Source organism: Panicum virgatum, chromosome 3N (assembly GCF_016808335.1).
Source record: "Panicum virgatum strain AP13 chromosome 3N, P.virgatum_v5, whole genome shotgun sequence".
Classification (NCBI taxonomy): Eukaryota; Viridiplantae; Streptophyta; class Magnoliopsida; order Poales; family Poaceae; genus Panicum; species Panicum virgatum.
Genome location: NC_053147.1, coordinates 58,488,212 through 58,605,957, shown reverse-complemented (window position 1 = coordinate 58,605,957; position 117,746 = coordinate 58,488,212). Strand labels below are relative to the sequence as shown.

The 117,746-nt window shown below is 47.1% G+C and overlaps 2 protein-coding genes, 1 non-coding gene and 2 pseudogenes across 4 annotated transcripts; 3 read left to right on the top strand and 2 right to left on the bottom strand.

The window, feature by feature from the left end:
* The first annotated feature begins 14,818 nt into the window (after positions 1 to 14,818).
* On the top strand, positions 14,819 to 83,557 carry LOC120666349 (dolabradiene synthase KSL4, chloroplastic-like). 2 transcript variants are annotated; one of them, XM_039946176.1, is made up of 11 exons: positions 14,819 to 15,409; positions 79,076 to 79,259; positions 79,336 to 79,550; positions 80,134 to 80,254; positions 80,940 to 81,037; positions 81,125 to 81,339; positions 81,505 to 81,617; positions 81,865 to 81,960; positions 82,121 to 82,336; positions 82,427 to 82,568; positions 82,698 to 83,557. In XM_039946176.1, exons 1-11 carry the CDS (start codon positions 14,902 to 14,904, stop codon positions 83,268 to 83,270), a joined length of 2,481 nt encoding a protein of 826 aa, XP_039802110.1. In that variant the 5' UTR covers positions 14,819 to 14,901; the 3' UTR covers positions 83,271 to 83,557. The 2 variants fall into 2 exon arrangements, with proteins under 2 accessions (XP_039802110.1, XP_039802111.1); XM_039946177.1 differs by lacking the exon at positions 14,819 to 15,409 and adding an exon at positions 78,354 to 78,973.
* On the bottom strand, positions 34,410 to 34,518 carry LOC120668172. Its single transcript, XR_005672272.1, has one exon. It is a non-coding gene; the product is annotated as a small nucleolar RNA R71 (small nucleolar RNA).
* A 4,583-nt stretch (positions 83,558 to 88,140) lies between the features above and the next one.
* LOC120667938 lies at positions 88,141 to 89,178 on the bottom strand (annotated as a pseudogene).
* Positions 89,179 to 104,692: 15,514 nt separating this feature from the next.
* LOC120666350 (dolabradiene synthase KSL4, chloroplastic-like) lies at positions 104,693 to 109,054 on the top strand. The gene is made up of 11 exons (XM_039946178.1): positions 104,693 to 105,248; positions 105,329 to 105,515; positions 105,594 to 105,808; positions 105,915 to 106,035; positions 106,682 to 106,779; positions 106,880 to 107,094; positions 107,216 to 107,328; positions 107,589 to 107,684; positions 107,845 to 108,060; positions 108,151 to 108,292; positions 108,418 to 109,054. The coding sequence occupies exons 1-11, from the start codon at positions 104,732 to 104,734 to the stop codon at positions 108,994 to 108,996; spliced, it is 2,499 nt and encodes an 832-aa protein (XP_039802112.1). The 5' UTR covers positions 104,693 to 104,731; the 3' UTR covers positions 108,997 to 109,054.
* Positions 109,055 to 116,995: 7,941 nt separating this feature from the next.
* Positions 116,996 to 117,746, top strand: part of LOC120667936 — a 3,723-nt pseudogene continuing 2,972 nt past the window's right edge.

Genomic DNA, 117,746 nt, shown 5'->3' with positions numbered 1-117,746 from the left:
AAGTCATCATTGGATGATGGTAAGCATCCAAACATGTGTAAGCGGTTTCATTTGGTTTAAATTGGTATCAAGCGGTTAAATTTGTCGATTTTTGAAAATATTATGCTTGCTTTGATTGTGTTGTCATCAATCACCAAAAAGGGGAGATTGTAACGAACATGGCACCATTTATTCCATTTCGAGTGATTTTGGTGATCGAATGACAACGCAATCAATGAGACTAATTGTTTTGTTAAGAGAACATTTCTAGATCCCAGGGATGAAGTAAAAAGGTCATGCAAAGCAAAACACGAAGAAAGAACTCAAAGAAACGCTGAATTGGACGAGTTCTGCAGAAATCAGTAGCGCCGGAAGAACCGATGCCTAAGCATCGGTGCATCCGATGGTTGTCGGAAGATCCGATGCCCTGGTGTTTGATGCAAGTCTGAGCGTCTCTGAAGCTCAAGTGAAGATTATGTGAGGCACCGGTTGAACCGACGGTATCACGACCGGCATCGGTGCATTGGGCATACTATATTCCAGAGACGATGTCAAGCGCCCAAGAGAAAATCCTTCAGCACCGGTTGAACCGGTGATGCATCGGAGCAAATCACCGGTGTAATGACGTCAGCAGGAGAGAAAAAGGCCAACGGCTAGTTGAGTTCTGTGTGTGACATGTTGAACCGACGCAATGTCATCGGTTAAACCGATGGGGTCGCAGATAGTGCGTCAGAAGCTCAACGGCTACTTCGGGTCTGAGAGTGACCGGATGAACCGACTCTATCCCAGGCAGAGGCATCGGTTCATCCGATGGTACACAGTTTTTTACTGATCATTGGAGCAACGGCTCCACGACTTGGAGGATTATGTATATGGCATCCCCCGGCCATTTGAAGGTTGCTGGAGTTGATAGAAGTCACACACACACCCAAGATCATCTCCAAGCCATACAAGAGCCCATTGATCATATCCTTAGCCTTTAGCACTAGCCTTGTAAAGTGTGAGTGGTAGATTAGCTCTTAGTGAGTGAGATTGCAAGGCCTTGAGCCTTTGTGCTTTGGTTCTTTAGCGAACCAAAAGAAGAGCTTGGTGCGCCCCCTAGAGCTGTGAAACTCGCTGGCAACGTCATCGACCCTCCGACTTGGTGTGGAGCGGCGACGACACTTTGTGCGGGGGACGTGGGGACCCCCATCCTTTGTGGAGAAGCTCCTTATTGGAACCCGGGGCCAAGGTGATCGTGATTGTGTTCACGGAAGAGACTTGGTGGCCGAGTAGCAATACTCTTAGTGAGTGCTACAACAACGTGGATGTAGGTGTGCCTTTGTGGGCAACCGAACTACGGGATAAACACCCGCGTCAAGAGTTTGCTATCTCCTATCCCGCTCATTAAGCTTCCGCATTTCATACTAGCATTTTGTATGCCTTAATTTTCATAGAGTAGTTTCTTGATAGAAAAGGCTATATGTTGCTAAATTCTTTTGGGATAGGAGTTTGACACTAGAACAACTGTAGTTGCACATCTAGATAACTTGTTTTAGTTTAATTTTTGTGCAAACTAGTTGGAGCCATATGTCTAAATTTTTAGAGTATCTAATTCACTCCCTCCCCCTCTCAGGCTAGAGCACCCGATCCTTGCACACTCACCGTCTCCGAGAACTCTTTCTTAGAACCAGCATCTTGATTCTGTGCGTTGGTTACATCCCCAAGCGGAACACGCTGATCGTAGTCGCGGCGCTCCATCGATACAGATCGTGGTCGTCGGCATCGTCGAGTCGTCTTGCGTGGTCGCGGCAATTGGTCGCGCCGTCCACGTAGAGCATGGTCGTGCGGCGCCCAGCGTGGTCGCGGCGATTGGGTGCGCCTTCGTCGCGGCGGCGGTCGCGTGCAGCGGCGGGGGACTGGTCGCGTGCGTGAGGCGGCGGCGTCCTTGGCCAAGCAGGCGCGGCACGTTGTAGTCTGGTGCGGCGGCGTGGTCGCGTGCCGCAGCGAGGGACGTGGTCGCGTGCGGCGGGTGACGGCCCACGGGCCACGGCGTCATGGTCCAGTGCGGCGGCTGGTGGCTTGCGGGCGACGGCGCATGGCGCGCGGTGTGCGGCGTCGGCGTGAAAGAAAAAAAAAGGAAAGCAAAGCATGCGGCGTGGAAGGAAAATAGGAAAGTAAATCAAAGCGTCCGGTGCGTGCGGCGTGAGGGGAGGGGGAAAAAAGAAAAAAAACGCATGGCAAAACGCCGATCATGGAGGGAAAAAAAAAGGAAAGCGTGGATCATGGAGGGGAAAAAAAGAAGGGTCAGTTGGATCCATACCACTCCAATTTCTTGAAATTGGATCTCATGTTGAAAATCATGCCATTGAGTGGCATGATTTTCAACATGACACTCAATTTCACGGAGTTGTGGTGGCATGAATCGAATTTTCCCAAAAAGGAAAGCGTGGACCGGCGGGTATACAAGGGCGGGTAAACCTAGCCGCGGTAACAAAATAATTTCGTTTTAGGTGGAATCATTCTCCTTCAACTCGTTTTTTCGGTCCACCCTGATTTCGTCAAGCACCCAATCCTTCTATGGGGGCCTTAAAAATGTGTTTTGTGAGAGAGGTGGGTAAGTTAATATTGGTAAAAAATGTTACCAATTCTTTCATCCTTTAGAGCATCTCCAGCAGTTTGGCAAATCGAGTTGCCATTGATTTTTGGCAAAAACATTAAAAATACTCCACCAACAGTTTGCCAAAAGACTTGGCAATTTTTGGCAACTTGGGAAAAATCAGCCTCCAGCGCGTAAATATACGCGCGCGGCGCGCGGTTGGCATCGTGGTTTCTAGTCAGGTGGGAGGGTGAAAAATGAAATAAATAAAAGAGAAGGGTTCCTGATTTAATTTTTCAAGAGATGGAATGGCATAAATATAATTTTGTTTCTCTCTCAGGGTTCCTGATGTAAGTTAGATTTGGATTTGGCAAGTGAATTATGCCAAACTGTTGGAGATAAGCTCTTTTTTTACTTGGCATATTTTTTTAGAAGTTGACAAAACACAAGATATGCCAAGTAAAATATGGCAAACTCTTGGAGATGCTCTTATAGTATAGATAGATGATTGGATCTTGCAATGCACAGAGGAAGATGAATAATTGGGCGGACATGTTTGATGGAAGCAATATTGGTGGCAGCCATGGTCTCGAATTTGATGAGACTCAATATGCTACCTCACGAGAGGAACAAGTTTTCAGACAAGCTGCAGTTGTTGAAACTAGCACTGCTATGAAAGGTAACAGGAAGAGATAACAAAAATTTAGTATTAAGGAGGACAATCTGTTGGTGCAGCTGCAGCATGGTAGTTACTTGAAATAAACCATGCAAAGAAAACATTCAATTAAAATAATCCTCATATGTGATTTTTATAGAAAGTAGGAGGTGGGTTCAAGTTGCTCTAACTCATTAGACGCGAGTTCCCGGCCTACAACACAACATTCATAGAAACATTGTGAAAGTTAGAATTTTATATGTGATTTGCTATATTTATAAAGAGATTGGGTTAGTTTATTCATAATGAAAAATGTGGGCAATTTGGGAACAAATGTTAAGGTAATTTGGATAAATTTTATAAAAAACAGTGCTGAGTATCCAATAGTATAATATGAATCTATAGAATACATAATACTGTAATGTTTTCTTTTTATTCGAATTTCTAGGATTTTTTTTCTTCTAATAATGCATTCATCTAGTATTAACATGCTTAAAAGGTACATCTACTTAGGTAGGGATAAAAACAGCATAGAAAAATCCCCGTATAACTCCCATATTTTTTTAATTTAAATTTTCACAACGCAAGCAGATCACATGCATATGGAGCGCTCTCCAGTCTCCACTTGTCCGTGCTTTTGTAGCAACCGGGTGTCTAGTATATAGTGCATCCGCTCCAGCCACCCTAATTGTCTAAACGAGGTGGCACTAGACTTGAGAGGTGTTTGCCTGGCAGGAGCGCTTGCTGCCTTGCTGGTGCTTGCCTGGTAGCCTGGTAGGAGCGCTTGCCGCTGTCCTACTCAATGGGCTGCGGTGGGCCGTAAGAAAACTTGAGGTGCTGGACGCTGCGCACGGGAAAGGGGGCCATCATGTATGGCTGTACGTATGCAGTTTTTTTTAAAAAATTGAATAATGTACTGATGTTATATATACTCATTTATGATACTATTTGTCTTACTGTCTATATACTCCTCGTGCTAAATTGAATGATTGAAGTGGTTATGTTCGTTTATATTCCCGAATAAAATTATTGATTCCGATCGTTACCGACATATTTCTGATTGGATTGTATCGTTTCCGGCATCTCGTAATTCCGGTTTCGCTTTATTTCCTTACCGTCTTTTCCGTTCATGTTTCCGTTCCCGTTCTCTGTAAAAAAATACAGTAGCGAAAGTGGTTAGAGGATTTTTCCGACCGTTCCTGACCGCTTTCGTCCCTATACTTAGGCTTGTTTTAATTTTTTGGGGGAAATGTTTGTTCGAATGCCAAGGAGTTAACCTATAGCATGCTTACCCACTTGTTCAGGCTGCTCTTAAAAGGTAATTGCATGCATGTGATAGGACAAGACAAACAATTCATATCAATTATATTTGCAACAATTTCTGAAACCGAAACAACCACAATTTCAAATAAAAGTGTCTAAATTAAAATACGATCACGTACCATCACATTCTTTGAAACAAGAGTTTCAAAACAATATTGCACTTGAATATATATATATATATATGCGCTTATTTGTAGCCGGCTACAGAATAACTAATTCTGTAGCCGTGCGAACCACACCCCTCCGGCCCGCCCGATCTGGTTGCGCGCCCCGCTCGTCCCGTTCCCACGGTCCCACTTACACACCCCCGGCTGCACGCCTGGCTCGGCTTGTCTAGCCATCCATACACAGCATTAGCTGTTCCGTTCGTCGGCTCGGTTTCAGGCGCGTGCGCTCGCGCTGTGGTCAGGTAAGAGTTGCCCCAAATTGCGTCTCTCTCTCGATCCCTTCCCCCGCGGAAGCCACCAAATCCCCAATCCCCGTGGCCTGCTTTGTTCCTGGCCAGATGCGCCTGTGCCGACGATCTGGTCCCGAGCTTCCGGCCATGTCCGTGCCGGAGTGGGCATTGGCGTCGGCGAGCGGAGCTGCTGTGCAAGAGCGGGCGTCGGCGTCGGCGTCGGCGTGCGGGGCCGCTTGACGCTGGTGGTGAGTACCAGCCCATCCAGGCCAACTTAGACACTAGACAGGATCCTGAGGTGAGCAGCCGCAACAATTACCATTGTATACTCTTCAAAAACAAAAAACTGTATATGCCACTCGTGTGGATTTCTCTGATATGGAATTTAGTAGCATGGTGATTGATATGAGTTCGATTGGTATCCATCAATTGCAAACGAATCATGCATGCAGGACTGTTATCGTAAATCATGTTGCATAGATTATAGTAAATGAAAAAAAGATTCTATAGTACACCATTGTCCGATTTACAAGGGTGGGTGGACATATATTCTAGTAATTAACATAAAAAAAATCCATAGACTGTAGTAAATTGATTAAAAAATCTTGTCAAAAGTAAGTATTACACGAGTAATTTATTTACAAAACTCTAGTAAATCACAATAATCGATTGTCAAGTCATAGATTTTTTATTATTCTCTAAGATATTTTATGTTTTTACGGTCTCTGACATATTATAGTTAACTATTTTTGCAGCCTCTCTAAAGCCATTTGAATTATTATTGTAACTTTTTTGGTAAATAAATTTCTCGTTATTATAGTAATTATTCTGTCAAAAGATCTCCATCCCTAACCATATATTGCCATTCAAACTATCGTAAAATTTTTATAGTACATCAGTGAGTGTAGCTGCACTTGTTTCAGGTGGGAGGTGGCTCAGGATTCTGGTAACTGCGCTTGTTCTACAAACGTGTCCCTATTGTACGCATGGCATGACATAATTAATTCCTCTTTTGTACAAGCGTGTATGCACGGCGCGACGTGATTCAATTTCCCATAATCAGCGTGAACTAATTATATTTCGTATTAATGACCGAGACAACCGGGCCGGCCGGGTGCATGCAGCGGCGGCTGGACTGGGCCTGGATCACGGCGCATGGCTCGGGCGCCAAGCATGAGCTGGCTCTGTGGCAGGCCGGAGGCACAAACGCCCACACATGGCTGTCGCTGGAGGTGCGTCTGATGGCTTGGCTACAGAATAAACTATTTTATAGCCGGCCTCAGAGTATACTTTTCCAAATTTTTCTCGTCGTGGAGAACTCATCGCATGGGGCCTACAGGCCCTCTGGGAGCGCAGCGTGCGCCTGGACAAGCTGTGCGCGGGGCCGGCACGCCCGGCGACCTCATGCTCACGTGCTTCAGCGAACCCACAGTGCGCACCATCGAGGACGGTCAGCGCCTGGCTGCTCTACATTTCCTAGCAGATGAGCATCTTCTTCCAATGATCCAATCCCTCACCAATCACATCTTCCGGACGCCTCCAGGCCACGCTCTGCGGTTGCGCCAGATGGAGCTCTTCGTGCCGCTGATCAGCACGCGGCAGGCGTACAGCGACCGGTCAAGGAGGATGGCCAGATGCCGACGAGCGAGGATCATGTCCCAGCACTCAGCGATGACAAGATCATCATGCTCGGCACGAGTTCCTCTGCTTCGAGTTCCTCACACCAATATTTTTACTGTTCCAAATAATAAATATTTCTTCCTCAGTATTACCAAAGTTGTCTCAAGATTTCCACGATCCCAGATATTTATTGAAAAATAAATTCGTCAAGATATAAACCATATTTATTCCTTTTAAGTAGTAAACTACTTAAAGTTATTCTAGATATTACTTCTCTATGTTTCAAAATTACTTCTTTGAACAAAGAAATTATATTCCCACACAAATGGAGTAATCTTGACAACTCATGAAAATACTGCTTGGAATTTTAAATTTACTTAAACTTATCGTAAATATGACTTCTTTATATATGACACACACACACTCCGGAGTGTATGATAGCTTGCTTATTACTCCCTCCGTCCTGAAATTTAAGTCATCTTGCTTTATCTTAAGTCAAAGTAGTCTAAGTTTGACCAAATTTATAGAGAAGAACACTAACATCTAACACATCAAATAAGTAAATTAAGAAAGTATATTTCATAATGGATCTAATTATTCTTATTTGACATTCAAAATGTTAGTACTTTTTTCTATAAACTTGGTCAAACTTGGAACAGTTTGACTTAAGACAAACCAAAATATCTTACATTTCAGGACAAATGGAGTACTAACTTTCAAAAGCTTGCTTACAACTTTATGAAAAAGTTTGCTTACGGGTAGAGTTGATAGTGGATGTTGACGTCGAATAAACGAAGAGAGCATGAACAGTCACAACTTGAAAACTTAGCATTAGTACTAGGCCGGAACCTCGGTTAGTACCGGTTCCGCACGCGATACTGCCTAGTCAGTACTAAATGCGCCTCCGGTACTAATTATTTTTGTTTTTGTGTTTGCTTATGTTTCTATTCTTTTCCTTTTTATTTTTAATTAATTCATATTTGTATTCGTAGCCGTTTGCGTATTCGTATTCATATCTAGCAAAGCAAATACTATATATATAATTTATTTACACTTGAAATATTACAATTACTTCAAGTAATTATGTACTTAGGCTCAAATATTACAAGTAGCCATGCACATAAGTTTTTTCATGACGTAAAATTCTCCGTTGGGATTTATGACCTCTTCCGGGATGAATCCACATATTGCTTCTTGAATTTACCCTAATCCTTTTCCGGTTCGATGAGGTCTTCTTTCATTTTTCCAAATCTTTCACATGCAAATAACATTATTTTAAATCAATACAAGTGCACGATTAAATGCAAGAAATTGTTATTAATTTCGTACATCGAATTCTTTTTTGCATCATCCTCTTGTTGTGGCCGCAAAACGAGTGGATGAACTCACATATATAGTAGCCATATAAGTTATCCAGGGTCTTTAGTCATCAGTGGGCTCGACTAATTACAGGTTCTTGGGTTCTATGTAATAATCAGATCACGTGATGTGCCTCGTTTGACGATCGATGCCTATGGATGACTGACGTGCAGTCTGTGGATGTACTCTGAAAATACTAGTAGAAGCGCGCATATGACACCCAATATATTTCATTCAATTGTAATAAACTTTTTTCCAACAAATTTTTATTAATTAATACATAATTATTATAATATTAAAAAATGTACATCTAGTAGTATGTTACTTTCTTCGTATTCTGCACTTCCAAATACATCGCCCGGTCCTGGCGCAGCAGGTGAGACCAAGAGACGAGAATGCTGATGGAGAACACAGTGCATTTGCTCTGGATGTCTGAATGTCTGTATTGTTAGTTTCAACTCTTCTAGTACTCTTCTTCCTCTGAACAAAGCACCTGGGAATCCTGGGCGCTTTTATTTATTCAGTCCCTTGCCGGTCAAGCTTGAATCACGTTGGACGAGGGGTCAGCGAAGAAGACTGCCCTAGTGGATTCACCAGACACAACGACAAATGTGTTAGTCTGCTACTTTGAAGCCAGTCTCTTAGAAAAGTTGGAAAAGCAAACTATCGTGTGACAGGGACCAGTGACTGGTGAGGCGGGAACATATGATATATAAATCCTGCAGCCAGTTTTTCTGCATTTTTTCTATGCACGCGTAGAAAATAGAATGAATGTTTGCGCCTCTATCTAATTGAACGAGTTCTCTTTCCAAGACCACAAGCACAAGAAAAGTTAGATCCGACCATGCATAACTCAAGTCCAAACATATGCTTCGTGCCCGTCGATAGATTGGCCGCTGTGCAGATCTTTCCTTCAGTATTCCGACACACACGCGCGGAGATAGCATGCATGTGACAGGTGTATGAGCACCAAGCGATGTCCGAATTACAGAATTTTCAAAGTCATAGCCAAGCGACCACTTAGAAGTTAGAACGCTGCTAAAAGAATCCTTTTCCAAAGACATCCCACTTAATTTTTTGCTGTTTCATCAACTATTTGCACTGAATTCCGCGTGGGTCCGAACCCCAGCCAGCAACTATTTTGCTGTTTCCTCACTAAAATACTTCTCTCTCTGTTTTTTTTTAAAATTTTTAAATACTTTTTTCTGTGTTGTGGCTAAAACTCTTCTCTTTCGAATTAGCTGCACTGCAAGCAATTTCTCCTCTCCCATTTTTTATTTTGAAAAACTTGTTATTGCTGTTTTCTTACTAACTTTTGTTGTTCTATAGACATAAGTATTAATTTTAAAGTAGAAGCTAAAAATTATCATTCTATCCATTTGAAATTATCTCTACTCTTCCTAAAGCAAGTAACAACTCGTTCGGATGGGTGAAAGCGGCTCGGGCTGGCGGCTGGGCTGGTGACCGTTGTGACCTATGCTGGTGACCGTTGTCACACCTAACACTGTTGCTATAGTGTACGAATCATCCACCAACGCTGGCTTTAAGACCAGCCGAACAAGCTATAATAATGTCTGTATCCTAATAATTAATATTTGTAAAAAAAATCTCCTTCACGTGTACTACGACTGCACGACAGCGCGAGTTTTTCTCGCAACTGGAAGCTTTGATGGTTTTGTGTTTCCCTCGTCTGGAACTACTGCATGCAAGTTGGGCGGCCCCTCTATCCCATCTGAGTTTTTTTTTGAGTGCCTCTCGTCTGGGTACAGCTATAGTATCTGTTTATACACACGCGCGCTCACTCCACACACACACCACACACACACCACCCATGTACAAACAGCCCTACAACTACACACAGATCTAACACTGTGTCCTTCTTGAGATCACCAGAATCTTCTGACTCTGTAGGCGACGGGCGCGTCGCATTCCCTTTGTGGCTCCATGCGCGAGAGGCAGATACCTGGAATTATTTAGGGAACTACTGTACCCGGTGGGAAAACCCCGCCCGAGCCAGCACTCGAACGCGGGACGGCGGGCGCTGCAGCCAGCCGCTCCACCAACCGAGCTACTGCTCGTTCCCTATCCCATCTGAGCTTTCTATGTCCAGCTTGCGACATGTTTTCCCCGGACGATCACTTAATATACATACGCTCCTTGGTCGTTGATAAATAAAATAAAATAATCCAGGTAACCGTATTTTCAAAGTGAAAAGCTAACATGACAGAGCGCGATGGATGGACTAGACATTTTTTTTTAACTTTTACTCTGAAAGTTAAATTATTCGAGACAACCGTGTAGCTGTAGGAGAGAAACGGGGCACCAGCTGATGTAACAGGCCCACGGGCAGTCAAGAATTTGCAACACTATATTCTAAAAAAAAGAATTTGCAACATTAGTGTCCAATTCTTGGATTCCCTTGTCTCCTGCTCCGTATGATGTTTCTCCTCGCCATCAAGAGAGAGAGAGAGAGAATCTGATAAAAAATGGATAAAACAAGAAATTGGTCAAAGGGAACATAACTATCGTACATGGACTTGTAATGTATATAAAATAATCTTGTACAGTGTTTAAATAACTTTGTAAAATCTTGCCTAGACCAAAATGTTCCGGGTGCATGTGGTTTCTTAGAGAGCAGTTATGCATGTTTACAATTTGAGCTTTGTTACAATGAATGTAAAGTATCAATGGGTACTTTCATAACTTTTGCTTTAAAAATTTTCTAGCCATTGATCAATGGAAGGTATTCGCAAAAAATAAATTAAATTAGTATTCAGTCCTACTTTTTGGTACTTGGTCCCATATTTTTATACCACCAGGTACTTTAGTCTAGATATTTCCAGATGCTTCCTACCTTAATCATCGTACGATTCTATCACATGGACGGCTTTTATTTTTTTCAATTATTGTAAAAATTCTCTTACAATTTGACCCTTACATAGATTATCATTCTATCCATTTGAAATTATCTCTACTCTTTCTAATAAAGCAAGTAATAATCTCTGTATCCTAATAATTAATGTTTGTAAAAAAAGTTCTCCTTCACGTGTAGTAAGACTGTACGAGTTTTTCTCGCAACTGGAAGCTTTGATGGTTTTATGTTTCCCTTGTCTGGAACTACTGCATGCATGTTGGGCGGGCCACTCTATCCCATCTGAGCTTTCCATGTCCAGCTTGCGACATGTTTTCCCCGCACGAGCACATAATAGTTAATACACACTCCTTGGTCGTTGATAAATAAAATAAAATAATCCAGGTGACCGTATTTTCAAAATGAAAAGCTACATGGCAGAGTGCGATGGATGGACTAGACAATTCTTTTGACTTGTACTCTGAAAGTTAAGTTATTCGAGACAACCGTGTAGCTGTGTAGGAGAAAAACGGGACACCAGCTGATGTAACAGGCCCACGGGCAGTCAAAAGAATTTGCTACACTAGTGTCCAATTCTTGGATTCCCTTGTCTCCTACTCCGTATGGTGTTTCTCCTTGCCATCTAGAGAAAGAGAGAATCTAATAAAAATGGATAAACAAACAAATTGGTCAAATGGACCATAACTATCGTACATGGACTTGTGACTGCTGAGGCGGGACAACATGAGAAATTTTGGAGCCAGTTTTCTGCATTGTTTCTATGCATGTGTAGAATAATGAATGTTGAATAGCTCCCGGCGGCTACTTCTTTTTTAAGAAAGAAAAAAACCCTCCCGGAAGCTACTTCGTGCCCGCCGATAGATTGGCTGTTGTGCAGATCTTGACTTCAATTTCGTTCACGTGAAGCGATGTTCGAATTACGAAAGTTTTAAGTCATAGTCAAGCGACCACATAAAAAAATGATGAATTTTGAATAGCTCCCGGCGGCTACTTCTTTTTTAAGAAAGAAAAAACCCTCCCGGAAGCTACTTCGTGCCCGCCGATAGATTGGCCCCTGTGCAGATCCTGACTTCAATTTCGTTCACGTTCGAATTATGAAAGTTTTAAGTCATAGTCAAGCGACCACAAAAACCCTCCCGGAAGCTACTTCGTGCCCGCCGATAGATTGGCCCCTGTGCAGATCCTGACTTCAATTTCGTTCACGTTCGAATTATGAAAGTTTTAAGTCATAGTCAAGCGACCACATAAAAAAAATGATGAATGTCGAATAGCTCCCGGCGGCTACTTCTTTTTAAGAAGAAAAAACCCTCCCGGAAGCTACTTCGTGCCCGCGATAGATTGGCCGCTGTGCAGATCTTGACTTCAATTTCATTCACGTGAAGCGATGTTCGAATTACGAATGTTTTAAGTCATAGTCAAGCGACCACATAAAAAAATCCTTCTACAAGACATCCCACCTACTCTTTCTAGAAAAAGAAGTCCATCCAATTTCTATCTTCCAACGGTTTGCAACTCTAATCTACAAGACTGGACACCAAAGGTCATTCAACCGTTGAAACCCAAAACAATTAGAACTTTGGTTAGTTTCAAAGTGACTTTCTATGTTTTGAAGTTAAAATAAATTCCGGTTTAATATAAAAAAGATTCAAAACTAACCCATTTGAAATCAAGAAAATATAAAACTGGTACCGATTTTTTTCAAAATATAATCTATCTTTGTTGCCGGCGGCTGAAAGAGCATCATCGAGGTGGATAAGAACCGAGGGACCACCTTACTCCGAAGCAAAGCTGTTGAGCCTGTTCCGGAATAAAAAATAAATCAGGCTTGGCAATGAATACTGTTGGCAAAGAAAAGAAAATAAGTGGAAGATTATCCGAAAGAAGCAAAAGTGTTTGATACTTTGTCTAAAGTTTAAATAAATTATTTTGAATATCTTAATGACTTCAAATTAAAAAAATTCAAATTGCAAAGTTGTAGATCTTGCCTGGAGCTATAACTTTTACATAAAAATCATCTGTTCAATGAAAAAGATGGTGTGATTGGATACGAGAAGTTATTTCTGGGGCACTGTGAGTGTGAAAGTAAATAATCAGTTGGGACCTTATTTTGTGAGCCATAAAGGAGTCGGGACCCATTGTCCCATTCCTTTTCAACTTTGTGGCCGTTTACTTGACGAGAATGATTAGACAGGCTCAGTGAAATGGCCTGATTACTGAGCAGGCTGATAACATTTTACAAAATGGTGTGGCTGTTCTACAATATACTGATGATACCATAATTTGCCTTAAAGATGATTTTGAGATCACCAGAAACATGAAATTGTTGTTATATCTATATGAACAGATGTCTGGCCTCAAAGTTAACTTTTCAAAAAGTGAAGTCCTTTTAGTAAATGGGGATGAACATAAGGCAATGCAGTTAGCTGAGCTTTCCAACTGTCAAACTGGGTTGTTTCCCGTCAAATATCTTGGAGTCCCTGTGAGCCCTAACAGACTGCATATAAAGGATTGGACTCCCTTGGAGGAGAAAAATGATAAAAAAAGCTCTATGGAATGGAAAAACTCTATCCATTGCATGTAGAGCTACTTTGATTAGTGCTAGCTTATCTAATACATTTATATATCATATGTCCATGTACCTCCTCCCCAAGACAACTACTGAAAAGCTGGACAAACAGAGGAGAACTTTCTTTTGGCAGGGAGGTGCCCAAAAAAGAAAGTATCATCTAGTGCATTGGGGGATTATTAACAAAAACAAGGAATATGGTGGATTGGGGTTAAAGGACATTAGAACTATGAATTTGAGCTTATTATGTAAATGGTGGTGGAAGATTGAATCTGAGGAGGGCCTTTGGTAGGATATAGTGCATGCCAAATACCTACATGGGGATTCTGTTGGGTCTGTGAAGCATAGGCTCGATGACTCCCCGGTATGGGCTGACCTGATTAAGATAAAAACACATCTACCTAGAAGGCTGAGTAATGAAAACCAGAAATGGTAAATAGACATCCTTTTGGTTTGATAAGTGGCTGCTTGACAAACTGTTATGCTTTCTTTTCCCTGTCCTTTTCGATCTTTGCCAAAGCAAAAACATTTCTGTTCATGATTTGCTGAGATGTCAGGGCCAATTGGATTTCAGTAGATGGCTTAACCCAATTTTGTTTGCTCGATGGTTAGAGGTGGTTGACTATGTCTACCATTATAATTTTAAGAATGGAAATGATATCCCCATGTGGAGGTGGACAAAAAACATATGTTTCTCAACTAAATTTGTGTATGATATTCTTACAAAAGAAGAATCTGGAAGAGGATTCAAACATATTTGGAAGGCCAAGATTCCTTATAAAATCAAAATTTTCATGTGGCTAGCCGAGAATAATGCTATTCTAACAAAGGACAACCTCATTAGAAGACATTGGGTGGGGTCTCCTTGTTGCTTTTGCCATGAGGATGAATCGGTGGACCACCTCTTTTTTCAATGCCCTATTGCCAAAACAATTTGGGGGGGTCATCGGGTTATGTTTTGGTGCAAGTAACATACCGAAAGATTTCCAACAATATAGAGTTGGGATCTCGAATTGGCTTCCACGGGGAGAAACCATCTATACTTGTGGCTGCGCTGCAGTTTGTTGGGCTATTTGGAAATGCCGAAATAAGGCCTGTTTCAATAAGAAAGTAATCAAAAGTCCATCTGAGATAATAATCCATATTTGTGCTTTTCTGACATATTGGGCGGGGCTGTACAATCAGAAGACGCAGGGGAAGATCCTTGAAGGAGTACAAGCCCTGCTGGCTTGTGCACACATGGTGATGGCAAGTCAACCTTCGACTCTGAACTAGCGGAAAAATCAACAAACGACGCGATGACTGACGACCACTATCTTAGAGCCTCTCTCTGTGTTCGTTACTTCGTTTCAGTGCGAGAGATCAGAACAGAAACCGTGACACGGTGAGAGCTTTACAATCTGCCCGCCATCTTTCGCAATGTTCTCTTCTCGCCACCGTCATCGCGCCTCTATAAAACGTAGCATCCTCTCGCCGTCCCAGAAGCGTCGACCTCCGCTTTTGCATTGTCTGAGCTGAACTTTTAGCGAGAGCAGTGCGTGCCGTGGCAGCCATGACGCTGTTGGAGCTCGCCCTCGCTGCGCCTCATCTCGCCCTCTTCGGGCACCGGGCCGCTGCTCCTCGACCTCGATCGGGAGTCGCGCGGCCGCCGCCGCAGAGCCACCGCTGTCGCCGCAAGCCGCTTCTGGCGGTGCAGTCGCGCACGCGGCCGACCGGCTCGCCCGCCGCAAGCCGCGGCGCCGCGGGAGTGCTGGAGCGGGGAACTAAGCAAAAGGACAGGACGGTAGCGATCAGGGAGCGGCTCCTGAGCGGCGAGGCGCCGCTGCCATCGGCGTACGACACGGCGTGGGTCGCGATGGTTCCAGCGCCGGCGCCGGCGGGGTCCGCTCCGGCGCTGCGCTACCCGGGGTGCGTGGACTGGGTCCTGCGGAGCCAGCGACGGGACGACGGGTCGTGGGGGCCCAGCGACCCCTCGCTGCGCAAGGACGCGCTCTCGTCCACGCTGGCGTGCGTGCTCGCCCTCCGGAAGTGGGGCGCCGGCGGCGACGCCATCGAGAGAGGTATCCGTTCCGCGGCCGGCCGCCGCCTATGCGTAATGCTGTCGTCTTTACACGCGCCGGAGTGCCGGACTCGATCTCACGCTCCCTCGCCGCCGGCGCCGGCGCCATTGCTGCAGGGCTCCGTTTCATCGGGCGCAACTGGTCCTGTGTGACGGACGACAGCTGCGACGCGCCGGCCGGGTTCGACATCATCTTCCCCGGCATGCTCGCGCGTGCTATCGGCATGGGGCTGGAGATCCCTCTGGTGCGCCAAGCCGACGTCGACGCTGTCCTGTGGCTGCGCGACAGCGAGCGCATCAGAGGGTTCGTCGGTCTCTTCCTCATCGCTCTACTCCGTGTCACCGAACAACACTAATGTTAACTCTCTGCTCGCCGATCAACTCAACAGCATGGCTGCTTCCGGAGATAGCCAAGCTTTCATGGCCTACGTCGCAGAAGGTTTGGGGGACTTAGTGGACTGGGACAAGGCGGCGGCGGCGTGCCAGAGGAAGAACGGGTCCTTCTTCAACTCACCGGCCACGACGGCCGCCGCGGCGATCCACAGCAACAACGACCGAGCACGCGACTACTTGGACACCGTCGTCGCCAAGTTCGACTGCTCAGGTACAAAATATATAATAATGAGGATCATCCAACTATTAAAACCAGGGAAATTTGAATCCTTGAATAGTTTCAAAGGTGGTTTTTATTTTATGAAAGTCAAAAATAAGTTTCTCTGGTAGATCTGGGAGGAGCTGTTCTGTTAGGGTCTTGAGGAGAAACGGAGAAACACCATGCAGAGGCTAAACGGGCGAGCAGAAAACACAAAGCCCATAGGCAGACCCAAAACGGACCCACAATAGCTGGTTGTTTGCATAAGTCGATCTGGCTCATCGATTTCGATCCGAAAGCATTGACTGACGGATAAGCAAAATATCAATAGGTTTACAAGGAGCAAATCTAAAAAAAATATTCAAGTTTAAACTAAAAAATTCATAAGTTATTCATTTCAAGTTAGTAAAAAAAAAACAAAATGGGTGCCAGCATTTTTCTAAAAATACGACCTGTCTATTAGCACTCTACTTGCTAGTTATTCATATCCATTTTTTTAAGTTCCTAGTAATTTTTTTCATATAGTTATATCTATTACTTTGAACAAATAAGATTCTAATAGAGTAGCAGTAGATAGATTAAAAATTTTCATAGAAATATTGGTACCAATTTCAATCAGTTTAGTTTTTTTAGACCCAACTAGAATTTTTTATATAAAACCACCTTAGAAACCACTCAAATGGCTAGATTTGTCCACCGGTTTCATCGTTCGATGGCCTTCGTTATCCAGTTTTGCAGTTGAAGCAGATTGAAAATCAGAGTATTGTGCTAGTTCGAGGGTGGAAATTGGATTTCTTTTTCCGCATCCATTCGCTGTGGAAGATCAGATTTCTAAGTTTCTAACATACATGGCGACGGCCATCACTTGCTGCAGTGCCCACCGTTTATCCTCGGAGCGCCTACTCCCGGCTTTGCATGGTGGACACTCTAGAGAAGATGGGCATCTCAAGAAGCTTCTTGCCCGAGATAAAGACCACACTAGACATGACATACAGGTGGCGACATCACAGCTTTGTTTACTGTACATCACAGCTTCAGGCTTGTAGCTTGACTTGATTATCAGAAGACCCGATCATTTGTCAGGTCAGGTCGGGTGGTCCATGATCAAGGTCTAACAGTTACATTTGCAGGTCCTGGCTCGCCAACGACGAGGAGATCATGCTGGACATGGCGACATGCGCGATGGCCTTCCGCCTCCTGCGTCTGCACCGGTACGACGTCTCATCCGGTAAGTGAGCGAGGGTCTCCTACTTTTGGTTTCCTTAAAAAGTTTCCTCGCATCCGGATCGGAATCGCCAAACTGAAAGCAAAGTGTCGTGCAGATGCGTTGTCCCGATTCAGCAGCGAGTCCAGCTTCCGCAGCTCGATCCAGGGCCATCTCAACGACACCGAGGCCTTGCTGCAGCTGCTGAAAGCCTCGCACACCCAGATCACGGAGGATGAGCTGGTCCTGGAGAGCATCGGCTCCTGGTCGTCCGCGCTCCTCAAGGAGCAGCTGTGTTCCGGCAAGATATCAAGAACTGTAGACCCCGCCGAGGTAGAATACGTGCTCAAATTTCCCTTCCACTCCAACATGGACCGGCTGGAGCACAAGTGGAACATAGAACACTTCAAGGAGCAGGGCTTCCAGACGCTGAAGTCGCCGCACCGGTAAGATAGATCATTGATTCTCGCCCTAGATGATGTGAATATATATGATCCTTTAGCATCAGATGACTGATCTGATGAAATTTTAACCGATGGATGTCGTATCAGCACTTGTCACCCAGATGAAGAAATTGTGTCGCTGGCTGTGGATGGGTTCCGCTCCTGTCAGGCTTCGTTCCAAGAAGAGCTTCACGTCGTCGAGAGGTCCAGATCGAAGTCCATCACTAAGAAAATTCCAATCTACAAATCACCGGGGACGAAGCTGACTTGAACTTTTTTTCTCTCCTCTGTCGTTAACGGTTAAACAGGTGGGCGAAAGAGATGAGGCTGGACGAGCTGGACTACGCGAGGGTGATGCCGCTGATCTGCCTCTTCCCGTCCGCTGCCACCATGTTCCCCGGCGAGTTTTCCGAGGCCCGCATCGTGGCGGCCAAGACCAACATCCTGGCGACCATCGTCGACGACCTCTTCGACGTCGGGGAGTCGAGGGAGGAGATGGAGAACCTCGTCACCTTGATCGAGATGTACGTTCCACGGCCACACCCTGGAGCTAACCTACCTTCATCGTCTGATGCTTCGTTGCCGTCGATCTGATCTGATGAATTCCCGTGCCTATATATGGGTATGCAGGTGGGACGCGTACGAACAAGTCGGCTTCTTCTCGGAGCGCGTGGAGATCGTCTTCCGCGCCGTCTACGACACGAGCAACGACATTGCGGCGAGGGCCGCGGTGGTGCAGAACCGCAGTGTCATCCACCACATTGCCGAACGGGTAAGCCGCTGTTGATCATCCACCACATTCCGGTAACGACGGATGGTCGTTCGAGATTGAGATCGAGCTGGCTCTGGCTGATGATGATGACATTCTCTCTCGACGTACGCGTGCAGTGGGTGGAGATGGCGAGGGTCATGATGGTGGAGGCGGAGTGGCGGATGAGCGGGCACAAGCCGTCCATGGAGGAGTACATGCCCATCGCGGAGCCGTCGTTCGGGCTGGGCACGACCGTCCTCACGTTCCTCTTCTTCGTCGGGGCGGAGCTCTCGGAGGACGCGGTCCGGAGCCCGGAGTACAGCGAGCTGTTCCATCACATGAACGTCTGCGGCCGCCTCCTGAACGACCTCCAGTCGTGCGAGAGGGAGAGGGCCCAGGGGAAGATCAACAGCGTCCTGCTGCTGGCCGGCCGCCACGGCGGGTGCGTCGAGGCAGCCAAGGCAGAGGTGAGGAGCATCATCGCGGCATCTAGGATGGAGCTGCTGAGGATGCTGGTCCAGGAGGGCGGCGAGGTGCCATGGCAGTGCCGCCGGGAGTTCTGGAACATCTACAGGGTGGTGCATATGATGTACATGGAGGTGGATGGCTACGCGTCACCCAAGGAGATGATGCGTGCGGCGAACGAGGTTGTGGTCGAGCCGCTGCGGGTAGCGGGGAAGATGAAGACCCACACGCCGGTGGAGTCGGACAAATTTGGGCAGGCAAACTTGTCATGAGACATCGTGTTTCATGCATCCATCCTAGTCTTAGTTCATCAACAGGTGCAGACTGCACGGGCTAGCAATTTTAAGATACACAGCTGGTCAAAGGAAGAGTTTGAAATGAGAATAGAAGTACCCAACTCTGCATGAAGAAATGGCAAAAAACAAAGAAAAAGCAAAATAAAATGAATCCAAGATATGGATGGAAATATGACATCCCGACTCAACAAAGATGAATTTGAGCCACTAGTGGTCCAAGTGCGAGTGGTATAGCATGTGTAGAAAGTTATCCCACCTTGCTAGTTGAGGGCGAGGCTTAGCAATATATAAACTTAAGTCCCAACTGCATTTTAATTATCGGGTTAATCCTTTTACACGAAACGAGGATAAAAGCATAAGTGGGGTCGGTGCGAGTGTGCGTGTTATAGCTTAAACAAAGCAAACGTTTGATGAAGAAGCATTCAGAAAGGGACAAAGAAGTGAAAATAACACGGAGCGACGAACAAATGTGACTTAACGACAAATGTGCAGCTAGCTAGTCTGTTAGTTTGAAGCCGGTCTCTTACAAAAGTTGGAAAGACCAAGCGAACATAACGATCGTGACAGTGACATAACATGACTGGTGAGTCACTGAGTCCGGAACATGAGAAATCTTGCAGCCAGTTTTCTGCAATCTGCATTGTTGCTATGCATGCGTGGAATGGTCGTATATGCGCATCTAAACGATTTCTCTTTCCAAGACCACATGTGTAGAAGACAAGACCATTCAACCATAACTGGAATAGTAGAAACGCGATGCTATCACTTTGTCACTCCAAAGTCCAAACATGTGCTTCGTGCCCATCCATAGAATGGCTGATCGGCCGTTTTGCTTGTGCAGATCTTTGTTCACATACCCCGGTACACACTCTGAAATGGAAATAGTACAAGATGTGTGTTGACCACCAAAATTGGCCGAAACCGGTCTGACCGATCTGACCAAGCGGTCTGACCGGTCTAGTGTTGTAGCATGTTTGGCAGAAGCCCAACCGGCCTGACCGGTGAGTCCGACCGGTCTGACCGGTCTAGGAGGAGTTCAAGTGTAATTAAAGTTTTTTTGTAGACCTAGATTTGTAAAAAGAATTCCTTACGGGATAAGTCCATCCCACCTTATAAATATAAAGGGTCACGGCCGAATGAGGCATCCAATCGATCAAAATCAATACAACTTCTACTTTTTATCATCTTTATTTTTTTTTCTCCAAACCCTAGCTTTTCCAACCTCCATATGCTATTCTTTCTTCGTCTCCACGATGTTTGAAGGTGTTCTAGGTGGCCTGCCGATCCTAGAGCAACCCTGCGCGCTCACCCTAACGGGTCCCTTCCGGGCGAGTGTTTGTCGGACTTTGCCGATTCACCCCGGCGACTGGTCTGACCGGTCCATCTAACCAGTCTGACCGCTCCACGCAGGAGGTGCTACATTGAGCCCCTCCTCGCGCCGCGGGATCTAGCGTGTTTGTGTGTATATCCATAAAAGGCATCAACATACTTTTGGCGACTCCGCTGGGGAAGAAAGATCTTGGTTAGCAAAAACCGATCTAATCTACCCCCAAAGAAGATGGGCTCTACTACCGAAATAGACAAGGACAACATCATCCCTGCAACGTACGAGCATCTTCCCAAAGATGTCTGTCGGATGCTGGAGGAGCACAAGAAGAAGCGCGATGAAGAAGATTTACAAGCGGCGCTTGCAAGCATTAAGGTCGATCGACGTGGTAAAGTCACCAAGATCAATGAGATCGTGGTAAAGTCACCAAGATCGATGAGATCGATTTCGCTTCTACCTCCACGAATGCATCTACTGAGGTAACGTCTACTGCAAGTGATTCACCTTCAGGTGTTACTTTAGAAAAATTTCAGAAGTTGCTAGCTGAGCGTGATGTTTATTGGGTTAATTGGCTTAGCTCTAAAGATAGAGAAGTTGCCGGTAATAAACCGGAGATAGCCTATGAACCTCCATCTGTTTCTATTATTCCTATTCTGAATTTTATGTTCCTCAACCATTGGCAGCATCTCCTGTGAGCCAGCCTCAATATGGGATGCCAATGAATTATTTCAGTGGTCAAACGGTAACATCTACGTACACTGATCCTCTTATGACCATCCCTAGTTCGGCCAACCTTAGCCGAACAAATGAACTCGTTCCGTACATGCCACAAGCGCTCCCCAGGATCTCTATGCCGCCTATCGGTTCTATCTCAGATGAGATGTTCGACCAATATATGCAGCGTCGGCAAAACCGGCAGAGACCGGTCGGACCAACTTCCCAGTCCGGTCAGACCGGTCGCACCAACCAGTCCGATCGGTCCGTCTGGCCATTCTGTTTCAAACCAACGCGAGGTGTCTTTGTCCACACAGCCAAATTCTTCAAGTCATTTTGATAAAGTGCTTGCTGATTATAAGAATGATTTGGCTAATTTGCTTAGAGAAAATTTAGGAGTGGATGTTAGGAGTAAGACTCGCTCATACCAAAAGTTGTATCCTACTTCGTTTGACACGGTTGCATATCCTGCTGGTTTTAGGTTGCCTGAATTTGTTAAATTCAGTGGGGAAGATACTAGGAGTACTTTTGAGCATATTAGTCAGTATCTTGCCCAACTAGGAGAAGCCGGTTCTATAAATGAATTGAAAGTGTGCCTGTTTTCTTTATCTTTAACTGGAAACACTTTCTCACGGTTTTCTTCTTTGGCACCTAATTCCATTGGTTCATGGGAGCAATTAGAGCAGAAGTTCCATGAGCACTTTTTCTGTGGGCATAATGAGCTGAATCATCGGTTAGACAGATGCATGATGAATCTGTCAATGATTACATAAGGAGATTTTGAGATACAAAAAACCGATGCTTTAGTGTAAATATTACTGAAAAAGATTTAGTTGATTTGGCTTTTAATGGCTTGCGCCCTCATATCAAAAAAGATTAGATGGCTATGATTTCTTTACTGTTACTCAGGTGCATTAGAGAGCTTTGGCTATAGAAAGCTGAAGCAAAGAGTCTCAAGAGTCTCATAGACATCATTGTTCTAGTGTGCATGCTTTAGATTGCAATTCAGATTGTTCGAACTATTAGTCCAAGGATGTATATGCTGCTGAGTTTGTTTGGCCGTCTCAAGCCAAACCTTTTAGTTGTTCTGCTATTAAGCCGATTCACAAAAATCGGCAAGAAGAAAAATTTACTTTTGATGTATCCAAGTGTAAAAGGATATTTGATGAGTTATAGAAGATTGGATACATCAAGATGTCACATACTATACCGTTGCTTGAAGAGTTGAAGCAACGAGCATATTGTAAATTTCATAATACTTTTTCACCTTCTACCAATGATTGCAACATATTGCGTAGACAGATTCAATCATCCATTAATGAAGGACGATTGGTTCTTCCTACCATGCAGGTTGTGCACACATTGGAATTGAAGAATCCTAAAGTGCTAGTTCGGCCGAGTCAAACCGTATCGACAAAAGGAAAAAATGTAATCGTTGGTGATGAAAGGCCTGAGAAGAAGCTATCACAGAAGGAGACCCCTCAAGCCGCATGTCAAACCCAGGACAGCGGGACTGCTTATAGGCATAGAATGTTCTAGAGTAAGGGATAGCTCATGGATGTACCTTACCTCTCTTGTAACTACCCAAATAGGCGCAGAACTAGCTGCAGTACAAAAAAAACAATCCGATTGTGTTGTAGTAGGACTCCAACTGTAGTCGGCTAGGATTTTCCATGTAACTCTGTCCCCCCGAATATATAAGGGTGGGTAGGGACCCCCTCAAAACATCATCAACACCTAAGGCAATATAAACAACCACACAGGACGTAGGGTATTACGCAACTCGCGGCCCGAACCTGTCTAAATCTTTGTGTTCCTTGCACCATCGAGTTCTAGAGCAGTCAATCCCAACCTACAAACCTTACTGCTATGGGTATCGCTAAGCAGGCTTGGCGGTAAACACCGACAGCTGGCGCGCCAGGAAGGGGATTCGGCGAGTTCATCGGCGAATGCGATGGCCGGATCAAGCGACGGCAACAGCGTGCCCCTGTTGCCCGAGGGCACAACCCTTGTTTTCGGTTTCTGGGCATGCACGGCTGACGGATCGGGAGGCTTCTCTAGGCACCCTGTCACGCCCAACCCGCCTGAACAAAAAACCGCCTCCCAACTCGCCGACATCTGCGAGACCGCGGATCTCGACGAAAAAGGAGTTCTACTCGAGTTCAATTCGGATAATGCAGAAAACGTGTCAACTCCAACTCGACTCCTCGGGTCAGTCTAGTTCGATACAAATTCTGACTCCGAAAAACCTCATTTTTCCGACGCTCTCGAAAAATACGTGACCTATCTCAAGTCAATCAAACGCCCAAAGTTCAACAACTCAGAAGTACTCGATGGAGTAGATCGAGTCTCACGATCAATAGAGGGATGCATCAAACTGGCAGAATCTACCCTTGGCTTATCTAAATCACAGCAGAACCCAGAAGCATTGAACCCACCACAGGAACTGTCGGGTGATATACTCTCAGGGATCGATCGTGTAGATTCCAAGCTCGCCGACTGCATTAAGATGGCTGAAGGCACTCTGCAAAACATGAAGCAGAAATCGGGAGGAGGAATCTGCGGGGGATCTGGAAAGACAAACCCCCGGCTTATTCGGATGGGACCGTCTTTCTCCAGGAAACCTCAGAACCCTTCACCGAAGCCTGCTCACAGTCAGATTCCCAATCCAACTGACACCTCTGAGTCCCTATTCGATCAGGATTTCGATCAGTTCATGAATAGCCTCGACAACTTTGAACCTTTCAACGACCTCGAAGATTGGTCAGATAACGTCGACTTGTTCATGGACGCCATGGCCCATCCACTCCAGTATGCTGACACTATCTGGGAACTGGCCAAACTTAAAAAGGGAAAATCCAAATCTCCAGAACAATCCAGCAAGTCGATTTTCGACAAACCCTGGATCAAGGAGCCTGAAGGATTGACTCCAACACAAACATGGCTACATTGGATGAACGAGAATGCCCTCCATGTAGAGATGGGCATACCATTTCTTGCTCACCCAAAGCACACATATTCTAAAATCGGTGGACTAATCGACTTCGACTCTGAGTACTCTTCTGATTCGGAGGATGAACTGGACAACCTAATCCAATACAGCAAAGAAGTCGAATCCAACATGACTAAGAATTCAAAGTCTGATCAGGACTCACTCCCAAACTTGGTCATATATGCAACACCACAGGGGCGAACAGTGCGTCTAAAGGAGACACAAGATCCTAACACCTCCGGCTCTCAGCCAACAGATCTTCCCTTCCAGCAGAGCACTCCACTAGACCTGTCCTCAAGCAAGCAAGACCAAGAAATTCAAGATCTTTACCGTGAAATCCTCATGGTTCGCATCTCTGAAGTCCATGAGCCCGAGGATGACTCCACGGAGCGTCTCAACCTCGACGACTACAACTCTGATGATTTCGACGAGTACCTCTCCGACAACATAGAAACTACTCTCCCCACGATCACAGATGCCCAAGGTACTATGAAGCAAGATCCGCCTGCACCTCCTCCAACAGTAACAATTACTGTGCAAGTGGAAGAGTAGCACCCAGCAGAGGATCTTTACGAGCGACGTCGCCTGCTCAATCAAAAAAGGGCGTTCAGGCATCAGCGCCTCACCAATCGCCAGCAAGAACAGCAGAGCAACAACTATGACTACTCCAATTGCGACCTCCGCAACGTGATCAATGTTGGTCTCGATGCGCGCAACATCATCATCTCAAGGAGAAAGGAACACGAGGAAATAGAGGCTTACAGCCCTTCTTCCAACTACCGCATCCCAACAAACGCTTCTGCATCCTTCAAGAAGCACAAGCCGGCAAGTACCCATCCCCAGGGTAAGCTGCGCACCCAACCTTATGGAGAAACATCCCTTGGTAGAGACAGGATCAACAAGATGCTCCTTCGCAAGTGCTTCGTGCATCCAAAGAGCTCTCATATTGTCGGTGTTTACCGCCAAGTATGCTCAGGGATACCCTTAGCAGTAGGGTTTGTAGGTAGGGATCGACGGCTCTGGAACTCGATGGTGCAAGGAACACAAAGATTTAGACAGGTTCGGGCCGCGAGTTGCATAATACCCTACGTCCTGTGTGGTGGTTTGTATTGCCTTAGGTGTTGATGATCGTTTGGAGGGGGTCCCTGCCCGCCCTTATATATCCGGGGGGGGGGACAGGGTTACATGGAAAGTCCTAGCTGAGTATAGTTGGAGTCCTACTACAACACGATCGGGTTGTTTCCTTTGTACTGCAGCTAGTTCTACACCTATTCGAGTAGTTACAAAAGAGGTAAGGTACATCCATGAGCTATCCCTTACTCTAGAACATTCTAAGCCTATTAGCAGTCCCGCTGCCCCGGGTCTGACAAGCCCCCGAGCTCTTCGTAGCCGAGTCCTGCAGGTGTCGAGTACTTGGCAGGGTGTCTTCGAGTACTTCAAATAGTCAGAACACCTTTCTGGTTGCTTCTGGGCCTTCCTTCAGATTGGTCGAGTAGTCCTCCAAGTACTTCCGTTTGCTTCAAGACTGTGAGGTGCTCCAGCCCCAAAATCTTGATCATATATGGTGCGTGAAGTACTCGCGCTGCATACAGAGTAGCCCCCAAACCTTAGGTTGAATCGCAGAATCAGGCTTTCAGTCTTTTTACTTCTTTATTTTTCAAAAAAAATGAAAAATAAATCTCTGATGCCTATATCCCACAGCCCCCGAGCCTTAAATCAAAATCCCTCTTGTTGCGAGTAGCCCCTGAGCATAGATTTGGATTTAAGGATTTAGGACGTGGCATCAGATTTTATCCTTCAGATTATTTGCAGGATTCATCAGATCCAGAATCCAAAAAGACCTCTTTTTCGGGTAAAATCCCAGAAAAATGATACAATTAGATCCACCACACTGATTGTACCCGAAATAATTTCATGAATAAAACCCGGGATGTACGGCTCTTTATTCAGCGCTCACGTGGAACGTTACTGTTTGGAGAATCTGCATTATTGCGTCTTTGACTGCATCCGTGAATGCTGCCATGAATGCATCCGTGAATGCTGCCATGAATGCATCCGTGAAACGTGCACTGTTGAGTCACGGGTTCTCCTTCAGTAAGCCCCTTTGTGGCTATAAAAGGTGGGGGAGAGGCCATTACTAGAAGCACCAAAGTGTAGCAATCATGGCTTATCCTTGGTGTTCTTGCTCTCGCCCTCCTGATGTTTGTGTAGTCCAATCTAGGAAAAGATGCTAGAAGAGAACTTGCGAGTGATAAGAGATTCCCTGCTACCTCATCCTGCATCCCCAAGCTCTCATCGGATCCATTTTGGACATCATGTCCTTGCATCTTCCTATGAGGTAGATTTGGGGTCGCTGGGTTGAGTCTTGTTGTGTCGCATCCTTGGGGTTGTCTGTTTCTGGGTGCCCAAGAACTAACATCTCTGGTTAGGAGACTTAATCTTGTCACAACGTATTCTGGGAGAAGGACAATTTTCTCCAGAAGATGCTACAAGAGGACTTGCGAGGTGATTACTATAATCTGCCTCCATACTCTTGAAACTTTTCTCCCAGAGTATGAGTATCATTATTTCCTTAGTGGGAATAACAAGTTTGTACTTTGTCACGACCTCGGGCCAATCTAGCTGTAGTAGGCTTCCCAGGAAGCCAAGAAATGTGCGTGCAGACCCGAGTCGTTTGTAAAGTTATGCAAAGAAGTACTCAAGTTATAATATCGAGTAGCTGTACTGTGTCGAGTACTTTTCCTTTGTTCTGGAATGTAATCCCAGTCGAGGAAAAAAGAGTCGAGTAGTTGATTAGGGATGTGAGTGTTTTCTTTTTCTAGAATATAATCTTAGAAAATAGGAATGTCTCAAAAAATCCTGTTTTTTCCGCGATTTGCAACGGACTGTTGGCCTGTTGGGTGTTTTTACCATGCTGCCACCGCCATTATAAAATGAAACAGTAACTTAGGTTTTACCCCACCGGCCGCCACTTATTTTTACTGGTTTAGATCTGTCTTCACTCTCAAGTTCCCAGATCCAAAGTTCTTGCTTCCCTTTGCTCGCCACTTTCACCCTAGGGTTTCCGCCATTGTATGCGCGTGAAGCGATCCGTCGATTTCCGGATGGCTCCCAAGAAGGCAACCAAGGGAAAGGGTGCGGCTGCAGAGCCAACCCGTGATGAAGGCTGGAACACAAGTAAGTGTTCCCAATCTGACCTTGAAGCACTGGTGTCACAGGGTCTTTTGGTTCCTAGATCTGTTATCCAATGTCGTCCTGCCTTGGGTAGAGATCATCCGTATGAAAATACGGGGGAAATCGTTGCTTTCACCTCATACTTGGAACGGGGATTGGGGTTTCCTTGCTCTGCATTCTTTTCTGGGCTCCTGTGCTACTACAGGATCCAGCTTCATCATCTGACCCCCAATTCCTTTGTTCATATTTCTACCTTCGTACATTTGTGCGAAGCTTTTCTGGGCATCGAGCCCCATTTCGAACTCTTCCGCTTTCTTTTCCATTTGAAGCCGCATCCCGACTTTTTTGTTTTAGATGTAGTAGGAGGTGCGGGTCTTCAGTTTAGGCAAAGAAAGGATAGAGAGTACATTTCTTATAAACTTAGCAGTAAAGTAATTGAGTGGAAGCCCAAGTGGTTCTATGTCGAGAACCAGTTAGGAAATTTCCCTCCAATTGCTCCAGGTCCTCCGATTCAATGGCCTGAGTGGAACAAAAAAATAGTCGATGAGAGTCAGATCCCCGAACTTCTCGAGCGAATTGCCGTTCTGAGGCAAAATATATTGACTGGGAAAGCAGTCGTATTTGACTGGATGAAGCAGAGGATTCAGCCATTACAGGCTCGGGAATCGCTTGGATTCCAGTATCAAGGAACATCTGATTCGTCAAGATACTTGAAGAAAGAGATCTCGGATGATGTAGCATTTAGTCGAGTACAACGACTGCTGAGGGATGTAAAGAAAATCCTGGTTGTTCCTGATACATTTTTCGCTGCGAGTCCTCCGAAGCAGGTACTTGATAAGAGTAGTCGATATGTAGTAGTCGAGTACTTTACCATAGTATAAATCTGATAGGATCTACATTCTGTAGGAGGACTTGGAGCGTTTTAAGAGTAGTCCTTCACTACCAGTCATTTATTCACCCTTTTGTTCTTCCAAATTTCTCGACCTGTTAATCAAGTCCAAGTATGTTCATATGAAGTATCATACAAACAATATTTATGTATAATTTTGATTGTGCAGATCAGGAGAAAGCTGGGGAAAGGAGTGATAGGGAACTCAGCCCTACTCCGAGTACCGATACCCAAACTGGGCATTCCAGGGGTACTCGATCCGTGGCGAGGAAGCGCCGCAGCTCCTCCCAAATTACTAGCGATAGGTAAGTAGCTAGTTGTTTGACAATTGAGTACTTCTTTATTCGATTTACTGATTTGTGTTTTGCTTTTTCAAGTCCGGTGGCTAAAATGCCACGGATATCAGCATCTGGGGATGATGCTATGGTGGGGCAGACTGTCCCTTCCACCATAGTGGACCCGTCAAGTTGGACCGGGACTACTCTTTCGTCGAGTAGTTCCGATGTGAATATTGCCGTTGATGCGGGTAAGCGGGCCATAATTGTGAAGCCTGCCCGCAAATTCGGCATCAAAGATCTTGCTCTGAAAAGAGATCCTAAGTAAGTTCCTCAGAACTTGTAATTGTAGGATTTGACTGTGTATCGAGTAGTTATATAACTACTCTTATCTTTTCAGCGACACAATCCTAGAGACGACCATGGAAGCTAAGGACAGCTCGGCCTCCAAATCAATGCTGGAGAAGCCCCCGAATACTCCTGAAATGGGTGCTCAAGATGCGGAGGCCATGGCCAACTCCATGTTGCGAGATTCTCCGTTGCCGGACTCCGAGAGAGGAACCGAGAGGACTCCGGAGGATGGCGGAAGCGACAAGCTTCCAGAGGATGGAGAAGGCGACAAGCTTTCTGGGGGAGGTGGCGAGAAGTAGCCTGGGGAGACCCCTGCAGGTAAACTTGTACCATCTTATAGGAAAGGATTTTTCCTGCTAGCGTTTTCTTCCTTTAGATTCTCAAAATACAGGAAATACTGTAGGGAGGATAGAAGATGTGCCCAAGAGGGCTGTAGCTGAAGTGCAGGCGAGTACTTCCCAGGTCACATGGGGGGGGGGGTGACTTGCCTCGGGAAAAAGTGGAGCTTGCTTCCAAGCTGTTGGAGGTAGGTAGTCGATTATTTCGAGTACTTGTGTATAGATCGAGTAGTATACTGATCTATTTGCTTTTACAGGAAGCATTGGGACGGGAGGGTGGCCGGTCCCAGGATGAGACAGAGCTGAATGCTCTGAAAGAGAGGGTAAGAAGACTCTCGTCCGAGAAGGCTGCTCTCGAGGGGAAGCTTAAGAAGCTTTTCCAGTCCAAAAAAGATTTGTCTATAGCATATACTATGTAGTCGACTAGTAAATCTGCTTGGTGTTTATAAGATTTTCTTTCAATCGAGTACACAGCTTGTACACAATCTTTAAATATTCAGGAAAGCTTGGTACTGGATCTAAAGATTCTTATGTACCGAAACGCAGATGAAATAGAGAAACTTCTGTAGTGGCCGATCAGATTGTGGAGTGCCTGAATAAGCCCGAATCTCCTTGATTTTTGCTTGTAATTTAATTGGCATGTGGGGCAAGGGTGCTTTTGGACAAATACTGAGTATTTGTGTAATGTTAAATACTTGTTTTGTATTTGGATTGTGGAATCCTTCGATGTGTCGAGTAGTTGCACTCGAGTGTCCTGAGTGTAGGCAGCATCGCGCCTACTCAGTTATAATAGTAGATACAAGGAATTGTATCCATAGATGCCTTGGAGGGCAAAGTATTTTCGAGCAGGATCGAGTTTGTGTGGTTCTGAGCCAGAACCATAGCGCCGACCGGTTAGGATTGAATTCCCGCAGGATTAACCATGTGGGAAGAGCACTAAAGGAGTGTTCAAAGCCGTAGCTTAGTGTGGGTTTCCTTTTTCAAGGAAATGTTTTGTTAGCGTGAAGCTAATATGGACTTTGTTGTCCAATCGGGGGGAGGACTTTTATCGAGTACCTGGGGGCTATTGGATGTTCCTTGATAGATAGGAGGACAGGCGGCTCTCGACAACTACTTAGAATGCTAAGGGAAAGCAGGACTTCTTTTTGTATCTCAAGCAAGCGAGTAGTACCCGTCAAGTACTCGAGGCAAAAAGATTCTGTAGCGAAGATTCCCATAGTAGACTGAGCAAGTGGGAAACCTGTGTCAACCTATTTTAGAGTATCAAGAACTTATCTGAACTCCTTGAGGGATTTTCGTAGTTGACCAGTTAGGATAGACCTTGCTTAGCATACAACTATTGCGAAAATATCCCAAACTACTCGATCGTATCGAGTAGTATGTCCTATGGACTGGATTGATTTCTAGAATAGGACTGTTAGGATTGAACCCTGTTGAGTTAACCAAGACGTGAATATTCTAGAAACATTCCATACTTACTCAAGCAGGGTGAGTAAGGTGTTCTACCTGAGGACTAGAGTAACTCTTAGGGCAAGTCTGTTAGGTACGAACCCCGTCGGGTTGCCCAAGATGAAAATGCCGAAGGAGTATCCAAAACCTACTCGAGCCAGTGAGTAGGGTGTCCTTTAACCAAGGACTGGAGTAATTCTTAAGACAGAACTGTTATGTATGAACCCCGTCGGGTTGTCGAAGACGTAAATGTCGAAAAGATATCCAAAACCTGCTCGAGAGAGGCGAGTAGGGTGTCCTTTAACCAAGGACTAGAGTAATCCTTAAGACAAAACTGTTAGGTATGAACCCTGTCGGGTTGCCCAAGACATAAATGTCGAAAAGATATCCAAAACCTACTCGAGCGAGGCGAGTAGGGTGTCCTTTAACCAAGGACTGGAGTAATCCTTAAGACAGAATTGTTAGGTACGAACCCCGTCGGGTTGCCCAAGACGTAAATGTCGAAAAGATATCCAAAACCTACTTGAGCGAGGTGAGTAGGGTGTTCTTTAACCAAGGACTGGAGTATTCCTTAAGACAAAACTGTTAGGTACGAACCCCGTCGGGTTGCCCAAGACGTAAATGTCGAAAAGATATCCAAAACCTACTCGAGCGAGACGAGTAGGGTATCCTTTTAACTAAGGACTGGAGTGACTTTTAAGACAGAACTGTTAGGTATGAACCCCGTCGGGTTGCCCAAGATGTAAATGCCAAAGAAGCACTCGAGTGTAAACCATAAAGACTACTCGATAGCTGCTCCAATGCTAAGCGTGACTTTCGAGATGGGGTATTGGTCGTATGAGCGAAAGCCAAGTAGTCGATTTATGAGAGAAATCAAGTTTTATTTGGATTTGTCGAAATTACAATACTTGTAAAGTGACAGACTCTGACTCTTAAGACCTACCCCTTGCCCGTTAGACGTGAGCAATGGTTTACAAGACTGAATAAAACTTTATTCGAAGATGGAACTAGTCGATATGATAGTCGACTAGATTTGAGGTAAGGTCTCCTTCAGGAGAGGTGCCCCAAGGGCCTTACGGAGTGAGTCACACTGAAAGATCGTGTGGGAGCTCTTTGGGTGGATGAAGCACTTGCGTAGCAGTACTTTGTTAATCCTATTTCCACCTTGACACGATTCTCCTTGGTGCGGGGTGCGCGATTTACCCTGAGGATGGGTACTGATGGTTGCCGGTTTGTGCTTCTTGAAGGGTTTGGAAGCCTTTGGTGGGATGTGGTAGTTGGAAGAAGGGCTGTAAGCCTCGACTTCCTCGCGTTCCTTTCTCCTTGAGATGATGACGTTGCGTGCGTCGCGTCCAACATTGATCACGCTGTGAAGGTCGCAGTTGGAGTAGTTGTAGTTGTCGCCCTGCTGTTCCTGTAGGCTGTTAGCAAGGCGCTGGCGTCTGAACGCCCTTTTCTGGTTGAGCAGGCGACGACAGTTGTAGAGATCTTCTGCTGGATGCTGCTCTTCTAGTTGGACAGTGACGATCACTGCTGGAGGAGGAGCAGGCGGTGTTGACGGTCGTTAAGTGCGAAATATGACCGTCAACTATACTCATTTAAGAAGAAAAGCTATACCTCTTACTCGCATATTTGTATCACTAACCTAGCTCCACAGTTGTTCTCGAGAATTTATAATTTCAGGAGCACAAGTCCGGAATAAGATGAAAACATGACTAATATGCAGACAGAAGTCGCAGACGATCATGTCCTGCGTAACATGAGAAAAAGAGGCCCACAAACCAGACCAAACCGACCAACCAAGCCCCGGCACCGACCAACTGACATCAGGACCCACAGAGCAGTGAACCAGCAAAGGTCGGTGGCCAATGGCGCCAAGGGGGGGTCGGCCGACCCCACCTGGCAGCCAAACAGGCTGAGTTTTGGCGGGAAGCTCGATCTTATCCTCCTCAAGGCGGTTGACCATGTTTCCATGTATAACTTTGGCGGGAACCGACCTCAAGCACTATAAAAGGGGCCTCCCACCACTCTCTCAACACACACCACTTGGAAGCCTCTCTCTCTCTCTACACTCTCTTGTGACTTGTACTCCTTAGGGTAGAGGAGCTAGGCTAGTACTTCATCTCTTAGCGAATCCAGTAGTCCTCGGGGTTGGCGAGCAATCCTCGGCCTCTGGTATGGCTTTGTATTCTAACTTTCTTTATGCTAATCATTCAGAGTTCGTTCTTGGTTATCTTGCTATGTTCGTAGCTTGCTTAGCCTTGATCAGTGTTTATCCAAGTTATAGTAGTTACATGCTTAGACCAGATGATCTGGGTAAGAATATCGGTTCGTTGTGCTTTCGGGCTTGCCTTAGCATCTTACCTGTCCATCCGAAGGGTGGGGGACCCGGGGGTGCTAATGTAGTGACCTCATATGCGGGCATGGTGCCCGGGTATGCGGGATCCTTCGGATATGACAGTGCTCCATGGTGTGACTGGGGTAGACCGCAGGTGGTGACAGCCCTGTCAGTCCGCCGGAAAGATGCTTCTCGGTTAGCGTACTCCCCGACGTTCGGGTATGGTGTAGGAGTTCATGCAAAGATGAAACGGGACTGGATGTTCTCCAGTACGGGTCATTCTCCCCGATGTCCCTAATTTTCTGGCACCTGCAGCTCTAAGCAATGCAGCTAACGTAACTTGTCCGCTAACATGATTAGTGTAATAGGAATATTTGCCTATGCTCCCACTAACCTTAGGATTGCTTGTTTATTCTTTATTCATGAGAGTTGGCTATTCTGTGTGTGTCACATTACCCCTGATTATCCTTTATTTATCACTTACCCCTATATAGTCAGTGGTCTTCATCTTGCTCATACGTGTCATGGTTATGCAACTAAGTAAATACACTTTACACAACCTAGCCATCCCTTGGGAAAATATAAATAACGATACCCTGAATACTTCCGGGTGAAATGCTACAATGGTATATCCGTGCACTTGCGGATCCTTCTGTAAACCTTAAGACATACCACATGGCATCTTTGAGACGCCGTTGCTAGGAACTAACCACTCCTAGTGATGACGCTAAGAAATGCCAACAAGTATTTCTGGTGCCGTTGCCGGGGATGGCACTAGGTGTAAAGTATATTTACTAAAGTACATAAACATGGCAATATAAGTAAGAGGTAGCTACTGCTTATACAGGCTAATATGTTTATCTTTTTGTTTTCTCCTGATTGGATGAAAATAGGGTAGTGTATGTCTGATTTCTCCTTGCCGACAAATTTTGTTGAAAATACCGAGAAGCTCGTGAGAAGGATCTGACCTCGCGTCGTTCCTCCTCCGATCTCGCAGTCGACAAGCAAACCAGCTTCCCAAGCACCATCAACTGAACCCATGGCTGAGAAGACTCTCCGCGACTTCTCCGTCCCCTCAGCTGCCAATGTGGTAACTGGACCCAACGTTGATGTTGGGGATGTGAACTTTGAGCTAAAGTCCAGCCTCATAAACATGGTGCAGGCTAGCCCATTCTGTGGCAAGCCGAATGAGGACACCAACGCCCATCTCCAGAACTTTCTGGACCTTTGCAAGACCGTAACCATACAGGGCATTACAGCTGACGCCATTAGGCTCCGTCTGTTTCCTTTCTCCCTCCTGGGTAAAGAGAAACATTGGTTTTATCAAAACAAGGAAGCCGTCAGCACGTGAGACAAGTGTTCCACGGTATTCCTCGCTAAGTTCTTCCCGTTGGGCAAAACCAAAGCTCTACGTGGAAGAATTTCAAGTTTCTAGCAGACAGGGATGGAATCCATCCCAGAAGCTTGAGAAAGGTTGCAAGAGTACATACTCGCCTGTCCTCATCATGGGATGGACGAGTGGCTCGTGCTCCAAAGCTTCTACAATGGGCTAACGACTACATCCAGAGCCCATCTTGATGCTGCTGCTGGAGGAGCCTATCTCGATCTCACCATTGCCAAGGCTACGGCCTTAATCGAGAAGATGGTCTCCAACCAGGGTTGGAACGAGGAACGTTCCCAGCCCAGAACAAAAGGTGGAATGCATACCATCAAGGAGACGGATATGCTCGCCGCCAAACTGGACCTCCTACTGAAGAAACTTGATGAAGGGAATCGGCAACAGATGCCTGTTCCCGTCCATGCCATGAACTTGTACTTTACGTGCGAGGTTTGTGGTGATGGTGGACACTCGGGGAATGACTACCCCGAGACCTGTGAAGATGCAGCCTACATCAACAACAACACCGGGTTCCATCCACAAGGAGGCCAAGGGTGGAGTCAGACACGCCCACCATTCCAAGGAGGAGTTAACAATTTTAACACAAATTTCAATTTGAACCAACCCTCCTTAAGAGACTTAGTCTTTGGCCAAGCTAAAATTAACGAATCTTTAAACAAAAAGCTTGCTGCCAACGATAAAATTTTAGAAAGCATACATGCGAAAGTTGAAACTCTATCTTCTGCTCATAAAAATCAACTAAGTTTCAACAAAATGATAGAAACACAACTTGCTCAATTAGCTGTTGCTGCTCCTGTCTCTGAGAATGGGAAGATTCCGGGGCCACCCGAATCTCCCGTCGAAATTGCAAATATGGTGTCTACCGGGTGGGGCAACCTTCCCCGGCAAACTTCTCGAACTAACCATACAGGAGGAACCACGCACCCCAGGATGAATGCGTGGGGCGGGCTAATAGTGAAACTTCATGGAGATCCAGGGGTGCCCATGATCAGCTATTCCATCTTTGATCAATCCTACACACGGGCCCCCTGCGACCTTGGGTCAAGCATAAACATCATGCCCAAGGTAATCTTTGAGCAATTACAATATCCTGCTCTTTCCCAGACCCGTATGCTTGTACAGCTTGCAGAGTCCACAGTCTGACATCCCGAAGGGATAGTCGAAAACATCTACGTACGAATCCGAAATTGCTTCGTCCTAGCCGATTTTGTCGTCCTCAACATGGATGGAGACTTGGAACTAGACCTTATCTTCGGACGACCGTTCCTGAACAGTGTGAAGGCTAGAATCGATGTCGAATCTGGAGAAGTCCAGTTCCGCATCGGGGTCGACGAAATATTCTTTAAATTCCTCCACAGGAAGGAGCAGAGGTTCGTGATCCAGTAGGCTCACGACGGAATTCCACTCTGGGGTGCACCTGAACCCCAGCCAGAAGGACCTACGACCACACGATCCAAGAAAAGACATGCAAAGAAGGTGTGGCGTAAAGTCGCAAGCTCATCCTCGTACAATTCTCCAAGATGAGCTGAGCAATGGTGAACACAGCAGGAGAAAGGAATCGCTCGTCAGACTCTAAACGACGAGCCCTTGCTGAAGGTAAATCGGTACGTATCTCATATTCACCCTCCATCATTTTACTTTTCTCGACTTTTTTGATTTTTCCCACTGCATGTTTGAATTTTCAAGACATCATTGCATACTAGAAATTTTTATAGCACTTTTTTTTATTTTTCACAAAAATCTAAAAATATTTTCGAGCATGAAAATCCTTTGAAAAATAAATTTGAACACATTTTGAAGCAAAGTTTGGTCGGGCACCCAAAATTTCAAAACTTATGGCCGTTAGAGAGCCCCTGAGCCCTGGCTGTCAGCCAGTGGGCCCACAGGGGGGCCGGCCGAACCCTAGGGTCGGCCGACCCCACCTGGCAATGGCTCCCTGCCAAACTTTTCCAACGGCTAGTACTCTTTGTGTTCAGCTCCTAGCCGTTGTGCCCGGGCATTCTCCCTTTAAATAGAGACCGAGGGGTGGGTGTTGAGCTCTCACACTCAACTCACATTCACTCACTCTCTCTCAAACTCTCTCAAACTTTGCTCTTGGGTTTTCGTTGGATTTTTACTCAAGATTTGAATTCAAGAGACCTCTCTCTCTCATTTCTTTGCTGCAAGAAAGAAGGAGCAACTCACGGGTAAGAACATTCAATTCGTTTTCACTAACATAATCCGTTTTGAGTTGCACTTGTTTTTGTTCCATCATGAAAGGCATAGGGTGGAAGGTTTCCGGCGCATTCAAGAAGATGACGGGTGGAAGTTCATCCTGTTCTTGGGGTAGCTCAAGCTCGTACACACCCGAACCTACGCCTACACCAAGCACGATGGACTACGAAGAAGAAGAACAACACCAAGAGGTGCAAGCCGAACTGCAAGCCGGAGTCATAGAGATTGATGCGGAAGATGCACCGTACCTCAGCTTGCGAGATGATCGTGAACGACAAGGCTATGCCATCCTCAAGAATAGAAGCTTCGTCCACACCCGGGCATTCGATCGAGACCTCCTCATCAAAACAGGTATGTACGAAGACTTCTCTAACGTTTGGCATGAAATTGGATGGGATAACTTCGTTCTCGTTGAGGAGTATGGTTCTTGACTCCTCACCATCCAATTTCTTTGCACTCTTCGGGAGGTGAAAAATGGGGTTTACTTTCGAATTTTTGGGAAAGAATATTTGCTTTCTTGGAAAACTATTGCCGGCCACCTCGATTTCAACAAACGCTGGACTATTTCTCTCGACCAAGCTTGCCGAGGTTTTAATCGTCATGAGTTTTGGGGCCGGATTTCGGGTCAAGTTGTCCAAGGCAAGTTTGCACCGAGGTGCAGCGATATTCATAATCCAACTCTTCAGTTGATGCACAAATGGTTGACCATCACCCTCTTTCCAAGAGATGATGTACGACCCGTGCGCAATGATGTGCTGCTCATTCTTTATGCCATGGTCAACAAGATCAAAATCTCCCCCGCGCAAGCTTTGGTTAGGCAATGGCTTTTGAATTTCAAGATGACAGGTCCTATTGAGTGCACTTCTTTGATTACTCGTATCGCTACACATATCAGTGCCTTAGAGGGGAATTTTATTCCTTTCATTGAGGGCGACCGTGCGTATATCGACGAGGATTATTTGATCCAAGGTCACACACTTAAGAAATGATGAAGACTAGGCCCAATCTTTCGAGAGGTAGAGATAAATTCGATTGGTGGAGTGTGTGACGTTGGCAATCTGGCTTCTAATCAGCATGATTCGAAGTCAAGCAACCATTACACCACTGCTCCGTTGGTTATCAACCAAGCACAACTTGGTTGACCTCGCCGAGAAGGCTTTTCCTGCAAGCGAATCGAAGGACACAAGCAAGAAGATGTAAACACGCAATCTGATATTGCAAATATGGATGAAGCGAATCAAAGAGGGGTTCAAGAACTCGATTCCAAAGGACTAATTCGACACAGTGGAGGAGATCAAGAATGGGGGCCCTGGATCAATGTATAAGGACTTGTCGCCACAGATACAACGATGCAATGTCTGTTCCTTAAAGGAATACTCAAGACTAAACAAAACCCAAGTCTAAAAGGCTGCAGCTACTGAGTTTATGGAAGAACCATAGCGACCTAGGGTTGGGGGCGACTAGGGGGGCACCCACAACATGGGCTGAAGGCCCGACATGATACACGGGCCATTGGCCCAAAAGAGGTGGCGCAGCACCCTAACCGTTTCTGGATGCTGAATTGTTTCGCGAATTTATGTCGACTCCAAAAATCTATGGACCTGAATATAGTGGCGTTGGAAAGGTTATGAAATTATCTTTCCAACCATATAAAGAGCTCCTCAAACGGACTCCGTATGTGGCCGTGGCGTCATTTTTGGTGCAGACTGTTTCTGGAATCCGAGAAGGAAACGAAGTCCAAGTTGTAGACGAGTCGGACTTCAACGTGTACATATCTGATGCAGCGATGTCCTCATCATCCTCCCCTTCTTGAATTGGAGTCATCCTTGACTCCATCTCATTATCAATCTCCTGCAAAAGGTTAGTGACAGCAGGATGTATTGTGCAAGACATAGGAGTATTTGGAAAAGATTTATATCGACAAAGCATAGTATAGCTAGGTGCATCATGATTATCACAAAGCTCAGCAGCAGCAGATGTAGTAGCAATATAAACTCCTTCTTTTAATTTAATTCCATTTGGTTTAGCATCAGAAGATTCATTGCTAACATTTTCAGCAAAGCCTTTAAAGTATTTCCTAATATCAGCCGGCGATAAAGGAAGCAAAGTAATTTTTTTGTCCTTATGCATGAGAGTATATGTATTAGTTCTACCATGGTGTGCAGCATCAGTATCAAATTCCCATGGTCATCCTAACAATAGTGATGATGATTGCATAGGTACAACATCAAAATCAGCATAGTCACGATAAGAACCAACAGAAAAGTGTATGCGTGCTGATTTAGTTACCTTAGTCTTACCACAATTGTTTAACCATTCTAGGTAGTAGGGGTGAGGGATAGAACGAGTGGTCAAGACAAACTTCTTGACCAAATCTGAACTCACCAAGTTGCTGCAACTTCCGCTATCAATTATGGTGAGAACACGACAATCCTGCATAATGAGAAACATGTGGAACAAATTTTTGCGTTGGAGCTTCTCGTCATCCTCATGTTCTGCTTTAGAAGTCAACACACGCTGCACAAGAAGACTAGGAAAATCCGCCATTGCAGCTATGGAATCAATTGCCTCACCCTCATCTTCCTCCGAATCTGCAACAATGTTAGCTGCAAGAACCAAATCATCCTCAACATCACTAGCACTTACATATCCATTACCATCAGGTGCAGCGATGAAAGCACGAGCACTTGGACAATCCTTCATGACATGTCCCATTCACTAGCAGCGGTGGCACACGATGTTTGCAGATCTACTCGAAGAACATTTTTCCATAGTAGTATACTTCTTGTTTTGTTGGGCCTGCACAGTAGACACATTGATTACCTCAGAAGCTGGCGCGGGAGCTGGTGGTGTTGCTGGTGGCTTAGCAACAGGCGCCTTGGGCTTCTCAATGTCGGAACGCTGCTGAAACGATCTCCCAGTGTTGGACCTGAAAGAATATTGGACAATGCGGCGTCTCTGTACTTCCCGTTCTGCCTTAAGAGCAAGATGATACAATTGGGAAAAATGAGTCTAGTCTTTGTAATCAAGAATATCTTGTATATCACGATTTAAACCATCAAAAAACCTAGCACTAGTGTCATCATCATCCTCATGAATACCACAACATGCTAGACCAATAAGCAATTCCTGATAATATTCCTCTACTCCTTTATCACCTTGTTTTAAATTTTGCAATTCTAAATGTAGATCACGCTGGTAATAAGGAGGAACAAAACGAGACTTCATGTGTTGTTTCAAAACAGGCCAATTTTGAGGCACAGCAGCAGCATTACCAGCATTGCAAAGATCATTCCACCAAAACAAAGCAAAACTAGTAAATTCACTAGTAGCAAGTCTAACTCTATGCTCAGTAGGAACCAAATGAAAATTAAACTTTTGTTCAACAGTAAATTCCCAATCTAAATAAGCCTCAGGATCAGCAGTACCAGCAAAAGGAATCATGGTAAATTTGGCTTTAGCAAAAGGATCATTATTACCACGATTTTGATTACCTCCCATACCTTTTGCGACCAGAGCGACCTAGGGTTGGGGGAGACCAGGGGGGACGCCCACAACATGGGCTGAAGGCCTGACACGATACACGGGCCATTGGCCCAAAAGAGATGGCGCAGCACCCTGACAGTTTCTGGATGCTGAATTGTTTCGTGAATTGCCGTAGACTCCGAATAGCTATGGACCTGAATCTGGTGGAGTTGGAAAGGTTATGAAATTATCTTTCCAACCATATAAATATCTCCTCAAATGGACTCCGTATGTGGCCGTGGCATTGTTTTTTGTGCAGACTGTTTCTGGAATCCGAGAAGGAAACGAAGTCCAAGTTGTAGACGAGTCGGACTTCAACGTGTACGTATCCGATGCAGCGATGTCCTCATCAAGAAAGGCCCGAATGATTGTTTGATTTTCTTCTACATGGGCTATACAAATGAGATTCCGCTGCCCAATGCGGTGTTCCATTTGTATAATTTCCATTCGCTAACCATCCCTCTCATTCCACGAGAAGGAGGTCGTAGGCATAGATCTTCTAGTTTGCCTAGCAGGATGACAAGAAGCAGGACCAGAAGGGAGGCAGAGCTGACACCACCGCCTCAACAGCCACATCACTCATATCAGCATGAGGCTGGTGGTTTGTCATGGCACAGTGCCAGCACTGAGGAGTGGACACGGCAGGCACCAGGCTGCCGGTCCACTAGTTCCAGCTCCGGTGGAGCCCCGAACCTCATTAGACGGACGTCCTCGTCCCGAGGTTTCGGTGCCATCACCCAAAAGCTAGGTGAGCTGCGGGTGCAAAGCGACAACATACAAGAGACGCTGAACCAATACATCAACAGTACCCAAGCATGGCAGCATTACACTGGCGAGAGACTCCATGACATGGAGCAGTCGCAGTTGCAGCGATAGGAGGAGTGGAGGGCGTACTGCCGCTAGACGTGTTTCAACCCCAATCAGCCGTAGTGGGCCTGAAGCTAGCTTGGGGGAGGACCCCCACGAGAGGTAACTCGTATCATTTCTCATTTACTGCTTTCATAACCTTGCACGAAACCCATAAAAATTTGCAAAATCAGAAAATCCATAAAAATTTGCATAACTAAAAACAAATAAAAATTCACAAAACTTAGAAAACACCAAAAATATTTCCTTTTAATATGTGTAGTAAGCATGGTGTAAGTTTTCCTTGTTGAGATGATGAATAATTGCTCTGTTAATTTTCTTCATATGCTTAGTTTCAACTTTATGCTCTACCTAGTTTTGAGTTTGGTGGCTTAAAATATTCATACCTTAAACTTGAAACTTGTGGGTAGCAAATAGCATGATCCAAATCTAAGTTATTGTGAGCTATGATATGGTTAAGTAGAGTTGCTACGATCTTCTCCTATGTGATACTTGACATCCGGAGTATTTAATCTTGAAAACACAAAAATATAATAAAGTTCCTCGATGATATGAAATTCCTATCCAAAGCCATATGTTGATTTTATTGCAAAACCTTCCACATATGCAACTTGTTATCTCATTGAGTTTTGTCAAATTGTTGTGACCCTTAGTGAGATTCATTTCATACTCCCATGATCAAGATCACGTACACATGCTATGCTTCTACACTAAAAGTAAGCACATATCCATCAAGAAAATAAAACTCCATGTCCATGTATGACACCACTCTCTCTCAAATATATGCCAAGGATATGGGGGCTATGCAAAAAGAAAATAAAAGATGCATACCCAAAGAAGGTATGCCACATGCTTCGGCATGTCAAAAAAAAAGAGAATAAAAAGATGCATACCCAAAGAAGGTATGCCACATGCTTAGGCATGTCAAAAAAAAAAGAAAAAAAAGAGATAGCCCCTTATCCAAAAAGAAAGAAAAATAGAGAGATGGTACATACAAAGGAGTTCATGCACCATCCACCAAAAATATCCACACACTTGCACATCTTGATCAAGGTTTATGACTTGTTTCTCCTTTGGATCTGGTCTTTGACTTAGCAAAATATGAGAAGCAGGTATGCCTTCAAATCCTCCATACCTACAGTCCCACGAAAACAACCATTAGAGATAGGTTGAGGAAGAAAGGCACAATAAAAAGCCTTGGCAAGGAATTATACACATTGAGCGATCTGAGAGATCATCCGAGGAACTTTATAATTTTTTTTGAAAAACTTTACAAAACCTCCGGATTGACGGTTGAGCTAAAGAGAAAGAAATATGAGAACTCTATGATACCGTTCTGACTCTCAACCGCCAAAGATGAGGTGAAGCTATAAGCACCACAGGAGTAAGGTAAGAGGTAAGAACAAAAGGCCAACTTATTCAAAATCAAGGAAAGAAGTATTTAGTTGTGCCTAAGTATGAGTTGGAAATTCAATATTGTAGCAACTCCTGATCAACAACAAGTGCCTTGTTTTGCTCAGGGACGAGCAAAAGGCTAGCTTGGGAGTGTTGTTGACGGTCGTTAAGTGCGAAATATGACCGTCAACTATACTCATTTAACAAGGAAAACTATACCTCTTACTCGCATATTTGTATCACTAACCTAGCTCCACAGTTGTTTTCGAGAATTTATAATTTCAGGAGCACAAGTCCGGAATAAGACAAAAACACGACGAATACGCAGACAGAAGTCGCAGGCGATCGTGTCCTGCGTAACATGAGCAAAGGAGGCCCACAAACCAGACCAAACTGACCAACCAAGCCTCGGCACTGACCATATGACATCAGGACCCACATAGTAGTGAACCAGCAAAGGTTGGTGGCCAGTGGCGCCAAGGGGGGGTCGGCCGACCCCACCTGGCAGCCAAACAGGCTGAGTTTTGGCGGGAAGCTCGATCTTATCCTCCTCAAGGCGGTTGACCATGTTTCCATGTATAACTTTGGCGGGAACCGACCTCAAGCACTATAAAAGGGGCCTCCCACCACTCTCTCAACACACACCACTTGGAAGCCTCTCTCTCTCTCTCTATCTCTCTCTACACTCTCAAATGACTTGTACTCCTTAGGGTAGTGGAGCTAGGCTAGTATTTCATCTCTTAGCGAATCCTGTCGTCCTCGGGGTCGGTGAGCAATCCTCGGCCTCTGGTATGGCTTTGTATTCCGACTTTCTTTATACTAATCATTCAGAGTTCGTGCTTGGTTATCTTGCTATGTTCATAGCTTGCTTAGCCTTGATTAGTGTTTATCCAAGTTATAGTAGTTGCATGCTTAGACCAGATGATCTGGGTAAGGATATCGGTGTCTATGATTAGTGTAATAGGAATCTTTGTCTATGCTCCCACTAACCTTAGGATTGCTTGTTTATTCTTTATTCATGAGAGTTGGTTGTTCTGTGTGTGTCACATTACCCCTGATTATCCTTTATTTATCACTTACCCCTGTATAGTCAGTGGTCTTCATCTTGCTCATACGTGTCATGGTTATGCAACTAAGTAAATACACTTTACACAACCTAGCCATCCCTTGGGAAAATATAAATAACGATACCTTGAATACTTCCGGGTGAAATGCTACAACGGTATATCCGTGCGCTTGCGGATCCTTCTGTAAACGTTAAGACATACCACACGGCATCTTTGAGGTGCCGTTGCTAGGAACTAACCACTCCTAGTGATGGCGCTAAGAAATGCCAACAGGCAGCTCTTCCTTGGTAGTAGTCTGGGCTTCTGTGATTGTGGGAGGAGTAGTTTCCATGTTGTTGGAGAGGTACTCGTCGAAATCATCAGAATTGTAGTCGTCGAGGTTGAGATGCTCTGTGGGATCACCCTCTGGTTCTTCGGAGATACGAACCATGAGGATTTTACAGCAAAGGTCTTGAACTTCTTGGTCTTTTCTGCTTGAGAACGGGTCTAGAGGGGTGCTCTGTTGGTAGGGCAGATCTACTAGCTGTGAGCCGGAGGTGTTGGGATCTTGACTCTTCCTTAGATGCACTGTCTGCCCTTGCGGCATTGCATATATGACCAAGTTAGGGAGGGAGTCCTGATGGGACTTGGGATTCTTAGCCGGGTTGGACTCGACTTGTTTGTTGTACTGGATTAGGATATCCAGCTCGTCCTCCGAGTTGGAAGAGTACTCGGATTCGGAATCAGTTAGTCCACCGATTTTAGAGTATGTGTGCTTTGGGTGAGCGAGAAGCGGGATGCCCATCTCTACACGGAGGGCGTTCTCGTTCGTCCAGTGTAGCCATGATTGGGCGGGGGTCAGCCCTTCAGGCTCCTTAATCCAGGGTCTGTCGAAAGTTGAATCACTGGATTGTTCTGGAGCTTTAGCTTTTCCCTTTTTAAGGTTGGCTAGTTCCCAGAGAGCATCAGCATGCTCGGGCAGATTGGCCATGGCGTTCATGAACAAGTCGATGTTGTCAGACCAATCTTCGAGGTCATCGAATTGTTCAAAGTTCTCGAGACCATTCATGAAGCGATCGAAGTCTTGATCGAGCGAGGACTCGATTGGTTCCAGAGTCCGAATGTGAGCAGGTTTCGGTGAAGGGCTCTGAGGTATCCTGGAAATAGACGGTGCCAACCGAACAAGCTGGGGGTTTGTCTCACCAGATCCCCTGCAGATTCCTCCTCCTGTTTTCTACCCTTGTTTTGCAGAGTGCTTTCAGCTATCTTCATGTAGTCGGCGAGCTTTGAGTTCATCCGATCGATCCCTGAGACATATCACCCGACCTTTTCTGTGGTGGGTTTAACACTTCTGGGTTTTGCTGTGATGTAGATGAGCCAAGAGCAGTTTCTGCAAGTTTGATGCTGTCCTCTATAGATCATGAGACTCGACTTACTCCTTGGAGTAATTCCGAGTTTTTGATCTTAGGGTGTTTGATCATCTTGAGATGAGTCATGTATTTTCCAAGGGTTTTGGAAAAGTGGGTTTTTTCGGAGTCAGAGTTTGTGTCGAATTTGACCGAACCAAGAGTTCACTTTGGAGTTGACACATTTTCTAGGTTGTCCGAGCCGAGTTCGGGTAGAACACTTTTTTCGTCGAGATCCACAGACTCATGGATGTCGGCGACTTGGGAGCTGATTTTCGGTTTAGGCGAATTAGGCATGACAAGGTGGCTGGAGAAGCCTCCCGTTCCATCAGCCGTGCATGCCCAGGAACCGAAAATGAGGGTTGTGCCCTCTGGCATGTTGTTGGTGTCACTTGATCCGGCCATTGAATTCGCTGATGAACCCGCCGAATCCCCTACCTGGCGCGCCAACTGTCGGTATTTACTGCCAAGCCTGCTCAGGGATACCCTTAGCAGTAGGGTTTGTAGGTAGGGATCGACGGCTCTGGAACTCGATGGTGCAAGGAACACAAAGATTTAGACAGGTTCGGGGCATGAGTTGCGTAATACCCTACGTCCTGTGTGGTGGTTTGTATTGCCTTAGGCGTTGGTGATCGTTTGGAGGGGGTCCCTGCCCGCCCTTATATATCCGGGGGACAGGGTTACATGGAAAGTCCTAGCTGAGTACAGTTGGAGTCCTACTACAACATGATCCGGTAGTTTCCTTTGTACTGCAGCTAGTTCTACGCCTATTCGAGTATTTATAGAAGAGATAAGGTACATCCATGAGTTATCCCTTACTCTAGAACATTCTAAGCCTATAAGCAGTCCCGCTGCCCCGGGTCTAACACATACGATCTTCGAGTGCAACTCACTCTGCAAGGCCCTTGGGGCGCCACTCCTAAAGGAGACCTTACCAATAATCTAGTCGACTACTATATCGATTAGTTTACCTCCGAATACTTTTTTCAGCTATGTAAACCATTGCTCACGTCTAAACGGACAAGGGGTAGGTCTTAACAGTCAGAGTCTGTCATTTTACAATTATTGTAATTTTTGGCAAACCTTCAACAAAAGTTGATTCCGGCATAAATCGACTACTTGACTCTCGCTCACCTGGCCAATACCCCATCACAAACACCACTCTGAAAGCCATGTTCAACACTAGAGCAGTAATCGAGTAGTCTTTGTGGTTTACCTCGAGTACTCTTACGACATTTTCATCTTGGATAACCCAACGGGGTTCATCCTAACAAACCTGTCCTAAGATTTACTCTTGTCCTTGGTCAAGGACACCCTACTCGCTGGCTCGAGTAGGTTTTGGATATCCTTTCGACATTTTCGTCTTGGATAACCCGATGAGATTCATCCTAATAGACCTGTCTTAAGGATTACTCTAGTCCTTGGTTAAGGACACCCTACTCGCTGGCTCGAGTAGGTTTTTGGATACTCCTTCGATATTTTCGTCTAGGATAACTCGACGGGGTTCATCCTAACAGACTTGTCCTAAGAGTTTCTCCAGTCCTTGTTTAGGACACCCTACTCGCTGGCTCGAGCAGGATGTGGATATTCTTTCGACATTTTCGTCTTGGGTAACCTGACGAGGTTCACCCTAATAGACTTGTCCTTAGAATTACTCTAGTCCTTAGTTAGGACACCCTGCTCGATGGCTCGAGTAGGTTTCAGATATTTTTAAGATGGTTTCATCTTGGATAACTCGACAAGGTTCATCCTAACAGATCTATCTTAGAAATTACTCCAGTTCTTGGGTAAGACACCTTACTTGCCTTGCTCAAGTAAGTTTTGGATATTTCTAAAACTTTTTCCTCTTGGTTAACTCGACGGAGTTCATCCTAACAGGTCTATTTTAGAAATCAATCCAGTCCTGGTATAGGACATACTACTCGCTGGATCGAGTAGTTTTCATAAAAAGTTGAATGCTACTTGGGTGACAAGTTCTTGATACTCTAAAATAAGTTGACACGAGTCTCCTGCTTGCTTAGCCACTAACGGAATTTCAACTACGGATCCTTTTTGCCTCGAGTACTTGACGGGTGTTACTCGCTTGCTCCTTACACAAAAAGAGTTCTGTTTTCCTTTAGTACTCTGAGTAGTTGTCGAGAGTCACCTGTCCACCTATCTATCAAAGAACATCTAAGACCCTAAACCTCTAAAGTACTCGATAAGAGTTCTCCTTATTTGAATGGACAATCAAGCCCATATGAGCACCGCTCTAACTAACGCATTTCCTTTCAAAAGGAAAGTCTGCATTAAGCTACGGCTTAAAATACCCTATCGCATAGTTCTTTTCCCACTTGGTTAATCCTGCGGGATTCAATCCTAACCGGCCAGCACTAGAGTTCTGATTAGAACCATACAATTCGACACTACTCGAAAATACTTTTCCTTTTAAGGCACCTATAGATACAACTCTTTGTGTCTATTATCAAGATTGAGTAAGTGCGATGCCGCCAAAACTCATCCTTGTTGAGTATAATTACTCGACACACCAAAGGATAGCATAAATCCTACCATAAAACAAGTACTTAATATTACACAAATATTCAATATTTGTACAAAACAAAGGTACTTATGGCCCATACGCCAAATATTCTTACAAACAAGTTCAAGGGGATTCGGGCTTGCTCAAACTCTCCACAATCTTGTCAGCAGTGGTGGAAGTCTCCTGCAGATACTGATCGAATGGCTCGTCAGTACAGTTAGCCTTCACGCCCTTCCCAAGTGGATCAAGGGGAGTTTGTGGCCAGTAGGACTTCACCAACCCGAGTACATGTCCTACGTACTGTCGGGTGGTCGTGGAGACGTACCACTCAAAGCTTTCGAGTACTTTTCGAAGCTTCCCTGCCAAGGCGAGTGGTTCGTCTTCATTCCCTTCTGGGATCTCCACAAGTCATGCAACATCTTGAGTAGCACCTCTGAGTTCTTCAAGCTCTCGCTACATTGAATCCCGGGACTCTGACAGGGTTTTGAGCTGTTGAAGAACCGTCACGGCCTCCCGGTCAGAGTCCTCCTTGATTCTCTTGAGCTTCTCGATTTCATCTGTGTTTCGGTACATAAGAATCTTTAGATCTAGTATCAAGCTTTCCTCAATCTTTAATGATTTTGAACAAGTTGTGTACTCGATTAAAAGAGAAATCTTATAAACACCAGGTAGAACAACTAGTCGATTGCATCATATATGCTACAGACTAACGTTTCTTGGCCTTGGAGAGCTTCTTGAGTTTCTCCTGAAGGGCAGCCTTCTCGGACGAGAGCATCTTTACTCGCTCCCTCAGGGCATTCAGCTCAAAATCGTCCCGGGCTTGGACACCCTCCTACCCCAATACCTCCTACCAAGAACAAAAGATCAGTACATATTACTCGACCTATACTCAAGTACTCGAGAGATTCGACTACTTACCCCCAGTAGCTTGAATGCAAGCTTTATCTTTTCTTGCGGTGAAACACTTCCCGATGAGACCTGGGAAGTACTCACCCGTACCTCGGAAAATGCCTTTTTTGGCACATCCTCAATCCTCCCCACGGTATTCCCTGTAATTTGGGAATCTAGAGGAAAAATGCACTACTTAACCAAACTAAAGAGCGAAAGAAAGTTCTTTTTCTGTACAAGGCATTACAAGCTTACCTGTAGGTGTTTCTTTAGGCAACTTCTCGCCACCTTCCTCTTCAGGAAGCTTTTCACCTCTTTCTTCTGGAAGCTTGTCGCTTCCACTGCCCTCCGGGAGCCCTTCATCGCTCCTCTCAGCATCAGGTAGCGGAGAATCCCGAAGCATGGCATTTGCCATATCTTCTGCATCGCGAGCACTCATCTCCGGAGTACTCGGGGCTTCTCCACTGTCGACTTGGGGGCTGAGTCATCCTCAGTAACCCCTTTTGTCTCCAGGAGTGCATTACTGTTAAGACAAAACAGTTGAAAAATATTCGATACAGAAACAACTCCTATAATTACAAGTTTCAAGGAACTTACGTAGGAGCCCTTTTTAAAGCAAGTCTCTTCATGCCAAATTTCGGGGTAGGCCTCACGATGACGGCCTGCTTACCCGTATCTCTGGCATTATCTACATTGGAACTACTCGCCGGTCGAGTAGTCCCAGTCCCCTTTAACGGGTACGCTGTGGTGGAAGGGACGGTTTGTCCCACCACAGTATCATCCCCAGATGCTGAAATCCATGGCATCTTAGCCGCCGGACTTCAAAAAGCATAGATTCAAATCAAAATCAGCAAATTGGAGACAGAAGTATTCGATTGAAATCGACTAGTTACTTACCTGTCGCGAGTGGCATGAGAAGAGCTACTGTGCTTCCTTGCCACAGACCGCACACCCTTCGGATGCCCCGCCTCGGTATCCGCACTAGGAGTGGGGCTGCGCTCCCCATCACTCCTCTCTCCAGAGGCCTCATCTGTACAATCAAGGTCAGAAACCAGTACTGTTTATATAAGATTTCATATGAGCATGCTAGGACTTGGTTGACAGTATAAGAGTGCATGGTGAAATAAAAAGGTCGAATAAGTGCCAGGCGGTGGAGGACTACTTTTAAAATGCTCCATGTCCTCCTACAGAAAGCAAATTCTATCAGAAACACACTAGGTAAAGTACTCAATTACTACAAATCGATTACTTTTATCAGTACCTGCTTCGGAGGACTTGCAGCAGAAAAAGTATCAGGAACAATGGGAATTTTCTTTACATCTCTTAGTAGTCGTTGAACTCGACTAAACACTTCTTCATCTGAGATCTCTTCCTCTGAGTATCTTGACGAGTCAGTTGTTCCTTGATATTGGAAACCAAACATTTCCCGAGCCTGTAACAGATGGATTCTCTTTTTCATCCAGTCGAACATAATGGCCTCTCCAGACCTCTGCCTAAGATCGGCAATCCTTACGAGTAGCTCATGAATTTGACTATAGTTGACTGGTTTCTTGTTCTACTCAGGCCATTGAATGGGAGGGCCTGGAGTAATCGCTGGGACGCTTTCCCACTGGTTCTCTACATAGAACCACTTGGGTTTACAGTCAATTACCTTATTACTAAGCTTATAGGGGATATATACTTTATCCTTCTCCTGTCTAAGCTGAAGTCCCCCACCGCCTACTACAACAAAAACGTAGGAATCTGGCTGCGGTTTAAGGTGGAAGAGGAATCGAAAGAGTTCAAAATGGGGCTTGATGCCCAGAAAAGCTTCGCACAAATGTACGAAGATAGAAATATGAACTAAAGAATTGGGGGACAAATGGTGAAGCTGGATCCTACAGTAGAGCAGGAGTCCAGAGAAGAAAAACGAACAAGGAAACCCTAATCCTCGTTCCAGATAAGGGATAAAAGTGACGACTTCGCCCGTATTTTCATACGTACAATGCTCACCCATGGCAGGACGCCATTGGATGACGGATTTCTCTAGCAAAAGACCAGCCGAAACTAAGGTTTCTAGGTCAGATTCAGAGAACTTACTTGCAACCCATTCTTCTTCGCGGGTTGGTTCCGAAGCTGCGCCCTTGCCCATGCTCGACTTCTTGGGAGCCAACCGGAAATCAACAGAGCGCTTCACGCGCATACACTGGCTAAACCCTAAGGGGATTTGGAAGCAAGAGGAAGCAATGAATTTAGGATCTGGAAAGCTTGAGGGTAAGAACAGATCTAAATAGTAAAAGTGAATGGCGGCCGGTGGGATAAAACCTAGTTACCATTCTATTTTATAGTGGCGGTGGCAATATGGTAAAACACTCAAAAGGCCAACGGTCAGTTACCAAATGCGGAAAAAACGGGATTTTTTGAGACATTTCCTTTTTTCTAAGATTACATTCTGGAAAAAAGAAAACACTCACATCCCTTGTCAACTACTCGACTTTACTTCCTTCTACTGGGATTACATTCCAGAATAAAAGAAAAGTACTCGACACAGTACAACTACTCAATATTACAACTCGAGTACTTCCTTCTAACTAACTTTACAATGACTCGGACCTGCAGCTAGATCGGCCCGAGGCCATGACAAAGTACAAACTTGTTATTCCCATCAAGAGAATAATGATACTCACATTCTGGGAGAAAAGTTTCAAGAGTTTGGAGGCAGATTACAGTAATCGCCTCACAAGATCTCTTGTAGCATCTTGCGGAGAAATTTCTCCTTCTCCCTGAATATGTTGTGACAAGATTAAGTCTTCTTACCAGAGATGTTAGTTCTTGGGCACCCAGAAATAGGCAACTCCAAGGATGTGACACAACAAGACTCAACCCATCCACAAAGAACCTGCCTCATTGGAATATGCAAGGACATGATGTCCAAAATGGATCCGATGAGAGCATTGGGGTTGCAGGATGAGGTAGCAGGGACTTCTCTGGTCACTCGCAAGTTCTCTTCTAGCATCTTTTGCTGGAAAGGACTACAACTTCAGGAGGGCGAGAGCAAGAACACCAAATGCAAGCCATAGCTTCTGAACGTTGGTGCTTCTGGCAAAGGCCTCTCACCCACCTTTTATAGCAACAAGGAACCTTACTAGAGGATCACCCATGAAGCTACAGTGGCAGCATTCACGGACGTAATAATGCAGATTCTCCATACAGTACAATCCCATGTGAGCACACAGTAAAGAGATATACATCCCGGGTTTTATTTCTGAGGATATTTCGGGTTCAATCAGTGTGGCGTATCCAATCGAATCATTTTTCTAGGATTTTTTACCCGAAAAAAGAGGTCTTTTCGGATACCGGATCTGATGAATCCTGCAGATATTCTAAAAAAATAAAATTATGAGGCCACGTCTTAAATTCTTAATTCCAAATCTTTGCTCGGGGGCTACTCGCAGTATAAGGGATTTTGATTTAAGGCTCAGGGACTGCGGGATCTGTGCATCAGCGATTTATTTTTCAATTTTTTTGGAAAATAATGAAGGAAAAAGACTGAAGAGACCCTCAGCCTGATTCTGTGATTCAACCTAAGGCTCGGGGGCTACTCAATATGGAGCGCGAGTACTTCGCGCACCATATATGATCAAGATTTCGGGACTTCAGCACCTCACAGCCTCGAAGCAATCGGAAGTACATGGGGGACTACTCGACGTATCTGAAGGAAGGCTTTTTTTTGGGGGGGGGCCTATCTGAAGGAAGTCTCAGAAGCAACCAGAAGGACGTTCTGACTACTTGAAGTACTCGAAGACGCCCGGCCAAGTACTCGATGCTTGCAGGACTCGTCTACGAAGAGCTCGGGGGCTTGTCAGACCCGGGGTAGCGGGACTGCTTATAGGCATAGAATGTTCTAGAGTAAGGGATAGCTCATGGATGTACCTTACCTCTCTTGTAACTACCCGAATAGGCATAGAACTAGCTGCAGTACAAAGGAAACAACCCGATTGTGTTGTAGTAGGACTCCGACTGTACTCAGCTAGGATTTTCCATGTAACTCTGTCCCCCCGGATATATAAGGGCGGGCAGGGACCCCGTCAAAACATCATCAACACCTAAGGCAATACAAACAACCACACAGGACGTAGGATATTATGCAACTCACGGCCGAAACCTGTCTATATCTTTGTGTTCCTTGCACCATCGAGTTCCAGAGCAGTCGATCCCAACCTACAAACCGTACTGCTAAGGGTATCCCTAAGCAGGCTTGACGATAAACACCGATACCGCAGCTAAGACTTCAATGCTCAAGGGGCAAGACAAGAAGAAGAAGGCCGATAGCAAGTCGACCGGTCTGACCGGCTCCAATGGTGGTCCGACCGGTCTGACTGGTGCTAAGACCGGTCTGGCCAGTGTGTCCAGTGAGCCTGAGAATTCCTTCGGAGCCAAGAACAAGAGAAGGATGTGCTTCAAGGAGCTCTTGGCCAAGTATGAGAAGGAGGGAATCACCCAGAAACAGAAGGGGCAGCCAAATAAAGTCAAAGATACGAAGCCCTGATCAGAACATCAAGAGCAATCAGATTATCATCCAAGTCAAGGTAATTATATGCAATTCAGTGGGTCGATTGCTCCATGGTATTGTTGCTATCCTTACTTTTATATGCTCATAGATTATAGTAAGATGCATATGCAATCATATTATATTCAATATCCTCCTATGTATCCAAATCATGCTTCATCACGAGGACCGAATGTTGTTAGCAATAATCTGGTCAAAAAAGATCTTGATTGTAGCAAGGCGGATGAGAAGAGCGTGAAGCAAGATTCAAAGTATTTACAGCTAAGGTGGTGCCCCTCAGGCTTATCTCATACTCAGAAGCGAAGGCTGCAACGTATGCGCAAGGAGAGAATGGAGCAACAAATAGAGGCCGTGCCAAAGACATCAGTAATCACGAAGATGGTGTGGCGGCTGAAATAGGTTTTTTCAACATCAATTTGATTAGAGCAAGTCATGGCCGATAATTGTTTATCGCCCTTAGCATAAATAAATGGCCGATGTATTGTTAATCATCGCCCTTAGGCAATTTTGATCCAGCAGATTATTTTTTGGCAAGCAAGCTGTCGGTGTTTACTGCCAAGCCTGCTCAGGGATACCCTTAGCAGTATGGTTTGTAGGTAGGGATCGACTGCTCTAGAACTCGATGGTACAACGAACACAAAGATTTAGACAGGTTCGGGCCGCGAGTTTGCGTAATACCCTACGTCCTGTATGGTTTGTATTGCCTTAGGTGTTAATGTGCTTCGAGGGGGTCCCTACCCGCCCTTAAATACCCGGGGGACAGGGTTACATGGAAAGTCCTAGCCGAGTACAGTTGGAGTCCTACTACAACACAATCGGGTAGTTTCCTTTGTACTGCAGCTAGTTCTACGCCTATGCGAGTAATTACAAAAGTGGTAAGGTACATCATGAGCTATCCCTTGCTCTAGAATATTCTATGTCTATAAGCAGTCCCGCTGTCCTGGGTCTGACAAGCCCCCGAGCTCTTCGTAGCCAAGTCCTGCAGGCGTTGAGTACTTGGTTGGGCATCTTCGAGTACTTCAAGTAGTCAGTACATCCTTCTGATTACTTCTGGGCCTTCCTTCAGATATGTTGAGTAGTCCTCCAAGTACTTCCGGTTGCTTCGAGGCTATGAGGTGCTCTAGCCCCAAAATCTTGATCATATATGGTGCGCGAAGTACTCGAGCTCCATATGGAGTAGCCCCCGAGCCTTAGGTTGAATCGCAGAATCAGGTTGAGGGTCACTTCAGTCTTTTTCTTCCTTATTTTCCAAAAAAATTAAAAATAAATCTCTGGTGCCTATATCCCGCAGCCCCCAAGCCTTAAATCAAAACCCCTTTTGCTGCGAGTAGCCCCCGAGCATAGATTTGGAATTAAAGATTTAAGACGTGGCATCAAATTTTATCCTCTAAATTATTTGCAGGATTCATCAGATCCGGAATCCGAAAAGACCTCTTTTTTGGGTAAAATCCCAGAAAAATGATACAATTGGATCCGCCACACTGATTGCACCTGAAATAACTTCAGGGATAAAACCCGGAATGTACGGCTCTTTATTCAGTGCTCACAAGGGACGTTACTGTTTGGAGAATCTGCATTATTGCAACTTTGACTGCGTCCGTGAATGCTGCCATGAATGCGTCCGTGAAACGTGTACTGTTGAGTCACGAGTTCTTCTTCAGCAAGCTCCCTTGTGGCTATAAAAGGCAGAGGAGAGGCTTTTGCCAGAAGCACCAAAGTGTAGCAGCCATGGCTTATCCTTGGTGTTGCTGCTCTCGCCCTCCTGAGATTTATGTAATTCGTCCCAGCAAAAGATGCTAGAAGGAAACTTGTGAGTGTCAAGAAAAATCCCTGCTACCTCATCCTGCATCCCTAATGCTCTCATCGGATCAATTTTGGACATCATGTCCTTGCATCTTCCCAATGAGGCAGATTTGGGGTCGCTGGGTTGAGTCTTGTTGTGCCACATCCTTGGGGTTGCCAGTTTCTGGGTGCCCAAGAACTGATATCTCTGGCGGGGAAGCTTAATCTTGCCATAACATATTCTGGGAGAAAGAGAAATTTCTCCAGAAGATGCTACAAGAGGACTTGCGAAGTGATTACTGTAATCTGCCTCCATACTCTTGAAACTTTCTCCTAGAATACGAGTATCATTATTCCCTTGATGGGAATAACAAGTTTGTAGTTTGTCACGGCCTCGGGCCGATCTAACTGCAGCAGGCTTCTCAGGAAGCCAAGAAGTGTGCGTCCAGACCCGAGTCATTTGTAAAGTTATGTAAAAAGTACTCGAGTTTTAATATCGACTAGTTGTACTATGTCGAGTACTTTTCCTTGTTCTTGGAATGTAATCCCAGTTCAGGAAAGGAAAGTCGAGTAGTTGACTAGGGATGTGAGTGTTTTCTTTTTCTAGAATGTAATCTTTAGAAAAAGGAATGTCTCTTTAAAATCCCATTTTTTCCGCGATTTGAAACGGACTGTTGGCCTGTTGGGTGTTGTAATCATGTTGCTACCGCTATTATAAAATGAAATGGTAACTTAGGTTTTACCCCACCGGCCGCCATTTATTTTCACTGCCTTAGATCTGTTTTTGCTCTTGAGCCCCCAGATCTAGAGTTCTTGCTTCCCTTGTGCTCCCAATCCTCATCCAATGGTTTCCGCCATTGTATGCGCCTGAAGCGACCCGTGGATTTTTAGATGGCACCCAAGAAAGCAGTCAAGGGGAAAAGTGCGGCTGCGGAGCCAACTCAGGAAGAAGCCTAGAACACAAGTATGTGTTCCTAATCTGACTTAGAGTCTTTGGTAAAGCAAGGCCTTTTGTCTCCCAGATCTGCTATCCAATGGCATCCTGCCTTGGGGAAGGATCATCCGTATGAAAATACGGGGGAAGTTGTTCTTTCACCTCATTCTTGGAACGGGGATTGGGGTTTCCTTGTTCTTCTTTCTTTTCTGGATTCCTGCACTACTACAGGATCCAGCTGCATCATCTGACCCCAAATTCCTTTGTTCATATTTCTATCTTCATGCATTTGTGCGAAGCTTTCATGGGCATCGAGCCCCATTTTGATCTTTTCCGATTCTTTTTCCATTTGAAGCCTCAACCCGACTCCTACATCTTAGATGTAGTAGGAGGTGTGGGTCTCCAACTTAGGCAAGGGAAACATAGAGAGTATATCTCATATAGTCTTAGTAATAAGGTGATCGAATGGAAACCCAAGTGGTTCTATGTCGAGAACCAGTCAGGATGCTTTCCACCTATTACTCCTGGCCCTCCAATCCAATGGCCTGAATGGAATAAAAAATTAGTCGACGAGAGTTAGGTTTCTGAACTACTCGAATAAATTGTCATTCTAAGGCAAAATATGTTGACTGGGGAAGCAGTCATATTCGACTGGATGAAGAGATGGATCCAGCCATTACAGGCTCGGGAATCACTTGGATTCCAGTATCAGGGAACAACTGATTCGTCAAGATACTCGAAAGAAGAGATCTTGGATGATGTAGCATTTAGTCGAGTACAACGACTGCTGAGAAATGTAAAGAAAGTTCTGATTGTTCCTAATACCTTTTCTGCTGCGAATCCGCCGAAGCAGGTACTTGATAAGAGTAGTCGATACATAGAAATCGAGTACTTTACCATAGTGTAAATCTGATAGGATTTGCTTTCTGTAGGAGGACGTGGATCGCTTTAAGAGTAGTCCTTCGCTACCAGGTATTTATTCGCTCTTTTGTTCTTCCAATTTCCTCGATCTATTAATCAAATCTTAGTATGCTCATATGAGGTTTCATATAAACAGTACTGATGTCTAGACTTGGTTGTGCAGATGAGGCAGCATCTGGGGAAAGGAGTGATGGGGAGCATAGCCCTACTCCGAGTGCTGATACCCAGATCGAGCGCCTAAGGAGTACTCGGTTAGTGGTGAGGAAGCGTAGCAGCTCTTCCCACACTACTTGCGACAGGTAAGTAGCTAATTGTTTTGCAATCGAGTACTTTCTAGTTGTCGATTTGCAAGTTTTGATTTGTGTTTTTGCTTTTCCAAGTCCGGCGGCTAAGATGCCACGGACCTCAGCATCTGGGAATGATGTTGCGGTGGAACAGACTGTCCCCTCCACCACAGTGGACCCATCGAGTGGGATCGGGGCTACTCATTCGGCGAGTAGTTCCGATGTAAAATTTACCGGCGATGCGGGTAAGCGGGCCATTGTTGCTAAGCCTGCCCGCAGATTTGGCATCAAAGGGATCACTCTGATAAGAGCTCCTACATAAGTTCCTTAGAACTTGTAACTATAGGATCTGATTTTGAGTCTGGCAGTTTTTTAACTACTTTGTCTTTGTAGAGATGCAATCCTGGATGAGAACGTGGAGGCTAAGACCCACTCAGCTTCCCAATTGGGGGTGGAGAAACCCCCGAGCACTCCAGAAATGAGTGCTCAAGATGCGGAGGCGATGGCCAACTCCATGCTTTGAGATTCTCCATTGCCGAACCCGGAGAGGGGGAATGAGGAAATCCCGGAAGGTGATGGAAGCGGCAAACTTCCAGTAGGAGGAGAAGGTAAAAAGCTTCCTGAGGGAGGCACTGATGAACAACCCGAGAAGACCCCTGCAGGTAAGCTTTTAACACCTTGTAGGAAAGGCATCTTTTTATTGCTCTTAATGTGATTAAGTAGCATGTTCTTTCTTTAGACTCCCAAACCATAGGGAAGGCTGCAGGGAGAGTTGAAGATGTGCCCAAAAGGGCCATAGCTAAGGTGATGGCGAGTACTTCCCAGGTCACATCGGGAAGTGTCTTGTCATGAGAGAAGGTGGAGCTTGCTGTCAAGCTGCTGGAGGTAAGTAGTCGAATACTTCGGGTACTTTTTGTAGTAGATCGAGTAGTATACTGATCTTTTTGTTTTAGCAGGAAGCGCTGGGACGGAAGGGTAGCCAGTCCCAGGACGAGGCAGAGCTGAATGCCCTGAAAGAGAGGGTTAAGATTCTCTCATCTGAGAAGACTGCTCTTGAGGGAAAGCTGAAGAACCTCTCCCAGTCTAAGAAAGGTTAGTCTTTAGCATTTGATATGCATTCGACTAGTAGATCTGCTTAGTGTTTATAAGATTTTCTTTCTATCGAGTACACAGCTTGTGCAAAATCTTTAAAGATTCAGGAAAGCTTGGTACTGGATCTAACGATTCTTATGTACCGCAACGCAGATGAAATAGTGAAGCTTAAGAAGATCAAGGAAGACTCTAATCAGGAGGCGGCATCAACTCTCCAGCACTCAAGACCTTGTCGGAGTCACGGGACTCGATGCACCGAGAACTCGTGGAGCTGAGAGAAGTCAAGGATGCCGCCCTAGAGGTAGCCGAGGCTAAGGATATCCCAGTTAGGGAAGGAGATGAACCGCTCACGGTGGCAGAGAGGCTTCGCAAAGTTCCCGGAGCCTTTGAGAGGTTTGTTTCCACCATCACCCGCCGGTACATGGGTCACATACTGGGGTTTGTGAAGTCCTATTGGCCAACCACTCGTCTGGATGCCCTTGGACAAGGAGCCAAAGCTGATTGTACGGAAGACAAATTTCATCAGTATTTGACAGAGACTTTCAGAGTGGCCAATCAAATTGTAGAATCCTTGAGCAAGGCAGAGTGTCCTTGAACTTTTTATTGTAATTGAATTGGCATGTGGACCAGGAGTACTTTTGAACAAATACTGAATATTTGTGAAATGTTAAGTACCCGTTTTGTATTTGGATTATGGAATCCTTTGGTATGTCGAGTATTTGTACTCGAAAGTCCTGAGTGTAGGCAGCATCGGGCCCACTCAGTCATAACAGTAGATACAATGGATTGTATCCGTGGGTGCCTTGGGAGACAGAGTATTCTCAAATAGGATCGAGTTTGTATGGTTCTTGACTGAAACCATGGTGCTGACCAGTTAGGATTGAATCCCTCGGGATTATCCAAGTGGGAATAGCACCGTAAGAGTGAAAAAAGCTGTAGCTTTAGTAAAGATTTCCTTTTTGAGGGAAATTTTTTATTAGCGCGCAGCTATTATGAATTTTGTTGCCCAATCGGGGGGAGAACTCTTATCGAGTATTTAGGAGGTATAAGAAGTTTCTTGATAGATAAGAAGACAGGCAGCTCTCGACAACTACTCAGAGTACTAAGGGAAAACAGGAGTTCTTTTTGTATCTCGAGCAAGCGAGTAGTACCCGCCAAGTATTCGAGGCAAAAAGATTCTGTAACGGAGATTCTCATTGTAAACTAAGCAAGCGGAAAACTTGTGTCAACTTATTTTAGAGTATCAAGAACTTATCTGTACTCCATGAGTGATTTTAGTAGTTGACCAGTTTATGATAGACCTTGCATGGTCACCCAGATAGTGTACAACTGTTGCGAAAGTGTCCCCAAACTACTCAATCGGATCGAGTAGTATGTCATATACACGGACTGGATTGAATTCTAGAATAGGACTGTTAGGATTGAACTCCGTCGAGTTAACCAAGACGTAAATATTCTAGAAATATCCCCAACTTACTCGAACAAGGCAAGTAAGGCGTCCTACCTGAGGACTGGAGTAACTCTAGGGCAAGTCTGTTAGGTACTAACTCCGTCGAGTTGCCCAAGACGAAGGTGCCGAAAGAGTATCCAAGACCTACTCGAGCCAGCGAGTAGGGTGTCCTTTAACCAAGGACTGGAGTAATCCTTAAGACAGAACTGTTAGGTACGAACCCCGTCGGGTTGCCCAAGACGTAAATATCGAAGGGACATCCAAAACCCACTCGAGCGAGGCGAGTAAGGTGTCCCTTTAATCGAGGACTGGAGTAATCCTTAAGACAGAACTGTTAGGTATGAATCCCGTCGGGTTGTCCAAGACGTAAATGTCAGAAAGATATCCAAAACTTACTCGAGCAAGGCGAGTAAGGTGTCCTTTTAACCAAGGACTGGAGTAACTCTTGGGCAAGTCTGTTAGGTACTAACCCCGTCAGGTTGCCCAAGATGAAGGTGCCGAAAGAGTATCCAAGACCTACTCGAGCGGGGCAAGTAGGGTGCCCTACTAGAGAACTAGAGTGTCTTTTAAGACAGAACTGTTAGATACGAACCCCGTTGGGTTGCCCAAGACGTAAATGTCAAAGAAGCACTCAGGGAAAAACCATAAAACTATTCGCTAGCTGCTCCAATGCTGAGCGTAGCTTTCGAGATGGGGTATTGATTTGAGTGAGCAAGAGCCAAGTAGTCGATATAGGAAAATCAACTTTATTTGTATTTGTCGAAGTTACAATAACTGTAAAGTGACAGACTCTGACTCTTAAGACCTACCCCTTGCTCGTTGGACGTGAGCAATGACTGAATTAAACTTATTTGAAGATGGTACTAGTCGGTACAGGGGTCGACTAGATTTGTGGAAGGGTATCCTTCAGGGGAGGTGCCCCAAGGGCCTTGCGGAGTGAGTCACACTGGAAGATCGTGTGAGAGCTCTTTGGGTGGATAAAGCACTTGCGTAGCAGTACTTTGTTGATCCTGTTGCCACCCTGAGATGATTCATCCTAGTGCGGGGTGCGTGGTTTACCCTGAGGACGGGTACCTGTGGTTGCCGGCTTGTGCTTCTTGAAGGATGCGGAAGCTTTTGGCGGGATGCGGTAGTTGGAAGAAGGGCTGTACACCTCGACTTCCCCCCGTTCCGTTCTCCTTGAGATGATGATGTTGCGCGCATCACGCCCAATGTTGATTACGCTGCGGAGGTCGTAGTTAGAGTAGTCGTAGTTGTCGCCTTGTTGTTCTTGTAGGGAGTTAGCGAGGCGCTGACGCCTGAACGCCCTCTTCTGGTTGAGCTGGCGACGACTTTCGTAGAGATCTTCTGCTGGATACTGCTCCTCCAGTTGGACGGTGATGGTCACTGCTAGAGGGGGAGGAGCAGGTAGATCTTCATTGGTAGTAGCTTGGGCTTCAATGATTATGGAAGGTGTAGTTTCCATATTGTCAGAAAGGTACTCGTCGAAGTCCTCAGAATTGTAGTCGTCGAGGTTGAGACGCTCCGTGGAATCGCCCTCAGGTTCTTCGGAGAGACGAACCATGAGGATTTCATGGTAGAGGTCTTGAACTTCTTGGTTTTGTTTGCTTGAGGACGGATCTAAGGGAGTGCTCTATCGGTAGGGCAGATCCGCTGGCTGTGAGACGGAAGCGTTGGGATCTTGTGCCTTCCTAAGATGCATTGTCCATCCTTGCGGTGTTGCATATATAACCAAGTTCAGGAGGGAGTCCTGATTGGACTTGAGATTCTTAGCCGAGATGGACTCGACTTGTTTACTGTACTGGCTGAGGTCATCCAGCTGGTCCACCGGATCGGAACAGTACTCAGATTCGGAGTCGGTTAACCCACCGATTTTAGAGTATGTGTGCTTTGGGTGAGCGAGAAGCGGGACGCCCATCTCTACACGGAGGGCGTTCTCATTCATCCAGTGTAGCCATGATTGAGTAGTAGTCAGCCCCTCAGGCTCCTTGATCCAGGGTTTGTCATAGATTGAATCACTGGATTGTTCTGGAGCTTTGGCTTTTCCCTTTTTAATCTTTGCCAATTTCCAAAGAGCGTCAGCATGCTCGGTTAGTTTGGCCATAGCATCTATGAACAGCTCGACATTGTCTGACCAATCTTCGAGATCATCGAATGGTTCGAAGTTCTCGAGACCGTTCATGAAATGATCGAATTCCTGATCGAACTTTGACTAGACTGGTTTCGGAGTCCGATTGTGAGCAGGTTTCGGTGAAGGGCTCTGAGGTATCCTAGAGATAGACGGTCCCATCCGAACAAGCTGGGGGTTTGTCTCACCAACTCCCCTGCAGATTCCTCCTCCCACTTTCTGCTCTTTGTTTTGCAGAATGCTTTCGGCCACCTTAATGCAGTCGGCAAGCTTCTGAGGTGGGTTTAACGCTTCAGGGACCTGTTGCGATGTATATGAGCCGAGAGCAGTTTCTGCAAGTTTGATGCAGCCCTCAATTGATCTGCAAGTTTTTGATCTTAGGGCGTTTGATCGTCTTGAGATGAGTCAAGTATTTTCCAAGAGTTTTGGAAAGATGAGGTTTTTTGGAGTCAGAGTTTGTGTCGAACTTGTCTAAACCGATAGTTCGGGTCGCAGTTGACACGTTTTCTGGATTATCCGAGTCGAGTTCGGGTAGAACTCTTTTTTCGTCGAGATTCATAGACTCACAGATGCCGGCGAGCTGGGAGCGGGTTCTTGGCTTAGGCGAATTGGGCGTGATAAGGTGGCTAGAGAAGCCTCCCGTTCCGTCAGCCGTGCATGCCCAAGAACCAAAAATGAGGGTTGTGCCTTCCGGCACGTTGTTGGCATTGCTTGACCCGGCCATCGAATTTGCTGGTGAACTCGCCGAATCCCTTACCTGGCTCGCCAGCTGTTAGTGTTTACCGCCAAGCCTGCTCAGGGATACCCTTAGCAGTAGGTTTTGTAGGTAGGGATCGACTGCTCTAGAACTCGATGGTACAACGAACACAAAGATTTAGACAGGTTCGGGCTGCAAGTTTGCGTAATACCCTACGTCCTGTATGGTTTGTATTGCCTTAAGTGTTAATGTGTTTCGAAGGGGTCCCTGCCCGCCCTTAAATATCCAGGGGACAGGATTATATGGAAAGTCCTAGCCGAGTACAGTTGGAGTCCTACTACAACACAATCGGGTAGTTTCCTTTGTACTGCAGCTAGTTCTACGCCTATGCGAGCAATTACAAAAGAGGTAAGGTACATCCATGAGCTATCCCTTACTCTAGAACATTCTATGTCTGTCGGTGTTTACCGCCAAACCTGCTCAGGGATACCCTTAGCAGTAGGGTTTGTAGGTAGGGATCGACTGCTCTAGAACTCGATGGTACAAGGAACACAAAGATTTAGACAGATTTGGGCCGCGAGTTTGCGTAATACCCTGCGTCCTATGTGGCTTGTATTGCCTTAGGTGTTGATGATTGATTGGAGTGGGTCCCTGCCCGCCCTTATATATCCGGGGGGCAGGGTTACATGGAAAGTCCTAGCCGAGTATAGTTGGAGTCCTACTACAACACGATCGAGTAGTTTCCTTTGTACTGCAGCTAGTTCTACACCTATCCGAGTAGTTACAAAAAAAGGTAAGGTACATCCATGAGCTATCCCTTACTCTAGAACATTCTATGCCTATAAGCAGTCCCGCTGCCCCGGGTCTGACAAGCCCCCGAGCTCTTCGTAGCCGAGTCCTGCAGGCGTCGAGTATTTGGTTGGGCATCTTCGAGTACTTCAGGCAGTCAGAGCATCCTTCTGGTTGCTTCTGGTCCTTCCTTCAGATACGTCGAGTAGTCCTTCAAGTATTTCCGTTTAGTTTGAGGCCGTGAGGTGCTCAAGCCCCGAAATCTTGATCATATATGGTGCGCGAAGTACTCGCGCTCCATATGGAGTAGCCCCCGAGCCTTAGGTTGAATCACAGAATCAGGCTGAGGGTCACTTCATTCTATTTTCCAAAAAAATTGAAAAATAAATCTCTGATGCCTATATCCGGCAGTCCCCGAGCTTTAAATCAAAATCCCTTTTGCTGCGAGTAGCCCCCCGAGCGTAGATTTGGAATTAAGGATTTAAGTTGTGGCATCAGATTTTATCCTTTGGATTATTTGCAGGATTCATCAGATCCAGAATCCAAAAAGACCTCTTTTTCGGGTAGAATCCCAGAAAAATGATACAATTGGATCCGCCACACTGATTGCACCCGAAATAACTTCAGGAATAAAACTTGGGATGTACGGCTCTTTATTCAGTGCTCACGTGGGACGTTACTGTTTGGAGAATCTTCATTATTGTATCTTTGACTGCGTTCGTGAATGCAGCCATGAATGCATCCGTGAAACGTGCACTATTGATTCACGGGTTCTCCTCAGTAAGCCCCCTTATGGATATAAAAGGCAGGGGAGAGGCCCTTAGCAAAAGCACCGAAGTGTAGCAGCCATGGCTTTTCCTTGGTGTTCTTACTCTCGCCCTCCTGAGATTTGTGTAGTTCTTCCCAGCAAAAGATGCTAGAAGAGAACTTGCGAGTGACAAGAGAAGTCTCTGCTGCCTCCTCCTGCATCCCCAATGTTCTCATCGAATCCATGCTGGACATCATGTCCTTGTATCTTACAATGAGGCAGTTTTGGGGTCACTAGGCTGAGTTTTGTTGTGTCACATCCTTGGGGTTGCCTCTTTCTGGGTGCCCAAGAACTGACATCTCTGGTGGGGAAGCTTGATCTTGCCACAACGTATTCTGGGAGAAGGAGAAGTTTCTCCAGAAGACGCTACAAGAGGACTTGCGAGGTGATTACTGTAATCTGCCTCCATACTCTTGAAACTTTTCTCCCAGAGTACGAGTATCATTATTCCCTTAGTGGGAATAACAAGTTTGTACTTTGTCATGGCCTCAGGCCGACCTAGCTGCAGCAGACATCGACTAGAAGCTCCAAGAGGTCCAGTCGATGGGCATGCAGGTCCGAGTCAGTGTAAAGTTTAGTTAGGAAAAAGTACTCGAATTGTAATATCGAGTAGTTGTACTATATCGAGCACTTTTCCTTGTTCTAGAATGTAATCCCAGTTAAGGAAAGAAGAATCAAGTAGTTGACTAGGGATGTGAGTATTTTCTTTTTCTAGAATATAATCTTAGAAAAAGGAATGTCTCTTAAAAATCCCGTTTTTTCTGTGATTTGCAACTGACTGTTGGCCTGTCGAGTGTTTTACCATACTGCCACCGCTATTATAAAATGAAACAGTAACTTAGGTTTTTACCCCACCGGCCGCCATTCACTTTTATTATTCTCATATCTGTTTTTCGCTCTTGAGCTCCCAGATCCAAAAATTCCTGCTCCTTGTCGTTCCCCATCCTCCTCTTAGGGTTTCTGCCAGTTTATGCGCGTGAAGCACTCTGTGGATTTCCGGATGGCACCCAAGAAAGCAACCAAGGGGAAGGGTGTGGCTACGGAGCCAACCCGCGATGAGGAGTGGAACACAAGTAAGTGTTCCCAATTTGACTTGGAATCTCTAGTGTCGCAGGGTCTTTTAGTTCCCAGATCTATTATCCAATGGCGTCCTGCCTTGGGGAAAGATCATCCGTATGACAATACGGGGGAAATCATTGCTTTTACCTCATACTTGGAACGAGGATTGGGGTTTCCTTGCTCTTCTTTCTTTTCTGGACTCCTGCGCTATTACAGGATCCAATTGCATCATCTGACCCCAAATTCCTTTGTTCATATTTCCATCTTCGTGCATTTATGCGAAGTTTTTCAGGGCATCGAGCCCCATTTCGAACTCTTTCGTTTTCTTTTTCATTTGAAACCGCAGCCCAACAGATTCATCTTAGATATAGTAGGGGGCGCGGGTCTCCAACTTAGGCAAAGAAAGGATAGAGTGTATATCCCTTATGACCTTAGTAATAAAGTAATCGAATGGAAACTCAAGTGGTTCTATGTCGAGAACCAGTCAAGAAGTTTTCCATCCATTACTCCCGGCCCTCCAATCCAATGGTCCGAGTGGAATAAAAAACCAGCCGACGAGAGTCAGATCTCTGAACTACTCGAGCGGATTGCCATCTTGAGACAAAACTTGTTAACTGGAGAGGCGGTCGTATTTTACTGGATGAAGAGAAGAATCCAGCCATTGTAGGCTCTGGAATCGTTTGGATTCTAGTATCAGGGAACAACTAATCCATCAAGATACTCAAAGGAAGAGATCTCAGATGATGTAGTTTTTAGTCGAGTACAACGACTCTAAAGAATGTAAAGAAAATCCTAGTTGTACCTAGTACATTTTCTGCTGCGAATCCGCCGAAGCAGGTACTTGATAAGAGTAGTCGATACGTAGAAATCGAGTACTTTATCATAGTGTAAATCTGATAGGATTTGCTTTCTGTAGGAGGACGTGGATCGCTTTAAGAGTAGTCCTTCGCTACCAGGCATTTATTCGCCCTTTTGTTCTTACAATTTCCTCGATCTGTTAATCAAATCTTAGTATGCTCATATGAGGTTTCATATAAACAGGACTGATGTCCAGACTTGGTTGTGCAGATGAGGCAGCGTCTGGGGAAAGGAGTGATGGGGAGCACAGCCCTACTCCGAGTGCTGATATCCAGACCGAGCGCCCAAGGAGTACTCGGTTAGTGGTGAGGAAGCGTAGCAGCTCCTCCCACACTACTAGCGACAGGTAAGTAGCTAGTTATTTTGCAATCAAGTACTTTCTAGTTGTCGATTTGCAAGTTTTAATTTGTGTTTTTGCTTTTCCAAGTCCGGCGGCTAAGATGCCATGGACCTCATCATCTGGGGATGATACTGCGGTGGGACAAACTGTCCCCTCCACCACAGTGGACCAGTCAAGTAGGATCGTAGCTACTCCTTCCACCAGTAGTTCCGATGTGGATAAGACTGTCGATGCGGGTGAGCTGACTGTGATCGCAAAGCCTGCCCGCAAATTTGGCATCCAGGGGTTTGCCCTAATAAGAGCACCTGCGTAAGTTCTTTAGAACTTGTATGTGTAGGATCTGTTTTGAATCTAGTAGTTTGTAACTACTTTATCTTTGTAGAGATGCGGTCCTAGGAGAGGACGTGGGAGCTGAGAGCCACTCGGCTACTCAGCTGGGGCTGGAGACGCCCCCAAGTACTCCTGAAATGAGTGCTCATGATGCAGAGGTGATGGCCAATGCTATGCTTTTGGACTCTCCATTGCTCGATCCTGAGAGGGCCAAGGAGGAGATCCAAGAGGATGGTGGAAGCAGCAAGCTTCCAGGAGAAGGAGAAGGCAAGAAGCTTCCTGAGGGAAGCGATGATAAACAGCCTGCGGAGACCCCTGCAGGTAAGCTTGTAGTGCCTTGTAGAAAGGTATCCTTATATTTGCCCTTAGTGTGATTAAGTAGCATGTTCTTCCTGTAGATTCCCAAATCACAGGGAATACTGTAGGAAAAATTTAAGAAGTGCCCAAGAGGGTTGTTGTTGTGGCGAGTACTTCCCAAGTCATATCGGGAAGTGACTTGCCAAGGGAGAAGGTGGAGCTAGCTGTCAAGCTGCTGGAGGTAAGTAGTCGAATACTTCGAGTACTTTTAGAATAGATCGAGTAGTATACTGATCTTTTTGTTTTGCAGGAGGCACTAGGACGAAAGGGTGTCCAGTCTGCAGATGAGACAGAGCTGAATGCTCTCAAGGAGAGGGTTAAGATGCTCTCGTCTGAGAAGACTGCTCTTGAGGGGAAGCTGAAGAAGCTTTCCCAATCTAAGAAATGTTAGTCTTTAGCATTTGATATGCACTTGACTAGTAGACCTGCTTAGTGTTTATAAGATTTTCTTTTTATCGAGTACACAACTTGTGCAGAATCTTTAAGGATTCAAGAAAGCTTGGTACTGGATCTAAAAATTCTTATGTACCGCAACGCAGATGAAATAGAGAAGCTCAAGAAGATCAAGGAGGACTCTGATCGAGAGGCAGCATCGACTCTCCAACAGCTCAAGAGCTTGTCAGAGTCACGAGACTCGATGCACCGAGAACTCGTGGAGCTGAGAGATGTCAGGGATGCCGCCCTAGAGGTGACCGAGGCCATGGAAATCCCACAAAAGGATGGAGATGAGCTGCTCACGCTGGCTGGGAGGCTTCGCAGGGTGCCTGGAGCCTTTGAGAGGTTTGTCTCCCACATTACCCGCCAGTACGTAGGTCACGTACTTGGGTTGGTGAAGTCTTATTGGCCAACCACTCGTCTGGACGCCCTTGGACAAGGAGCCAAAGCTGACTGTACGGAGAATCAGTTCTGTCAGTATTTGGCGAAAACTTCTAGGGTGGCTGATGAGATAGTAGAGTCCTTGAGAAAGGCTGAGTCTCCTTGATCTTTTCTTGTAATTGAAATGGCGTGTGGGCTGGTAGTACTGTGAAACAAATACTGGATATTTGTTGTAATGTTAAGTTCTCGTTTAGTATTTGGATTATGAAATCCTTTGATATGTCGAGTAGTTGTACTCGAGGATCCTGAGTGTAGGCAGCATCGGGCCCACTCAGTCATAAAAGTAGATACAGGAAATTGTATCCGTAAGTGCCTTAATAGGCAAGGCCTTTCTCGATTAGAATCGAATTTGTATGGTTCTGAAACTATGGTGCTGACCGGTTAGGATTGAATCCCTCGGGATTAACCAAGTGGGAATAGCACTAGAAGATGAAAGAAGTCGTGGCTTAGAATAGATTTCCCTTTTGGAGGAAATTTTTCAATTAGCACACAGCTAATTGAAAATTTTGTTGTCCAAATGGGGGAAGAACTCTTATTGAGTATTTAGGGGGTATAAGAAGTTTCTTGATAGACAAGAAGACGGGCAGCTCTCGATAACTACTCAGAGTACTAAGGGAGAACAAGAATTCTCTTTGTATCTCGAGCAAGTGAATAGTACCCATCAAGTACTCGAGGCAAAAAGATTATGTATCGAAGATCCTCATAGTAAACTAAGCAAGCGGGAAACTTGTGTCGACTTATTTTAGAGTATCAAGAACTCATCTGTACTCGTTGAAGGGTTTACGTAGTTGACCAGTTAGGATGGACCTTGTTTGGTTACCCAGATAGTATGCAACTGTTTGCCAAACTACACGATCATATCGAGTAGTATGTCCCATTAATGGACTGGATTGATTTCTAGAATAGGACTGCTAGGATTGAACTCCGTCGAGTTAACCAAGACGTGAATATTTTAGAAACATCCTAAACTTACTTGAGCAGGGCGAGTAAGGTGTCCTACTTGAGGACTGGAGTAACTCTAAGGCAAGTCTGTTAGGTACTAACCCCGTCGGGTTGTCCAAGACGAAGGTGCCGAAAGAGTATCCAAGACCTACTCGAGCCAACGAGTAGGGTGTCCTTTTAACCAAGGACTGGAGTAATCCGTAAGACATAACTGTTAGGTACGAACCCCGTCGGGTTGCCCAAGACCTAAATATCAAAGGCTATCCAAAACTTACTCGAGCAGGGCGAGTAAGGTGTCCTTTTAATCAAGGACTGGAGTAATCCATAAGACAGAATTGTTAGGTACGAATCCCGTCGGGTTGCCCAAGATGTAAATGTCGAAGGGATATCCAAAACTTACTCGAGCAGGGCGAGTAAGGTGTCCTTTTAATCAAGGATTGGAGTAACTCTTAGGGCAAGTCTGTTAGGTACTAACCCCGTCGGGTTGCCTAAGATGAAGGTGCCAAAAGAGTATCCAAGACCTACTCGAGCAAGGCAAGAAGGTTGTCCTTCCGGAGGACTAGAGTGTCTTTTAGGACAGAACTGTTAGGTACGAACCCCGTCGGGTTGCCCAAGACGTAAATGTCCAAAAAGCACTCAAGTGTGAACCATAAAGACTAATCGATAGCTGCTCTAGTGCTGAGCAAGACTTTCGAGATGGGGTTTTGATCGTGTGAGCGAGAGCCAAGTAGTCGATATAGGAGAAATCAACTTTATTTGGATTTGTTGAAATTACAATAACTGTAAAGTGACAGACTCTGACTCTTAAGACCTACCCCTTGCTCGTTGGACGTGAGCAATGGTTTACATGAATAAATTTATTTGAAGATAAAACTAGTCGATACAGGGGTCGACTAGATTTGTGGAAGGGTCTCCTTCAGGAGAGGTGCCCCAAGGGCCTTGCGGAGTGAGTCACATTGGAAAATCGTGTGAGAGCTCTTTGGGTGGATGAAGCACTTGCATAGAAGTACTTTGTTGATCTTGTTTCCGCTCTGAGACGATTCACCTTGATGCTGGGTGCGTTGTTTACCCTGAGGACTGGCACTAATGGTTGCCGGCTTGTGCTTTTTGAAGGATGCAGAAGCCTTTGGCGGGATGCGGTAGTTGGAAGAAGGGTTGTATGCCTCGACTTCCTATCGTTCCTTTCTCCTTGAGATGATGATGTTGCGCGCATCACGCCCAACATTGATAACACTGCGGAGGTCGCAGTTGGTGTAGTCATAGTTGTCGCCTTGTTTTTCTTGTAGGGTGTTAGCGAGGCGCTGACGCCTGAACGCCCTCTTCTGGTTGAGCTGGCGACGACGTTCGTAGAGGTCTTCTGCTGGATTCTGCTCGTCCAGTTGGACGGTGATGGTCACCGCTGGAGGAGGAGGAGGAGCAGGTAGATCCTCATTGGTGGTAGCTTGGGCTTCTGTGATTGTAGGAGGAGTAGCCTCCATGTTGTTGGAAAGGTACTCGTCGAAATCATCAGAATTGTAGTCGTCGAGATTGAGACGCTCCGTGGGATCACCCTCAGGTTCTTCGGCGATACGAACCATGTGGATTTCACGGCAAAGGTCTTGAATTTCTTGGTCTTGTTTGCCTAAGGACGGATCTAGAGGAGTGCTCTATTGGTAGGGCAGATCCACTGGTTGTGAGCCGGAGACGTTGAGATCTTGTGCCTTCCTGAGATGCACTGTCCGTCCTTGCAGCATTGCATATATAATCAGGTTAGGGATGGATTCATGATCGGACTTGAGGTTCTTAGCCGAGCTAGACTCAACTTGTTTACTATATTGGATTAGGAGCTGTTCCTCCGGATCGGAAGAGTACTCGGATTCGGAGTTGGTTAGCCCACCGATTTTTGAGTATGTATGCTTTGGGTGAGCGAGAAGCAGTATGCCCATCTCTACACGGAGGGCATTCTTGTTCATCCAGTGTAGCCATGACTTAGTAGGAGTTAGCCCCTCAGGTTCCTTAATCCAGGGTTTGTCATAGATTGAGTCGCTGGATTGTTCTGGAGCCTTGGTTTTCCCCTTTTTAAGCTTGGCCATTTTCCAAAGAGCATCGGTGTGTTTGGGTGGGCTGGACATAGCATCCATGAACAGCTAGATGTTGTCTGACCATTCTTCGAGATCGTCGAATGGTTCAAAGTTCTCGAGACCGTTCATGAAGCGATCAAAGTCTTGATCGAATTTGGACTCGACTGGTTTCGGAGTCCGAGTGTGAGCAGGTTTCGGTGAAGGGCTCTGAGGTATCATGGAGATAGACGGTCCCATCCGAATAAGCTGGGGGTTTGTCTCACCAGCTCTCCCGCAAATTCCTCCTCCCGATTTCTGCTCTTTGTTTTGCCGAGTGCTTTCATCCATCTTAATGCAGTCGGCAAGCTTCAAGTTGACCCGATCGATCCCTGAGAGCATATCGCTCGACCTCTTCTGCGGTGGGTTTTGTGCTTTAGGGTTCTGCTGTGGTGTAGATGGGCTGAGAGCGGTTTCTGCAAGTTTGATGCAGCCCTCTATCGATCGTGAAACTTGATCCACTCCGGCGAGTAGTTCTGAGCTTTTGATCTTAGGGCGTTTGATCGTCTCGAGATGAGCCAGGTATTTTCCAAGAGTTTTGAAAAATGAGGCTTTTCGGAATCAGAATTTGTAATAAACTCGACCGAGCCAAGAGTTCGGTTTTGAGTTGTTACGTTTCCCGGGTTGTCCGAGTCGAGTTCGGGTGGAACTCTTTTCTCGTCGACATCCGCGGACTCGCGGATGTCGGTGAGTTGGGAGCGGGTTTTCGATTTAGGCGAGTTAGGCATGACATGGTGGCTGGATAAGTCTCCCGTTCCGTCAGCCGTACATGCCCAAGAACCGAAAACGAGGGTTGTGCCTTCCAGCACGTTGTTGGCGTCGCTTGATCCGGCCATTGAATTCATTGGTGAACTTGCCGAATCCCCTACCTGGTGCGCCAGCTGTCGGTGCTTACCGCCAAGCCAGCTCAGGGATACCCTTAGCAGTAGGGTTTGTAGGTAGGGATCGACTGCTCTAGAACTCGATGGTACAAGGAACACAAAGATTTAGACAGGTTCGGGTCGCGAGTTTGCGTAATACCCTACCTCCTGTGTGGTTTGTGTTGCCTTAGGTGTTGATGATTGTTTGGAGGGGGTCCCTGCCCGCCCTTATATATCCGGGGGGACAGGGTTACATGGAAAGTCCTAGCCGAGTACAGTTGGAGTCCTACTACAACACGATCGAGTAGTTTCCTTTGTACTGCAGCTTGTTCTACACCTATCCGAGTAGTTACAAAAGAGGTAAGGTACATCCATGAGCTATCCCTTACTCTAGAACATTCTATGCCTATAAGCAGTCCCGCTGCCCGGGTCTGATAATGTCTATAAGCAGTCCCGCTGCCCCGGGTCTGACACAACCTTTACCAAAAAAGCAGGAGGCGCATATGTTGACGACCAAAATTGGTCGAAACCGGTCTGACCAAGTGGTCTGACCGGTCTGGTGCTGTAGCATGTCTGGCAGAAGCCCAACCGGTCTGACCGGTGGGTCCGACCGGTCTAGGAGGAGTCTGAGTGTAATTAAGATTTTTTGTAGATCTAGATTTGTAAAAACGATTTTTTGCGCGATAAGTCCATCCCACCCTATAAACATAAAGGGTCACGTCCAATTTAAGCCTCCAATCGATCAAAATCAATGCAATTTCTACTTTTTATCGTCTTTATCTTTTTTCTCCAAACCCTAGCTTTACCAACCTCCATCTGTTGTTCTTCCTTCGTCTCCATGACATTTGAAGGCGTTCTAGGTGGCCTGCCGATTCTAGGAAAACCTTGCACGCGCTCACCCTGATAGGGTCCCTCCCGGGCGTGCGAGCGTCGGACTTCACCGATTCAACCCAGCGACCGGTCTGACTGGTCCATCTGACCGATCTGACTGCTCCACGCAGGATGCGCTGCATCGAGCCCCTCCTCGCACCACGCGATCTAGTGTGTTTGTGTGTTGATCCGTAAAATAGGCCACAAGCGATTTCCGAATTACAAAAGTTTAAAAGTTGATGTCCAAATTACAGTTTTCAAAATCATAGTCAAGCGACCACTTATAGAACACTAATAAAAGAATCCTTAGTTTCCTAGACATCCTACCTATTTTTCCTTGAAGAAAGTCCAATTTCTACCCTCCAACAAGCATGGTAGTCTAGTCCGACTTTCAAGTCTGGACTACCAGATCACACAGAAATGATCACTATGGGAAACAGTAGAGAAAAACACTTGGCAAAAGCTTTGCCAAGTGCCACCCTCGGTAAAGTTCACTCGGCCTCGATTTCGATGGCAAATAGCTCTTTGCCGAGTGCATTATGTCGGGCACTCGGCAAAGAATTTGATGAGTGTTGAATTGACTCCCGGCAAAAACAAATTACCGGGACAGCGAGAAGACAGTGACGGGGTCTTTGCCGAGTGCCATGGTGGAGAAACACACGGCAAGGTCAAGCCTTTGCCGAGCGCCTGAGAAACAACACACGACAAAGGTCGAGCCTTTCCTGAGTTTCGGAGGAACACTACCGGAATCCCAACCTTTGCCGTGTGCTGCACACAGCAAATAGCACACGACAAACAAGCATCGGCAAAGAGGGCCTTTGCCGTGGGTCACTCTTCGGGCACTCAGCAAAGAGTGTTTGTCGTGTGTTTAACTGACACTCAGCAAACAATTTTGGAACAAATAAAAAAGCCACCACGTCCGCGACAGCCACCGCCACCGCACCGCCGGCGCCGCCCTGCAGCAGCCCCAGCCGCGCTGCACCCCCGCTACGCCGCCCGCGGGCCGTCATGGGAAGGCTAGAGCTGCGCCGTGGCCGCTGCTCTCGGGGATCTGCTGCTCGCTGTGGCCGTGGAGGGAGGGGAGGTCCTTGACCATGGAGGGAGGGGTGGAGGCAGCTACCAGATTTGCCCACTAGGGACGGATCCGCCCTCGTCGGAGCCGGATCCGCCTGCACCGCTGCCCGCCGAGGACAGATCCGCCCTCGCCGGGGCACAATCCACCAGCGCCGCTGCCACCTTCCGCGGCGTGCAGGAGGAGCTCCTCCAGGCGGTCGTCTTCTGTGGCGGTGTGGACAAGGCGTAGGGGGCCGGCGCGGCGCCAGCTAGCTCAGGCAGTGGCCATGGCACGCGCACGCAGCGTGGACGGCAGCGGCGACGTGGTGGTGCTGGGGCATGGTGGGAGAGTGGAGGCCTTGCGGAGGTGAGGTGTTGGCGGCATGTGACATCCCGGCCCAAGGCTTAATAGGATTGATAGAATACTCATGCAAACAAGTTGCAACTTCTTTTCTGGAAGCCGATCTCCAAAGAACTCCGAGGTTAAGCGTGCTTGGCCCGGAGAAATATGGGGATGGGTGACAGACCGGAAAGTTCTTCCCGGGTGCGCATGAGTGAGGACAAAGTGCGCAGAAAAGACTTGTGTTGGTCTGTGAGGGCAGTCTATGTCCAAGAAAGCTGCCAGACGTAAGCGGGCTCGGGCTCGGGGATGCGGGACGTTACATAATGGTATCAGAGCCAACTCTCGTGGTTTCACGGGTGTGTGCGGGTCAGGGGCGCGGGCATGGTGCACGGGCACATGGCGGGTCAGTGCACGGGCATCTGGGATGCGCCATTGGCACTGGACGCACGGATGTGGCACATGCGCCGTTGGCACTGGACGCACGGACGTGGCCAAGAGAGGACGTTCTTGGCTTGGGGTTGACCGACGAGGAAGTCGGTCTCCTAAGGGGGTAAGGATGTGACATCCCGGCCCAATGCTTAATAGGATTGATAGAATACTCATGCAAACAAGTTACAATTTCTTTTCTGGAAGCCGATCTCCAAAGAACTCCAAGGTTAAGCGTGCTTGGCCCGGAGAAATTTGGGGATGGGTGACCGACCGGAAAGTTCTTCCCGGGTGCGCACGAGTGAGGACAAAGTGCACAGAAAAGACTTGTGTTGGTCTGTGAGGGCAGTCTATGTCCTAGAAAGCTGCCAAATGTAAGCGGGCCCGGCCTCGGGGATGCGGGAGGTTACACGGCATGGCGGCTGTCCGGTGCGGCAGCATTGTGGATGCAGCGCCGAGGTGGGTGGAGATGAGTGTGGGTGTGTGCGGGTGTGGATGCGGCTGTGTGTGAGTGTTGTGTTTAAGTGTCTGGATATGGCATTTGTCGTGTGCTATGATCTAGCACTCGGCAAAGCATTCGATTGCCGAGTGCCCGATCTGAGGCACACGGCAACCTCGATCATGTAAAGCCATTGGATCCTCTATATGAATGGAATGTACCGTAGGATTTTCATAGAAATCGTGAGCTGCCTTTTATATGACCATCACCAGAGTCTACCTCCATGAACCTAAAGGATCCACACTTTGCTCAATACTTTGCCTCCACACATTCTTTTCTAAATAAGATGCATCTCTTCGTACAAGCATGTATCTACTCATATGTCATCTTAAGTGCATGAAATAGTTTTTGTGCCTCGTACATGCTCTTTGGCAGAATGTGACCTTCCGGAAGTAGGCTGCCAAAAACTGTCAACATAAGATTGAAGGCATCCCAACTCAAGCTAAACTGGTACTTTATGACCATTAGGTGTGCAATGGCATCCAGTTAAGAAACCTCGGTATGCTCGTGAAGGGGTTGTTGTGTTGCAGACAACATGCGGTAATACGCCATTGCGATTGCCTCTACCCTACGTCCATCATCGAAGTGTGCTTCATGATAGTCATTTAACATGTCTCCTACTTGGCATCAGCATCATAATCCTCGATGAAATATCTCACGACCTTGTCTCTCGTATGATCGGCTTCACCATGGTACATCCACCGGGTATAGTCTGAAGTAAATCCATTCTTAAAAAGATGTTTACCCATGACCACCTTTGTTTGTCGACGCATATTTGCACAAGTGCTGTAGGGATACCAAGTGGCACGCACTCCTTTAACCTTGGCAAAAGCTAGTTCCAAGAAAGCATCGGTCTTCTCAATCCATTCATCGGTAACCAAACCCTAACTTGAGAGGCCCATGTACATCCACTCACGTTCATCCATCCTCTAACATATAAGCGAGTAATATAAAAATCAATTGCATTAACACGATGTTTATACTATCTAATAGGAGAAGATAGGTCTTAATCCTACCAAAGGAAGCGTAGATGAGGTTAGTCATGCTCTAGTCCTATTCGAGACAGAATTTTGGTAATACCTCCCCACTGTTCTCCAAATACACGTCCTAGCAGGAAGATTGCGTATCCGGAGAGCAACATGGAGATGATGCTAAAACTAGCTCAGATCGAAGTAGACAATAGAAACTAACCCCATTTACACATTCTCGAGCTGTCCAAAAAACGTGGACAATTCGAAACAGATACGGTTATAGATATGCAAAGATTATATTTCCAACCACATCTCTTTCTAACAGGAGACGCCTAACTGGGTTACATGATCTAAGAACATGATATGGAAAGAGGGGTCTTTTATGCCTCACCTTGTTGTCCTGCAAAGTGACGAGTCGAGGATGTTGCAATAGCCTCTCCTGCAAAAAAGAAACATAAGTGTCAATTGAAAATTTCAGCACCTCCTGTGCATGGTATGGTGAGATTTCCAAAACCTGCAACAAAATAACAGCACGATGGCTTCACCGTAGGGAACTCACAGCCGCTATGCAAGACGGGGTCACCTGGAGGTGGGGACAGGGGCTGGAGGTCGGCGACAGGCGGCACGGCGGGACCGGCAGCAGGGCGGGAGGCTGGGGTGCCGGTGGCGCGGCATGGGAGGGTGGAGGCAGGGACGAGGGCCAGAGGCGGCGCGGTGTAGGAGGGTGGAGGCAGGAACAAAGTGCTGGAGGCCGGCAGCTGACAGCACGGCATGGGAGGGTGGAGGTAGGGAAGGGGGCTTGAGGTGGCACTACGTGTGTGTGCATGTATGTGGGTGGGACGAGTTATGTTGACCCTCTATGGTATTAGGGGCATTTGTCGAGTGCCATCGATTTGGCACTTGGCAAAGCCTAAGTTTGCCGAGTGCTCGTGATCTGGCACTAGGGAAATACCGCAATTTTTTTCATTTTTCCCTCTCTTTATTTTTTCATAATATGTTTTGCTAAATTTGTTCGAATTTACTTTGAAAATACCTTGTCAAATTCACTCAATAATGCATATTTGATGCTTCTAAGAATATTATTACTTTATTTCATGCAGTTATAGCTCAAATTCAATTTATATCAATTAAAATTTATAATTTACATTAGAAAATTAAAATTATTAAACAGATCCCAAAAATTACCCAAACTTCATACGAAACAATCTATGTTGTCTATTGCCATATACAAAAAAAATTTGAAGTCAAACCCGAATTCGACTATCACTTTAACTTCAAATTTTACCGAATCCTTCTCAACTCTACTATTATTCTTTGGAGATGCTTGGTTATGTAAGAAACGTACGTGATAAATTGTGCAAAATCTTCTTAAATTTTTTACCAAAGCCTCCACCTATGATATCATGAGATCTTGATAAATCTCATGATTTTCATACTTCACTTTCTATTTATAGAATTTTAAAACAATTCGGCCACACATTCGTAGTGTCATGAACAAGATGTTAAATTTTTTCTTTCATTTCTCGAATAAGACCTCAAATTGGACATAATAACATGAATATCATTTTTCCATTCATTTTGTTCCATTATTCGAATCACTTGTAGTTCAAATTTGACTTATCCCCAAAAATTCCTTTGAAAGAAATGAAAAACAATTCAGCCACACGTTGGTAGTCTTGTGAACAAGATGTTAAAAGTTTTCTTTCATTTCCCGAATAAGGCCTTGAATTGGACACAATAACATGAATATCATTTTTTCATTCAATTTATTCCATTATTCGAATCTTATACCAAATTTTAACATGGAGTATACATATAACATGTGGAGACCAGAAAAAAATTGGAGGGTAGAAGGGGGGCGGCTAAAAATAGCAAACAGACCCAGAAATATACAAATTTTAACATGGTGTACCACATACAATACGTGGAGAGCAGAAAGTTTGGAGGACAGAAGGGGAGAAAAATATTTATTTGCTGAGTGCCACCAAAAAATACTCGACACAATTAAAACTCTGCCGAGTGTCGCTGCAAAACACTCGGTAAACTGTATCTTTGCCGAGTTTCACTAACAAACACTCGGCAAAGTTCTAACGGCCGCGTTGTGCTTGATGGCCTCGGCAAAGTTCTAACGGCCGCGTTGTGCTTGACGGCCGTCGTACGTGGCGGTCCTGTGGCAGTAGCTTACTGTGTGTTTTTTGTTTGCCGAGTATTGTGTTTGCCTGCACTCGGCAAATCAGCGTTTTTGCCAAGTGCTTTCGTTTTGCCGAGTGTTTCTCTAATGCCACTCCGCAAAGATACTGTGTGCCGAGTGTCCAATAGAATGCACTCGGCAAACTAGAAGACACTTAGCAAATAGCTGGTTTCTGGCAGTGGATCATTCAACCGTCAAAACTGAAAAATTTTAGTCTGAGGTTGCTTGTCATTTAAAGAATAAAATAAATTCTTGTTCAGTATAAAAAATTCAAAACTAACTCATAAGAAAATAAGAATCTAGTGCCAATCATTTCTAAAAAATATAATATATTTGCGGGCGCCCGAGGAAAAGCACCGTGTCGTGTCGTGTCGTGTTTTAAGTCTTTGATGCCACTGTACATGACGTGACCAGTACGCACTGAACTAGCAGCAGCTGAAAAATCAACAGACGACCACTAGCTTGTTAGATCCTCTCTCTCTCTCTTTGTTCGTTTCTGTGGCGTGGGAGAGATCGTCGAAAGCAGTGAGACGGTGCCAGCTTGCATCCTGCCCATCATCTTTCCCATTTTAGTCGTGTTCCCACCGTCATCTCGGCTCTATAAACCACAGCATCCTCGTCGCTCCCAAAGTATCGGTACGGTCTCTGCTCTGCTCTGTCTGGAAAACTTTTAGCGGGTGCTCAGCTGTGTGCGTGGTGGCCATGACGCTGTTGGGCCTTGCCATCTCGCCTCATCTCGCGCTGTTTGGTCAGCGGTGCCCCGCTGCTCCTCGACCTCGACCGGGAGTCGCGCGGGTGCCGCCACAGAGCCACCGCTGTCGCCGCGAGCCGCAGCTGTCAGTGCAGCCGCGCGCGCGCACGCACGCCGCGCGCCGCGGCGCCGCGGGAGTGCTGGAGCGGGGAAATAAGCAGGAGGACAGGGCGGCGGCGATCAGGGAGCGGCTCCTGAGCGGCGAGGCGCCGGCGCCCTCGCCCTCGGCGTACGATACGGCGTGGGTCGCGATGGTGCCGGCGCCGGCGGGGTCCGCTCCGGCGCCGCGCTACCCGGGGTGCGTGGACTGGATCCTGCGGAGCCAGCGACGGGACGACGGGTCGTGGGGGCCCGGCGACCCCTCGCTGCGCAAGGACGCGCTCTCGTCCACGCTGGCTTGCGTGCTCGCGCTCACGACGTGGGGCGTTGGCGGCGACGCCGTCGCGAGAGGTATCCTTTCCCGCCGGCCGCCGGCGATGGCGTCGTTGCCGTCTTAACTTTTAACACGCTTCGACCGGACTCTCATGCACGCCGCCGCCGCCGTTGCTCCAGGGCTCCGTTTCATCGGGCGCAACTGGTCCTGCGTGACGGACGGCAGCTGCGACGCGCCGGCCGGGTTCGGCGTCATCTTCCCCGGCATGCTCGCGCACGCCATCGGCATGGGGCTGGAGATCCCGCTGGTGCGCCAAGCCGACGTCGACGCCGTCCTGCGGCTGCGTGACAGGGAGCTCAGAGGGTTCGTCGGTCTCTCTCCCACCGCTATCAATCTCACTGGCAGCACTAATTGACCTTTGTCCTCGCCAACTGAACAGCATCGCTGCTTCTGCAAGTAGCCAAGCTTTCATGGCCTACGTGGCAGAAGGTTTGGGAGACTTACTTGACTGGGACAAGGCGGCGGCGGCCTACCAGAGGAACAACGGGTCGTTCTTTGACTCGCCGGCCGCGACAGCCGCCGCCGCGATCTACAGCCACAACGACGGAGCGCTCGACTACTTGGACTCCGTGGTCGCCAAGTTCGGCAGCGCAGGTGCAAAACAAGGGGAAAAATCTAAATTTTTGCCTTAAAGTATGACTAAAGTTTGAATGACCCGCTTAACTATCTTTTGGTTCAATTAACCCCCTAAACTATGTTATTTGGTTCAATACAATTTACCTTCTAATACAATATGTCCTTTTTATGTCTGCACATACAAGATGAATTTTAATTTAAGATTGTTTGCAGGATTGTAGTGGGCACATCACAATATATGCCAAAAAAATGTATTATAATTTTTTTCATTATTTTTTCTATAACTCTGTATCATAAGGGTTAATGTATCATTAAATATCATATCATATCAAAATAATGATAAGAATTTCTTAACATAGATGGCTGCTATCATCTTGCAAATTTTAAACTTAGTTTTGATCAATTGATATAGTTTAAGGAATAAATTGAACAAAAAAAATAGTTTAGAGGGTTATCCGGATCTCTCATTTTGACTAGGGTGTTGTAATTTGGACTGTTTTCACAAAACAAGCTTAGTTTCCACTTGCTAAGCAAGATCAGATTTGTAGCTACTAGCTTAGTAACATACATTCATGGCGGTGACGACCATCACTTGATGCAGTGCCCACCGTGTATCCCCGGAGCGCCTACACCCAGCTTCGCATGGTGGACACTCTGGAGAAGATGGGCATCTCGAGGAGCTTCTCGTCCGAGATAAACACCACACTCGACATGATATACAGGTGGCGACTATACACAGTTCATTGGCTTGTAGCTTGACTGGATTGTTAGTATATATATAAAAAAAACTCGACCTGTGGGGGCAAGTTGCCCCACGGCATTATATTTAAAAAGAAGACCTTCTCACACAGGCCGAGAAAACTCCCGAACTCCGGTCCCATCCTGACACTGGGAGGTGTTACCCGTGAGACTACCTACCTGGGCCATACACAGTCCTCAGGCCGACCTGGGCCGCTTCTTTACTAGTGCTTCTTTAAACCCTAGCCCGAAATTCGCTCCCACAAGGAGTCGAACCCAGGACATGAGGAGGTGCTAGTGAGCCCCCTAACTAACTCAGCTAGGAGCTAGTTAGTATATATATACATCATCATTTATCGGCTGGGTCTAAGTTAAGTCAAACAGCTTCTGTTTTTTCTCTTCGGCCAAAGCCTGTCTTGACCCGACCATCAAGCTATTTTTTTTTTTATCTGAGCCCGACCAGATACGTGATTGGATCGGATTCAGACTAGGCTAGGTAAAATTTGATATTTTTTACAACTTTTGGAAAGGGTCGGATTAGGTTGGTTTTTCACTATTATGATGGGTCATAAAAAAATTATCGGATCATAAATTTCTGCCTTAGCTCATCCAACAAATTATCGGGTCAGGTCGGGCGGCCATAATCCGATCTAATTGTTAGAATTGCAGGTCCTGGGTCACCAATGACGAGGAGATCATGCTGGACATGGCGACATGCACGATGGCGTTCCGCCTCCTACGTCTCCACGGATACGATGTCTCATCCGGTAAGCGAAAGACGCTGCTGTCTCCATGTTAAAATTCCTCGCATTCGGATCGTAATCACACCAAACTGAACGCAAAGCGTCGTGCAGATGGGTTGGCCCAATTCGGCAGCGAGTCCAGTTTCCATGGTTCGATTCAGGGCCATCTCAATGACACCGAGGCGTTGCTGGAGCTGCTGAAAGCCTCGCACGTCCAGATCACGGACGACGAGCTGGTCCTGGAGAGAATCGGCTCCTGGTCGTCCGAGCTCCTGAAGCAACAGCTGCGTTCCGGCAACATATCCAGACTTGTTGACCCTGTTGAGGTAGCCGCTAATATGTGTGTTTGTTTCATATGAATCGCTACTGACTTGACCCTACTGAATCGCTGCGACAAGGAATCATTAGGACCCCTTTTCGATCGATCGATTTGGTGATTGGTGCGTTAGTTTCATTTCATATATGTGTGGGATGTTATGTTTTGTTTCCAGGTTGAATATGTGCTCAAATTTCCCTTCTACTCAAACGTGGACCGGCTGGAGCACAGGTGGAACATCGAACACTTCAAGAAGCAGAACTTCCAGAAGCTGAAGTCGGAATACCGGTGAGAAGAGATACATCATTGATTGTCGCCCTAGATTATATTATATTATATTATATTATTTATTTATACATATATAGATATATACATATATATATATAGATATATACATATGTATATATCTATATATATGTATATATACAATTATACATACATGCATATACGCACACACACATACATAATATAGCATCTGATGATTGATCTGATGAGATTTTAATCCCGTCCATCGATGGATCCGTCGTCGGATCAGCACTTGTGACGCAGATGAAGAAATTATGTCGCTAGCTGTGGATGAGTTCCACTCTTGTCAGGCTGCTTACCAAGAAGAGCTTCGGTGCATCGAGAGGTCCGGATCTCAAGAACTCCATCAACCCTCCTCATCGCTGGGGATGAGATGAGGAATTGAAATTCCCGCTCTACAAACCAGTGGGGATGAGATTAAACTGATCAAAACTTTTATTTTTTTTCCCCTCTACGATCCATCCATCTCTTTAACGTTTAAACAGGTGGGTGAAAGAAGTGAGGCTGGACGAGCTGGACTACGCGAGAGTGATGCCGCTGATCTGCCTGCTTCCGTCCGCTTCCACCATGTTCCCCGCCGAGCTGTCCGAGGCTCGCATCGTGGCAGCCAAGACCAACATCCTGGCAACCATCGTCGACGACCTCTTCGACGTCGGGGAGTCGAGGGAGGAGATGGAGAACCTCGTCACCTTGATCGAGATGTACCTGCCTCGGCCACACCTTAGAGATAACCTATCCTTCACCAGCTGATGCTTCGGTTCCTTCTGATCTGATGATGAATGGGTATGCAGGTGGGATGCGTACGAACGAGTTGGCTTCTTCTCGGAGCGTGTGGAGATCGTCTTCCGCGCCGTCTACGACACGAGCAACGACATCGCGGTGAGGGCCGCGGCGGTGCAGAACCGCAACATCATCCACCACATCGCCGAACGGGTAAGCCACGGCTCCATTAATTCCAGCAACGACGGACATCGATCAAGATCGAGCTAGCTCTAGCTGATGATGACAACGCTCTCTCTCTCTCTCTCTCTCTCTCTCTCTCTCGAACACGTGCACGTGCAGTGGGCGGAGTTGGCTAGGGTCATGATGGTGGAGGCGGAGTGGCGAATGAGCGGGCACACGCCGTCCATGGACGAGTACATGGCCGTCGCGGAGCCGTCCTACGCGCTGGGCACCACCGTCCTCACGTTCCTCTACTTCGTCGGGCCGGAGCTCTCGGAGGACGTGGTCCGAGGCTCGGAGTACGGCGAGCTGTTCCGGCACATAAACATCTGCGGCCGCCTCCTGAACGACCTCCAGTCGTACGAGAGGGAGAAAGACCAGGGGAAGATCAACAGCGTCCTGCTGCTCGCCGGCCGCCTCGGCGGCTCCGTCGAGGCGGCCAAGGCGGAGCTGAGGAGCGTCATCGCGGCGTCCAGGAGGGCGTTGCTGCGGATGCTGGTCCGCGATGGCGGCGAGGTGCCATGGCAGTGCCGGCGGGAGTTCTGGAACATCTCCAAGGTGGTGCACCTGATCTACATGGAGGTGGATGGCTACGCGTCGCCCAAGGAGATGATGCGAGCGTCGAACGAGGTGATGATCGAGCCACTGCGGGTAGTGAGGAAGACGAAGACCCACACCCGTGGAGTCCTATAAATTTGGGCAGACTTGCTTGTCATAATTAAGGAAAAAAAACTTTGGTATACACCAATAACTGAGAACTTGAGATGATGACAACCTAACTGAATATCAACAATCAATCAGCAATGGCAAGCATTGAAATACAGAAGAATTAAGCAGGCAATCGTCGCGCTTCATCAGGCCATGGTGGCAGTCTCACTTGATCCGGCCATGGTTTTAAATAGCTCGCTATAGGGTTTTTTTTCAGAGGCACGCTGCAATGTGCTAATTATTCCGCTATTCAGTGGAGAAATAAGAATCAAAATATATCTATGGTGAATCTACTATTAATAATCTATATTATACCTATTTCTAAATCACGTAAGATTTCGTATGCGAGTCGGACTAACTCTCTGTTCACGACTCGATCACGTAGATCTAAACAAATTAACGCACGAACAATAATATATCCAATAGTTATGCCGACTTCATCCGTAGCAACGCACTGGCATATTTGACTAGTTATTTAAAGAGAGGCATACACGTGACAAGAGGTTACAATGCAATAAATATATACATTGTCATCAAATATGCATAAATGTACAAATAATCAGCTTGTGAAAATCTCAAGCATTGGAAAGTGAAAATTGGTAAATGTATTTTGCAAGCACTAAGTATGGCTACTCCCTCCATCTCGTAAAGACGACTCATTTAGCCTCCAAATTTTATCCCACAAAAATGGTTCGTTTAGATTGTAGTAAAATCCATCTAATTTAAACAATATCAAATACTAAAAAATAATTGTATTGAGAAGGGCATGGAACTAATCAAATATTTAAGTAGATGTTACTTTTCTGGTTTCAATGTATTTGCATTTATTGTGGATTTAAGGAACTAAATAAACAGCACAATCTTCAATCACAACTGCAATTGTTAATTAGTAGTAATATGTTTATTTTTTATTAGTAGTAATATGTTTGAAATTTTCTAAACAAACAATCTTTATGAAATAGAGGAAGTACATACCATATATGGCTGCCGCCATAGCTCACTATACGCTCTGTCACTGCCGCTATTCACTCTGTTCGCTTGGCTTGTCAGCCAATCAGAATGCAGTGCATTTGGTTTTTGGTGCGCTATTGCTATTTGGCTTAATCCATGTGTAATTTCGAATCTGGAGTAATGGACATGGGGCACGTACTCCTAGAGACGTAACACGTGTTCATAAAATTCCTTAGTTTTTTTGTGTTCTATGCATAACTAATTGAATAATTCTTTTTATAAGACCACTAAATCAAAATAGCTTATACTATATCTCGCTATAGCTTTTTATACCGTTAAAGCCTTGGTTCATTCCAGCTCCACTCCAGACACCCGGGTACCTGTCATGCTGACGCAGTGCTGAGCCTTGCAAGCAAAAGTTTCCGCAAAGCAAATCCAGTGAATGTCATCTCAAAAAGAGATTAGATGTGCTGCATGTCATCTGAATCCATCCTATATATCTCAAGAGTCAATACCATGTCATCTCCATACACGATGCATTCCTTCGTGTTTCTTGCACGTCTTGCCATTGTGCGTCTGCTGCCACTACTTCATGCCGACGAAGAGCAGCATTGACGCAAAAGAAACATGACACTTGCACAAACACACACACACACCAAAAAAAATGATAAGCAAGAACTCATCTCATCCAATCCATTCGCCCAATCACAAGTCACACGTAATAATTACATCCAAACTACAAAGAATCAAATAACAAATCCGTCAATTCAATCCTGTGATTTTTTTTTTTACCCAAGAATCGTGAACGCACTCAGCAAACTCTCCCAGCTTCAGCAAGCTTCAATTTTCTTGTCTGCACGCTACGGCAACACGCGCTAGCACAGTCACACGTGCGCAGCAGGCTCGGGTTCGGCGGCGGCGGCCATGAGCTCCAGCGCGGCGTGGACGAGCGCGGCGAGCCTGACGGCGTGCCGGCTCAGCCCGGCGCTGCCGGAGAACACGTGGAAGCCCTCCAGCTCCGACGTCGTCTCCGCCACGCGCCGCAGCTCCGCGCCCATCCCCGCCGCGGCCATCGGTGACGCCCGCGGCCATCGGTGACGCCCTGAAATTTTTGAATTTCAAGTGTGATTAAAATTAAAAAAAATTAATTAATTTTCTCATAATTTTAAAATTTTCACAACATTTTCTTTTCTTCACAGGGAATTTAGTAAAAATAAATAAAGTTTGTTTGAATTTAAAAAAAATTAAAATGAAGTTGGTTGTGTGTTGCACTCATGCTACCTTTGCATTGTTTTAATGTTGTGGTTCAATTTGAATTTGAATTCTTCAAATTTGAATTCAAATTGAATTTGTTTGAATCTCTTACAAAAGAAAGAAAGAAAAAAGCCTCTTTCGGCCCAAAACGCCTCAGGCGGCCCAGCCTTTTTTTTCCTTTCCCCTTTTCTCCCCGTGCAGCCCAATCCCGCCGGCCCAGCTCGCGCCCCCTCTCCTCTCTACCGCCGACAGGTAGGCCCCCTCTCCTCTCTGACGCCGACAGGTAGGCCTCACCTGTCGGGACCGTCTCCTTCCTCCCGTGCGCGGCTCGGACTCGAGCCAGAGTCCGGCCATGCCACGCCTCGCCGCCCGTCGCCTTGGTGCGCACGCCAAGGTGGCCCCACTTCGCCCCTATTTGAGTGACGCCGCTCCCCCTGGAAACCCTATCGAACCGCAGCCGCCCCAGTTCGCGCAAAACCCTAGCCGCGCCGCCTTGTGAAGCTCTCGGAGCCCGCCGCCGCCGCGACGCCGTTCCACTGCTTCCCGTCAACGAGTTCGCCGCCCAGTAGCTTCGTGTCGAGGTTGTGAAGTTCTCCAACCCGTTCTTCCTCGCGCTCTCGCTTTTCTCCCCGCGGTTTTGCTCGCCGGCGTTGCCGCTCCGCCGCTCGCCGCCGTGAGCTCTGTCCGCGCGCCAATACACCGCGCAGATGCCCTAGGTCAATCGCCCGCGCCACGCTCGTGCTCCCCGTTCTAGCCTCGCTCAAAAACCAGCCCCGGACCGCCGTTGGGCGAAGTCCGGCGAGCTCGCCGCCGCGAAAGCCGCCGCCGGCGTCACAGCGTCGCTGCCCAATCCGCCCGATCCGTTCTGAGCCGGCCGATCGAGATTGAACGGCCCAGATCTGTTTCAACCTGAGTCAACCGAGCTGAATACCGGTCAACCCTAGTACACTTTGCAAATGAGACCCTCGGTTTCATGCAAATCAACCCGCGGTCCATGCTAGGTGAAAAGAATTTACAAACCAGTCCTTTCTTTTATGGTTTAACCCCTCTGCTTTTCCAAAATAGAACCCGCAGTCCTGCTTAGGTGTTTTTACGTGCTAGCCCTTGAAGTCTATGGTTAATTAAGTTTTAGCCCCTGGTTTCTTCAGATCTAGTCCCTGGAAGTTCAAAACTCTCACAAACAAGTCCCTGGTGCACTGTTTTAGCCACATCTTTCACGTTTTAACTCCGTTTTCATCGATTCTCGCGCTCACGTGATCCTTGTGACGTGTGCGATAGCTTTATAACCTTTTTATCCTATGTGAGCACACTTTGTTGTGTCTTACAAATCTTTTCCGCTAGCTCTTAACTCTATAGTTAATCGCGACTAGATCCCTGAAGCATCGTTTATCCCATAGAATCGCCGTTTTAGCTCCGTTTTCCATGTTTCTTGCGCCTCCGTAACCGTAGTAGCGAGCTCTATCCTTTAGTATGCTCTTTTAAAGCCTTTCTTTTGTTCTGGTGTATTGTTCTTAGATGTATCTTGTTATTTGCTTTGTATGTTTGCCCAATGATTGTTCCGAGTAGAAGGATCATTGTTCGAAGATTGAAGAATCAAGAGTTCCAAGTGAGCAAAAGCTGAAGAGCAGTAAGAGTAGCTTTTCGTTGGAAAAAGGCAAGTGACCCTAACCATACTTCTATCTATGCTTTATTTACAAGAGTACTATGATTAATTGGAACATGGAGAACCACCCAAGAAAACCGTACAACCACAATACTATATGGCTCTGGTCTTGGCTGATTAATTAGAGACTCTAGCTTGTGACAATCTTACCGAAAGGGCAAGAGGGGATGCATCGACGGGGTATAGCTCGGTCCTCTTGGGGCAATTGGTATTGTTTAATGGTACTTTGGCAAGGTACCACCTCATTAGGACAGTGTTATGACTGCTTTGACTTGAAACCTTAGCAGATTGTCATAGGTTAGGGAATCTTTGTAAAGGCCTCGTAGCGTCCCTATGCAATCACACCTCGGAAGTGTGGTATTGTGCCTAGCTAGCACATTGCGTGGTTGGGTTCAAAGTTCTTCGGAACTTTTACGCGAATTGTGGTGAAAGTGTACAACCTCTGCAGAGTTAAAACTAACCGATTAGCCGTGCTCACGGTCAAGAGCGGCTTGGACCCTCACATGATTAATAAACTTAAAGATGGATATAAATCACATTCTGGTTATTTCTTGTGGCCTTGCTGAGTACCAACCATAAGTGTACTCACCCTTGCTTACTGCTGCTCAGAAGGAGAAGGTGTGAGAAGTATTTTGAAGATGATGCTGAGTTCTAGGCATACGCAACCCCCAGTCGATTGCATGTGAAGTTTGAAGCCTCCGTTTCCAGGATAAGCTGTATAACTCTGATAGTGTTTTAATTGTTTTAGTTTCTCTTTTTCGTGATACTGTTTCTGATTATTCACTTATGATGTCTCTATATGTATGAAACTTGATCCTGGCATACATACAGATATGCATTCGGTTTTCTCCTTAAAACCGGGTGTGACACGCCCGCGGCCATCGGTGACGCCCGCGTGCGCCGCCAGCACGCCGACCAGCCGGCTCGCCAGGCCCGCCTCGGTGACGCCCACGGCGGCCAGGTGCCGGGACAGCTCGAGCAGGCCCATCAGTCGCACCAGCTGCGCCGCCAGGCCCAGCGACACCTCCAGCGGCTTCGGCTCATCGGCCCGTCGAAGATGCAGCCCTCGACGCACCGCGAGTAGGCGTCGTAGAAGAAGTGGCGGATGGCGACGAGCCCCGGCGCGCCTGCAAGGCGGCACTCGGCGGCGACGCGCTCGAGCAGGCGCCCGTGGCTGACCTCCCACTCCCACGCCGCCTTTTCCGCCAGGAGAAGCAGCGCCTCGGCGAGCGCCAGCCCGTAGAAGATGTCGAGCGCCGACCGCCGGTTCGTCCGCGCGTCGGCGGCCTCCCCGAAGTCCTACCTGGCGAGGCACACGCCGGAGAGCGCCACGCACGCCGTCACCGACGCCAACTGCAGCCAGTAGAACAGCCGCCCGACGTGGCCCGACAGGAAGCTCCAGCTCCAGCTCCGCGGCCACCATGCCGTCCACGTCCACCCGCGCCGCCGCCGGCCGCCGCACGACGCCGCGGCTCCACCCCCTCCCGCTGCCGCCTTCCCGCTCCCGCAGCCGCCGGCGCAGGAGAAGACGAGGCTGAAGGATCGCGCGACGAGGCGGGCGCTGGACCTCCCCGCGGCGGCGAGCGACCACATGGCCTGGTGCTGCCACTCTAGCTCGTGCCTGCGGCTGAAGATGCACGCGCCCTCGACGAGGAGGATCGCCGTGACGGACCAGAAGTCCACCCGCTCCAGTGTGATGGCGAACCCGCCGAGGAGCACCACGGTGGCCCAGATGAACCCCAGCGCGCCCAGCCCGCTGGCCGCCTTCTCCAGCACGGCGAGCCGCAGTGCCAGCAGCGTGAGCCGCCGCTAGGGCCCTGCCGCGGCCACCGCGCTGTCGTCCACCCACCGCTCGCTGTTGCTGTCGCCGCCACCGAAGCCGGGCGCCCCCACGCTCGGCCGCGGCGGCGAGCCCGTGAGCTGCGGCTCGAACGGCGTCCCCGCCAGGAACCCCGGCGCCGCCCCCGGGTCGCTTGGCTGCGCCTCGATGGTCAGCCGCACCGACCGGTCGGGGACGTCATCCATCGTCGATCGAATGCTGATCCCTTTCAAGATCCAAGCTTCTTTATGATTATTAGGTGATGTCGGTGGAGATGCCGATGCAACGATAAGGTAGATAGGGGCTGCGTGCGCGCAGCATGTATATACGCAAGTGCACGCGCTTGGTGGCGGGAGGTCGATCGCCATGGCTGTGGAACACGGGGCGGTTGCGTGAGCGCCGGAGAGGAGATTGTCCGGAAGGCAAGAGAAGAGGGGGTCAGGCCCGGTTTTGGCCCAGCGCAAGTGCCCGACCGCACCGGGCCCCTAAAATTTTGGGGGCCCATCTACAATTTCCATTCTCTAACCATCTCTCTCGTTCCACGAGAAGGAGGTCGTGGGCATAGATTTTTTTGTTTGCCTGGCAGGATGACAAGAAGCAGGACTAGAAAGAAGAAAGAGCCGACACCACCACCTCAGCAGCCACATTATTCACATTAGCATGAGACCGGTTGTTCGTCATGGCACAGTGCCAGCACAGAGGAGTGGACACGGCAAGCACCAGGCCGCCGGTCCACCAGTTCCAGCTCCGGTGGAGCCCCAAACCTCATCAGACGGACGTCCTCGTCCCGAGGCTTCGGTGCCATCACTCAGCAGCTAGGTGAGCTTTGGGTGCAGGACGACAACATACAAGAGACGCTGAACCAACACATCGATACTACCCAAGCACGGCAGCGTCACACTGACAAAAGAATCCACGATATGGAGCAGTTGCAGTTGCAGCGATAGAAGGAGTGGAGGGCATCCTGCCGCTGGACGGGTTTCAATCCCTATCAGCCGTAGTGAGCCTGAAGCTAGCTTGGGGGAGGACCCCCACGAGAGGTAACTTGTATCATTTATTTTTACTGCTTTCATAACCTTGCATGAAATCCATAAAAATTTGCAAAATCAGAAAACCCATAAAAATTCATAAAATTAGAAAATCCATAAAAAAATTTGCATAACTAAAAATAAATAAAAACTTGCAAAAATTTAGAAAACACCAAAAATATTTCTTTTAATATGTGTAGTAAGCATGGTGTAAGTTTTTCCTTGTAGAAATGATAAATAGTTGCTCTGTTAATTTTCTTCATATGCTTAGTTACAACTTTATGCTCTACCTAGTTTTGGGTTTGTTGGCTTAAAATGTTCAAACCTTAAGCTTGAAACTTGTGGGTAGCAAAAAGCATGATCCAAATCTATGTTGTTGTGAGCTATGATATGGTTAAGTAGAGTTACTATGATCTTCTCTTATGTGATACTTGACATCCGGAGTATTTTAATTTTTGAAAATACAAAAAAATAATAAAGTTCCTCGATGATATGAAATTCATATCCAAAGCCATATGTTGATTTTCATTGCAAAACCTTCCACATATGCAACTTGCTATCTCATTGAGTTTTGTCAAATTATTGTAACTCTTAGTGAGATTCATTTCATACTCCCATGATCAAGATTACGTACACATTTTCACCACATGCTATGCTTCTACACAAGAAGTAAGCAAAATTCCATCCATCCACAAAAATAAAACTCCATGTCCATGTATGACACCACTCTCTCTCTCTCAAAAATATATCAAGGATATGGGGCTATGCAAAAAGAAAATAAAAGATGCATACCCAAAGAAGGTATGCCACATGCTTCGGCATGTAAAAAAAAAAGAATAAAAGATGCATACCCAAAGAAGGTATGCCACATGCTTAGGCATGTCAAAAAAAAAGATAGCCCCTTATCCAAAAAGAAAGAAAAAGAGAGATGGTGCATACAAAGGAGTTCATACACCATCCACCAAAAATATCCACACACTTGCACATCTTGATCAAGGTTTATGACTTGTTTCTTTTTTTGGATCCGGCCTTTGACTTAGCAAAACATGAGAAGCAAGTATGCCTTCAAATCCTCCATACCTACAGCTCCACAAAAATAGCCATTAGAGATAGGTTGAGGAAGTAAGGCACAATAAAAGCCTTGGTGAGGAATTATACACATTAAGCGATCTGACAGATCATCCGAGGAATTTTATAAATTTCTTTTAAAAATTTTACAAAACCTCCGGATTGACAGTTGAACTAAAGAGAAAGAAATATGAGCACTCTATGATATCGTTCTGACTCTCAACCGCCAAAGATGAGGTGAAGCTATAAGCTCCACAGGAGTAAGGTAAGAGGTAAGAACAAAGGCCAACTTATTCAAAATCAAGGTAAGAAGTATTTGGTTGTGCCTAAGTATAAGTTGGAAATTCAACATTGTAGCAACTCCTGATAAACAATGAGCGCCTTGTTTTGCTCGTGACGAGCAAAAGGCTAGCTTGGGGATATTGTTGACGGTCGTTAAGTGCGGAACATGACCGTCAACTATACTCATAAAAGAAGGAAAACTATACCTCTTACTCGCATATTTGTGTCACTAACCTAGCTCCACAGTTGTTTTCGAAGATTTATGTTTTTAGGAGCACAAGTCCGGAATAAGAAGAAAACACGTTAAATATGCAGACAAAGTCGCAAACGATCGTGTCCTGCGTAACACATGCAAAGGAGGCCCACAAACCAGACCAAACCGACCAACCAAGCCTCGGCACCGACCATCTGACATCAGGACCCACCAAGCAGTGTACCAGAGAAGGACGGTGGCCAGAGGCGGCAAGGGGGGGTCGGCCAACCCCACCTGTAAGGTTTTCCCGCTAAATTTTGGCGGGAAGACTGATCTTATCCTCCCAATGGTGGTTTGGCATGTTTCCATGTATAGAGATGGCAGGAACCGACCTCTCAAGCTATAAAAGGGGCCTCCCACCACTCTCACCACACACCACTTGAAAGCCTCTCTCTCTCACTCTAATTTGTGACTTGTACTCCTTAGGGTAGTGGAGCTAGGCTAGTACTTCATCTCCTTAGCGAATCCAGTCGTCCTCGGGGTCGGCGAGCAATCCTCGGCCTCTTGTATGGCTTTGTATTCCGACTTTCGTTATGCTATTCATATTGAGTTCGTTCTTGATTATCTTGCTAAGTTCGTAGCTTGCTTAGCCTTGATCTATGCTTTATCAAGTTATACTAGTTGCTTGCTTAGACTAGATGATCTGGGTAAGAATATCAGTTCGTTTTGCTTTCGGGCTTGCCTTAGCATCTTACTTGTCCATCCGAAGGGTGGGGGGGCAGGGGGTGCTAGGGTAGTGACTTCATATGCGGGCATGGTGCCTGGGTATGCGGGATCCTTCGGATATGACGGTGCTCCACGGTGTGACTGGGGTAGACCGCAGGTGGTGACAGCCCTGTCGGTCCGCCGGGAAGCTGTTTCTCGGTTAGTGTACTCCCTGACATTCGGGTATCGTGTAGGAGTTCATACAAAGATGAAATGGGACTGGATGTTCTCCAGTGCAGGTCATTCTCCCAGATGTCCCTAATTTCCCGACACCTGTAGTTCTAAGCATGTGGCTAACGTAACTTATCTGCTAACATAAATAGTATACTAGGAATCTTTGTCTATGCTCCCACTAACCTTAGGATTGCTTGTTTATTCTTTATTCATGAGAGTAGGTTGTTCTGTGTGTGTCACATTACCTCTGATTATCCATTATTTATGACTTACCCCTGTATAGTCAGTAGTCTTCATCTTACTTCATACGTGTCATGGTTATGAAACTAGTAAATAAACTTTACACAACCTAGCCATCCCTTGGGAAAATATAAATAACGATACCCTGAATACTTCCGGGTGAAATGCTACAACAGTATTGTTGACACAGAATCGTACCAACACACTCGAATGCGCTAGAACACGCGAACGATCGTCAAAACGATCAACACCCACGAAACCCTGGGCGGACCGGTCTGACCGGTACCGCCGACCGGTCTGACCGGTGCAAGCAAGGATTCGCTGGAAACCTAGAACAGCGAGCTCGGGAGGGACCCCGTCGGAGCTCGTGATCGTAGGGTTGCTCTGAGGTCGGCAGGCCACTCAGAACGTCTTCAAACGCCGCCGGGACGAAGGAAGAAAGCAATCTAGGGTTGGAAAAGGCTAGGGTTTGAGAGATAAAAGTAATGCGATTTTTGTATTGATTCGATTGGGAATAACCTCAATCGGCCTTAGCCTTTATATTTATAGGCCGGGGAAGATGTACCCCTTCACGAGTAGGATTACATGAGGACTCTTTACAAAAACCCTAATTATACTCGGACTGTACAGACCAGACCGGTCTGACCAGTCGGCCCGACCGGTCAGACCGGTCGACCTCATCAGATGCCAAATTTGGCTGTCAACATATGCCCCCCTGCTTTTTGGTGAGTTTCACAAGCCAAAAAGCAAGAACTATCTTGATGTATATGTTTTACACAGGGCATACAACTCTAAAAAAAATAAAACTAAGGGCGATATTCAATACTGGCCGTCTTCGTCTTCACGCACTTTGCCAAACGCTAGGATAGAATTTCTTCAAATATCTCCCATTGATAGCCCTAGGTAGATGTTCACCTTGCACCGTCTCCATCATATACGAATTTCCGGAGATAACTTTGACAATCTTGTATGGACCCTCCCAACTTGGCAACCATTTGCCAAACTTGTTGCTTTTCATCCCAAGAGGCTAAATTGTCTTCCAAACCAGATCCCCAACCTGAAAAGATTTAAGTTTTACCTTTTTGTTGTAAGCTCTGGCCACCCGAAGCTTATCTTTCTCAATCTCCTTCAAAGCCTTCAAACGCTTGTCGGTCACCTCATCAATATTATCCATCATCAAATCATGGTAATCAACAGCGGAGAGGTCATTTTGCTTTGCCAACCTATATGCGTCCAGATTTACCTCAACGGGTAAAACGGCCTCTTGACCATACACAAGCTCAAAAGGAGTAACCTTAGTAGAACCATGTCTAGATATACAATGAGCCCATAATGCTTCGGATAACACTTCATGCCACATCCTAGGATTTTCTTCTATCTTCTTCTTGACAAGTTTGATCAAAATATTATTACTAGACTCGGCCTGCCCATTGGCCTGAGCATAGTATGGAGAGGAATTGAGCAATTTAATCTTGTAAGATTCGGCAAAGGCACGCACCTCTTTTGATATAAATGAAGTACCTTGATTCGTTGTCAAAGTTTGTGGAATGCCGAATCTATGAATAATGTGCTCAGTAATAAACTCAATTACCTCTTTATGCGTCATATTCTTCAAAGGAACCGCTTCGGTCCATTTAGTGAAATAATCCGTAGCAACCAACACGAAGCGATGCCCCTTTGAAGATGGAGGATTAATTTGCCCAATGAAATCCAACCCCCAACCTCGGAATGGCCATGGTTTAATAATAGGATGCATCAACGCAGCAGGCACCAATTGCAAATCACCAAACCATTGACATTCTTCACATCCTTTATAGTACTTGAAAGAATCGGATAGCATGGTGGGCCAATAAAAACCGGCTCTTCTAAGTAACCACTTCATCTTAGGATCCGATTGATGAGTACCACAAATACCCTCATGAACCTCACCCATAGCAATCCGGGCCTGATCCGAGTCTAAACATTTGAGGAGCAAATCTTCGGCAGTTCGACGATAAAGTTCATCATCAATTAAAACATACTTGAAAGCCAAACGCCGAATATTTCTCTCTGCGCCACGACCAGGATCTCTCAAATACGACATAAGAGGAACCCTCCAATCCTGGGCTTCGGCCGAGACGATTGAATCATCTTTTTTTGGCCGAATCAGAACTAACAGCTGCATCACCGGTCAGACCGGTCTCTGGATCGGTCAGACCGGTCTCTGGATCTGTCAGACCGGTCTGGGCTGTCAGACCGGTATCGCCGACCGGTCGGACCGGTGTGTCCAGAACCAGAAACTCGGCTTTCGTTTGCATCGGCTTGCGAATGTTGAAATATTTTTTCATAACATTATAACCAGATGCTTGCTGAGCCAGAGCATTTGCCTTTCCATTTTCTTCCCTCGGTATATGTTTAATAATAAATTCATCGAAGGAGGAAATAATATCAAGGCATTTATGAAGATATGCATTTAGAGAACCATTATAACACTGGCATACCTTAGATACTTGCTGCACCACCAGAAGAGAATCTCCAAAGGCTTCAACATGCTTCACGCCCATGGATTGCAAGAATTCCAAGCCAAATAGAAGAGCCTCATATTCAACTTGGTTATTTGTGCATTCTTCTTCCAATCGGTTTGAAAATTCAAAAATAGCACCATTCGGAGAAATAAGAACAGCATCAATCCCTTGACCATCATCACAAACCGATCCATCAAAGTACAACTTCCATGGTGTGCAAGTAATATAGCCGACTTCTAAATCATGCTTGTCATTAATCTGATGCTCAACAATAAAATCCGCAACAATTTGGCCTCTCATAGATTTTAAAGGTTCACAAGCCAAATCATACTCAACTAAAGCATAAGCCCACTTACCGATTCTACCACTCAAAATCGGTTTCTGTAACATATGTTTGATCACATCGGTTTGACACACTACTATGCAAGTACTAGATAATAGATAATGTCTCAATTTGGTACAAGCATAATAAAGGGACAAACATAACTTCTCAATAAATGTATACCTCATCTCCGCATCAATAAGTCGTCGGCTTAAATATGTAATAATATATTCCTTCCCTTCGGTCTCTTCAGTCAAAATAGCCCCAGTAACCTTGTCTTCAGCAGCCACATAAAGTCTGAAAGGTACTCCTCTCTTAGGTGCTTTGAGTACAGGTGGTGAAGACAAATAAATCTTGATCTTCTCAAATGCTTCTTGCTGTTTTGCCCCCCAAGTAAATTCGTTTTCAACTTTTAACCGAAGAATAGAAGTAAAAGCATCAATCTTCCCGGATAAATTAGATATAAATCTTCTCAAGAAATTCACCTTGCCCAAGAACTTCTGTAAATCTTTCTTGCATGTAGGGGCTTCAACCTTCTTCATGGCTTCAACTCTCTTAGGATCAATCTCTATTCCCTTCTCATGGATAATGAAGCCAAGAAACTTTCCAGCCGATACACCAAAAGCACATTTGAATGGATTCATCTTTAAACCATACCGGCGCATCCTTTCAAGAGCAATTCTTAAATCAGCTAAATGATGATCTAAACCGGCTGATTTAATGATAATATCATCAATATACACTTCCAAGATGACACCAATCAAATCATGGAAGATTAAATTCATAGCTCTTTGATAAGTAGCACCCGTATTTTTCAAACCGAAAGTCATAACCACCCACTCAAACAAACCGACAAACCCTGGACACCTAAAGGCCGTTTTAGATATATCTTCTTCGGCCATAAATATTTGATTGTAACCGGCGTTACCATCAAGAAAACTAATGATACGATGTCCGGAAGCCTCATTAATCAACATATCGGCTATAGGCATAGGATATTCATCCTTGGGAGTAGCTTTATTAAGATCTCTAAAATCAATGCATACTCTAATTTTTCCCGAATCCTTTTTCTCAACGGGCACAATATTAGAGATCCAATCAGGATAACGACAAGACCGAATAAATCCAGCATCAAGTAAACGATTAATTTCAGTTTTAATTCGGTCATAAATAATGGGATTGAAACGCCTAACCGGTTGTTTATAAGGTCTAAAACCGGCTTTAATTGGCAAACGATGCTCAACAAGATCACGACTCAAACCAGGCATTTCATGATACTCCCAAGCAAAACAATCAACATATTCCTTTAATAAATTAACCAAATCGGCTTTATATTCAGCCGATAAATTTTTGTTTACAAAGGTCGGCCTAGGAATAGTTCCATCACCAATGTCTACCTTTTCTAAAGGATCGGCCGATGTAAACCCTTGTCCCAGCTTATCTAGATCTCCAGAATCTTCAATGGCTTCACACATATCGTTCGTACGCGCCCGATATTGATCTAGCCTCTGCTGCAGCCATTCTGCATTGGACCAGTCTGACCGGTCGGGGTGTCCGGTCTGACCGGTAGGCCCTGTGCGCTGAACGGGACAGGACCGGTCTGACCGGTCGGCACTGGCGGTCTGACCGGTCGCCTCTGGAATTTTTGTTGTACTCATCTGATTTACATTAAATGATTTAGCCAATTATTCATCGGCTTTAGCACAGCAGAAACAAAACCATCCTTAGTGCAACTGATCAAATCATAATCGGACAGATCCACGCCCGATAAACACTTGACGTTGTCGTGTGCACTAATGGAATCCGAATCGGCTAAAGCAACAAAGGATGAAGTGTCCCCATGGACAATCTCAACCTCATCGCCGATCCACTGAACAAGAAACTGATGCAAGGTAGAAGGAACACACTGATTTGCATGAATCCAATCCCTCCCAAGAATCAAATTGTAATTACCTTGCACTTCCACGACGAAGAAAGCTGTAGCAAGCGTCTTACTTCCAATGGTGAGCTCCATGGAAGCAACTCCTTTGGCGCTAAGGGGCTCGCTCCCTCCAACACCACTGACGGTCATGTTCGTCTTGACCAGGTCTTCGTCTTGGCCACCGAGCTTCTTGTACAGTGAGTAGGGCATAAGATTTACAATGGCCCCACCATCTATTAGCATGCGAGTCACCGGCTTCCCGTTGATGTGTCCCCTCATATAAAGAGCCTTCAAATGATTGTCCTTTTCGCTTGGCTTCTGGAACACAGCTTCACGGGGCCCGAACTGAAGATGAGCCAAATCCTCCTCCGGAACCACGAAGTAATCCGAAGATAAGTGCACCACATTGATCTCCATATTGGTGCGCTCTCGAGACACTTCGTAGTCTACCAATTCCTCGTCTTCAGCTGTCGGAGGAACTGTTGGGGCTTCATCAACAGAAGGAACTGAAACGGGCGGCACCGATTCGGCTGTTTCCTCTGCACTGGGCTCGACCGGTCTGACCAGTTGGTCAGAGCGGTCTGACCGGTCCTCATGACCGGTCTGACCGATCGGCTGTGGCGGTCCGACCGGTCTGTCTGGCTGGTCAGCTGCCTTAGCTTTCCACACCTTGCTTTGAGGGAACATAGGCCTGTATCTGTTGAATTCCTCATCCCTCGTCTTCTCCTTCTCCTGTTCCTTCTTTTCTTTGTTGCGGAGGCGCTGCAGTTTCCTTTTTTGAGTATGAGTTAATCCCGAAGTGCACCATCTAGGCTAATGGTACTTATCCGCTGCACCCTTGCTGCTACCGGCTTCATGATCATTGGACATGACCGGCTTTTGTGAAGGAACATCAACCGATGCATCTATATCCATCGGCTTCTTGCCCGTATCTCTTATGGGCACTTCGATTTCACCGATTTGAATAACATCGGCTTTAGGCTTTTCTGAATCAACCACGGTCTTCTGCTCCCCCCTCTTTTCTTTGACGCGATACTCAAACCTTGGAACAGGAGCTTGACCTGGCTTCTGATGAGACCGGTCTGACCGGTCAGTATGTACCGGTATGACTGGTGCAACCTACTGCCCAGGACCGGATTGGCGTGGTCCTAATCGGTCATGCACTGGCATCCTGGAGCTTTCCCCTTGATAATGTGGAGGATAAGGCATCGGGAAACACTGCATCCATATCCCCTCATGCTCCCATGCCGGATTCGTTGCATTTGAAGCCGGTGGCATCCACGGCATGGTAGCATACATCTTCTGAGGAGGATATAACGTGACAACATCACCTCTGCGCCTGCTAGACTCCCTCCTTGGGGATGCTGGACGATCTTGGCGCGGCGGTGAACGCGGTCTCTTTTTTAGTGGCCGATCATTTTGAACGGCCTTTGTGTACTTGTTCAACAACTGGTTGAAGGTGGGCTTCTGATTGGCAGTTCTTCCCTGCACCTTCACTTCGTTGGTCTTCCAAGTACCCACTTCCGAACGTTTTGGCTTGAAAGTCCGGGGACGGTCACCAGGGCGGTCTAACCGGTTGGATGAACCGGTCTGACCGGTCGTAGAAACCGGTCTGACCGGTCGTGCCTGATCAGCAGACCGATTTTCTGGTGGAGAGCTCCCTTGCCCCCCGAGTCTGGGATTCTTGACAATGATCTTCAGAGTACTCTTGCCATCATCAGTTTTCTCTTTGATAACTTCTCGGGCAAGGATCTTGTCACTTGTGTTCATCGGTCTTGGATCACCGATGACAACATGCTTTCCCTTGGCTCCTTCGGCTTGTTCCGGCCGAATGAGCACCTTTGGATTGTTCAATTCCAGCGTATGAACAGGGAAAAGAGCTTTGTCAATCTGCATCTCAGAAAGTACCAATCGTCCTTCATTAATGGCCGATTGTACCTGTCGACGAAAAACATTACAATCATTAGTAGCATGAGATGTAGAGTTATGCCACTTACAATATGCATGTCGTTTAAGCTCGTCGGGAGATGGAATAGCATGCGATAATCGGATGTTACCATTCTTAAGCAATTCATCAAAAATCCGATCACACTTAGAAACATCAAAAGTAAACTTCGGCTCCTCCTGCCGATTCTTTTGAATCGGCTTGAGAGACGGAACCGAACTGGGTTTGGCCTTTGATGGCCAAACAAATTCGGCGGCATATACTTCCTTACTATCATCGTCCGAACCATCCGAATCATGATCAAGAATGTGTGTGTTGGACCGATGAGGCTTGAAAGTATCTTTGGCATTTTTAAGTTTAAATTATGAACCCATGACTTTGACTTGCAAGAAATTCACGGTATGATATTCAAAGCCCTCAAGTTTCTCTTTCAAATAAGAACGTAAACCATTAAATGCCAAATCCGCCAAATCTTTTTCGGAAATTGTCAAACTAAAACACCGATTTTTAATCTCTTTAAATCTTTTAAAATAATCCAAAGAAGATTCATCACGTCCTTGCCTAATCGATGTTAAATCCAACAATTTCGCTTCGGTTTCCCCACTAAAGAAGTGATCATGAAATTTACGCTCCAATTGAGCCCAATTGCGAATAGAGTTAGGAGCAAGTGAAGAAAACCAAGAGAAAGCTGTTCCAGTCAAAGATAAAGAAAATAAAAGCACGCGTAAAGCATCATTAAAACCAGCTTCCCCTAACTGCAATACATATTGACTAACGTGTTCCCAAGTTGTACGAGAATCATCACCATTAAATTTAGTAAACTCAGGAATACGCCAACCAGCAGGAAAAGGAGTGAAATCAAACTCAACGGGATAAGGTTTTTGATATAAATGTGTAGTACCCATATCCACCCCAAGGTTATTCTTAATCGCATTTGTCAGATCCTCTTTGAACTTAAGAAGATCGGCTTGATAGTGCTGGCTGGTATAGAACTCAGAAAACCGATGTGCATTAGGATTTCCATGCGCCATCGTCTGTAACGAAGTTGGGATCGGTCCTTGATTAGGTCCAGATCCCTGTGATACCCCCGCTACAGCAGTAGTGCGGGGCGGTGTATAAAGTGACAATTCATTAGTTTGGCTAGGGGCAGCCGAACCTGGAATTGTCTCGAGAGGCGTCGGCGACGGCACTGAGTAACCGGTCTGACCGGTCTGGTAACCGGTCTGACCGGTAGTACCGGCCTGACCGGTCTGTGGGACCGGTCTGACCGGTGCTGTGTGCACGGTCGATGGTGGCGGGGCTTGCCCTGAAAACAAGTTCGGCGGCATACCATAGAGTGGTTCAGATGTGAACTCAGTGGTAGCCGAACTCGGATCTGATGAGTTAGGATCTGACATAGGTTGTTTACCTTTAAGCGCATCAACATCACTACTCAATTTAACTAACATGTCACCTGTGGCAGCTTGTGCAGCAATAATCTTCTGATCCATTAAAGATGACATCCTATCAAACATATCAGATGGAGAAAGGCTTACATTGGGGATCTCTTCAATCTTATCCTGGTTAAGCTTGAGAGACGGTAGCACGAACTCCTCCACCCTTTTGACGAGGCCACCACGATCCTTCTTGAAGCCCTTCAAGAATTGTGCCTTGACGTGCTCCTCCACAAGAAGGTAGGCCTTGCGTTCCTCCTCGGTGAGCTCCTCCATGGTAGCCGTGATGATGTTCTCCTTGTTGATTTTTGAAGAGCCCATCTTCTTCAGGGAGTAGATCAGATCAGTTTTAAAACCAGATTAATCTTTCCCCAGCGGAGTTGCCAAAAAGTATGTTGACACAGAATCGCGCCAACACACTCGAATGCGCTAGAACACGCGAACGATCGTCAAAACGATCAACACCCGCGAAACCCTGGGCGGACCGGTCTGACCGGTGCAAGCAAGGATTCGCTGGAAACCTAGAACAGCGAGCTCGGGAGGGACCCCGTCGGAGCTCGTGATCGTAGGGTTGCTCTGAGGTCGGCAGGCCACTCAGAACGTCTTCAAACACCGCCGGGACGAAGGAAGAAAGCAATCTAGGGTTGGAAAAGGCTAGGGTTTGAGAGATAAAAGTAATGCGATTTTTGTATTGATTCGATTGGGAATAACCTCAATCGGCCTTAGTCTGTATATTTATAGGCCGGGGAAGACGTACCCCTTCACGAGTAGGATTACATGAGGACTCTTTACAAAAACCCTAATTATACTTGGACTATACAGACCAGACCGGTCTGACCGGTCGGCCCGACCGGTCAGCCCGGTCAACCTCATCAGATGCCAAATTTGGCTGTCAACAAGTATATCCGTGCGCTTGCGGATCTTTCTGTAAACGTTAAGACATACCAACACCAGCATTTCTGGCACCGTTGCTAAGAACTAACCCCTCCTAGTGGCAACGCTAAGAAATGCCAACATGGATCCGCGCCGGCGCCCCCATCCTCCCTGCGTTGGAGCTGCGCCGCCGCCCCTTCACCACCTCCGTCCGGATCTGTGCCGCCGCCCTGCAGGAGAACGCTACTTCACCAACGCCACAACATGCACAACTCCGGTGACCTGAGGGCATGCGTGCTCCTTGAACTAGCTATCATGGCGAAGGATGCTGCTGTCAGTGCCATGCATGGCAGATGGGGTGGTGATGCAGAGCAGACAGTGAAGAGGAGGATGAATATCGAAGGGATAAGGAAGGTGAATGAGTGATTGAGAGCATTCGGTCGATTTGGTCCATGTAAAAAAATAGAGAGAAAATATGCTCTATGACTAGTGGGACCTATTATGAGGCTCTGTATAAGTGTATATCAATGATCATAAGATTTATTTTAGGTTTTTTTTGCGAACCAAGATGTAGATTATATTAAAACAGTGGCAAACACAGTACATCCTAGTTTTGCAAAGACAACCCTAAGGAAAGCACAAATGACAACCAGGTCCTTGCATATCGTCTTCCACCTCCAGACAGGGAAGCGCGACTGCCTCCGCGGACTCCAAGCATCGTCGAAGAACTTGAAACCACCTATCAAACCGAAGCAAATCGAGAGGTGGACACCCAGAGGTAAACTGCAAGAGATCCGCGATAGGAGGACATCAGTCGTCGACCTCATCGATTTGACCCTCCATCCGCCATCTTCTGCCTCAACCCGAGAAGCTTCGGAGCACCGCAGAAGAACGCGAAGAACAGCCCGCACTTGCACCGCCATGGAGGCCATCCCCATGGAGCCCAGAGCACACCACCAACATGGCCACGTACACAGGCAAAGGACTGGCGCCGTCGACGAACTCAACAGCCCGAAGAGAAGGACCAGACCCACCAAGGAGGATCCCAGAAGGAACAGCAGTGAATCTGACCACAAAGCACCTAACCCTGGGAGGGGAAGAGCAACAACCCCAGCCATTATTAGGTAAAAGGAGGCCCACCTCGTGCTGACAACCTTGACGAAGCCGGAGCAGGAACCGCGTTCACGCCGACGCCTGCCGGCAGCAGAACAGCAGAAGAGGCCAAACCTCCCTGAAGGTCCAACACCAGGGACCGTCGGGAACAAAAGAAGCCGCCATGGAGCAAGCCTTGCCGTCGTCGTCGTCGCCGCCGCGCACAGAAAGCCCCGGCGCGCACTGCCGTCGCCTCCGCCCGCGGTAAAGACAACCCCGACCGCCCACCGGCAAACCTAGCCTACTAGAAAGAACCTAATGTACAACTAGCAGCTATAGCTATACCGGGCGCCGATCCGCTCGATTCCCCCCGCACCGCCATCGCCGGCGGGGGAATCGAGCGGATCGACGCCGGAGCACCGTCGCCCTTCGTTCGTCTTTTCCGAGACTGTAGCGGAGAAGAGGAAAGAAGGGGAAAGACAGGATTCATCCTAAGATTTATTTTAGTTGTAACAATGTATGTGATATGTAAATAATATTTGATAGTTCCTGTGTTTTAATCCATAGCCTCAGGGGTATTTCAGACATTTTACCATTCAACTCAGAGAATCGACTCAAAATAATCAGGATTGACAAACACCCAGCTTATCCAGACAGCCGATTCTCCACACAGCTAACTTATCTCAGAATCTTGATTATCAAAAAAGCGAGATCTAGAAAAGTGGAAACAAACAGAGCCAATGGGATGAACTGCTGAATTATTTGCTGATACCATGTGCTGGCGAATGAAAAGACAGTTAACTTTCATATATTGTCAGCTGAACATATTATTACAGAAGAAACTTTGTGGCCTTGCACCAATGCATGGATAGCAGACAAAACAATATGAAAACGCTTCCTGCATCAATTAGCCATTCATGAAAGCAACATTTTCAATCTGCTTCTTCATTTATGTGCTCTTTTTCATTCTAACTGCCGGTCATATGAATAGCAGAGAAAACAATATGAAAATGATTCGAGCGTGTTCTAGAGGAAACTTAGAAAAGCACATTGCTTGCATTGTTCAGTGTTGACCAAAGTTAGCGATAGATACGGTGGCCTACAGTCGGTGTGACCCTGTGTGGCCTGCGACTGTATGCATATGGATGCTTTATGTGTACAGGGATAAAATTGCATTCAACTGGAACTATAGCAGCCGCTGAAACATTATAAATGGAATAGTAAAAATGCGATGCTACGACCAGTCCAAACATGTGCTTCGTGCCCGTCGATTGCGACCACTTAGCTTAGAGCCCAGGGGCGGCGTCCAGGACGGCTGACCGCAAAAGTTGCATTTAATTCGAACTAGCCGCCGCTGAAAAATCAACTAGCCGGCGCGGAGGCAAAGGGGGGCTGGCAGTGGCAGGAGCCATGCATGCACCCTCCCGTAGCCGAGCAAGTCAACTGGTCGTAGAAAATCACATGATTTGTTGAGACGGTATGAGCTAGCATGTTGCATCCTGCCCGTCACCTTTCGCATTTTTATTGTGGTGTACTCCCTCCGTATTAGTAAAGGAAGTCATTTTGGATAAAATTTGAGTCAAACATTAAAAATATAAATCATCAATAATTTTTAAGTTGTTGGGTTTACAAATGTGAAAAATATATTAATAAATTTATCTTCAAAAATAATTTTATAAAAATTTACATATATCATTTTTTATAAATATTTTTAAAAAAATAAGAGGTTAAAATTGTATTTTGGAAACTGTACCACTATCCTAAACGATTTCCCCAATACGGAGGGAGTACTGGTGACCCACCCGTCATCTCGGCTCTCTATATAAACCACAGCAACCTCATCGCCCTCGAAACATCGGCCGGTACGGTCTCTGCTGCTAAGTCTGGAAAACTTTTAGCGGGGGCTGTGTGTGGCGGCCATGACGTCGTTGAGCCTTGCCACCTCGCTTCATCTCGCGTTGTTTGGGCAGCGGTGCCCCGCTGCTCGTCGACCTCGATCGGTAGCCGCGCGGGCGCCGCCGCCGCAGAGCCACCGCTTTCGCCGCCAGCCTCAGCTGTCGCTGCAGCCGCCGCGCGCGGGGCGGACTGCCGGCTCGCACGCCGTGCGCCGCGCCGCCGCGGGAGTGCTGGAGCGGCGTCAGAAGCATGCGCAGGAGGACAGGGCGACGGCGATCAGAGAGCGGCTCCTGGGCGCCGACGCGCCGCCGCCCTCGGCGTACGACACGGCGTGGGTCGCGATGGTGCCGGCGCCGGCGGGGTCCCCTCCTGCGCCGCGCTACCCGGGGTGCGTGGACTGGATCCTGCGGAACCAGCGACGGGACGACGGGTCGTGGGGGCCCGGCGACCCCTCGCTGAGCAAGGACGCGCTCTCGTCCACGCTGGCGTGCGTGCTCGCCCTCCGGAAGTGGGGCGCCGGCGGCGACGCCGTCGAGAGAGGTACGTTGCCAACTAGCCATTCCGCGGCCGGCCGCCGCCTATGCATAATGCCGTCGTCTTTACATGCGCCGTTGCTCCAGGGCTCCGTTTCATCGGGCGCAACTGGTCCTGCGTGACGGACGGCAGCTGCGACGCGCCGGCCGGGTTCGGCGTCATCTTCCCCGGCATGGTCGCGCACGCCATCAGCATGGGGCTGGAGATCCCCCTGGTCCCCCAAGCCGACGTCGACGCCGTCCTGCGGCTGCGCTACAGTGAGCTCATCAGAGGGTTCGTCGGTCTCTTCCTCGTCGCCATCCGTGCCACCGGACAGCACTAACTCTCCGCTCTCGCCGATCAACTCAACAGAATGGCTGCTTCCGGAGGTAGCCAAGCTTTCATGGCCTACATGGCAGAAGGTTTGGGGGACTTACTGGACTGGGACCAGGCGGCGGCGGCCTACCAGAGGAAGAACGGGTCCTTCTTCGACTCGCCGGCCGCGACGGCGGCCGCCGCGATCCACAGCCACAACGACCGAGCGCTCGACTACTTGGACTCGGTCGTCGGCGAGTTCGGCAGCGCAGGTGCAAAACTAAGCTTAGTTTACACTTGCTAAGGAAGATCAGATTTGTAGCTAGCTACTAGCTAGTAACGAACATTCATGGCGGCGGCGACCATCACTTGCTGCAGTGCCCACCGTGTATCCTCGGAGCGCCTACTCCCGGCTTCGCATGGTGGACACTCTGGAGAAGATGGGCATCTCAAGGAGCTTCTTGTCAGAGATAAACACCACACTCGACATGATATACAGGTGGCGACTACGTACAGTTCATTGACTTGTAGCTTGACTGCATTGTTAGTAGACCTCACTTATTATCGGGGGTGGGTCCAAGTTAGGTCAAAAGACTTACTACTTTTTTCTTCGGCCTAATGCTAGCTGTCTTGACCCGACCATGAAGCTATGTTTTTTTTACCTCAGCCCATTCCGATACGTGATTGGATCCGATTCAGACTAGGTTAGGAAAATTTTGATTTTTTTTTCTTTTAAGAAATGCTATTATTTCCACGTATTTTACGGTGAATGTTAGTTGCATGAAACATAATGTTCATATTGCGGTGGAAATTTTATATCCGAGAGTCAAACGACTTGATTAGTTTTTTCACATATTTTTCAATATTGCACCTATAGATTTTTGATGTTGCAATGGAGCGTCTGATAAGAAAGTTACCATCGGACGTCCATACGCTAGCAAGGCTTTTTATGACCGGGTCAAACTAGCTATGTTGGGCTTTTTACTTTTTCAGACTTAGATAAAAATTATTATATGCCGGCCTGATCCCATTTTTATGACGGGTATTAATTTCAATCCTAGCTAGCTTGTCCAGCAAATTGCTCATATCAGAGTCCTAGCTTGTCCAGCAAATTGCTCCGATCTAATTGTTAGAATTGCCCGCAGGTCCTGGCTCGCTAACGATGAGGAGATCATGCTGGACATGGCGACATGCGCGATGGCGTTCCGCCTCCTGCGTTTGCATGGATACGATGTCTCCTCCGGTAAGCTAAAGACCTCCAGTCTCCTGCTTGGTTTTGGTTAAAAATCCTCGCATTCGGATCGAAATCACCAAACTGAACGCAAAGCGTCGTCGTGGCGCAGATGGGTTGGCCCAATTCAGCAACGAGTCCAGTTTCCATGGTTCAATCCAGGGCCATCTCAACGACACCGAGGCGTTGCTAGAGCTGCTGAAAGCCTCGCACGTCCAGATCACGGACGACGAGCTGGTCCTGGAGAGCATCGGCTCCTGGTCGTCCCAGCTCCTGAAGCAACAGCTGTGTTCCGGCAGGATATCCAGACATGTTGACCCTGCTGAGGTAGCCGCTGCTATTGAATCTCTGCGACAAGGAAGCATTAGGACCCCTTTTCGATCTAGCGATTTGGTGGTCGGTGCGTTAGTTTCGTATGTGTGGGATGTTATATATGTTTTGTTTCCAGGTTGAACATGTGCTCAAATTTCCCTTTTACTCCAACGTGGACCGGCTAGAGCACAGGTGGAACATCGAACACTTCAAGAAGCAGAACTTCCAGAAGCTGAAGTCGGAATACCGGTGAGAAGAGATACATCATTGATTGTCGCCCTAGATTTTATTATATTATATTATATTATATTATTTATTTATTTATACATATATAGATATATACATATATATATATATAGATATATACATATGTATATATCTATATATATGTATATATACAATTATACATACATGCATATACGCACACACACACATACATAATATAGCATCTGATGATTGATCTGATGAGATTTTAATCCCGTCCATCGATGGATCCGTCGTCGGATCAGCACTTGTGACGCAGATGAAGAAATTATGTCGCTAGCTGTGGATGAGTTCCACTCTTGTCAGGCTGCTTACCAAGAAGAGCTTCGGTGCATCGAGAGGTCCGGATCTCAAGAACTCCATCAACCCTCCTCATCGCTGGGGATGAGATGAGGAATTGAAATTCCCGCTCTACAAACCAGTGGGGATGAGATTAAACTGATCAAAACTTTTATTTTTTTTCCCCTCTACGATCCATCCATCTCTTTAACGTTTAAACAGGTGGGTGAAAGAAGTGAGGCTGGACGAGCTGGACTACGCGAGAGTGATGCCGCTGATCTGCCTGCTTCCGTCCGCTTCCACCATGTTCCCCGCCGAGCTGTCCGAGGCTCGCATCGTGGCAGCCAAGACCAACATCCTGGCAACCATCGTCGACGACCTCTTCGACGTCGGGGAGTCGAGGGAGGAGATGGAGAACCTCGTCACCTTGATCGAGATGTACCTGCCTCGGCCACACCTTAGAGATAACCTATCCTTCACCAGCTGATGCTTCGGTTCCTTCTGATCTGATGATGAATGGGTATGCAGGTGGGATGCGTACGAACGAGTTGGCTTCTTCTCGGAGCGTGTGGAGATCGTCTTCCGCGCCGTCTACGACACGAGCAACGACATCGCGGTGAGGGCCGCGGCGGTGCAGAACCGCAACATCATCCACCACATCGCCGAACGGGTAAGCCACGGCTCCATTAATTCCAGCAACGACGGACATCGATCAAGATCGAGCTAGCTCTAGCTGATGATGACAACGCTCTCTCTCTCTCTCTCTCTCTCTCTCTCGAACACGTGCACGTGCAGTGGGCGGAGTTGGCTAGGGTCATGATGGTGGAGGCGGAGTGGCGAATGAGCGGGCACACGCCGTCCATGGACGAGTACATGGCCGTCGCGGAGCCGTCCTACGCGCTGGGCACCACCGTCCTCACGTTCCTCTACTTCGTCGGGCCGGAGCTCTCGGAGGACGTGGTCCGAGGCTCGGAGTACGGCGAGCTGTTCCGGCACATAAACATCTGCGGCCGCCTCCTGAACGACCTCCAGTCGTACGAGAGGGAGAAAGACCAGGGGAAGATCAACAGCGTCCTGCTGCTCGCCGGCCGCCTCGGCGGCTCCGTCGAGGCGGCCAAGGCGGAGCTGAGGAGCGTCATCGCGGCGTCCAGGAGGGCGTTGCTGCGGATGCTGGTCCGCGATGGCGGCGAGGTGCCATGGCAGTGCCGGCGGGAGTTCTGGAACATCTCCAAGGTGGTGCACCTGATCTACATGGAGGTGGATGGCTACGCGTCGCCCAAGGAGATGATGCGAGCGTCGAATGAGGTGGTGGTAGAGCCGCTACGGGTAGGGGGGAAGACGAAGACCCACACCTCGGCGGAGTCCTATTCATAGAATGCTTATACGAACTTTTTATTCAATTGATATAAATGGGAAGCCACACATACCTTCAGACCTTGGGGCCACAAAATGTACAAAGAGCATTTAACCCAATGAAATAGTTCTCAAACAGCAAAACAATAATAAAAATATACTATAAGCATAGTAATATAAAAATGCCTATCAAACAGAGAATAAGCATAGCGCGCAAAACATGCGAGTTCTCGGAGTAGAGGGGAGAGGGTGGAGCGGGATGAGGACAGGAGGGAAGCATGCGAGTTCGTGGTGGTCGCGCGACGGCCAGGGCACCTCGCAGCTCGGCCGGTGTTGGCGCTATCGAGCAGCAGCTTCACGGGACAAACATGACCCTCTGAGTGTTGTTGAGCTTGAGCATCCTACAGGCAACCTCGGAAGAGACGAAAGCATCGATGCAGGGCATAGCTGATCTGCTCGTCGCTGAGGCGGCGCGCGTCCCACCGGCTCTTAGTAACCCTCCGCGCCTCGGTGAGCTCGACACCCATGATGGCGCCCACGATGGCGCGCAGCCCAGCCTGGCGGAGGTCCGGACGGCCCAACCAATCTGCCCCGCCGCCCGCTGGTCAAACTTGTTGGCCACCTCCAGGCCGTTGTAGGCCCTGAGCTGCTCCGCGTCCTCCCTCACGCTGACGCGGGGATGAGGTTGTGGACGCCACCGGCGGGGCGGTGCATCGAGAGAACCTCCGCAATCCAGACGAGGACCGGAGGGGGGGGGGGGGAGGGGGGGGGGAGGGGGGAGGCTGCGGCCGCCAGCAGGGCCGCCGGGGAGGCGCCGCGCGCGCAAGGTGAAGCGGCAGCAAGTACCAAGCTGTGCGGAGCAGATGGGGGGAGGTATAGGGGTGTTTGGTTACCTGAATCTAGGCCGAGCCAGGCTAGCCGGATGCAAGTGCAACGTGATTGGTTACCTGAACAACTGCTACGCCAGGCTCCCGAGATGCAAAAAAGGGCATCGTAGCTTGGCTCGCGCGATACGCAGATTTCGGGCATTCCTGCCGAGCCTGGCCCGTGCGGTGCAAGTTGATCTCTCGCGTAGGCAAAATAGCTGGTTGAGGACTAAACAATTAAACAGCAGCTCTGCTTAGCCGAGCTGTACACATCCAAGCAACCAATCACATAGCAGTTGCATGCCTTTAGCCTGGCCAAAGAGGGCCTCGGTGCGAGCCAGGCTAGGTCCCTGCAACAAACCAATTAGGCCCATAGTTTTCTATTTGTCCCGAGGCCCGTGGGCCGGCCCGAGGCACGTTTTTTTGGCCCGGTACAAGGCCCAGCCCGGCATGAACTTAAACGGGCCCGGGCTAGCCTGGCACGGGCGTCGTGCCGTGCCTGGACCGCGCCTTAGGCATGTGGGCTGGCCCGGCCCGGCACGGTTAGCCAGCGGCCCGACAGAAGCACGCGGGCTGGACCGAGCACGAAAGGCCCAACTAAATATTTACACACCCCAGCAGCCCAGCCCATCAATCTCTCCAAACCCTAACGGCCTAACCTCCACATCTCCCCTCTCCGTGCTCCGCCTCTCCCCATGCACTGAAGCGCCGACGCCAGCCCTCTCCGTGCTTCGGCTCTCCCCAAGCCCGCCACTCCCTTCGAGCATGCACTCCGCCCCTCTCCCCTCCGAGCCGTCGCGCGACAGCCGAGGCCGCACCTCTGACACACCGCCGCCGCCCCCTCCTCCTCCGGGACGCCGCCGCCCACCGGTGTTGGCTTGCCTCCTCCTCCGAGCCGTGGCCGGGGCCGCCCCTCTCTCCGCGCGGGCACCGGCGAAGGCATCTTCCTCCTCCTCCAGGACACGGCTGCCGGCCGTCACCATCGCCGCCGCGCCACCTCCTCTCCCCCACACCGCGACCGGCGGCGACCCCTTCTGTCCTCTCGAACCACGGCCGGCGGGCCACCTCCTCTCCTCCCGCGCCGTGGTGGCCGGCGCCGCCCATCCTCCTGCGTCGTGGCTGCCGACGCCGCACGGCTGGCAGCTCGTCCGCGCCGTGGCAGCCGGCGCCGCTCGGGCCGTCGGGTGCTTAACGGGCCAAACGGACCGGTAGGGCTGGCCCGGCACACAAAATTGGCCTCGGGCCGTGCTCGTGCACAGTGCCTAGCACGTGGGCCGGTCCGACCCGGCACGGATAAATAGTCGGGCCAATCGGGCCGGGCCTAATCATGCTGGGCCGAGTCGGGCCCGGGCCGTGCTGTGCCGGGCCGGCCCATTGACCAACTATAGGGGGAGGTAGAACGAAACGGTGGCCGCGGGAGGGAGTGGGTATGCGCTGGCGGGTAAGCGGATTCGGTAAGAAAAAATTTTAGTTTTAGGCACAAACATCCCCTCACATTAAGTTTTTATGGGTTGACATCTTCGTCCACCCCATCCGCCGTGACAGATAGTCCGATGTGAGGGGTATGATGGGCCCGATCTCAGTGAGAAATATTTTCAATTATTTTCGATCTTTATAGTATATAGATTTTGAAAAAAAAAACTTGTTAGACAATCTTGCACGTTCACCTATTCCTGGTTTAGGCTTTGTTCGCTTATATGTTCAGTTATATGAGATTCATAATAAGGGTTTGCTTGGAAGACTGGTATTAAAACCAAAACAAGTGTAAAGTGTAAAATGCATCAGAGGGCCATCAACTTATAAGATGATGTCATTTAGGTCCATCAACTTAGAAATTTCACTTATGGGTCCATACTCTATAAACGTGTAATTTGTGTCACTTAGGTCTACAAACTCTAAAAATTCATTAGTAGATTCATAAACTTGTAGTTTGTTTCTCGTAATATGGGTGGAGAGGCGGAGGGTGATGGCTTGGGAAAGGTGGAGGAGTTCACAGAGGACTCAACAACATGTATAGGGGATATTATGTCCTCCGTGACATGGGTGGCCGGATATGGTGGCGCTAGGTGTTGTGGTGAAACATCTCATAATGGCGTTAGATTTGGGTCAGTCCAGAGTAGTTCTCAATGAGGAATTAAAGGATACTTATGGATAGCGATATTGGGTCGATCTTTGTGGCCGCGTCTGTAACCCCACGACTCCTCATGGATGAACTTTATGGATCTAAAAATGTATTTTTGGAGCTTATGGAAGTGACACAAATTATAAGTTTATGGATCCAAAATGGACTTTCTGAGATTATGGGCCTATATTTTCAAAGTTTATGGAACTAAGTAAGATAAAATACAAGTTGATGGTTCTAAAAATGGACGTTTACAGTTTGTGGGCCTAAATGACACATCTTACATGTTGGTGGACTTTAGTGCATTTTACTCAAGTGTAAATTAAATTACAAACTCCTGTTTTTTTTCAAGCTAAACTCAAAATTGCTGTTTTGTTGGTCGGTGATGCTTATTTTATTACAGACGGTTTGGTCCAATAGACCCGGTAAAAAAAATCATGTGCGGAGGCCTCATTATTTTTCCGAAGTTTTTCGACGCATAGCGTGCCCCTTCCTTTCTTCCGCACGCTGCAACTCACTTCTCAGCTTCGTAACTGGCGGCGACCGGCAAGCTCTTCAAATTTGAAGAGTAGTAAGTCTGTCCGTACTCATTGTATCCTAAATTGATCCTCTAAAAGAATATTCTATCATAGTCATTAATACTGTCTCTTCTGTATTCAATTCTTCCGTACTGATTCATACTCTATATCCATCCTCTATACCAACTACCACATATTTTATTCATCCACCACAACTATCATTTTTTAGTTTCCTTTTTTTGTTTCCTTTCTCTCCCCCTTCCATTCGCCTGCTCTCTTTCTTGCTCTGCCAGAGACAAACTGAAGCGAGGAGAGCTCCACCCGCCGGCCCGATTACTCCCACCTCTGGCCACCAAAATCAAATCACCGCTGCCCACAGCTAGCATACCTTGCCGGCTACCTCCTCCACCTCTTGTTGCTCGGCTGCATGCCCCTGATGGCCGGGTATTGCAAGTTTCTGGACCATTATTATTACACACTGCCGGAGGTTGTTGCCCGTTCGCCGCAGGCGGAGCGTCATCAGTCGTCGGCGGTGGCGAGCTGGACCTGGAGCAGCTCGTCCTCGGGGATGACGCGGATGTTGTAGTCGGTGCGCGGGTACGCGGCGCAGAGCGAGGAGTGGATCGGAATCGGGTGCGCGCACGGCGGTCTGCGGCGGCGGCTTGGGGCGCCTCGCCGACACAACTCGCTTGGCCTGCTCGCCTGCAGCGGCGCAGGGGAGGGCCGAAGTTGTTAGATGCAACTGCGAGAAAATGATGAAGAACAACGAAATCAAATCACAGAAAACACGAGGATTTAATATGGAAAATCTCTCCAATGCGAAGGGTAAAAACTACGGGCGCCAGTTAGTAAGAAATTCACTATATTGGATGTGTGTACAACGCATAGCGGCGGCTTACAAAAGAAACGATGAACTGTGGAGCACAATGAATTTGGATCACAATATAACAGAGCTCGCCCACAGCCGCAGCAGGGGAGGCCCACAGTGGCGGAGGCGTGCGGGCGGTGGAGTCCCTCCTCGGCGGCGGCGGAGGTGCGGCGGCGCTCCGGGCGCACACGCGCGGCGGAGGCGTGCACTCGGGCGATGGCGCGTGCGGAGGCGTGCTCGGGGCCGAGGAGCGCGGTCGCTGGCGTGGGGCACGACGACTCCTCCCTCCTGGCCGTCTGCGCCCTCCCTCTCCCTCTCTGGCGGCATCGCGGAGGTGCGTCACATGGCGGCCGGCTGTAGCGGCGCACGACATGAGTGGCGGAGGTAGGGGCAGCGCGCATGGCGGGGCTATGCGCGGGCGGCCAGGCTCCTTCCCTCTCGCCGTGCGGGCTGCTTCCCTCCTCGCCGGCAAGGCCCCCTCGGGAGCCAGCGGCTAGGCTGCATCGGGCGCGGCAATGACTTCCGGCAAGCACGGGCCAGCAACGACCAAGACGGCCCCACGGGAATAGATTGCTCAGCAAGTCCGCTCCATTTTGTGGAAGAGAAGCCAGACGCTTTTTTAGCGTATGGCTTCGAGTACGCCGGTGCGGCCAATTTTACGGCAAATAGGTACTGGAGGACCGGATAGCGCATGCCATCTAAGTACCCAGTGCGAGCAGTCTAACCTCTCGTATTGGCTTGCCATGACTACTTCTTACCCTCGAGATGGACCTTATCAAACTCCTCTCCCTCGGTCCGTCTTCTACCTCATCACCGCGATCGATCACGACCAATGTACAAAATAGCCCGCTATTAGTTTTTCAGGAGATCTACCGCTAAGCTATACAATATTTGTCTGCTATGTCAGCTAAAGAGGTTTTTATATAATTTAGTGGTAATAAATGTCTGCTATATCCACTAAAAATGTAGTTAAAAGAAATAAAGAATCAATATAAGTAGGGTGGACCATAGACAAAGCAGCACGAGCATAAGTGGGCAGTCAAGAGACGTGTTGAATCTATTTTAGAGTGTTAGACCTATTATGCTTCTTATTTTGTATGTAATTATTAGTTATTTTATCATTCCGCTAAATTATTTAGCTTTCACTATAGCTTTCGCTATAATTCTTTTAACTTTTTGGAAGGATTTCCGCCAAATATTTTATCCCGCTATTTTTTACACGTTTGTAAGGAGAAGGGGAAGAGCGGTCAGTTCAGGTCATAGCAGAACAAGGTAGCAACAAGCAAGCTGAGCAAAGACGGCCCGTGGCCCGTTCGCTGCCTCCTGCACCAAATTCTTATACATCGCGCGAGCACTGCTTTCGGTAGCGGCGAACGCATTCTCCTGCTTCCTCTGTTATCCTATAGTTAGCAGCGCTGGCTATAGCAGCGAATAGCCAGCCACCAACCACATGGACCCTTTCATATCCTCTCATTTATCATCTTTTCATTTTCTCATTTCAATTCTTTTGTCGCAGTCATGGTTGGTGAGAAATTAAGTGCACACCAATACAAGCTGATGGGAAGCGTTGTTGAAGGTGGAGTCATGGATGGCACTGCAATAGTGGCGGTGTTCTGTCCGAAGGCCGAGAAGGCGGCAGGATCGGCCTCATTGGGCTGTTCTAAGTGAGCATCAAAGGGAGACAACTCAAGTCTGGTACACGGAGGTTCGAGCATGGACAACTTCAAGGTGGCGTGCATATTCACCAAGGTGGAGTTTGTTGGATATATGTCGAATATGTGTACAGTTCGGTTACGATTGGAGTTGAGTTATAATATGGTAGGTTAGGGATAGAGTTTGAGTCATACTTTGTATCCCTAGGGCCCATAAATATGAGGGCACTACTTTGTAACCGTGAGACGACTTGGCGGTTGGTGTGGACGGAGGCGTTGCCGCGGTGGTGCCTGGATGACGGTGTAGCTGCTATTTATGGGAGGAGTGCCCATGGTCATGCCTCGAGAAAGTAGGCACATCGCCGAACCAATTGTTAGATTTAGTCCCACATCAAAAATTGATGGTGGGAGAGCACAACATATAAGGTGGGGTAGTCCTCACCCATTAAACTAGTCTTTTGGGTTGAGTTAGACCTAAGGCCTTGGTTGGTTGGGCTCTGGTTAACCTTAGGTCTGATAAGGCGCCGTCTCGTGGGTATAGCAGGCCGGGCCGGATTCCGCTGTGCACTCTAACACTAATAGATTTGAGATTTTATATACAATGCAACAAAACTTGACGAACAAAATGTATTTTTCAACCCATTTTCAGAATTACAAGTTACAACACCAATTTTCATTAGATACCAGACAATATGCAATATGCAGTAGGCATTTCATCATAAATTAGAAGGTAACAAAAAAAGTAATGGATCAACCCCTCAAAGTTGTCATCTTCAAATTTTCAATCTCTTTGCAGTGAAATTTGCATCTGTACCAAAGTTGTCATCTTCAAATTTTCAATCTCTTTGCAGTGGCTTTTTTCGGAGCATCTCATCATCTACCAACCTTTTCTAATAGTTTGTTCCTTGATGCATCTTATCTATAACCTAAAGAAAGCATGCCGCCAAACAATTATCAGCATGCAATGTTTGGGATGGGAACTATTGGCCAAATATCTATTGAAACTACAATCATAAAATTTTTCAGAGAAACACTCGGAGCTACATTACTTTCAGAGCAAAAGTAATGATAGAAATATGTTTGCATTTAAGTATTGAGGAATTAAATTTCACATTAATTTTAAGAAAAAAATTAATGATAGAAATAGGTGAACCATTTACTCAAACTTTAGTATCCGTAAGGTAACAAACTTAGAAATATGCAGACTCACATTTAGAAATATTCATTCATACTGAGAAAATGGTTGAACTTAAATGGTTTATCAACAAATCAATAGTAAAAAAACACCTTATGTTTCTAATAGTTATAATAATATCTTCCTGTATCCAAGGCATTAAACAACCAAATAAATATATAGCAGCTGTCTGTGGGTCAGAGAAGGTGTTTGTGTTGCTTATTTCCAAAACTTGCATACAACAGATGTATGTGGGTTGGAGGTGCGCCCTAATAGCTTAGAGCCCAATGGTGGCGTCAAGGACGGCTGACCTCCTAAGTTGCATTTAATTCGAATTAGCGGCCGCTGAAAAATCAACAAACGACCACTTAGCTATATTAGAGCCCAGTGGCGCGCGTAGCGTAGGCAAAGGTAGCTTAGAGCCCAATGGTGGCGTCAAGGACGGCTGACCTCCTAAGTTGCATTTAATTCGAATTAGCGGCCGCTGAAAAATCAACAAACGACCACTTAGCTTATATTAGAGCCCAGTGGCGCGCGTAGCGTAGGCAAAGGGGGTTGGCAGTGGCAGGAGGGAGACATGCATGCACTCCCCCTAGCCGAGCATGTCAACTGATCGTTGTACAAAATCACATGATTAGTTGAGACAGTAAGAGCTAGCATGTATCCTGCCCGTCATCTTTCGCATTTTATTGTCGTGTCCCACCGTCATCTCGGCTGTATAAACCAAAGCATCCTCGTCTCCCCCCCCCCCCCCCGAAGAGTCGGTACGGTCTCTGCTGCTAAGTCTGGAAAACTTTAGCGGGAGCTGTGCGTGGCGGCCATGACGCTGTTGAGCCTTGCCACCTCGCCTCATCTCGCGCTGTTTGGGCAGCGGCGCCCCGCTGCTCCTCGACCTCGATCGGTAGTCCCGCGGGCGCCGCCGCCGCAGAGCCACCACTGTCGCCGCGAGCCTCAGCTGTCGCTGCGGCCGCGCGCCGCGGGAGCGCTGGAGCGGCGTCACAATAAGCATGCGCAGGAGGACAGGGCGACGGCGATCAGAGAGCGGCTCCTGGGCGGCGAGGCGCCGCCGCCCTCGGCGTACGACACGGCGTGGGTCGCGATGGTGCCGGCGCCGGCGGGGTCCCCTCCGGCGCCGCGGTACCCGGGGTGCCTGGACTGGATCCTGCGGAGCCAGCGACGGGACGACGGGTCGTGGGGGGCCGGCGACCCCTCGCTGCGCAAGGACGCGCTCTCGTCCACGCTGGCGTGCGTGCTCGCGCTCACGACGTGGGGCGTCGGCGGCGACGCCGTCGCGAGAGGTATCCGTTTCCCGCCGGCTGCCGGGTCGTTGTCGTCTTAACACGCTTCGGCCGGAGTCTCATGCTCGCTGCCGTCGCCGTTGCAGGGCTCCGATTCATCGGGCGCAACTGGTCCTGCGTGACGGACGGCAGCTGCGAAGCGCCGGCCGGGTTCAGCGTCATCTTCCCCGGCATGCTCGCGCACGCCATCAGGATGGGGCTGGAGATCCCCCTGGTCCGCCAAGCTGACGTCGACGCCGTCCTGTGGCTGCGCGACAGCGAGCTCATTAGGGC

What these genes read in the sequence shown, in the direction of transcription:
- LOC120666349 (XM_039946176.1), top strand. Translation starts at nt 14,902, where the DNA reads ATGACGCTGTTGGAGCTCGCCCTCGCTGCGCCTCATCTCGCCCTCTTC. An exon ending in AAGCTGAAGTCGGAATACCG is followed by an intron (nt 81,618 to 81,864) that starts GTGAGAAGAGAT and finishes TCGTCGGATCAG; the next exon opens with CACTTGTGACGCAGATGAAG. An exon ending in CTCGTCACCTTGATCGAGAT is followed by an intron (nt 82,337 to 82,426) that starts GTACCTGCCTCG and finishes ATGGGTATGCAG; the next exon opens with GTGGGATGCGTACGAACGAG.
- LOC120666350 (XM_039946178.1), top strand. Translation starts at nt 104,732, where the DNA reads ATGACGTCGTTGAGCCTTGCCACCTCGCTTCATCTCGCGTTGTTTGGG. An exon ending in ACACTCGACATGATATACAG is followed by an intron (nt 106,036 to 106,681) that starts GTGGCGACTACG and finishes AATTGCCCGCAG; the next exon opens with GTCCTGGCTCGCTAACGATG. An exon ending in TGGATACGATGTCTCCTCCG is followed by an intron (nt 106,780 to 106,879) that starts GTAAGCTAAAGA and finishes GTCGTGGCGCAG; the next exon opens with ATGGGTTGGCCCAATTCAGC.